Source organism: Populus euphratica, unplaced genomic scaffold (assembly GCF_000495115.2).
Source record: "Populus euphratica unplaced genomic scaffold, PopEup_1.0 scaffold4.1, whole genome shotgun sequence".
Taxonomy (NCBI): Eukaryota; Viridiplantae; Streptophyta; class Magnoliopsida; order Malpighiales; family Salicaceae; genus Populus; species Populus euphratica.
Window position 1 is genome coordinate 2063828 of NW_011499859.1, and position 140775 is coordinate 2204602.

General features: G+C 32.9%; 16 protein-coding genes and 1 pseudogene across 37 annotated transcripts in view; 15 read left to right on the forward strand and 2 right to left on the reverse strand.

Annotated features, from left to right (window-relative positions):
• The first annotated feature begins 5498 nt into the window (after positions 1-5498).
• On the forward strand, positions 5499-6405 carry LOC105124349 (E3 ubiquitin-protein ligase RHA1B-like). Its single transcript, XM_011024333.1, has one exon. It carries the CDS (start codon positions 5599-5601, stop codon positions 6091-6093), a length of 495 nt encoding a protein of 164 aa, XP_011022635.1. The 5' UTR covers positions 5499-5598; the 3' UTR covers positions 6094-6405.
• A 2022-nt stretch (positions 6406-8427) lies between these two features.
• LOC105124350 (uncharacterized) lies at positions 8428-12853 on the reverse strand. Its single transcript, XM_011024334.1, has 8 exons — positions 12559-12853; positions 12434-12455; positions 10362-10418; positions 10195-10276; positions 9293-9388; positions 9068-9192; positions 8947-8965; positions 8428-8858 (listed from the first exon to the last, which is right to left on the reverse strand). Exons 1-8 carry the CDS (start codon positions 12656-12658, stop codon positions 8598-8600), a joined length of 762 nt encoding a protein of 253 aa, XP_011022636.1. The 5' UTR covers positions 12659-12853; the 3' UTR covers positions 8428-8597.
• A 7825-nt stretch (positions 12854-20678) lies between these two features.
• Positions 20679-22859, forward strand: LOC105124351 (uncharacterized). Its single transcript, XM_011024336.1, has 4 exons — positions 20679-21563; positions 21669-21848; positions 22219-22347; positions 22439-22859. Exons 1-4 carry the CDS (start codon positions 20946-20948, stop codon positions 22541-22543), a joined length of 1032 nt encoding a protein of 343 aa, XP_011022638.1. The 5' UTR covers positions 20679-20945; the 3' UTR covers positions 22544-22859.
• An 11275-nt stretch (positions 22860-34134) lies between these two features.
• Positions 34135-41506, forward strand: LOC105124352 (beta-adaptin-like protein B). Of its 5 annotated transcripts, none has more exons than XR_842030.1 (16): positions 34135-34354; positions 35136-35333; positions 35435-35548; positions 35723-35973; positions 36656-36791; positions 36913-37092; positions 37219-37311; positions 37441-37652; positions 37747-37810; positions 37913-38092; positions 38321-38413; positions 38541-38953; positions 39161-39350; positions 39429-39632; positions 40090-40446; positions 40487-40761. XR_842030.1 is itself a non-coding variant. In XM_011024340.1 (16 exons), exons 1-15 carry the CDS (start codon positions 34268-34270, stop codon positions 40387-40389), a joined length of 2715 nt encoding a protein of 904 aa, XP_011022642.1. In that variant the 5' UTR covers positions 34135-34267; the 3' UTR covers positions 40390-40395; positions 40934-41506. The 5 variants fall into 5 exon arrangements, 4 of the variants coding, with proteins under 4 accessions (XP_011022642.1, XP_011022641.1, XP_011022640.1 ...); XM_011024340.1 differs by lacking the exon at positions 40487-40761 and adding an exon at positions 40934-41506 and having other exon boundaries at positions 40090-40395; XM_011024339.1 differs by having other exon boundaries at positions 40090-40419; positions 40455-40754.
• A 123-nt stretch (positions 41507-41629) lies between these two features.
• Positions 41630-45086, forward strand: LOC105124353 (serine/arginine-rich splicing factor SR45a-like). Its single transcript, XM_011024341.1, has 7 exons — positions 41630-41720; positions 41955-41977; positions 42084-42167; positions 42288-42399; positions 42882-43031; positions 43759-43822; positions 44522-45086. Exons 2-7 carry the CDS (start codon positions 41955-41957, stop codon positions 44716-44718), a joined length of 630 nt encoding a protein of 209 aa, XP_011022643.1. The 5' UTR covers positions 41630-41720; the 3' UTR covers positions 44719-45086.
• A 5406-nt stretch (positions 45087-50492) lies between these two features.
• LOC105124354 (uncharacterized) lies at positions 50493-54358 on the forward strand. Of its 5 annotated transcripts, none has more exons than XM_011024344.1 (7): positions 50493-50640; positions 51505-51715; positions 53110-53245; positions 53341-53477; positions 53607-53669; positions 53753-53821; positions 53897-54358. In XM_011024344.1, the coding sequence occupies exons 2-7, from the start codon at positions 51524-51526 to the stop codon at positions 53978-53980; spliced, it is 681 nt and encodes a 226-aa protein (XP_011022646.1). In that variant the 5' UTR covers positions 50493-50640; positions 51505-51523; the 3' UTR covers positions 53981-54358. The 5 variants fall into 5 exon arrangements, with proteins under 5 accessions (XP_011022646.1, XP_011022645.1, XP_011022644.1 ...); XM_011024343.1 differs by having other exon boundaries at positions 50494-50640; positions 51035-51715; XM_011024346.1 differs by lacking the exons at positions 50493-50640; positions 51505-51715 and adding exons at positions 51742-52177; positions 52311-52458.
• Positions 54359-55348: 990 nt separating this feature from the next.
• On the forward strand, positions 55349-57064 carry LOC105124355 (mitogen-activated protein kinase kinase kinase NPK1-like). Its single transcript, XM_011024347.1, has 2 exons — positions 55349-55500; positions 55768-57064. The coding sequence occupies exon 2, from the start codon at positions 55815-55817 to the stop codon at positions 56880-56882; it is 1068 nt and encodes a 355-aa protein (XP_011022649.1). The 5' UTR covers positions 55349-55500; positions 55768-55814; the 3' UTR covers positions 56883-57064.
• Positions 57065-58070: 1006 nt separating this feature from the next.
• On the forward strand, positions 58071-60703 carry LOC105124356 (E3 ubiquitin-protein ligase At3g02290-like). The gene is made up of 5 exons (XM_011024349.1): positions 58071-58248; positions 58406-58552; positions 58928-59366; positions 59478-59587; positions 59684-60703. Exons 2-5 carry the CDS (start codon positions 58481-58483, stop codon positions 59711-59713), a joined length of 651 nt encoding a protein of 216 aa, XP_011022651.1. The 5' UTR covers positions 58071-58248; positions 58406-58480; the 3' UTR covers positions 59714-60703.
• Positions 60704-65966: 5263 nt separating this feature from the next.
• Positions 65967-70182, forward strand: LOC105124358 (AT-rich interactive domain-containing protein 2-like). Of its 3 annotated transcripts, none has more exons than XM_011024352.1 (3): positions 65967-67020; positions 68572-69483; positions 69541-70182. In XM_011024352.1, the coding sequence occupies exons 1-2, from the start codon at positions 66028-66030 to the stop codon at positions 69478-69480; spliced, it is 1902 nt and encodes a 633-aa protein (XP_011022654.1). In that variant the 5' UTR covers positions 65967-66027; the 3' UTR covers positions 69481-69483; positions 69541-70182. The 3 variants fall into 3 exon arrangements, with proteins under 3 accessions (XP_011022654.1, XP_011022655.1, XP_011022653.1); XM_011024353.1 differs by having other exon boundaries at positions 68572-69480; positions 69538-70182; XM_011024351.1 differs by having other exon boundaries at positions 68572-70180.
• A 4687-nt stretch (positions 70183-74869) lies between these two features.
• On the forward strand, positions 74870-78300 carry LOC105124357 (ubiquitin-conjugating enzyme E2 4-like). Its single transcript, XM_011024350.1, has 6 exons — positions 74870-75093; positions 75188-75267; positions 75791-75905; positions 76021-76073; positions 76221-76349; positions 77971-78300. The coding sequence occupies exons 1-6, from the start codon at positions 75050-75052 to the stop codon at positions 78099-78101; spliced, it is 552 nt and encodes a 183-aa protein (XP_011022652.1). The 5' UTR covers positions 74870-75049; the 3' UTR covers positions 78102-78300.
• A 3900-nt stretch (positions 78301-82200) lies between these two features.
• On the reverse strand, positions 82201-87070 carry LOC105124359 (Disease resistance protein (TIR-NBS class)). Of its 3 annotated transcripts, none has more exons than XM_011024354.1 (3): positions 86696-87070; positions 86204-86369; positions 82201-85377 (listed from the first exon to the last, which is right to left on the reverse strand). In XM_011024354.1, the coding sequence occupies exon 3, from the start codon at positions 85356-85358 to the stop codon at positions 82332-82334; it is 3027 nt and encodes a 1008-aa protein (XP_011022656.1). In that variant the 5' UTR covers positions 85359-85377; positions 86204-86369; positions 86696-87070; the 3' UTR covers positions 82201-82331. The 3 variants fall into 3 exon arrangements, with proteins under 3 accessions (XP_011022656.1, XP_011022658.1, XP_011022657.1); XM_011024356.1 differs by lacking the exon at positions 86696-87070 and adding an exon at positions 86501-86568; XM_011024355.1 differs by lacking the exon at positions 86696-87070 and adding an exon at positions 86496-86567.
• A 7098-nt stretch (positions 87071-94168) lies between these two features.
• Positions 94169-102842, forward strand: LOC105124361 (puromycin-sensitive aminopeptidase-like). 5 transcript variants are annotated; one of them, XM_011024360.1, is made up of 33 exons: positions 94169-94292; positions 95053-95133; positions 95275-95319; positions 95793-95933; positions 96036-96111; positions 96230-96303; positions 96566-96679; positions 96766-96840; positions 96927-97034; positions 97138-97350; positions 97455-97516; positions 97655-97682; positions 97800-97886; positions 98000-98025; positions 98293-98356; positions 98452-98532; positions 98714-98761; positions 98858-98876; positions 99025-99029; positions 99129-99140; positions 99235-99291; positions 99401-99510; positions 99596-99676; positions 99770-99953; positions 100602-100750; positions 100845-100983; positions 101120-101266; positions 101360-101441; positions 101540-101715; positions 101921-102031; positions 102141-102257; positions 102365-102436; positions 102570-102842. In XM_011024360.1, exons 4-33 carry the CDS (start codon positions 95871-95873, stop codon positions 102648-102650), a joined length of 2661 nt encoding a protein of 886 aa, XP_011022662.1. In that variant the 5' UTR covers positions 94169-94292; positions 95053-95133; positions 95275-95319; positions 95793-95870; the 3' UTR covers positions 102651-102842. The 5 variants fall into 5 exon arrangements, 4 of the variants coding, with proteins under 4 accessions (XP_011022662.1, XP_011022661.1, XP_011022660.1 ...); XR_842032.1 differs by lacking the exon at positions 94169-94292 and adding an exon at positions 94407-94678 and having other exon boundaries at positions 101921-102035; XM_011024357.1 differs by lacking the exon at positions 94169-94292 and adding an exon at positions 94424-94678.
• Positions 102843-106155: 3313 nt separating this feature from the next.
• LOC105124362 (uncharacterized) lies at positions 106156-109158 on the forward strand. 5 transcript variants are annotated; one of them, XM_011024365.1, is made up of 3 exons: positions 106571-106661; positions 106974-107068; positions 107638-109158. In XM_011024365.1, exons 2-3 carry the CDS (start codon positions 107036-107038, stop codon positions 108886-108888), a joined length of 1284 nt encoding a protein of 427 aa, XP_011022667.1. In that variant the 5' UTR covers positions 106571-106661; positions 106974-107035; the 3' UTR covers positions 108889-109158. The 5 variants fall into 5 exon arrangements, with proteins under 5 accessions (XP_011022664.1, XP_011022665.1, XP_011022667.1 ...); XM_011024366.1 differs by lacking the exon at positions 106571-106661 and adding an exon at positions 106679-106808; XM_011024362.1 differs by lacking the exon at positions 106974-107068 and having other exon boundaries at positions 106156-106664.
• A 2468-nt stretch (positions 109159-111626) lies between these two features.
• Positions 111627-114549, forward strand: LOC105124363 (BTB/POZ domain-containing protein At5g41330). Its single transcript, XM_011024367.1, has 2 exons — positions 111627-113547; positions 114305-114549. The coding sequence occupies exon 1, from the start codon at positions 112080-112082 to the stop codon at positions 113511-113513; it is 1434 nt and encodes a 477-aa protein (XP_011022669.1). The 5' UTR covers positions 111627-112079; the 3' UTR covers positions 113514-113547; positions 114305-114549.
• A 332-nt stretch (positions 114550-114881) lies between these two features.
• Positions 114882-119122, forward strand: LOC105124364 (putative transporter arsB; annotated as a pseudogene).
• Positions 119123-123456: 4334 nt separating this feature from the next.
• Positions 123457-125895, forward strand: CYP86A7 (cytochrome P450, family 86, subfamily A, polypeptide 7). The gene has a single exon (XM_011024368.1). The coding sequence runs from the start codon at positions 123939-123941 to the stop codon at positions 125562-125564; it is 1626 nt and encodes a 541-aa protein (XP_011022670.1). The 5' UTR covers positions 123457-123938; the 3' UTR covers positions 125565-125895.
• A 9127-nt stretch (positions 125896-135022) lies between these two features.
• Positions 135023-140775, forward strand: part of LOC105124367 (mitogen-activated protein kinase kinase kinase YODA-like) — a 7780-nt gene continuing 2027 nt past the window's right edge. The window contains exons 1-12 of one of the 2 annotated variants that reach the window (XM_011024369.1): positions 135023-135100; positions 135478-135568; positions 135911-136667; positions 136759-137499; positions 138157-138244; positions 138392-138454; positions 138787-138947; positions 139056-139131; positions 139372-139431; positions 139522-139629; positions 139801-140040; positions 140546-140637. In XM_011024369.1, coding sequence (XP_011022671.1) covers positions 136105-136667; positions 136759-137499; positions 138157-138244; positions 138392-138454; positions 138787-138947; positions 139056-139131; positions 139372-139431; positions 139522-139629; positions 139801-140040; positions 140546-140637 — 2192 coding nt within the window. In that variant the 5' untranslated portion in view covers positions 135023-135100; positions 135478-135568; positions 135911-136104. Of the gene's footprint in view, positions 135101-135477; positions 135569-135604; positions 135773-135910; positions 136668-136758; positions 137500-138156; positions 138245-138391; positions 138455-138786; positions 138948-139055; positions 139132-139371; positions 139432-139521; positions 139630-139800; positions 140041-140545; positions 140638-140775 lie in introns of those variants that run through there. The other variant, XM_011024370.1, reaches the window with a different exon arrangement.

Here is a 140775-nt window from a genome sequence, read left to right on the forward strand (position 1 = left end):
ATATTCTCATTAGAACAATTTATAGTTTAGTGTTCTTGAAGTTTTTAAACAAGTTGGTCACATATAATATTTAAATTCTTCACTTATGATTTTTTTTAATTTTTATATAGGGATATTTTTTAATTTTATGATTATTAGATTCTTGATTTTCTATATAATTAGTTTTCTAAATTAGCTTGTTTGATATGATCAAAACACGCCTATATCTAGAAACTAATGCAATTTATTGTTTTTATATATAAAATATCAATTCAAAATTAATTTAGGGCAATATTTTTTCTTATGAATGAGAAATTAGGTTAGGAATATATTGTAGGACATGCAAGATTTGAATAATGAGATACATAGTTATTAAACCCAAACCCGGTCAATTCGACGAATTGACCTATGACCTAGGTGAACCCAGACGAGATCTGGTGTTTTTTTCTTTTCAAATATGGTTTTTATCCTTTGAACTCCTTTCTTATTTCTTCATCTTCTCTATAATGAGTAGCTGTTAGCAGTGAAGCGAAAAAAAAGGAGAGGGCAGCTGGAGGCTAGTCGAAGAAGAGAGAGTCGCGTCTCGATTTAGCAGAGATGGAGGAAGCCGGAGACAACATCTGTGGGGTTGGTCTCCTGTGTCAATGGACGGCTGCTCTGGTTTGGCAAGAGATGGAGGCGGATGGTGAAGAAGAAGGAGGGGCTCTCTAGTTTTGGCCAAAAGTCCAACAGGATGACTTCGAGAAGGATGAAGAAAGTTATGGCCAGACCTCTGTGGCAGCTGCTTTGGCCTAGTGAAGAGGGAAGCTTTAGCTGGTTCTGGGAGAGAAAATCCATGAAACATAGGAATCAAGAAACACAAAAGTAAGCTCTGGTTGTGCAGGTTGTGTAGAGGTTGGTTGTTGAAGGAGTCGGAGGCTAGTTATTTTTTTGTTTTATGTGAACATGGGTGATGTATTGCAATGATTCCGATATTAGAAGAGTAGTGGGGTGTGGCATTCCTCATAGATTGAAAAAGGAAGAGACTTGTTTATTATTCGAGAAATTGCCATCTGATAATTGGTGGGAACAAAAGGGTTGACTCTTAAGATAGTGATGTCGTTAGCAATGGTGGCAAAGGGTGTGCAAACTATTACAGGTAGGTTTAAGTTGTTGTTTCTATGGTTTGTTTTTGGTTTGCGATATGGTGTTCTAATTGGAATATTTCTATATAGCGAGGAGAGTCATTCGAGAGGAGATTGCAGAAAAAAATAGTCTAAATGATGTTTATCTTTGACTTCCAACATCTAACTTTAAACCCCAATTTTCTTGCCATTGTAACTTGGACACTTGTATTGTTTGATATGCTCAGCTTTGGTATTTATAATCTTGACACATTAATTTAAAATAACTTCTATTTTAATTTTTTTAGTTGACTCATAAAACTCAAGATCTAGCTTTTTAACCAGGTTAATCTCTTAATCAGGTTTGATAGCTATGGTGAAATATGACAATGGTTATTTATTCAATTTCCTGAAACGAAGGAAAAGGATAGAGAGGACAAAAACCATGTGCTCGTCAGTCTATATCAACAAATGATCGGTTTATGCTCTCATGGGTCAATTTAAGCATGGCCCATATCAGCTTTACAATACAATTAAGTTTTTAATTAAAATTCTGATTCTGTATATGTTACTTAATTAGAACTCTCGATGCCATTGTTTTTTAGTTAGCAATAACAGTTTCTAACAGGCTAAGCTGCATGGAATTTGATCTTTAGCTATGCTTAAGGATTGCAGCCGTGATTCTTACGCCTTAATAGAGGGCGCACAATCTCTAATTAAGACTTGGAAATAATTGCGTACAAATTATGCTTTCAATTAATAAAAGGTAGAGTATTACCCTAAATAGTTAAGAACATGAAATGAAATATATCTACTGACATGAACTTGTTGTTCACTTTCTGCAAAATAGGTGATCGATGCTTGATGGCATCTAATAGACAAAGCCATTTCTATAGCATCAGTCAAATTCAACCTATTTTCTCTTTAATTTCTTATATTTGAATAGTAGTTTTTCCTCTCCTATTTGAAAAAGAGAAAAAAAATACTATCATGCTGAATGACTAGCGTTCATTTTTTTTCATTAAATATGTACAGGATTATTTTCTGATAATCATATGGTATCTAATTAATTAATGGGTACTAAGTAAGTCATCTGAACATATACTTTAATAAAAGATTTTAATTATACAGTGTGCATGATGTGGGTTAGACAACATGTCTATGATAACATATATACAAACAGGAGAAAAACAAGTGTGATTCAGATTGGGACTCGACGGCGTGAATATAAAATAAGAGTTGAGTCAAAGGTGGTGGTGACAAGTTATAGCTCCCTTCCCAAATGGTCTGAGAGGTGGGTGAGGTGGTGTAAACGAGATGGTTTTATTGGGTGGGTTCACAAGTGTCGTGGCTGTATTGGACATATGTCAAAGCCAAAACAGGGTGCATGGTGGGCAGGAGAGCTTACCCATAAATGGTCATCCCTTAATTAATCCTTCTTACTTGGTTAGCTAGCCGGATCTCTCTCCCACAATCCATCACTTTCTGCCAACTTCCTCACTCCGCTCGCCTCCTTTCGAGTCTCAATCCCTTCCTTGCTTTGCAGCTGAAAATCACTCATTTGAGAATGGGTATGACACTCTATTGAATATGGGCTATTCATTGTGTTACATTTATGTACAGATAAAACAATCCACTTCATCGTAACTAAAATTCATTTTAACAAAATGTTGATTCAGCGAATAACATATTATTATATCCTTATAAAGATAAAAATATAAGTCTAACCTTTAAAAAATATATTTATTAAAAGAGGCGGTCATAAAACCCAAATAAGACTAATCTTATTTTTAAAAAAAAGATACGAGGTTATATATACGAGTAAGAAAAAAAAACTAAAATTTATATATAAAAATTTATTTATATATAAAAAACAGGTTCCGGTTTGCAAAGAGATTCAAGACTGAAATTTCAGGCCATGCAATCCGTCGCTGCCAATTATTAAAAAAAAAAAAAGGGGCAAAGCCATGAAGATTCATTATCACATGAAGTGCCTAGAGTTCTTGCCATCATTTATTAAGAGACAACTCATGTTTCTTGGGTGGTTTTATTTTCCTGATCGTGAGCCCACAACTATCTAATTATATTAATTAATTGTGCAACTTAAGGTAATCATACTAACTTCCTTGTAATCATTGATGTGATGTTTTAATTAATACATCTTCACTTTTGGTTCACCAATTGATGTAGAAGGTTTTGAATTTTATATATATATATATGAAATAGAGAGAGAGTGTTTTGAAATCCATCTTTTCTTCTTCTTCTTCTTTTCTGAAATTCAAACTTGAATATTTCAAATAAAAATCTCAAATCCGGCAAAGGGACAGGTGCCCTTTGAAAAGTTTTCTCTATAAATGCAAGCCATTAATTACGGCGACGGCGTTTTGCCCCGGAGGGTTTCATCGAAATCTCATTAAATAAAGGGGTTCTGCTGAAAAAGGAGGAGGTTATCAAGTCGATCCATAATGCATTGAAATTATGGATTTACTTTAGTAATGGTAATGAAAGCTCAAGCTAGCTAGCTAGGATTCAACTTTTCTATCCAAGATGAAATTATTCTCCACTCATTAATATGCGGTTACCTTGGAGGTCAATAATATCTTGCTTGAACGTCAAATATATACACTACTGTCAAGAATTTTATAGATGCCTTGTTTATTTATTTCAGCAGTTCCAAGATGTTTTTTGTAAAAAAATATTTTTTTAATTATTTTTTTTATTTTTTAATTATTTTAATGGTCTGATACCAAATATATATTTTAAAAATAAGTAAAATAAATAATTATATAAAGTAATGTCTTGGAAGAGATTTAGAGCTTGTTTAGAAGGTGATAGAAGTTGATTTTTCAAATTAAATATTTTTTATTTAAAAATATATTAAAATAATATTTTTTATTTTTTAAAATTTATTTTTAATATTAGTACATCAAAATAATCTAAAAATACATAAAATTAATTTTTTTAAAATTTATTTTTAATATCAGCACATCAAAATACTCTAAAAATATATAAAATTAATTTGAAAATAAAAAAGTTTAATTCTTTTTTTAAATACAGTTAAACTTCCATGTCAAACGTATCCTTAATCTAAATAAGAGTGCAGAAGAGGGATGAATATATCAAAATAGGTGTCAAATCAGTCCAAACTCCAAACAAGGCCATCTAGTGTTAATAGTGGTGGTGAACCCATCATCCATGAAGGGGACAATGACACCATGATGCGTTTAGGGCACCAAATATGACCCCCACAAGGCGCCATGACTACTTGACATTTCCATTTGATTTGTTGTTCCTTTAATGCATATCTAGTTTGTTTTGTGGACGATTGGTGGAGCCATTGCCCACTTCATATCTAGGACATTTCAATGTGTGTCTCACTCCTCCCGTTTTGGCCCATTACTTGATTATTGAAGACTCCTGATAAATTTTCCTCCCAGCTAATCCATCCAAGAGTTGAATTAGTTAATTTTATGATCAAGGTGAAATGTAATTGTCAACGAAGCTTAATGTTTAGACATTGGATGGAGCCATTAGCCTTCACTTTTCAACAATTTCAAATGTGGGTCCTAAGTTTGTTGGTGAAATGCTTATTTTTTCAAATTACAAGTTTCTTAGTGCGTTTTTGGATTATGATGACAATCATCGTGGGAGGAGTATATATATAGATGATCCTAATCACCACCTCATGCATATCCTTACATATAACTAGATTAATTACCGTAAATTCCATACGGTCATTAATTAATTTAATATTCCCAAATCAAAACATTCCATGTGACATGATAATATATAGTGTACCAAACTAGAATAACCGGGTTTCATATACTTAACTGTTTTAAATAACTAGCTATATATATATATATATATATATATATATATATATATATATATAGCAAATACATCAATTGATAGATTGTAAACTTAATGTCACATATATTGGAGTTTTCTTTCATCAAGGTTTATGGAGGAAATCTTCTGACCTTAATATTTTCTCTTATTTTTTTTTCTAAAAAAAAGATGGTGGAAGATCTTGAGTCTAAATGCTACAATACTCAAGCAATATCGTGGATTATAGTTAATATTTTTTTTCTCGTTGACAAAATAGTGTTTGTAGCTAATATTTCTTTTAACTTGAACACCATATTAATCTAAAAAAAATTATGCAATGTTCATGGCTTGCAAAAATCGATAAATCCCAAAAGAGATGTGTGCGAGGTTAACGACGAAGAGCATTGGCGACAAACACGGCTAGCTATCCTGACATTTCCCTTTTACATTGCACCCAACTCTAACCCTACCTACCTTTAAAAAGACCCGAGGATAAGACACAAGTGAAATAATTTCTTATTACTTATATATGTATGCATGTACCTATAGGAAAATCTAAAGTCACACAAGAACTCCTATAAAACCCAGCAGCCTCCTCTCCCTCTACATCTCTCTTTATCTAACACAATCTCTCTCTCTCTCTCTCTCTCTCTCTCTGTGACATAAGAAGAAACACAAGCAGCGCAGCATGGGTTTTCCTGTAGGCTATTCAGAAATAGTTCTCCCAAAACTCCTCCTCCACACACTTTCTTTCCTGGGTTTCATTAGAAAACTGATAAACACTCTCTTTCACTACATAGGTCTCCCTGACTTTCTTGAACCGGGCATTTCTTCAACTGAAAATACCCCCCCATTTCGTGTCCCTGACTTTCACAGTCACTCTGTTTCTGCCCTTCTGATACGCGAGATCCTTCCTGTTGTCAAGTTTTCGGAGCTTGTTGAGCCTTCTGCCGATAGCTGTGCTGTTTGTCTGTACGAGTTTGAAGAGTTCGACGAGATCAGACGGCTTGCAAACTGTCGCCATATATTCCACAAATGCTGTATGGACCGTTGGATGGCGTATGATCAGATAACTTGTCCACTTTGTAGGACACAAGTTATTCCCGATGATATGCAAGAGAGTTTCAATGAAAGGCTATGGGCTGCTTCTGCTATTACTGATTTTTATGGGGAGTATTCATAAATCCCTGGCTTGTAGTGGATTTTATTTTAAGAAGAAAAGATAAGGAATAGAGATTTTTTTTTCTTTTCTTTCTGTTTTGCCTCTTTTTTGTTTTCTTGGGTTGAGGTGGGTATGGTTTGTAAATATACAAAAGTGGTTGGGTATAAAAAAAAACAAAAAACAGAGAGAAAATCCAGGTGTTAGAATTAGGTTTTCTGTACATATAGATTTTGTTTCCCTATCTATGGGTTGACGAGCTTCAATATTGGCAGTCCCATGCTTTCCTCCATATGTTTTCATTTACTTCCTTCTTATAATATGGTCTCTGATTAACAGCTGCTTTTAATTTGTATTCCGATTGAGATGTGTATCCTAACCACACATTTCAAGCGCAGACTTTCACCATTTGGTTAACTGGCCGTAGAGGTTTGCGTTCTCTTTTAATTTTTTTTCTTGTGGTAATGTGATGTCTTCCTTCAATCAATCTTGGTTTATTGGGCCGGTAATTCATGACGTTCTGTACATATCATGCGTGGATGTGGTAATGTTTGTTCTCATGTTTTGTTTTTTTTTTTTTTGGCGTATCAGCTAGGTTTTGCAACCATAAAAAACAAGTCTTGGATGCTGCATTATTGATTTTTGCTACAAGTAGACAAAATAGAGGGTAGAACTAGACGTTAATATTATTTTTGTTGTTCACTGCAATTTGCATTGGATTTGGAGTCTTAAGTTTCAAAGATCGAGCCACTGTAATTAGGACTAGCTAGATACGGGCATCAATTACCACTGTATCTTACTGCCTTTCGCTTTCCATTTCTTGAAAGGTAAGTTTAGAGTCACCTTCACAGGACCAACCAGGTAAGTGTGCGTTTAAGCACACCATATATAGCTTGAGCTTATCCAATCCCTAATAGAACACAAGCATGAAAATGATTATGTGTGCCATAAGGAACCTTTTCAAACCATGTTTTAAGGATCCTTTTCAGCATTTTTCTTTTCCTAGGATATTTCTGGTGACCAGTTGCTTTCTTCTTTTCTTTCCTTTTGTCTCTCTTTACCTTGGTTTCTTTCCTTATCCTCTTTTTGAAGAGGCCATTTGAGAAACCCTCTCAAAAGCTCCAAGGAGCCTTCCAAGCTAAAGTCTTGAAGAATTGTGTGCATTGGTCAATTTTTAACAATTGTTTTCGGGACTTTTACTGTCCAAGTGTTGAGATAAATAACTGCAGATTTATGACATAACTTGTAATGTTCTAGAGTAGGAGGGCGTTCTTATTCCTTGTGCAATTCATAGTGGATCTAGCTCCTCGTGAAAGATAAGAGAGAATTTTTAAACCACCAGTAGAGGAAAAACAAATTTTTATTCATGGACAATTAAGATACGGTTTGTGCAGATTAAGACCTCTTCCTGTTCAATGGTATATATTTTCTTGTCGTTACAACATCAAATACCAATACTGTTATGAATTTTTTAATTATAAAGGAAAGTTTTAACCTCAGATAGTGGCACATTATTACATATTTAGCTTACTAGTTTCTCTAGGTTCCACTAGATTTTTAAATCAACCAGACATTCAGTCGAAGTTTCTAAGAATTAGTGAATGATTGTTGAATAATTAGTTTTAAAATTAATCAGTGATGGAGTATTGTTGATTAATTAGTTAAATCAGAAGTTACTAATAATTAATTAAAAAATGTTGATAAATTAGTTTTATATTAATTAATGATGGAATATTATTGATCAGTTGAATCCTAGGTTACTAAAATTTTGTGAGGTGACTCAAGAGACCGTATCTTTGTGTGACGACCATTCATGACGTTAACAAATTATGTGAATATTATATAATATTTGTTGTTTTTTAAAATATTTTTTATTTAAAAATATGTTAAAATAATAATTTTTATTTGTTTTTAATATTAATATGTTTTAACAAACAAACTAAATGGAAATCAAATGTTAAGATTATAAAGAAAACAACTCAAAACATATTTATAAACCTAACATATGTTTTTCTTTTTAAAAAAATAATAAAAGGAAATGTCCGATTGATTTTTTATTTTAAAAATTTAATTTTTTTATGTTTATTCAAATTATTTTAATAAGATTATATTTTTAAAAATATATATATTGAAATTAATATATCTTATTAATTTTCTGCTACGAATGAAAATATTGAGATTTTCTCACACGTCTTGGAAGGCTGTGGTCCTAACTTAAATTTTCTCATGTTGCCTTCTCATTTCCATTTTTGGTGCAGGAACATGATAAATAACGATTGGAATTTTCCAACTAGGATGGTGCTAACATGGTGCACGAAGAACAATAACAAATGAGTTTCGTTATATTGGAATCATTCTCATATTCATTAAAAGTTATATTATATATTAATTAATATATAATAAAAGACATTTGTTTCCCACAGACACAACTCAGAGGTTCGAACTTTTCATCACCTCCAAACCAAAATACTAGCCACAATGAAATGTTTGTCTGAGATTGCACGACAACATTTATCACAGTGAAAAGATCACTTTGGATAGCCAGATGGTGGATAAGCAGGGGGTGGGTAGCTGGATGGAGGATAACCTGCTACGGGGTACCCTTGGTGGGGCTGAGGTGGATAGCCATAGGGTTGTCCATAGGGCTGTCCGTATGTTTGAGGTGCATATCCAACTGAGGGAGGAATTGGCTGGTCAATGCGTGACATCTGCTGAACAGGGGGCACTGCCATCACTGGTTGTGGCCCAAACATGCCGTCTCTTTTGTCCATTTCAATCTTGTGTTGTGTCTGAGAAACTTAGCCAGTTAGCATAGTTGATTTGACGTCATTCAAAAAACCAGTATTTTATGAGGTGTTTTGTGGATCAACAACATACCTGCATACAAGCACAAACCCTGGCCAGAGGGAAAAAGGATGAAACAGCAGAATCAGTGAGAAAGATGTAAGCCAATTGGGTTGAACGCATTCAATATTAAGATATGGGTGTAAATACTTACGTGCAGTACACCATATCAGCCAAACAAGATAGCAACTGGGAAGCCTCTTGAATCTCTTCACTTCCAACAATCATTGCAACGATAGAAAATATGCATGCAATTTGTTGGAGGCAGAACATAAAACCCTGAATAGGAACAGGCAACATGTTTAACCAAATGCAGATAAGCAAAGATACTATGCACGCTTCTTTTGAGAGAGAGAGATAGGGAGGAACACGTGCATACAATAATGCAATTATCACATCTTGTAGTTTGAATGTTGAATTCATCTTGCAACATGAAGCGAGTGGAGGCCACTGAATTTCCAAAGCAAAGGAATACCTGGGAATTCAAAACAAACTGGGGTTAGTAATAAAATAACCACAGGAATGTGTTTTAATGGCAGGCATAACATATGTTACTATTTAGAACCATAAAACCAACTACAACTGATGAGCCACTTTCTTTGTAGATAATTTCAATACAATATCTGGCAGTTTTAAGCTAAAATATGTCCCCACTGTTGTGAGTATAAAAGCATGTCAAGAATCATCTAGAGTTCCTATCCATGACAAAGCATATTCTACAGAAATCTGACCAAACTTCTGTTCTTGCGTTTTTAAAAAAATTGAATTTTTTTTATTTTTTTTCTTTGCTTCAAATTAATATTTTTTGGTATTTTCAAATTTTTTTGATGTGCTAATGTCAAAAATGATTTAAAAAAAATTTTATTTTGATACATTTCCGAGTAAAAAGCATTTTAAAAAGCAACCGCAACCACACTCCTAAACAGGTCATGGACGAAGATAAACAAGTTTCTGGTTATCAGGAATCAACAAAAGAACTTTAGATGAAAGATCCCCATATATTGGGGTATACCTATACAATCGATGTACATCTTAATCTGAAATCACCCCAAATGTCATGAGGAAACGAATCTAGCATATCACTATATGCTAGCTAAGTTCAGGAAAAAAAAATAGCCTATAACATTCAAGACTGTTCTTCTATAAAACTTCTAGATATGAGTCCAAGTCATATTTCAATATATATCCCTTACCTTGTAAGTTGTTAGAGCTGAATGTTTGACCAATAAACTTGTAATAGAGTAAAACATGATGAGTGGCCAAAAACAAACTACTCTTTACCTCTGTGGCAAGACAAAGTTCAGGGCACCGACTTTCCCCACATCTGCCACTACAAGGCATGTAACCAGCACAACAAACGTACCTGTGACCAACAAGATGGCAGGTCATTTAAACAGAATATAACAATCTCTCTTAAACATTATATGAGAATCAAAAGCATTGATTACCTTGACATGTCATTGTAAAGTGCTCGTTTGCGGAGCAAGTATGATACACATGGCCCACTACAAAAGAATGAAGGAGAATTAGCTGCTTTGTGATTTAAGAAAATTCAGAAATTATTTGAACTTGAAAATGTGTGCATAATATGACAACATTACAATTCATAAATATATCATGAATGAAAAAGGTGCTATCAAGAACAGCACTTTTAAAAGAGAACAAAAACAAGTAAAAAAATTACATCAGAATTGAATGTGGAATTTGAGGGGTGGCAATGGATCGACGAGTCAGATTTTGCCCCACCCATCTCTGAATCAGAACATCTATCAGCCAACTCCGACTCCAACCAGATTGGATAAGGTCAAGAGGAAAATTTTCCACCTAGCAGGTACTCGACCCAAGTCGATCCATTTTTTTAAAAATAAAATCCACGAATCATAAAACCATCACATATAGTTTAAACTTCAAATCCATAAATAAAATCACTAAAATCCTCCATAAAAATAATATTCCATGCATTACATTGAAATTTAAAATAATTTTTTAAAAAAGTATACTTTTTTATTAAAAAAAAACAGTAAACAAACTAGGTCAGGGTCAGGTCTAGGCCCAGGTTGGGTGAAGCCCTCACCAGCCCCCAACTTCGAATCCGATCAAATTAGATTGAATTTTATCTAACTTGGATCAAACCAGATAAAATCCAAACAGACTGATCAGGTGACACTGAATATCCACTGGATTAGGTGAAATTGTCATCCAAGATAAAAAAAAAAAAAAAAAAACAATGTTTCAACAGTACCCAATCACCTCACAGACCTATATGTTACAAGAAATATAAGCAGCCATCTGGAATAGAATACCTTTTCAAGCTTCATATCTAAAAAAAATATTTTGAAACAACCAATTTGCTTTTCTTCAATCAGGAGAGGAAGTGAATTTCATGCAACAGTTTTGAGGGAACACAAAAGAACAGACCAAAAAATGTTAATGTTGACATTTCAATCTTGAAAATCCATTTTGATGCTCACTATTGAATTTCAAGAATTTTTTCAATGGTAAAACAACATCTCACATGGCTACAGCCAAAGACTATAATATTTTTAGGCAAACAATCCAATGAACTGATTAAGTATAGAGCCAAAAAATGTTAAAAAAGAACTCTATAAAAAGATCTGCAATTCTGCCCACCTCATTAACTTCTGCTATCTAACAACGCTACAACAAATCCTTCTCAACTAACCCACATAACATTTTTGCTCCCCTCTTCCTTCCCATGTCCTGATGAGAATTCTCCCACTAAGAATCGTTGTAAAGCATATGGCAAGCATAGGCCACAAAAGACATACATGAAATATAGATGCGTGAGAAGAAAATGAAAAGGAGCATAAGATATCAGAGCATTCATAACATGGATAGATCAATGCATATGTCCATGAAAAAAGAATCTCTTGGACATGAAATAAAACCAAGACGATAATAAAAGGACAACAGAATGTGGTTAAGAATCAAAGTTAAAGGCATGGCAACTTTTGGATTGATTGAAATAAAGCCTCGCAGAGCTAAATTTTTTGTAACTACAATTCCTGGACATGGGTGGAAGGCACCATCTAACGAGAGCATGTATTTTGCAAGCATCATTCAATCAAAAGCAGTTAAAATGATACGATTTGGACAATCAAATTCCAAGCAATCCATGTCGATTTATTAAAATCTGAAAATATCTCGGAAATGGGAATAATAACTTGAGTTAACAAAGGAGAATGAGTATAAGAGTAAATTTAACAATTTAATACAGTGAAAAAACTCTAAAGAGTGAAAAAGAAGATATAAATTGCAGACTTAAAGAAGATCACAACTAGGAAAAGAAACAGTAGAACTAAAGCATATAAAGCTATCCTGCCAAAGGATCAAAATCACCCAATTTTGAACAAAAGCAATGGCACTGAATCAGAATCAACGCCATATTATACCATGTCAAGAAACCACAAAAACCCACGAAACTTAAAGGAGTGTAAATGAAAAAACAAGCAGATCTACAATTCAAAGCAAATAAATAATTAGATCAAGGAGCACTCACCACCAAAGAGCCAAGCAGCAATCTGAGCATTAGACAAAAACAAGAAATCAGCATCAGACCCCCAAAAACTTAACACAGCTCCCAACTTTCTACAAAATAAGATTGAAAAAATACTAAATTCTTACATGGGGCATCAACTTTAATGGTGCCCATTAAATCAGTGTGCCAGAGATTTCTATAGTTCTGTCGTAACTGCATCTTGTCCAAGTGCTCCTGAGAAGCCATGGTGTTCTAAGATCTCTCTCAAATACACCAATTTAATTCTTGTTTTAGACACACAAGTTCAACCAAGACACTAACTTTACTAATGAAAGCCTCTCCTTCTTCTTCTTCTTCTTCTTTTTTAATGGAAGAGGATGTTTCTTTTTTCAAGGAAGCTTCTTTCTTGGTGCCCTTTCAATTTGAAGTTTAAAGAGGAGAGAAAAACGATGAACCAAGCGGAGACCCACGCCCATTTGTCCACTTGGTGAAAAATTAAATAAGAGTAAATAATAAAATATGATTATTAGTGTGTTTTAAAGTTTGATTGGGTTATTTTTAAAGTATTTTTTATTTATAAATATATGTAAAAAAATATTTTTTAATATTAGTGAATTAAAAAGATTTAAAAATAAAAAAAATATTAATTTAAAATAAAAAATAAAAAATATTTTTAAAACATAAAAATAAATAAAATCTCCCCGTGCGGTTTATAAATATACTTGTTTGATTATTTTTTTTAAAAAAAAAAAAAACAATTAACTGCAACCCGACTCCATTAAAAACTGGATTTGTTTTATATTTAGGACATAAACAGAAAACGTACATTACAAGTTACAACAACTATTACAATATAAACCAAAACAATAGGCACTTTATTCATGGAATATGGTTCCCTTACCTTACAATATAAACTGTCGATATCAATGTTTCCTTCTATTTTAATCATCAAATTTTGTTTGTTTTTTTGTTAAGTTGAAAGTGTTTTATTTATTGAGATTTTTTTTTCATATGCTCTTCTATATGCAAAATGTTTGAGAATATTCTAACATGCAATTATAAATTAATTAAAAAAAATAAAATAAAAGGAATCAAACAAAAAAGGGAAAGAAATTATATTGCTCAAAAGACCAGAGAAAACATCAGTTGCTGTCTCAATTTATACATTTTTTATCCCTGGTTTGAAGATTATATGTTTTGAATTTTTTTTTCATGTTTTAGTGCTGAAGTGTGATGAGAAAAAAAACAATAGAAAAATAAGAGAAGAGAGAAAAAAATCAAATAACATATTCCAGCTATATAAAAAAATAATTTTAGTGTTAATAGGTTTGTTTTGCGAAGAGAAGTTCCATTGAAATGGTTTGAATTTCTAACCTTGTCCAAAAAAATAGATTGATGTTCGGGGAGGTTATTTTTACTTAATTTAATTTTATATTTTTAGATTATGAAAGAGTTTTTGAATTATAATAGATTTAATGGAGTTCTTATATTGCTTTTTCGGAATTTACAGGTGAAAATAAATTAAAAACATAGGTTTTTAAAGATTAAAAACTTCAACCATAGCTTTCTAACCACCTCATATGACTGAAATTTAATCAAGTAAATAATATAATATCTTTTTTAGAAATAACATGACATCTATCTTATTTTAAAAATCATAGTAAATAACATGTTTGCCATCCTTAAAAAAACAAATTTCAGGCATGCATGTCCTAGCCTTGCATGCATAGGCTTTTTCTTTTTTTCACAGGCATGCTGGCCTATTCTTTCAGGCCTAGGCATTTGTCTTCTTTTTATGTTTCTTTTCTATGTTTTTAGTTTATTTTTTTATTTTAAAATAAAAATTAATGTAAAAAAGTATTTTAAATATTATCTAAATTCACCGTAGTTTTAAGATAAAGTTATAACTTGTAATGATAGTTTAACAATTACTTTGTAAATTATTATATATAAACCTGTTACAATTTTTTAAAAAAACAAATATGCTCATGAACATTCAACAATAACAAAATATCTTTTTTGTTGTTTTTATTATAATATATTTTACACAATTGCTTAGATTAATTAATTTTTTATTTTTTTCCTCCTATTGCAAAGAATTGTCAAGTCTTGATTTTTTATGATGTTATTGAAATTTGCTTTTTTATAAATAAAAAAACATGTTTTTTCAAAAATAAAAAAGTAATGAGCAAGTAAGGAAATGGTGTTTTTATTGAAGAGATATTTGTTTTTCTCCTTAATTAAAATGATTGAATTTTTTAAGATAATTTATTTTAAGTATCTTTAGTTTTATTCTGAAAAAATATTTATGTAAAAAAAAAAACCCAAACAAGAAAAGGAAAGTTCACATGATAAAATATATTTTTTTCTCCCTAATTTAAGTCGTTGTATTTCTTACAAATATCTATTTTAATTTCTACAGAGCTAAATAAAAATAAATTTTTAAAACTATCATGTAAACTAGTTCTAGCAAGATATATTTATGTTGCATAACTTAACTGCCTTTAACAAAATATATTTTTTGTAATGTGAAAAGGAAATTTCACCTAATAAAATTTAATTTTTCTCTATAATTTACGTTGTTCTCTTTCTTACAAATATTTATTTTAATTGCAACATAAATAAATAAAAATAGATTTTTAAAACTATTCCGTTGCATCACACACAAAAAAACTAGTTTTAGCAAAGGCAACACGCATAAAATCACCCTCTAAAACTGCTTTCATGCCTCGATAAGAAGAATGCCCAAACCGATCACTTCTCCTAATTCCAAGCTCTTAAATCAGTTAAAGATGCACAAACTGTTTTTGTTCAGATGAAATTGAGAAAAATCTTAGGACAAAAAATGAGTTTTCTTTGGGGTGCGATCTTAAGCGGAAGGGTGTGGGCTTGAATATATACTTTGTATTTGAGAGTGATTGTTACTGAGAAAACAAGTACCGAGAAATTCTCTAATACTTAAATTAGTAAGTATAAAAAATAAATAATGAAAAAGAAAGATGACAGAAAATTTATGTATTCTTGAATTGTTAAAGAACTAATTAGTGTAGAATGAAATTATTTAATCTTCATATTTATCTAATAATTTAAGATATTTTATGTGTAACAGAGCGATCCATAATTCAGGTGTATAAGTCACCTGTCCACGTATTCTTCTTCTTCTTCTTTTTTTTTATTGTCTTCCTTGGCCTGGGTTTTTGTGCCACCTTTTCTCCATCTCTCGCGCTTCTCTTCTACCCATGTCATGCCTTTGAGTGCATTGCCTTCTATCTTACTCTGCACGAGACATGCAAAAGTCCTCTACATTTTGCCCACATTCATGGTCATTTCATAGCTAGGATTAGCCCAAACGGCTAGATTTTAATTGAGTCCATCATAAACGTTTGTAACCTAATATTTTTGCCACCTGACTTTGCACGAAAAAGAAAACAAAAGGAATATCTCAGTGGTCTCATCCAATCTATTCACATATTTTTAATTGAGTACTTTTTTTAGTGTTCTGGAAAAGATAGATATTCTTATATTAAATCTGATCTTATACTGTTAAATCTTATAAATTATGTTATGAAAATTGTTTGAAGAGATTTGATTTTAGCAATGTTATTTGATTAAGTTTTAATGGCTTATTAGTTTTATTTTAAAAAAATCAAATCAAAAAGAGATTTGATTTTAGCAATGTTATTTGATTAAGTTTTAATGGCTTATTAGTTTTATTTTAAAAAAATCAAATCAAAAAGAGATTTGATTTTAGCAATGTTATTTGATTAAGTTTTAATGGCTTATTAGTTTTATTTTAAAAAAATCAAATCAAACCAAACCGATGTAATTCCTTTTAAATTGGAATTCAATTCAATCCGGTCTGATTTTTTCATAATTAATCTAATTGAGTTTGATTTGTTTTTTAAGTTCAAATCGAATACTGTAAACACCTCTAAATACCTGAATGCTTCCCCAGATCATTAGTGTAAGATAAATGGCTAATAAAGCGAACCTGATCCCCTTTTTGGCGAGAAATCCGCGGGAGGTGGTGCATAAAATTTCGACTTGCTCTTTCAGAAATAGTAGCCACACCATGCTGTTTCCGTGTTTCTGATGCCAAGTGAAAGGAGAGCCCAGAAAGCCAATGTCAAGAAGATCACAAGCAGCGATGCTTTCTGCAAACATTTCTGCTTTCCGAAAACAAAATCTACCTCCAAGTTTCTCTACAAGACTTGAAACATCATTGAAGTCACCCATAACTAGCCGAGGAAATTGACATGAAGAGGCAATTTCCCTCAGATGCTTCCACCAAAGCTCCCTAACCGTAGCGCTTGGATTATCAAAAACCACTGGATACAGCCATATACAGGGACTCATTCTGAAAGTAGACTATAAGTACAAAAATAATGAGAAATAATTGAGGCAATATTAACAAAAATACTACTCTGCTGCCAAAACACCCAAATACCCCCTGAAAAACCGTTAGGATCCACATAGTCTACCGAATAATAACCCAGCAACCTCTTATTGTTCCAGACAGGATCCAAAGGCTCATGAATCTCCATAAAAAATAACAAGTGAAGACGGTGACCGCAACATGGATCATGTAATTGCCTATAAAGAGACATGGATAATAAGCAGAGAAAAGAGTAAGAACCATGCGCCGCCCAATCAAATTGCATCGAAACCAGACTTAGTTCGAGAACCAACTCCATCCCGCCCAACGCTAGAATTTGTGACTCACTATAGGACCACAAGGACTGCGACCCCTAGCGTTCACAATATCATAATCACCCCTCGAATTATCCACAACACTTGACATCAACAACACTGGCGTCTTTATTGGAGGAAGGGCTGGGCAGTTTAATTAAGTTTGGTTAGTTTATTGGGATAGAAGGAATTTATGTAGAAGAAAAATAAAAGTGTTTCGTTGAACACATAAAATAAATATATTTTTTAAATAAATTCTTAAAGTACATGAATATGTCCCAAATGTTTTTGTCTTTTCCATACAATAACAAAGCACTACTACAATTAAAAATGATCGCTAATAGTAACAATCAACTAGGTAAAAAGTCGTTCTGAGGATGCATATGAATAGATTTTATAATAAATTTATATATTTTAAAATAATAATATTTTTATTTTTTTAATACAACTTGATCACTATCATCAATTAAAAACCTCATGATCCGCTAATTTTATAATTATTTAATACTTTTAAATGTTATTAATATATTAATATCAAAAATATATTTTTAAAATAGTAATAATAATAATTTTTTAATTTTTTAAAATAAAAAATACTTTGAAAAACTTCTAATTTCAGTTGCCCTCTCAACTTCAGCTCTTTGCATTAGGACATGGCCCACCGTATGGAGGCATTTTCCCTTGAGACCCTCTTCCCTGTACATAGATTGCATCGAGGTATGCTAGGGCTTTTTACAGGTCTAAGTGTCCTTGAATCACCCAAGGACCGTCAGTAATAGCGACCTCACGATCCTCATCAACTGAGAATTTCACAATAAAAAAATCCATTACCAAGATCTATAGCATATAATTCACCCCTAGGCCTTCCACAACCGAGTAATCTTAAAGCAAGAAAATCCATAGCCAATGGACTCCCCTAACAATTTAACTTTCACCGCCCACTGTCATGGCTTACTTAGCTCTACAACCACTTCTGGAGCTATCTTGATATGAGGAAGTAGACGATTACAAATCTTAAATTCAACAAAGATCTGTGGAGAATCGGTAGTGAAGGATGGACCAATCTCCTTAGCAGCTGAACTATCAACACCCACGAATGCATCCCTAAGGGATGTAACCGCGCCATTAATTACCCCCATCCTCTAGACCTTTCAAGTTCTCGACATCAGAAATCAAATCATAGGGTGAAAATCACCTCATGCCCCTGTACTGTCAGTTCTTGCTCATTCTAACGCCTCTACAAAATTCGAGTCCAAACTAAACCCTTCACGGACGTACCTCGACAATATCATTCAAATTGAGTGATAGAGTTGGATGGAAGGACTCATGCGAATCAACTAATTGTTTAGGTAAAGGCTCAGTTTAGACCAGAGTTTCATAACGGGATTAGAATGAACAATAACTGATGAGACAGCAGGAAGAGAGAAGTCATCAATAATAGTGTCCGGAGGCTTGTATAGTGGTCTTGGTTTCTTAATTAGGGTTAGGGTAAAGGTCGACACCAATAGGAAGAGAGAAAGGAGAACTCATGTCTTTTTCAATTGTATTTTGATTTGGTTCTTGAATAGTTCGTTTACAAAACAAATTCAGTTTAAACCCTAAATCATCGAATTCTTAAATTAACTCGCGAGGAGAGCCTCATATGACAACTATGTTGTATAATGCATGTTTTCTCGCTAATAACATTAATCCTTTAGTCCTCCATCACTCCCCAGGAAAAACCCAACCCCCTCAAGATGCTCTCAATTATTTTTTAATCTTAAAAAAATATAAATTAAATTGATACGGATCAATTTAAATTCATTTGAAAAATAAACATTCAAGTATTTAATTTTTTATTATATTTTATTTAATTACATGATAATAAAAATAAACTATAACATATAAGTCATCAAATATTTTTTGTTCAAGAAAATAAAACAAATATGACATGTAGTGGAAAACAATCCTTGCTATTTGCTTTTTTCAAAAAAAAAAAAGTTACATTTTTAACCTCTCAAAAAAATATAAATCAGGGGCCTGTAAAAGTATTTTTAACCTCTCAAAAAAATATTTCTTAAACCTCTCAAAATCAATTAATCAACTAAAAAAAATTGAAATTGTCAAAAAAAAATTATTAATTAAGAAAAACAATTATTTCTTAACCTTGGTATGTCTTTTTCAAACAAGATTAAAGTTTATGAAACTTCTATATAACTTTTTTTGTCTAATAAAACTTATAAACATCAAAATCAAGTTTTTTTATTGTTAAAATATAATTTTTTTTTCTAATTTTCTCTTTTTTTTTCTAAAATTCAAGGACTTGAGTATGAGTAAAATAAAATCTTAAACTAAACTGTATAACTTTCAAACTAAATAGACCAATTATAAATTTAGAAAAAAATGCCTTGACACCACATTTTTTTAAAGGTTTCCACATTTTTTTAAAGGTTTCCATTTTATCAAGAGTTTAATTTTGGTCCTTTCATTTTTATTTTTTTTAAAATAATATAATTTAATTATTTTTTAAAAATAAAAAAATCAACTCAATATTAATATATTTTTTTTGAAACCATGATAACTCAGAAGAAGTAACATGATCAAAATTATCAAGTTGAATCACTATTAAGGCAGTATGAAATGATAAAAGTGCAAAAAAAAAAAATTGATGGTTTAATTGTGAAAAAAAAACCAAAATAAAAATATATTTTTTTTAAAATAAAGGGTCGGCATTTCAACTCACATTCAATTTTGATACCTTCATTTTTATTTCTTTCTTTTTTGTAAAATTAAGAACTGGATCGATGTTAGATTTTTTGAGACCATGAAAACTCAAGAAATAAATATGAAATAAATCACCTAGCCCACTCAACAATCAACACAATATAATGATACAAATAAAATTCAAGGATAAAAAATTAAGAACACTATAAAAATTCAAAGCGTTTTTATTCAGATGCCACAGAGAATTATTGAGAACACTCTTCTTCTTCTTTCTAAACGATTAGGTTATAATTAACTCTTAGTAATATATGAATCGTACACATTATTTTGTAAAATATATAAAAAGATCGGATCTAAAATAATAATAAAAAAACCTCTATTAATATTATGAAAAAAAGAATATCATTTGCATTATTATAAAAATATCACTATCATGATCAACAGACAAAAGATAATGACCAATAAAAATGATTTAAAAGATGTTAAGAAGAAGCTTGTCTTCGAGAAGATATTTGAGATTTCGCTTTAATACTAGCACTTACACATTTTACATAAAATAAATATTAATACTTCCAATCAAAAAATCTGCACCGTTGAATCACGAGTCCAACTTTGATCATAAACATTTAGTATTTCCACTTTTAATCCACGTGAAATATATCTTTCACGTGTATCCACGCAAAATATCTACAGGAGCTGTTTGTAATCGAACGGTGAGGAATTATTACAAATTTACAATAAGTTACCTTCTGTTGTTCTTATTATTTGGGGCGTTGTTTTAGTTATGATAAAGTACAGGTGTATTTTAGCAAGGTGGACTGCTCTATAAATCACATAGGTGAACTAACTGGTCCTTGCGTTTGTTTGAACCTTGAGTTGAGAGAGAGCAGAAACTCGGTGTTATGGCAATGTCATGCCCTGATTAAACTAATCAGAGCCCAAGTGTCATCTGCGCTGCCGTGTGGCAGTTCTATAACCAAAAAGAAGCAGCTCCACACGAAAATAATAAGCAATTGCATCGGCGGCGACAACGGCAACGACAACGACCACACCAACCACAACGACAACAACTTATCTCAAGTTTCTTGTCCTAGTTTTCTTATACTTTGAGTTCAATTCTAAAAGAATTGGACTCAAAAATATGTCTTCTGATCGTTATGCTCTTGATGCCTCTTTCTACCACCGTGCAACTCCAGAAATAGTCTCTCCAGATGGTGGTGATCTTTTCTTCCCTGACCCTTTTTCTCCTTTTTGTGACTCTACCATTGATATTCTTCAAGAATCCTCAAACAACCAAAACAATCAATGCCCACTTGAAAACTCTAACTATGTAGACAGTTTTAGCCGAAGTATTCTCTCCTCTTCACCTCCAAGTCACCAACTAGAGAATTTGTCACTTTACCAGACAAACCATTTGCAGGCTTTAGCAAATGGTGAAAATCTGGCCAGTGGGTATACTAATTTCCCTGGCTTGGATGCTTTGGAGGTGAAAACCGAGGAATGTCAACTGAGTTTTGAGTCCACTTACAATCAACACTCTTTTATGCCTCATAGTTATAGTAGCGTAGAGAATGTGGCAAAGATGATGCAAAGAAGCTACAGTAGCAATTCTTTTGAAGGCAAGCCTGGCTTTCTCTTTCAACCTCGCTTTGATACTCTCTTGGAATCTCCAAATTATCAAAGTCAAGCCTTAACCTCACCTGAAAACAACTTTCTTGCTGGTCAATTGAGGAGGGTTTACAGCACTGGTGATTTAGAAGTAAACCGCTCACTAATCTATTCCAGTCCCCTGTTTTTTGCTCTTTTTTGTCCTGTTTTCTCTATCATCAATTGCTAATGGAATACTCTTTTGTCTTTGTTTTAGAATATTAACAGAACAACGCATGCAACAGAGAGGTCCCTTTCAAGTCCTTTAGCTACAGAGAGCTCGTTTATAGAAGAATCAAACTTCAAAGTAGGACGTTATAGTGCTGAAGAAAGGAAGGAGAGAATCTCAAAGTATAGAGCCAAACGTTCCCGGAGAAACTTCACCAAGACAATTAAGGTAAGACAGAGTTTGTTTAGTTAGTATTAAACAACCATTTAATTTAATCCAACTGCTATACGCATACTTAAGTAGCAAAGGTAAAACATCATTACTTCTCGAAATGATAATTCGGGTTCGGATTCAGTTTGAGAAAATAGACTGGTTCGAGTATAGATCGCCAGTTTAAGCTCGTGCTAGAGAGTAGAGATGAATCAAGTCATGGTCAGAGACACAAAGCATAAACTTTTGTCCAGTGGAGTATTTAATAATGTATAAACTAAGAATGTTTTGCAGTTATTTTACATGATTTTTATGTTTGTATAGTTCGCTCTATTATCAATTAATATTGGTTAATTAATTTTATTTTATTTTCCCTTCATGCTACAAGTACGCCTGCCGCAAAACACTAGCGGACAACAGACCTCGTATACGTGGCAGATTCGCACGAAACGATGAAACTGGCGAGATTCCCAGGGTTGCATGCTCTACCAGAGATGAAGACGAAGAGGAGCTATGGGTATTGTTTTATTTTGTACTTTATGAGTGTAAGGCCATTAAGGAAACGCAGAAAATGTGTTAAAACTGTGCCGTGTTGTTTTGATTTGTAGTTTGATGGGTTACACGAAGAGGAAGATGAAGGGGCAATTAGAGGATCATCAGGAGGCTTCGTTAACAGCTTTCTTCAGCCTCAGTTTCAGTACTTTGGTTACTGATTGACAATAATGAAGCTTTTTGCTTCTGGAGAAACTCTTTTCATTGCTAGGATGCTTAATTATTAGGACCAAACAGCTGCGAGGGAAAAGGTCGTTTTGAACAAAGGAAAGGAGATTCAAAGCGGCTTTTGAAATAAATCATTGTTCAATTAATATATACACAGGGTGGCTTAATTTGTTAGTAAATTTGTGTTTTCTTTTGCTCTTTGTATATGATGGTCAATAATCAATGACTCTATTTTGACTTTTGCATGTTCTGATTGTTATTTAAATACATTAAATAATCTTCTTGTTCCTCTGGAGGGGGAGTTTATTAGGTTTTCTGATGCGCAATTAGTCTTCCGTGGTGATTTTTTTTGTCGGCCAGAATACGGGATTAAACAAGCGAGGAAATTGAGCAGTTCAAAGCACTCGGGTTGATGGGATTAGTTTGATGTTAAGTGGAAATGCTAATACCCTTGCCATTAATGTTCAAATCTGAACAATTCTAATGATTTTTTGGCATAAAATTTGTCTTTTGAAATTACCAAGAAAATGAACTTACTACCTTGCTTAGCAGTTAGTTCATGAATAGAGTTGTACCGGGAGAATGGTTGGGCACTGGCTGTCTCTTGTTGCTGTATTTACCCCTTCACCTTTGTCGTTTTCATTTGATCTCCCATTACCCTACTATTCTAAAAAACCTAGGAAACTTGAAGTAGCTTTATAATGAACAGTGAAGCTTGCCTTTTTTCTTTTTCTTTTTTCCTTTTCAATTCAGGACCTCCTTTCTTTTACATTTCGCTTTTTTTCTTCTTTTAATTTTATTCTTGTATTTCTTCTAACAATTGTTTAAGTTGTTTTTGGACCGATATAATTAATTAGATAACACCGGAATAACTTTTATATAGTTAAATTATAAATGTGGACTTGGCAAGGAATCAAATTATAAAAAATTATAATTAACTCATTCGATGGAATTTAATAACAATATTTTCTCTACAGGTGATATGGTCTAAATATCGTTCAGTATATAACCAAACCATTTCAGACAACTCCCATCGTTATCTATCTCTGTATGGTAGGGTTATGAAAGAAAAACTTTATTAATATACTTACGTACGGTTTACGTAAAGTTAAGATTCTATATAATGGTTCATCCAAGAGTTACTCATGGATCAACCCGCCAAATAAAAAACCTTTAAGTTATTTTGGATTGTACGCGCGCGCGCGCACTAGTTTCATTACCCTAATTATTTGAACATCAAGTTATGTACGAAGGTATAGTTCGGGTGATCTTGCTTCCCTTGAAAGGTTGTCATAAACAACATTATTAATGACCCTCCCCTAAAAATAAATAAATAAATAATTGCTAGCATTTTTCCAACTTTTTAGCCAGTCAAGTGCTATTAATTTGATGCGCTAATAAAAAATATGGATACTGTACCAGATGATTCTTAAAACATTGTGCTCGGATCCAACACTAGGGAAGTAACACTTGTTCTTCTCTTTGTCTTGGAGCAAATCAATTAAAGCCACGAGAAGTTACAGCACACTTGTTAGCCGACAGCGGTTTGACCATGAAAACATTTGTTTTAATGCTACACTCAGAATTTGTGATCGAAATGGTGAATTTGACCATGGTCTTGGGGGAGTTTTTTGACCTTTTTTGATCTGAAAGTATTCATCTGGAAATTTGATTAGAAAAGACCATAAAAAATAAAAGGCAAATATATCGTCCTTTTATAGAAAAAGGAAAGAGGCCTCTAGGTTCCAATCAAAGAGCAGTCAAGGAATTCCCAAGCAGGGGTATGGTTTAATTATATGTGATTAACATGTCAACCCTCTTTAGTGTTGTCAAATCCATGGTCTTGATGATGACTTACCAAAAGTAATTTTCAATTGTCGATGCTCCATAGAGTGTTTAAGGCACAAGCCACTCTCTCCCAGGGAAGCAATGATTTTTGTCCAAGTTATCATGTGCCTGCTTGAAAGTTTTTTGTACCGTAATTGCTGAAAAATTTGCATTTTGCACCTAAAACGATCGATAGCAAAAACAATCTGTAATTTTTCTTGCAAAGATCTGTAAAGTAATAAGATCTGGACTTGGATTTAGAGGTAGAAAAATCTTCCAAATGAATAATAGAAAAGAGAAGAAAGAAAGGTAAGCTTTACAGCTGGGAAAAACATTATCAGCACTGCATGTCGTTGTAGACTATCGACCGCCTAGGATAACTATGAAATGTTTTTGAAGTTAAGTTGATGCTGGAAGGAACCTCTATCTACAGATAGAAAAATTGGAAAGGTTGCCATTTAGCATAGCATCTCTAGTAGATTTCATGTTTATAGAAATATTTTTTTTTTTTTTTTTGATTTATGTGGGGTGTCCGGGCCAGCTTGCGCGCACCACGACTAATCCCCACGACCCACTGAATACCCTGCAAACCCAGTAGGCATGTAAGGCACCGCGAAGATGACAGACATGCACGCCAGGACTCAAATCCAGATACAGTAAAAAGAAACAAACCCCTTTCATCACTAGACGAATTCCTAGTTTGCAACATTTTTCTTTCTTGAATGGTGGCAAATGGGAGGCATCATCGAATTATAATTAGTGTATTTTATATGGCAAAAGAGAGATGCTTTCATGCACATCTTACTATGAAATATATATTTTAAGTCATAACTCTCATCGACATATCGGCATCTTCAGTACAACCATTATATCAATAATTAAGAACCCTTCTTCGTGGAAAGACATGAACATTTTCTTCTCAATTCGAATAAAGAAGAAACCCAGACCTAGCTAGTTTCCTTTTTTGTATTGGTAGCCAATAAGAGGTCGATCAATAAAAGGTCCTGGTGGAAACCCTAGAAGGAACAATTAGCATCCAGTCAAGATTTACTGATGGAAATGCAGTGACCGAATCTCTATATATTGAAGCAATATATAGAAGGATTGTTGAGATAGGAAAAGGTCTCTGATAAAAAGAATTTATGTTTAAATAATTAATTAGAATTTTTATAATTCTGGTTGTAATATGATAACTTGAGTTTATCTTTATCCTATAATCTTTTTATAAATATCAAAGACATGTATTTGGAATTGAAAGCGTGAACGTGTCCAGTTTCAATGAATACTGAACTTGGAATATTTATTTAATGTCGAGGTAAAAGATCTTTGTGGAACTCAAAAATCACTTCCTGTGGACTAACAAGATGGATGATCGTGACATATGTCACTAGTTTAAAACAGTAAAGGGACTCCACTGCTAAAATATTCTGTCGCTTGACCCGCGCGCCGGCGTGCATCGTAATTTGCTTTTTCCAAAAAAAAAAAAAACTATGAATATATAGGTTTTTCTAAAAAAATTAAAAAGTTTATACAATTATCTAATTAAATAAATAAATTATATAAAGCAATAAATAAAAATTATTAATAATAAATAAAACAAACTAAAAAAACTAATAAATAAAGATATTTAATAAGGGTGATTTAAACAACCGTATTTAATGCATTTATTAATGAAAATCAATATATAACATAAATTGATGTACATAAAATTTATTAAATAAAATCAAAGAAAAAAACATGTTATGCAAGTTTGTTCATGTTAAAATATTATGAAAAAATAATTTTTTTATTTTAAAAATAAGTTTAATCTATATAAAATATAAATAAATCACACTAATCTCATAAAAAATTAAATACAATCAATATAATAATAAAAATAATCGCTACTTTAACAAGGCTAAATAAGCCAAAAAAATCACAAAGAAGATGTGTTGATCAAAATATAAATAAAAAATTATTTTTAAAAATATATATAAAAATTAATATTTTTTTATAAGAAAACAAAGTTATTAAACAAATAGAAAAAAAAAAGGATAGACATTGTGGGTCTGGTAAGCCACGCCTAGCACCTAGCCTACAAAGAAAAGGTCTATACTCAAGCCTTTAATTATCATTTTTTTTAAGTTAATGGAACGGATAACATATCGTATGTTCTATTCTTTGCAAAAAAAAAACAATGTGTGGTCTATAAATGCCCAAAACCTTGTTGCTATGGTTACTAGAAAAACTATGCTTTTGTTTTTTCAATTTAAAAACCTATTTTCAACCCACTTTTGATTAAAAACATCTAAAAAAACACCCTTGAATTCTTATTTAACCAATTCTTCACCTCCAAAAACATAAAAAATCATTCCAAAATCTATAATCAACTCGAAATAAAAAATATTTTAAAGCTTACATCTATTTTTTTTTGTTTTTAAAGTAAAAAAATACTTAATTTTAACTCTTCTCGTTGTACAAAATCATTTGACATAAAAATTGATTGTTATAGTGGGCAAAATCATTGTCAATAATAATTTTTTTCTAAACTAGAATGCTGCCACCTTCTCTCTTTCTCCAACTAAAAAAACTAAAAAAATAGAAAAATAAAGTTTGATAACAAAATATAATACTTAAAAACTACAAAGATTAAAGTTCATAGCTTAAAAAGATGGACTTTTTAAATAAATTATAGAATCGATATTTATGTTACTTGTAATTTTTATTTTAATCCTTTTTTTTAATTCAACTTCCACCCCTAAGCAAATATGCAATGAGACTCCAAGTTCAGTTTAAAAGAGTTTATTTGTATAAAAAATAAATATTTTTTTAAAATCTCACTAATAAATTATAAGAGGGTGAGCAGTAAAGTATTAACAGTAAAAAAGCCACAAACTTATAATTTATTATAATTATAATATGTGGGTGGGTGTATGATTACTTGATCACTAGGTGGCAAACCATCCTCCAATGGGAGACACAGTTAATGGGGAGAGCAGTAAGAAAAGAATAGTTATTTTATTATTTGATAATAAAAGCACCCACAATGATTCCAAACACTTACTTTTTGACCAAAATAATATAAGAAGAAATGATATTATAAATATTACTTCAATATATCCTATCATTGCGTAGCTATAGATCAGGAGATGATTATAATATTTAGGCTTATTTGAAAGATACCCTCAGGAAAATGCAAGTGTAGAGATGAAAGAAGTTATTGTCGGCTCCATGTGTCCCCTTCGTCTAGTCCCACAAACGGATTCTTGCTGGTACATCAAAATTCCAAGCCCTTTAAGATATTTTAATTGATTCCTCTCGTAATGATTTACTATGTTTTACCCGTGTGCACGAATGTTAAATGATTGCTAAGTGGACCGACTGCATCAATTAAAATATAGCAGACAAGAGAAAACTACCTAGCTATATGTCATGGCTGATGAAACTTTTGGTGGCTAAGGCAAAAAAGGAATCATGAAAGCTAAGAAAGAAAGAAAGAAAGAAAGAAAGAAAGAAAGAGGAAAGGGGGAAAACATTCCGAGGTATTTCCCTTTACTTAGCTAGGCATCCTGTCCAAGAGTAAAGTCACATAACAGCTAACATCTTACACAAATATAATGAAACAGCTTGTGGTTAGTGGGAATAATGCGGGCAAGAAAAGTCTGCAGAATGGAGTCATACACTAAAAAAGGGTCTGGCTCCGGGGCTAGGTTGAAGGTTCTAATTTCCGAGAAAAAAAGCTCGATATTCCGAACAGAAAAGGGGTATGGGTATATATAGGAACGAAATTTATAGAATATATATGCTGTATCATTATTTTCTACCCTAATTAGCTGTGATATGTACGAGTTTGAGCTAAAATGTTCTTTGATATTTTCCTATTTATCTCCGTAAACGAATTCTGTTAGCAGGCTTGATTGAAGTAGTTGAACCACAGCTTCCGCTAGCATTCATGTTGATGTGTGCTACAGCTAGCTATGCTTGGCCAAACCCTAAAGAAGGCTACATGATAATATTTAGTAATGTGATCAACTTCTATATATGATCAAAACTTTCTTTTTAGCTTGTTCCAGCATTCAGTCCTTTTCTGCTAATAGTTGTTTATTCTGTTTCGTCTCCATTACCTGAGAAGGATCGATCGATAAGCTGAAAATGTTATATTTTAATCGATCTGTATCTCACTTTCGCAAGCAGTCAGGGTCTACCAGTTCTGGCTTAGTGAGGTGAATCTATGGCTTGAGGAGGAAGGGGGTTTTTCCTCTCCTCTCTCCTTTCTCCTTTCTCCTTGCAATATTGGCCAATAGATGTAATGGAGTCTCTTTGTATAGAGAAAGCACATTCATAACCAAAGTGCAATTTGTACAAGGCAGTAGGAAGGCACAAGGAATGTCTCAAGAGCAGTCAAAAGCTAAAGTCCCTGGGTCTTCGCTAGGGAAAGCGAAATTCTCTATCGTGTGAACAATCCATATGTAAAGGCATCTATCTATCAACTCTCTTTCTCTAAAAAGTGTGTTTTTGTGGGGGTTCCTACCAACTTCAAGATAGTGACAGCTAAACAAGGCTGCTCCTTCTGTCCCTTCATGCATCAAGAATGTGCCTGTGAACAACTTGAATTCAACACCAAACACAACTGAGTAAACTGATTAGAGGTCAATATTAACTAATAACTTTTGTGGACGGGGCTGCAAAGGAACCGAAAGCCGCTTGTTAATCTTTTCAGAGTAATTTATTTTTGAAAATATATTAAAATAATATTTATTTATTTATATTTATTTTTAATATTAATACATTGAAATAATCTAAAAATACAAAAAAATTAATTTGAAGTAAAGACAAAAATAAAAAAATTATTGTTAAATACTTTTAAGATATAAAACCAAACTGGTTCTAAATATAAACAAATATCAACAATAATCAGTTTCATAAATGCATATAAAGATAAAGTTACTTTGGAGATTTTATCTAAAAAATTTTATACCTCATCTAATTAATTAACTTAAAAAAAATATAAAATTATTATCGGAACAAATCCTTTCTTTAACGCTTGTCGGGTACACCTCAGTTACAGTTCACATCACCACTTGTGAAGAATACTGCCACTTTCGTGTCTAGATTCATCTGTAACATCAACCCTTTTCTCTTTGGAGTTTCAGCATAGTTGTTCTTGAGGCCTAACACAAAAACATCTCGAATGATGACTGATCGGTGAAAAAAGTTATGCTCCGTAAGAGTTACCAGTTACTTTGATTGGCATCCGCTGAAATATTATAGGGTGAAGAATACCGCCACTTTGGTGTCTAGATTCATCTGTAACATCAACCCGTTTCTCTATGGAGTTCCGGCATAGTTGTTCTTCAGGCCTAGCATAAAATAAAAACATCTCAAATGATGACTGATCGGTGAAAAAAGCTATGCTCCGTAAGAGTTATCAGTTACTTTGATTGGCATCCACTGAAATATTATAGGGTTTAGTCCACTTTTTGCTGTTAAATTATAACATGTGCAAGCGACGAATTTTCAATAATAGTCAAGAAAAAAATCAAAATATTCATCATGATTTAAGCATCTTTCATAGAATATTTTCCACATAAAGCAGATTTGTATCAGGTACTGGATTTAAACAACCAACTAAGCAAGTAGCATACATTCTAGACAAATATTATACCAAGGAAGTCAAATACAGGCACTAGATGCTGCTTCCATGGTTAACAGAAAACGAAAAAAAGGTTGAAGAAGATAAAAAGATAAATTCGTTATTTAACATCATACTAGATAATTAAGAGTTTATTTGATATTATAATTCAAATAATAATAGTGATTGTTTTTTAAAATATTTTTTATTTAGAAATATATTAAAATAATTTTTTTATTTTTTAAAATAATTAATTTTAATATCAATGCATTAAAATAATCTAAAAATACTAAAAAAAATTATTTTTAAAAAATTATTTTTATCGAAAAAAATCTAAATTGTGGGTTTCACTCTATTTGACTAAGCATCTTTCCTGTATTACTTTAATTTTTACGCGCAAGTTGCACTGATTATTAAGATGTAGCTTTTGCAAAAGCTTATAAACCTATTTAAAAATTACATTATAATTACAAAATAAACTAAAACATCTAGTTTTTTTTACTATGCACATGTTTCTATTTACGTCATTGTTGGCGGTGTTTTTTTTTTTTTTTTACAATTTGGTCATTAATTGTTTTTTTGGTCTTTACATGTTTTGTTGGCGTGTTTATATATATTGAATTTGTTCCGCTTTGCAAGGTCTTTGAGCATGTGCGTTGGCAAAAACTATTTCTATGTTGCAAAAAGATTACTATCATAGAATACAATTATAACATTCAATTAAGAAATCTAAACATTATTTTTTATTTCTTTGTTACAACTTTCTTTACAAATCATGGTGAGATTTTATCTCTTATTTTTTGTCAAAACAAAAAAGAACTCAATGAATAAAAAAGAGTGTTTTAGTTAAAGAAATTCTTCTCCTAAATAAAAACCATTTAACTTCTTAAGAATATTTATTTTAATTTTTTATTTAAATAATTATAATGTTAATAAAAAAAATCAATTTTTCACCAAAATAAAAAAATGCAAATTAGAAAAAGAATTTTTACTGAAGCTATAATCCTCTCCGAATAATTAAAATTATTATAATTCACGAGTATTTATTTGATAGCCATAAAATTAAATTAAAATAGTTTTTAAGAATGGTATGGCATGAAGACCAAAAAATAAAATAAAAGATAGCTTTTAACCAATTCATCTGCTGGAATGTAATGCATTTCTTACAGATAGGTCACCCAACAAAATCGCATTTCAATTTCAATGAAGCACATCTTTGTACCCAAATGATGGTGGCTGATCAGCCTTTCCGTCATTAGATTAATTGCGAAATCTGGCATTTAAAATCATTTGAAATTTCTTATTTGGCATTTGATGTCTGTAAGCGTTAAGGGAGATTTGTTTCTACTTTCTAGATCCTGACAATAAACCGCACTGCGCACCATTTATGTAAGGAGCAGACCACCGCCTCAATACGGTGGAGGCCGGGTAGCTGTTGATTATCTGCTGGAGGGTCAAGAGACGTGACCCATGGACTTCGGAATAGTTCAAGTCATGGGCTTGGGTATATATAGTAAAACAACAAAAGAAATTTCGTTTGCTCTATTGTTACTGGATAAAGAAGGCCCCTTGCATCAATCAATAAAGACTGGGGACGGCTTGTCACATCGAGCTGGAGTTGAGTTCCCCCATCAACTGAAAGAACTACTGCCAAAAGTGACCGGTGAAAACCCTGTACTGATCAGAAACTATCCTGGCTGGCCGTGGGGCATCCCGTGCAACCTCTAAAGTACCTGATGCAAAATTAACTTTGTGAGTTGCACAGCCGTGAATGGATGAGATAGGGCTATCTACAAACGCCGGTAATTCTGATAATCCCTCTACAAAATCCACGGGAATATCAGTTTAGGATTAAGAAGGAATGGCCACAACAACACCGGTCACCGGCAACCATATTTTCACACTTGTTCCTCGCACAAACATCACGAAAAACAACCGTATCTTCAACTTCTTGTTTGAGATCTGACCAACAGAAAAGAGGTTTGGCCCTTCTATATACGTTCTTTAGCAGAACTACCATGAACTTCTGCAACAATGTTGCTCCAACTGATTTCGACCTCCCAATTTAAATTTTGCTATCACATCGAAGAACACCAAACTTGCACCTTCTCTCATCTTTTCATTATACGTTAGCACTTGTTGAGTTTGTTCAGGCACTGCCATGCTAGCTTACAGCCAAGCATCATAAATCCTCTCTTCTTGATGAAGTAACAGCTACTGCATTCTGTGTCATTTCTACAAAGAATCTCATAATGGAGCACAAGCACTTCAGTCAAGCTTTTTTTTTTTTTAAAAAATATTGAATGAATTCCCCGCTCCTGTATATATTTCAGGATTCATGATTCCTTTAACGGTAAATTTAACATGTTCCAAATAATTTCTCCACATATAAAAAGTTAACAAGATGGCCAAAAACTCTTTCTTTAGCACAAGCATCAATTTCTATCACAAAAGGTTTTGACAAATTATGATTTGCAATATAAATTTTTATATGCGTAAACATTTAATATCCTAAAAAAATTATAAAAAATACTTTATTATTTACATGATTACCATTATAATCTATTTAATAATTAAAGAGCCCTTACAATATTAATATTAATATTGTAAATTTGATATCAAACAAATAATCATTACTTTGCCATCAAACTAGTATTGACACCGTCTCTAAAGCTAAAACTTTTACCGTAGCATTTCATCAAATACCTTGTTGCATTACAAAATCAACCCAATTTCATAATACCCATTAAATCAAAGCCAATAAACTTCATATCCACCCACAATTAGCACCAAATAATGTTAAAATACCTACAAAGTCGAAGAGAGGTGGTAAATGGTGACCATTTGGTAAATTGCAACCTCATTTCTAAGGGAACATGAGGGCTTCCATTACTATCAAATCCAAAACCCTTCTATTGGAGCGGCAAGCGTGAACCCCCCTACCCCCAACAAAAAAAAAGAAGAAGAAGAAGAAGGGAAGAAACTGGGGGGACCCCCCCCCCCCCCCCCCCCCCAACAAGAAGAAGAAGAAGAAGAAGAAGGGAAGAAACTGGGGGGAAAGCCATCAAAGTAGAGCCTTGTTGCCACATTATGTCATCATCCCATGGAGGCCACTCTAATCTCTGGATTTTCCCAAATTTTTAATCCAATGTCCATGAAGAATTATATGCTCTTTTCTCCGCTAAATGATAAAGGCTGGACTCTCCATGTAAAAGATTGATGTGGGATTCAATTACCACTTCATGAATCTATAATCAAGAGCAACTCAAAGGTCCTTGCAAGTGCACAGCCTGTTTCTGCTGTTCCAAATAGACACAATAACACCAAGACTTGATAAAAACACAAGACCATGTTTGCTCCATAATCTGATATATGCTCGAGCTTGACCATATGGAAAATTCAAAATGACGAGGTTATTCAAGGGGAATCTAATTCCTTCTATCAGGAAATACTACAAAGGATGAACATTGATGGGAGTTCTATCAGTAATTCAGGAAGGAAGGGCTGGATTTGGTGTGTTCATTCATAACAAAATGGCCATTGGAGCGCGGCTAGGTATTTCTCTTGTTGTCTTGGGTTTACTTCGGGTATTTATTGTTATTTTGTTTTCTTATTAATATAGGCTTCAATTATTTATATTTATATGTATTTTATTTAATTTTATATATTTTAAAGTTAATGGTTATATAAATTTTTAATATTTATAAAATTTAAACGGATAAACTTTACAAATAAAATCTAACTAATTAAATTATATTTTTTAAAAATTTTATTATTAATATTAACATGTTTCAAGTTTATGTCAAGACATTGTGATTATTAAGATTTTGGTTTTGATTTGGATAAAATCTCAAAAGATATATTTTGAAGAGAGAGAAAGTAATGTAAGAAACTATATATAAATTTTACTTTTTTTATTTTTTTTTATTTAGTATTCATGAGGGAATTATGATTGATTTGTCAAATTTGATTGTTGACATTATAATTTTTTTAAACTATAATTATATAATTAAATGAATCCATCTTAAAGAACCAAGATCAGGGGTGATTTGAGGACAAAACATGGAGGACCAAAGTAAAATAAATCCGATAATGAGGGGACCATGTTTACCAGTAACTCATTTCTTAAACGGAGTATTGATTTTGATTCATCTCACTTCGTTCTACTCCTATCTCTCTTAAAAAAAAAAAACGTTTCGGTCTCTGTTCTCTGTCTCGCTCGCTAGCACGTCTTTCTTTCACCATTTGCAAATTTGCAGAGCCAAACAAGTAGGCAGGCATGAGCGGTCACGATTCAAAGTATTTCTCGACGACCAAGAAGGGTGAAATCCCTGAGCTCAAAGAAGAGCTCAATTCTCAGTACAAGGTCCGTTCGTCGTCCTTCTCCTTTCCATTTTGATCGCGTTGCTAGATCTGTCTGATTTTGACTGATTGATTTTGTTGAACTTTGTTCTGCAACTAGAATTTCATTGGAGGATTGACTTTTTTATTAATTATGTTCATGTTGCTGAGAAATCGTATAAAATTACGCTGGGATTTCCTTAGGTTTGGTTTTTTGTTTATTATTATATGTTGAGAATTGAAATGGAGCTATTAGGGATCATGTGATGCAAAATATCCTTTCGTGAAGGAAATCTATTGTATAGTTTTCATGTTTGGCATTATGGATTTTAGGAATTGAGGTGCAGTTTGGAAGAACTGCTCTCCAGCAAGAATGCATTTGAAAACGTCATGTCATGCAATTTGAGGATCTTGTGACTGATAAAGTGCTTTATCGAGCTAGGTACTTACCTCAGCACAGGACTATACTGAATGATCTTGAATATCTCACTAGGATGTTTGGGTTTTTAGCTTAATGGATCTTGAACATATTCTACAGGGTTTTGTAATAATAATGAATGTTATAACAGTATTCCATGCAATACTAGCAAGGAGTTTCTTCTTCTTCTTTTTTTTGTTGTTGTTGCTAGTTATCATTTCATGTAGTTCATGGACTTGAAATTAGTTGCAATATGGGAGTATTGTGATGTTCCTTTGGTTTATTGGATAATGGGTTCATTTCATACTCTCATTTTAATAACTATAGCCCTGCAGTTTTTCACTAGAATCAGTGTGAAGCTTCTACTCATTGCTATCTTATCAAGCAGGATAAGAGAAAAGATGCTGTTAAGAAGGTGATTGCCGCAATGACTGTTGGAAAAGATGTATCATCATTGTTCACAGATGTAGTGAACTGCATGCAGACAGAAAAGTTGGAGCTCAAGAAGCTAGTTTATTTATATCTTATAAATTATGCTAAAAGCCAACCAGATTTGGCGATACTTGCAGTAAATACTTTTGTTAAGGTAAGAACTAGAAGAGGAACTTGCTGTCTTCAATTTGTTTAACATTACGACATTGCTTCTTTGTATCTCCAAGGTACTTGTATTCATGGTCATTTATCCAGGATTCGCAAGATCCAAATCCCTTAATTCGAGCTCTGGCTGTACGGACAATGGGGTGCATTCGTGTTGACAAAATAACAGAGTATCTATGTGATCCACTTCAGAGGTGTCTTAAGGTTGGTTTTAAGGATTGCTATAATTTTCATGCATGCTGCTAGATGGAATTCAGTGTCTGGTTTACTAGGTTGTATGCATTCATTATATTCTTAAGAAACATGCAATTTCTTTTTATTTATTTTTGGTTGCTAGTTCTCTGTCATTTTCTTAATCCATATTTTTTGTAATTATAGGATGATGATCCTTATGTTCGCAAGACAGCAGCCATTTGTGTAGCCAAACTTTATGACATAAATGCTGAGCTTGTCGAGGATAGGGGCTTTTTGGAATCTCTCAAGGATTTGATTTCTGACAACAATCCCATGGTTGTAGCTAATGCTGTGGCAGCGCTTGCAGAAATTCAAGACAATAGTGTCAGGCCCGTCTTTGAGATTACTAGTCACACACTCTCAAAGCTGCTTACTGCTCTTAATGAGTGCACAGAGTAAGCCAACAATATTTTTCTAACTCTGTATTTTTGTTCTACCTTTCAATCTTAAAGAAAGTGTTGGACCATGTAGACTTTCTGAGCCATTAATGTGTACCTATACTTGTAGATTTTAGCATTCATAGGTTTTAGCCTTTTGATCTTGATGTGCTCTGATCATGAGTATGTATCTGGCAAGATCCATCATCTATGCGAAACTGATTTTTCGCCCACAACAGTCATCTCGATGTAATTTGATCAGAATGTACTGTTTTTTCTTTCGATTACTTTTGAACATCCTGTGATAGCTATTGTCTGGAATATGATTGAAAGTCAAGGAAGTCCAAGCTGGATTTTAAAATATGGTCTGTATATTATACCAACTCATAGTTGTCTGAAAGTGTGACCACCACCCCCTTATTCTCTGTCATCACAGACTTTTCCAGTAGTAACCCAGTACTTTTATGACCAATGGATTCTGGCCTCCCTGGTCCTTGTGTTGCAAGTTTTATGTATTTCCTGGAATGTCTGCCACTTGGGATGCTAAGAGCTACATATGAGGTGAAGTACATGATAGGATTTAACTGGAAATCGAATACCTCCATGCTCTAGGATTACTGTGCTTTTGTTACTTTGATTGCTGTGTATTCTTTTGGAAGTTCTTTGCTTGGACTACCTCGTCTGATGTATGCTTTTCCAGGTGGGGCCAAGTTTTTATATTGGATGCACTATCTAGATACAAAGCAGCTGATGCTCGTGAGGCTGAAAATATAGTGGAACGAGTTACTCCACGGCTTCAACATGCTAATTGTGCAGTTGTACTTTCAGCTGTTAAGGTAACAAGCTGCCATTGTTGGTGTTCGCTTCATGTATTTTTATTGTGAATGCCTTTGTTAGCTATCTACTGGTCATAATTCAATCATTTCTCACATTTCTGTTTCCTCTTTCTCCTAATAGATGATTCTCCAACAAATGGAAATTATAACCAGCACCGATGTGGTTCGAAATCTTTGCAAGAAGATGGCTCCTCCTCTCGTGACATTACTCTCTGCAGAACCGGAGATACAGTATGTTGCTTTGCGTAACATCAACCTAATTGTACAAAGACGTCCTACGATCCTTGCCCATGAGATTAAGGTAAATGGAAATATCCTGCCTGCTTGATATAAATTTGCAGACTTGCATAATCCCTAGGCATGCTTCACATTTGTTATTTTGTGACTGAGGAGAGATGCTTATCAAACACTTGTTCTATTATGTCAGGTTTTTTTCTGCAAGTACAATGACCCAATTTATGTGAAGATGGAAAAGCTAGAAATCATGATAAAGCTTGCTTCAGACCGCAATATAGACCAGGTACTATATATATGTATGTATGTATGTATGTATGGATTGGGGAAGACTAAGCACACATGCATCTTTTTCTTTTTTGAGCTGATGAGAAATCATGTAGGTTGTGTTGTCCTTGTGCTGAGCAATTTCCAGGTTCTATTAGAGTTCAAAGAGTATGCCACAGAAGTAGATGTAGATTTTGTTAGAAAGGCTGTTCGGGCCATTGGCCGTTGTGCAATTAAGTTAGAGAGAGCTGCTGAGCGCTGTATCAGTGTTCTCCTAGAGCTGATCAAGATTAAAGTAAATTATGTGGTTCAAGAGGCTATCATAGTTATCAAAGACATCTTTAGAAGATACCCTAACACGTAAGATACAGCTTCTGTTCCCTTGATGCCTTATAAAGGTGAAGTTCTGTTTTACTTTCCCCCGTCCATACTTAAATATGAATTTCCTTTGCAGTTATGAATCAATCATTGCAACCCTCTGTGAGAGCTTGGACACTCTTGATGAACCTGAAGCTAAGGTACATGTGTTTCTACTCCAGGCTTTTCGTTCATGTTTTATTGTCTGAACTCATACTTTATCTGCCTTATATTCTACCCCTTTTTTTTCTCTCCCCTTTAAGGCTTCAATGATCTGGATTATTGGTGAATATGCTGAAAGAATTGACAATGCTGATGAGCTCCTGGAGAGCTTCTTGGAGAGTTTTCCTGAAGAGCCTGCGCAGGTCCAGTTGCAATTACTGACTGCAACTGTCAAGCTCTTCCTTAAGAAGCCAACTGAAGGACCCCAACAGATGATTCAGGTTTTAGTCTTGTGTTTACTCACGTGTTCTTTATATCTGATACAAAGTGGATCTTTATTCCATATTCATTTGACTTTTCATTGTCCTTTAGAATTTTCAGTCCTCTGTTTGGTACCTTTGATGTGACTCGAACATGATCTGTCCTTTGGTTGTTCATAACTAATGTAATTCAGCTACACTTGCAGAAATGTCTTTGAGTCAATTCTCACCTCAGGAATTCTCTTACAGGTGGTTTTGAATAATGCCACCATGGAAACTGACAATCCTGATCTAAGGGATCGTGCATACATATATTGGCGTCTGCTATCAACTGATCCTGAGGTGTGATTTTGCTATTGAAGAACATATTTTCTGTTTTGTTAGATTAAATGCATGATTGCATGTGTATTTTGGATGTACTGCTTGTAAGTTTTATGTCATGTGCGATGGGTGTAATTTGACGTTTCAGGCAGCTAAAGATGTTGTGTTAGCTGAGAAGCCTGTGATTAGTGACGATTCAAACCAGCTCGATCCATCTCTTCTTGATGAGCTTCTTGCCAACATTTCGACTTTGTCGTCTGTGTATCACAAGCCCCCAGAAGCATTTGTAACCCGTGTAAAGACTGCAGTACAGAGAACTGAAGATGATGAATATGCTGAAGGTAGTGAAGCAGGGTATTCTGAATCATCTGCCCATACTGCTGATGGTGCTGCATCGCCACCTACTAGTGCAAGTAATGTTCCATATGCTGGAGCAAGGCAACCAGGACCTGCACCATCTACAAGTCCACCTGCTGCTGCTCTGCCGGATTTGATGGGTGATCTGTTGGACATGGATAATAGTGCTATGGTCCCTGTTGACCAGCCTTCTATTCCTGCTAGGTAAGCTTCCTGACTGTACAAACTGTCCTATCAACCTTTTTTCAATTTGTTGAGACTGGTATGGGGTCATTCGGCTGCAATGCTGATTTGCATAGCTTTGTTGAGAACTTGAAGCAGATTTATCTAATACTGAATTTCTCATGATTCACAACATCCCTACTGTTAGGCTATAAATGTTACTTACTGAATCTTGTGACCATGTTGCAGCCCTCCTTTGCCTGTTTTACTGCCAGCAGCCACTGGTCAGGGTTTACAAATCAGTGCACAGCTTACTAGGCGAGATGGTCAGATCTTTTACAGTTTATTGTTTGAGAACAACTCACAGATTCCCCTGGATGGATTCATGATCCAGTTTAACAAGAACTCGTTCGGTCTTGCACCTGCTGGACCTTTGCAGGTAATGCTTAACCTTGATTTGTTTCAAGATAGAATTTTTGATAATTTAATGTGTAATTGACAAACTGTTATTGATTAGGTTCCCCAATTGCAACCTGGGACATCAGCAGCAACTCTGCTGCCTGTGGCTTTGTTTCAGAATATGTCTGCTGGTCCTCCAAGCTCGCTTTTGCAAATTGCCGTGAAAAATAATCAACAACCTGTATGGTATTTCAATGACAAAATCTCATTGCATGTATTCTTTACAGAAGATGGGAGGATGGAACGTGGAAGTTTTCTTGAGGTAAAAAGAGAAAAGGCTTGACCAATTTTTCTTGGACCAGCTTTTATTTTTTGTGCTAAAAAGTTGATGAAATACTTAAATTTGTGACATTTGATCATTGGAGACTTAGTTTAAAATCATTCTCTTTATAGCCCGCGTGCTAGTATGGGAAATGTTAATGAATTATCGAGCGATTAGTCACTCCACTGAAGTCTATTTTATTTGCGGTGTTGTGAGATTGCGTTTTAGTTGTGGTGTGTCTTCCCCTTTTAAATTCAGAAAAGGAAAGACCGGAAAGAAATTTGTGGTAGGGAAATGCTATCTTAGGACTTGGGATTAGTTGGGTATTCACATGTCTGATTCTAATAAAACTCTTCAGGGAAGAAATTCAGAGACCTCACAAGCAGATATCATTTGATTAGCTATTTTTGCTGTAGCTATTGAAACCTAATATCATATGTTTTTATTTCCATTTCAGACATGGAGGTCCCTTCCTGATTCAAATGAGGTCTCAAAGGACTTCCCAGGCATTACCGTGAATGGTGTAGAAGCTACTATAGACCGGCTTGCTGCATCAAACATGTTTTTTATTGCAAAGCGAAAGCATGCAAACCAGGATGTATTCTACTTCTCAGCTAAAATGCCTAGTGGAATTCCTTTCTTGACCGAACTCACAACAGTTGTTGGCATCCCCGGGATCAAGTGTGCCATCAAGACTCCAAACCCTGAGATGGCAAATCTTTTCTTTGAAGCCATTGAGACCCTCCTTAAGGGTTGATTGAAGGTTCTGCGTCTTCATCTTTTTTTCTCCTTTCTTAAATATTTACAATTTTTGGTATCTTTTTTTCTCCTTTCTTAAATATTTACAATTTTTGGTTTATATTTGTAAAATCCGTATTGTTTGGTGAGGTTTTGATTGATCATTCTGGCTGCCTTAGTTTGTTTCTTCACTCCACCTTGTATTATTTCGCACTCTATTCTTTGGTTGTATTGAATCTGTTATATCTCCACGGGGACTCAAACTTGTGTAATTTTTAATCATCCCTGGAAACTTGAGTGTAATTGCCACAGCGAAAAAAAGATTTTTGAGGGGTTTTCCTCTGGTCAGAGTTGCCAGGTTGGGAGAAATGCTTTTAATTATCCTTTGATATTTTAACTTTTACCTAGGCTTGTGTTTCGCAATCTACGAAGAAGGCATAAAATCAGTGAGAGCATTGTATTGGATGGAAGATTGATATAATTTATACTTTCTCATTTCTATTTTGCAAAAGACTCCCACATACTCTCATATTATGAATTCTGTGTACTCGATTACTTTTCAGGTTTTGTCTGATCATTTATAGCAAGCACCCTTCAAGGATTCAAGGAGGAACACCAGTCCTCCAACGTTTTGTCGTCGTAATTACAGGTTATAATTTTCCTGGAACGAAGGGCAATTCAGGCCTCCTGGGAAGGAGAGATAATATGGAAAAGGGTAAAGAAAACCCATCACTCTCAGAAAACTACGTTCGCCGCCCCAATTTCTGAAGACGATAATTAAACTCGAGACAAATTAAGGAAAGAGAGCGAAAGGTGTTTTGTTTTATTAATGATTTTTAGGGACTTTTGTGGGCACACCTTTAGTTTTAAGAAGGAAAATAAAAAAACGTAATGATCACACGGCATCTCATCGCACTTGTAATATTGGGTGCGAAACCGAATTAATGATAAGTCATGTCATTCATAAACCACGGCGGGATTCGAGTGCCAATCCGAGGTGCTTAAAAAACAAGAGAATCTGTACCCAAATCCAAAAAATAGGGAGTCACTTCTTGAAAAGAAAGGGCTTCTTGCACGTGTAAATCACGTTCTCACTTTCGCAGTTCAGTGACTGTTTGGGAGTGTAAAATTTATATCAAAATAATATATTTGATTTTTTAATATTAATATATTATTTAAAAATATAAGTAGGATTGATTTTTTAAAAAAGTAATTTTTTTAAGATATTATTATAGCTTAATCACCGTAATAGTGGTTGAGTTCAGAGCGCATAGCACGGGGGGAGAGAGAGAGAGAGAGAGAGAGAGGAAGACCCGTAAAACCTGTGTGCAAGTTCAGCCAATAACTCAGGTAATCAAACTCGAGATCTAGGGTTTCCCTTTCGAATTTCAAGTTTATTTCTTCCTGTATGTAACGTTGATGGATCTCTGTTTCTTTCTTATGTTAAACTTAACAAATATGGTTTTTTACTTCCTCGCACTAGCTAACTCTGTATCATATAATTAACTTGCCTTTTTGCTTGTGTAAATTAATGAATGGTTTCTTGTATTTGTGTTTTCCTTTTCTATTTGGTAATATTTGTAGATGGCTTACTCAAGAGAAGGAAGGTGAGTCTTTATCTTAATGATCTCGCTCTCTCTCTCTCTTAATAATTTACTACTACTACGATTATTGTTATTGTTGTGAGTATTAGTATTGAGTTGTTTACCTTAGGTCTGTTTCACCACGCAATTCGGGTTCACCTGGTAGGGGCAGGCGGTCAAGATCCTTGTCACGGTCCCGCAGAAGTCGCTCCAGGTAATTTGTCGACTTCTTCTTTTTCTTCCTCTTCTTCTTCTTCCTTCTTGTGTGTGTTTGTGTCTGCATGTGAGTGTGTTTTTGTGAGATTTTGAGTTATGGTTGATTGTGGTACTTCAGGAGCAATGATTCTGGTGATGCATCGAACCCTGGAAACAACTTATATGTAACTGGATTATCAACCAGGGTTACGAGCAGTGATCTTGAGAAGTATTTTAGCAGTGAAGGGAAGGTATAGTTGTGGCAAAATCTTTTATCGTGTGTCTTGATTGCGTTATCGTGGCATGCTATAATCAAGTAATCTTGTTTGTGGAATTCTGAAACATGACTGCAGTTGTACAGGCTGGCATTGATGCGTGTGTTGCAGAGTCAAAAACTCTTTAGGGAAGAACTACATTTCTGGATTTGGAAAGGAAATTTTAAATTCTGTGGTTATGGATTTTGAAGATGCTGATGTGATATTGTACCATGATGTGGTGGTCATGCATGCTATTCATTATCTGATATTCCATCCTTTGCTTCATCCTGTTCAATTTCTAGTGTTTATTTATTTTGGCTCCTCTTTCCATGTAGCAAGTTTCCAGTTTGAAGGAGAAACAGCTTAGGACCTACCACTAGTTCTCATTTACAATAAGAAACCATATTATGTTGAAGTGTGTTATCCAAGATTTTTTATACCAAAAAAACAAACATTATTCTAAGTTATGGTTTCAGGTTTTGGAGTGCCATCTGGTGACAGATCCTCGAACTAGAGAATCTCGTGGATTTGCTTTTGTTACGATGGAAACCGTTGAGGATGCTAACCGTTGCGTCAAGTATTTGAATCGTTCGGTGCTTGAAGGACGAGTGGTTACTGTGGAAAAGGTACTGTTCCCATCAATGGATTTTGAAGGGAAACATGTAGGACGACTGAATTGTTTACCTATCTTCTTTTTTTTTTTTTTTTTTTGAAGATGTTTATTCCAAAAATGTTACCTGATAAGTTTTGCCAGCAGGTCTGGTATATGTAACTCCATCGACTTCACAGTCTAAGGTCTTAACAGTTGTACCTATTCCTTCACGAACCACGACATGAGTTCTGCATCAACATTTCAATCTCATCGATTCAAATCCGACTATTTTGCGGAGGGTTGTATGCCCTATATTCGTATACATCACTAATAAAAATACCTGACCTGGTTGGTTGCTTATTTTTTATTTTCCTATGTTGAAATAGTGCTGGACAAGTATACTACTCCCAGTGTATTAGTTTCCTCTTGTCATGTATATTCTAGTGAAAGCTGCTGTCATGTTTACTAAACAAATAATGATGAATAATGACCCCATGTCCTAAGTGCTAGTCAACATGAGCCATGATGGCGAGAGTAGCAAGGCAACACTCTAAAAAATAAAATACTTGCAGTGGTCCAGACATTGTTTTCAAGGATTATTATGGCTGTTCCAGATGAAAATTCCTAGTCACCTTTAATACAAATGAGTTTCAAAGGGCAGTACATGGGAGGCATTGTAGCTCATTTCAGTTAATCAACCTCTTCTCTTCATTCACCAGTCTTCCTTGATACAATTCCGTTTGCTTCTGCTTTTAATGCAGGCAAGAAGAAAGCGTGGTAGGACACCAACACCTGGCAGGTATCAGGGACTGAGAGATAAGCGAGGTATGCATCAGTGCTATGCATATGTGGCAATTCTTTTATCAACTGAATATAATATGTGAATGTCGGGTCACTTTGATGTTTACTAGAGAATACTTGGGTCAGAATTGAATAACCTTCTTTGAATCTTGGGTTCTTGTTGATACCTTGACTTCTGTTTTTCTTACCTGCTAAGCTAGCATGACATTTGTATAAGGGTTATGTGGCTTATTTTTCTTACCATTCCAGTCCTAGATATGCATTTCATTGTATGATTGTGCCTGACCTGGAAAGCTGAGGCTATTTGTTCTCCTTTAATTTATACTCGTAGGTGTTGCATTTCACTTAGCATTTTCTTTGGTAGGTTCAAAACAGATTGAACATGTGCCAAACTTGGAATTGCTTCTTATCTTTCAGTCGCTATGATCATCATTCCAGCAGATTGACAATCTTAGATTTAAGAAAGCCATGTCATTTTCCTTCAGAAATTCGCATGGTTAATCCAAGTCCCACTCCTATTTTTTGAGGCATGCAAGCTCACTATTTCAAATATCAAGAAAATGAACTCTTTTATTTATTTGAGTGCTTTTATTTTTTACCCTAGGCAAGATCTTGTGATTTTTCATCAAAGACCCAAGACATTGCAATTGTTTCTGCTTTATTGTGATCAACTGTTTCTTCCTATTATTATTCTTGTATAACTATTGGGTTCAAAACATGCAGGTCATGGTCATGGCCACAGACGGTCCCGCAGCTACTCACCTCGCCGATGGGATGACAGAGATAGGGACCCTTATTCAAGGGATCGAAGGGGAAGATCACGTTCTCCATATAATAGGCGGGGAGATGGTTATTATTATGATTCATATAAGAGGCGCAAGGATCGCTCTTTGTCAGCTGACCGCGGCCACCACAGATAGGGCAAGTCATTTGGTAGCCAGTATTAACCACTTTTGCCCTTGGTTATTGAAGCTTGATTTTGATTCTCATGGAAGCATTAACTCATTGTGTCAGTCACCCATCCCTGCTCCATCTTTCCTGGTTTGCTTGCAACTTCATGTACTGTTTACATTTAATGGTAACTTGTTTTCCACAAGTGACGCCTGAACATACTGAAATGTTGTTAAAAAAACGGTTGTAGGATAGGAACCATTTATCATTTTCTTTTGATTTCAAGTAATAATGACTGTTGGACGTGGATAATCCCCATACGGTAGACCCAACAAATTCCATACAGCTAGACCCAGCAAATGCCTTTCATGCTCTATAAACTTGATGGAAGTTTGGATAGGGAATGACCCCCCATGGATGATATGCATTGTCAATGAATCTGGTATCAATCTTGGCCCATTTCCAATTAAATGCAGCCTAGCTGTATGGAAACCTGCCCCATCAATGGACGAGACACTGATTGGTACTATTGGAACTCGGTGTAATGATGAGTGGGGTAACTGTACTTCAGATCAGAAGCAAAAGCTTTTTATGCTCTCACAGAATTTCTTCTCTGCTTTACGTGCGTATGTTCGAGTTTGGTGTAACATGCGTGTGGTTTGATTTCTTGATTCTTTCATGAATTTTAGGAGAGGAGCAAAGAGAACTTTTTAGCCCGGAACACATTCTGCCACCATATGCCTACTTTTCTTAGCACAGAGTGCCATCCTTACTTATCCTCCACTTTTTTGAACCGAACCTATAGTTCTGTCCCAGGAGAGAGAACTCTGCAGCAAGTTGAAACTTTAGATACACCATCTGCAATCCAACAATGCATGTATTTCTTCTTTTTTTTCCTTTGTTGATTAATAAGGTTTGTTGACTTTTCTTTATTGTAAAACACCAGGAGTCTAGGCGAGTCATTATAATTGACCTGGTAACCACTACAGCAACTTGCTATGTATATTATTGTGATAATGACTAACAATAATTACAGAAAACTCTAAATCATGGGGGCGGGGGACCGTGTCCACTGTATGTCAAGATACAATTACGAGGGTGGGGGTTGACGTTGTCATGATGCCCTTTGATTGAAAAAAATAGAAACCTTTGATGTTGGGATATTTTAGTCTTATATATGCCCATTGATAATTAAAAGATTGGAAGGTGCTATGTTAGTCTTTTTAATTTTAATTATACAATTAAAAAAAAACTAATCAATTAAAATCAGAGTTTTTAACTAAGGGTTCTTTTATGTGTCATAAACTTTTGATTGGTAAAAGTACTTCTTTACCCTGATCTTTACCTTGAAGATCAGAAAATAATTGATAATTGAGTTGTTGATCAAGAGCATTTTGAGGTTTTCATTCCATGAGCTCCATGAAAAATACACATGTACTTTATATTGAGAGATGTTTTGATATTTTGATATTGATTTATTTTTTATTTTCAGGTTAATGAGAGGTGTTTAAGTAATTTTATAAAAAAAAATTATTTGAAAAGGTTACAGTGCAAATTTAATCATTCATTATGTTCTTAAAAGCATCATGACATTCTTTTTTTTTTTTTGTGTAGCATGTAATGATAATTGATGGATTGTTTATCGTGTTTTTTTTTCTCTCTCCAAGAGTAAGTATATGTATGTTCTCTTTCCTTCTTTTTTTTTTTTCAATTCCAATCCTTATGTTTTGGATGGCTTAATTTTGTTTTTATCCTTTTACAAAAAAAATTTATAATTTCAATTCAGTTATTAAATTATAATTTGTAATATATTATTTTTTCAAAAATAATCTTTATTATTTTAATTTTTTATTTTAATCCTTGGCTCTTTTATTATAGTCTTATTGGTTTTCAATAATTTAATTTTTATTCATTTATGTCTTCATTTGCCAAAAAACTATTGCAATATTTTATTTAGAAAACTCTAATAATACTAAATAAAAAAATAAATTAAGAAAAAGTATTCCATTCAAATAAAAGAAAAAAAAGCATCTTAAAAAATTTTTAAAACAATATTTTAAAAAAGTTCATGCTGCAAAAAAATATTAGAAAGGAATCCATTTTTTAAAAAATAAATTTTCAGAAAATTCACTTTAAAATCTAAATTCTAAATATGGAAATGCAATGTTTATTTTCAACAAAAATTTATTCGAGATTATATTTGATGAACAGATGAGATTGAACGGAGTGACCAATAATAGATTTTTTTCTAACTAATAAAATTACATGGCGAATACTATTTATCAAGGAATGACCTTTGATTCCTATTTCAAGAGTAGTAATCAAAATAGCCATGACAAAACCAAGAAAAATCACGTGTTATGGGTGTGAAAGATACTAAATAAATAAATAGGAGGACGAGGAGGAGAAAAAAATAAACGGACCAAAAAAAGTAGGATATAAAAAATAAGAGAGCGCGTGGAGGGCGTGGGGGAAGGAGAGCGCGCTCCCGCTGCAAGGGCGGACTTGAAATCAAATTTCAAATTTACGCCTTTTTTTAAAAAAAAATCTTATATATATATTTTTTTTAAAAAATTCATTACTAGATTGGCATAGTAATTAAAAGAACTTCACAGAATAATATTATTTAATTTTTTTAATAAAAATAAAATTTAATAAATATCACACTTTCAAAAAAGCAACATTTAGTAAATGACTCGCTTTCCTCACGCTTAGAAAGCGCGTAAAATAATTGTCGTGCTTGTAGTTGAATTTACGCAGAGATGCCCTTCTCCTCTCCACAGCCAAGTAACAGAGTCGATCAGTTTTCCATGCATGGCACAGGCATTTACTCCCTTTTGCCCCTTAACTGGCTTTTCTAAATGAGTCGCTTGTTTTTTCTTTCTGTTTTCATGGGAAATAAAATAAAGAGAAAAATTTAGCCAGGGACACACTGTAACTTCAGTAAACGTAACAGCTCAAGTCCCCATCAATGGACATTCCCCTTTAAGCCATCAGGAGGACCGAACAAGCCCTACAAGAAAATGGTGAGGTAAAAAGTACAGGTTTGTTTTTGAAAAGTAGTTTTTAAAAAATATTTTTTTAATTTTTTTATATTTATTTTTTATTAAAAAAGTTGGTTAATAGAAAATACTTTTTAGTTAATAAAAAATACTTTTAGTAAAAAAAAATTTGATTTAGTTTGTAGGAAAGTATTTTTCTTTTATACTGTGTTTGTTTTTTAGAAAGTGGTTTTTGGAAAAAGAATTTCCAAACATTTTTATATTTGTTTACTATAAAAAAAGTTGATCAACGGAAAACACTTTCCAGTAAAGAAAAATTTGACTTGGTTTTCAGAAAAGTATTTTCCTGAAAAATTTGAGTGGAAAACATTTTTCGGAAGTTGTGAAAAATTTAGAAATATCATTATTTACTACTTATATTAAATTTGATCCTCAAACATTTAATTGCTATATATATATATATATATTATTTTAAATATTTTTTTTTCAATTTTATTTTTAAAATTTTATTTTTATATTGACTTTGGTTCTCATCTTGATTATTATTTATTTTATTTGAGATAATTTATGAAGTTATATTTTTTTTAATTTTATTCTTATTCAACTTTTTAATTTATAAAATTTATTCCGTATTGTTTTAATAAACTTGAGAAAAATAAAATATTAATAAATTATTTTTTAATTTATTTTTTATAATACTACTAAATATCAAAAAATAATTTAAAATTTTAAAATTTACTTTAAAAAAAAATCACTTTCCTACAAAAATATAGAACCAAAAAATACCTCAAGAACCTTGCAGTAACTATTGGTGGAAATGCAGCAGATGAGTGTAGTCAGTTAATGCTAGAAGGAGAAGAAGGTAGCCTCGAGGCCCTAAAATGCTCACTTAATTTTTAATTAATATTGTAGTTTAAAAGCATGACATTTAATATATATAAAGGTTTTAAACTGTAACAAATAAAAATATGCTATTTCATCACATCCTTTTATTGTGATGTTAATTCATCTATTTTAAAAAGAAATTATATGATAATTACCCAATTTGTCTCTCTTTGTGTTTGTATTTGATATATTTTAAGACAACTTTTACTTGCATGGGCAAGACCCGTTAGTCTTTGACACTTATATTTTTTTTATTTTCTTTTTAGTATAGGTGTGATTGTTTTTTAAAATATTTTTATATTAAAATATATTAAAATAATATTTTTTTATTTTTAAAATTAGTATATTAAAATGATAAAAAATATTAAAAAATTAATTTTTAACAAAAAAAATATTTTTTTCTGAAACACAGTTATAACTTGTTTTCAAACATTCCCTACATTACTAGTCACAAACCACCAACATTCTCAATTAAATAAAAAAATAGATTATTAAAGAGTAAAATTAAAAATAAAATAGATTAAAAAAATAAAATATTATTATAATAAATAGTATTTTATGGATGGAACTACAATGATTTAACTATATGCTTAGTATTTTTGTTAATTAATAAAGTAAGTTACTACTTTGCGCTATGCTACAAATCAAGCTATTTTTTAACACAAAAAAAAAACTAAATGACCAAAAATTAATATATGAACGGGGATTAAGAAAAATATGACACTATGACATATGGAATTTATCTAGATCAATTCTAATTAAGTTGCCATACTCATACTCATACTCATGATCCGATCCTTCTAATTAAGTTGCCATACTCATACTCATGATCCGATCTTAAGATCATGATAAACCTTTAAAAAATAAATCAAAATCAATTAATCATACATAAAGCAAACCAAAACATATAATGAAGTATAATTAAAATGTGTTTTTTTTAGAAAAATATTGAGATAATAGTATATTGAATCGGCATTCATTTCATGTTTTAACTCGTTAAATTTGTGACCCAAGTCACTGACTTTATTAAATTAAATAATTTTTTAAAATTTATTTTTATCTAAATATGTGATACCAAAATTATAAAATTCTTTTTTTGAAAAAATAATTAAAATATAAAATTTAAATTACAAATTGAATGAAAAAAATAATAATATATTAGATCGATCTAAGTTTTATAGCTTAATTTGTTAAACTTATAACTAAAATTACGGACTTCATTCAATTTAATAATTTTATTTTTAAATTTTTTTTTTATCTAAACATATGATAACGAAAATATATAAACTTTATCGCTTCTCTCTCAACCTTAAAGATAAAAAAATAAGTAAAATAAATTTTTAGATTAAAATTAATTTTTTAAAAAACTATAGGGAAGGATAAAATAAATTTTTTGAAATAAAATACCCATGTATTTGGATGGGACGTGTAGAGCCCCATCGCCACCCAAAAAAAAAAAAAAACTTTATGTTTACTTGCAATCTTCAAAAATATACATACAACATAAAATATAAAATTTCTTCACAATTTTCTTTATAATTTTTTCTCAAATACCAAGAACACCGTATTGAAGAGTAAGATGTTTTAACAAATACATGGCAAGATATTATTACAAGTAAACATGTGAAATTCTCGATATCATAATAAAAAAATAACTAAGTAAATTATTCATGGTTTAAAAAACAACTATGTTACCCAATGAATGAGAAGCTAAAGTTTCAAATTAGATTGATATAAAAAATCATAAAGTATAGGAGCCGAAATGGAAATTTAGCAAAGACGTAGGCAGCTAAATGTAAATTACCCAAAAAAAAGAAGAAGAAGAAAGTACAGGATATAGCAGGTAAAACAAGTAAAGCCGGTGACAGTACGGCACATGACGGGTCCCATGGCAGTTGGGAAGCATTAAGTTTGCTTTCTCTGTCTTACTGATCACACTCTCTCTCTCTAACAACCTCTGGATTTTAAAATTCTCTTTGTCTCTCCAAATTCTTTTATTGATCCTCAAAAAAAAAAAAAAAAAACTGAAAACACTCAGTTTGGATAGCATTTTAATTGACTAAGGTAATGAAATGCTTGTATTTGCATTTAAACTTGTGCTGTCTGGTTTCTTAGCTCACCCCCATGAAGCTTCTCTCTTCCTTTCCCTAATGCTCTCTCTTTTGTGATCTCAGTTTCTTCTATCCAAATTTAGCCATGTTCATTTCGATTAAAAAATTGCTTTTTAACGGTAGTAGTATTGTCTCACACACGCTCTTTTTAGAACCAAATTATGTAGAGCTACAGAGTTTTTAAGCAACGAGGAGTTCCGTCTTCCTTTTTATTTTTGCCTGCTTGAAAAGAAGGAAAGATAAATGACATATAATGAAGTTTTTTTTTTATTGTTTTTTTTTTATCGTTAGCTTAAGGTGATTTCCAAGTTTGATTTTTTTTTTTTTACTTTCTTTTATTTTCTCAGGTACACTTCAAATTCTTCAAAGGGCCACTCTGCTTCACTATTAGCTGAATTATGTTCTTTTTTTTTTTTTGGTCTGTATACTGTGCTTAAATCTGGTTGAGTAAGATTGTTTACATTTGATTTAACTTTGATTCTTCTAAATTAGTTAAATATTGATTCAAGCTGATGTAATAGGTACTTTATAAGACTGTTTGGAATCAATTCTTTGTAGAATTGAGTTGATTTCTAAGTAACAGATTTGATTTGATTAAAGAATTCTTATGTTTGGAATGACATCTTTTGGGTGATAGCATTCTTTTAAATTATGAAATATAAAATTTATACCACATTAACCTTCTGATAAAGAAAAAGATTGATTGCTTTTAGGAGAGAGAGATCAGATTGGTTTACAGATCGTTTATGCAAAATTTAGGATTTTGGGCTATTTATTGTTAGTTTTAACTTGGTTAAAATTCTGGGTTTTGATCAAGAATATTTGCGAGTGAGAAGATGTTTGGGACTGAGCTGTGTTCTTCTAGGATTCTTTCACCTTTCAGAGAGGAAAGTGGTGATGAAGAGCTGTCTGTGCTTCCTAGGCACACTAAAGTCGTTGTGACTGGAAATAATAGAACAAAGTCTGTGTTGGTTGGTTTACAAGGCGTGGTCAAGAAGGCTCTTGGTCTTGGTGGTTGGCATTGGTTGGTATATTTGCTTCTTCCTTTACCTTTTTCCCATTCACCTTTTCTATTCCTAATTAGTCTTTCATGTATAAGTATTGTCCACTAATTCAATGTTAATTTGATCTGGTTTTATTTTCGTTTCAATCATGGATATTTGAGCTTATTATTCACTAGTGCAGCGATCAATAAGATTTTAATTTTTGGCTGTTGAAAAGGATATATTATTTTTGGTTTGTCTCTGTTTTATTCTTGTATGCAAATTTATCTGTTTTTAATTTCTTAAACCAAAGGATCAAATGGCAGAAAAAGACCATGCTTATCATTTTTTTCGCTCATCTTATTTTTTCGTGTCCTTAATTTTTTTTACCAAATTTAATCGTGGTCTAGATTTGTGAAGTTATATCTCTTATCCAACTCTTCCATGCTTGGTTTTATTTTCCTTTTTTGAGAATCCGTGTTTGGTTTTGTGCTTTCCTTATTTGAGGCAGGGTATGCTTTACCAAATTTAATCGTGGTCTGGATTTGTGAAGTTATATCTCTTATCCAACTCTTCCATGCTTGGTTTTATTTTCCTTTTTTGAGAATCCGTGTTTGGTTTTGTGCTTTCCTTATTTGAGGCAGGGCATGCTAATGGTACATTAATAAATTTCGTTTATAGGTTTAAATATCAATTCCCCTCTTACAAAAAAGTAGTCTAGATCTTAATTCTTCTGCAGAAAGTACAAAACTTGATCTTATTCCTCGGTGAAACCTCCCATGTCTGATGTCAGTAAACACTTGTTATAAACGCTCTTCAGGCACTAGCATAAGTCGCTGTTATGACACAGCTGCTGAATTTTGAATAGTGATATGCTGTCTCTGTCTAGTATTTTAACCTCATCATTTACTTTTTGTGGTTCAAATTTATTAAAGAGTATAGGTTTTGAGTTCACATATTCTGGAGCGCACAAGGCCTGTTCGGAGATTTGATTTGATTTTTTACTTTTGAATTTCTCCAAGAAAGTTCTCTTTAACTATAAAATTGTTTTTCTTTTTAAGTTAGTAAATTTGTATGATTTGGTTTTGGAAGTTATAACTTCAAACACACCTTTTGAACTGGTTACAAAAAGCACACTCAGATTTATTATATTATCTCGTGGCTGTGTTTTCTAAACCACGTTGAGTTTTCTTAATTACATGAGATTTTAAATATTGTCTAGGAAGGTAAAATGATGATTGATGGTTTTGTAATTTTTGGGATGCCCTATTCTTCTGATGTATTTCTAGTGAGGCCTTTGCAATCTTTCCTTTTAGTTACTATTGTCTGGGGATTATCCTTCTATTTCTATATTGAGCTCTGCTGTATTTTCTGTATTCTGTATCCATTGTGGTTTATGTGACGCATACTTATAAGTCTCAAATGCTTGGATGGTCAAGGTTTTGAAAAATGGATCTGAAGTTAAGCTTCAAAGGAATGCATTGAGTGTGCTGGAACATCCTACGGGGAATGAAGTGGATGATGATAACGATTATGATACCAGCAGCGGCTCTGACATTGATGAACATGATTTCTGTATGCCTCTGATAAACCAAGTCTAGTTTGATGTCACTTTCGTTGGTGGTTATTTGAAACTTGTATCTTCTCTGATATTGTTTTCCCTTGGGCAGATAGAGGCAGCGGGCTCCAAAAAATTAGCAAGCCAAGGGTTAGACCAACCAGGCCATGGGTTCCATCTGCACCTGCAAAGTCAACAAGTGAGAGCAGTAACAGAGATGTTCAACCTATTATTCACATGCCTGTGCTGGTAAGAGATATTTGAACCACTTCATTGAATTGCTTGCCATGTTTAATTTTGTGGCATCGTTCATCAACCATTATGCACAAAGATTTACAGCTTTGCAAAAACTGCTATTAACTTTTGTTGATGCTTTAGACGGTGAACTTGGCAAGACTGGGAACTGAATCATTGCGGAGATATTGCAAGGAATTCAAACTTGTGAGTCTTATTATCCTACGTGATTCTTTCTATCAACCACTAGAATTCCTAGAAATTCTTTTAACTCAGGGTTCTGCTATTAGCTGGGTGTCAACTCTCAGTCATCAAGGGAACAGATGCTTAATGCTGCACAAATTCATTTTCTTTCACAGGTTTGCCTCTCAACTCGCTCTGTCCTTGCATCTCCTCCTCTTGCCCATAAATTTAGCATTTTTTTATTGATGCAGCGACCATTGGATGAGACGCAAGAGGTTGCAGAATTCACCCGTGTGGCAAAGAGACTGAAAGAGAAGGACAAACCATCTGAGTGAGAAATCTGGATGTACAAGGCCTTGTATAATATAATAACCCTAACCTTTAGTTCAGATCCTAATTATATATTGTCATGGAAAACCAAATTCTTCCTCCCCTGAATTCTAACCATGTAATGCCGGCAGATCCCCTAGTTAGATGTTTCGTAGTCTATTAGTTAGAATCTCTTGCCTTGGTTAATTATATATATAATGTGGATTTGTGGAGCAGAAATTGGAAACCACGATCACTGGTACTTGGAATGGATTATGATTTTGCATTGTCTCTGATCGTTGATCCTCAAAGTAGTTGTTAAATCAAGTGTCAAGTTGCAAGAAATTTTGAATTTCAGGTTTGAAATTAAATCATGAATGCTTATTGTGAGCAACTGGATTTTATTTGAACTATAGTTCTGTAAAATCTTAGCTATGGAAGGGTGATTATAGAAGAATAGACAAGTTTTGTTTCACATATTTTACTATTAACCCCTACAATGTTATTATCGTTTTGTCATTCCCACAAAAAAAATTAAATGTCTTGGTGTTTGGGTGGGGTATTTCAGGGTTTTTTTTTATTTTTTAATGACCATAGTAATTAAAAAATTAATTGAGGATATAAGTGTTTTTTTAAAATATTACTTATTTTTTAAAAAAATTATTTTTGATATTAACATAATATAAAAACAAAAAAAAAAACCTATTTTTAAACAAAAAACAAAAATCTAAATTCAGGTGATTGAAAATGACAGGACCTAATGAGCTGAGTAATTGGGCAGTTTCCTGTCACCCTAAACATGGATGATTTAGATGAAGTTTATCGAAAAGCTTTAAGCAGCTCTTTTCTTGGATAAAAAACACAGATAAAAAATGTCTTTTATTTTTTTTTAAATATAAATTTCATTTTAAAATTATTATAAAAATAAATTTATTTTATATTTTTAATTTTCTGTCCCTATATATATATATATATATATATATATATATATTGTTTTATTTCTAGACAATAACCAAATGATACATTAAAATGCTCTACAATAATTATCAATACTTACTCTAGTTATTCACTTCTTAAAAAATAGATAATAAAATAAAAACTTATATTTATTTCGTTCAATTCTTTTTTTCTCTCGTCTCTTTTTATGTCTATTTTTTTTTTCTCATAAAGTAAGTATTGGTGATTATATCTGTAGCACTTTAAATTTTTTGGAAGATTTTTAAAAGCGTGCGTTAATGAAATAAGTTTACATATAAATTAATAGATCAAATCAATTTATTTTATCTGTCCCTGTTACTATTTTGGCTTCGAATCCCCCCATAAAAGAAACTTCACGTTACATATATCAATGGCTGTCCTCATCTTTTTATTTTTAAGGTGAGGATATTCTCGTTTCTATATTTATATTTAATGTTTTTGAACTAGAGAGAATGCGATGACCACAGATTAAAGAGCACTATCCATGAAGAAAAGTTATATCTGATCATACATTAACAGTTCCACAAGGCTTGGAGCACCAACCATTTACGATTTCATAAATGTCCAGGTTAGTAATAACATATTTATAAATAGATCCTAAAAACAGAAACGACTTCTGCAGTCCCATCATCCATCTCTCCTACGTTTTTTCCCTTTTGTTTTCGATCCTTTTTTTCTGATTTAGTAGAGCATATATTCTTCAGAGGGCGGTTTCCAATTCACCGGAAACCGCTCTTCATATCGAATTTTGTTTCACTCTAAGTAAATCTAACGTTGTTTCTCTCTGAATGACAAACCGTTCTTCATAAAAGGCTGAATACTTTTTTATCAGCAGGAACCTTTTCATTCCTATTTTAACCATAATCAAAAGCTGCAAAAGAGATGGCTGCAACTAACCGGTTTTCATCTCTTCAAAAGCCTTGTAAATGGGTGAAGGGTAAAGTTATTGGATCTGGGGCACATGGAACTGTTCATTTAGCCATCAATAAGGTCACTGGTGAACTTTTTGTGGCAAAAAGTGCACTTTCTGGGGCTGATAGTAAATATTTAGAGCATGAGGCTGACATTCTTGAGAGCTTGGATTCGCCTTATATGATTCGGTGTATGGGGAAGGGCTGGCAAAAAGGGTCAGATGGTGATGCTGAACTTAATGTTTTCATAGAGTATATGGCTGGAGGGAGCCTGTCAGATATGGCTGAGAAATTTGGTGGGGCACTAGAAGAGGAAGTAATTCGTTTATATACCAAACAGATACTTAATGGTTTGAAGTATCTTCATGAAAATGGGATCGTTCATTGTGATCTCAAGTGCAAGAATGTGCTCCTAGGCTTGTCAGGAAACATTAAGTTAGCAGATTTCGGATGTGCTAAGAGGCTGAAAGACCTGGATAGAAATGGAAAGTTCGCCTATTCCTGGCAATCTGTAGGGGGGACCCCATTGTGGATGGCCCCTGAAGTTTTAAGAGAGGAAGGCTTGGATTTTGCTTCAGATATTTGGTCCTTGGGATGCGCAGTTATTGAAATGGCAACTGGGAGGCCTCCTTGGGGTTATAAGGCATCGAATCCAATGGCGGTTGTATTGAAGATCGCATGTAGCAACGAGAGGCCTAATTTTCCAGTTCATTTCTCTGAAGAAGGGATGGATTTCTTGGCTAAATGTCTCGAGAGGAATCCCGAGAGTAGGTGGACAGCAGAAGAATTGCTGGATCACCCTTTTATTACAGGAAATTCGCAGAAGAAATACGTATGCTCTCCTGCAAGTGTTCTGGACAATATTGGAACTTACAAGGAGGATTATGATTCAGATGAATCAGGGAATCCTGATAAACACCTGCGTTGGAATCCTTTTTCGATGAGGAATTGCGGAAAACCAAAAATAATAGCAATGAGGCAGCATGCTGACAATGATTTTGTATCCTCGGGAGATTGGATTACTGTTAGATCAGGTTGAAAGAAATGTGATTTAATTTCTGATCCATGTCTTGTAAGATATTCAGAACTAGGAAGATGTACATGTAAGAATAAAATACATTGGCTGTACATTACTTACTTATCTTTCTTTTACAGATCTTGTCTAAAATCAAATCGTATGATACTACTACTCTTAGCACTCTATTTTATGCTTTTAGCAGATGGAAATTCATCCATCCGTGAAACAAAACATACAGGGTTACGTATTCCTGCTGATATCTAGATTCTGAAATATTCATTTTGAAGGCTTGCCCCATATTTGAGGTTGAAGATGATAAAAAAAACTGTTCTTTCCTGGTTTATCAAAATCCCTCGTTTCGACACGCACAATGCAGTTGACTGCAACCAATGTAATAGTTATGGAAAAGGAAAACCTTGTTTTTTTCTTCTCTTTTTCAAGGACTAAAAATCTGATCTAATGCTAATTTGGCAGACATGGGAACATCAGCATTTAGATGGCTATTAGCTTGCAGGAAAAACTTGGTTTCTTTTCATCTGTGTTTAGCTAATCAGCAAAGTCCAGCAGTTGAGATTTCAACAATCTTCGCTTGCAATTTTAGATTAAGGTTGTGGGAGACTTCCAACGTCACGTAATCTAAAGTCCATTAAACCTTCGATCAAGCCCATATAGGTTAAATAATTATCTACAAATCCCATATGATTAAGTGTGATGCATTTTTAAATCTATAATTTAAACAAAACACACATTACACGACAAAAAGCAATATATAGGTTAAATATTTTATTGCCTAAGTTTAAGTTCAAGATGCTATTGAACTTAAGACTAATTTTAACGTATAAAGTGAGAATCCATGATTATATTACAAGTAAGTCAAAATGATTTATATGTAAACAAAGGATTGTCAGATTCTCACGAAAGAGAAAATTCAAAGAAGTTGAAGAACGAGAGTTGCACCTAACTATTTGGTTTTCGAAGATGTGAAATGTGAAAGAGAAATACAAAAGGCATTTTAATTGGTAAGGCGTCCAAAAATCAAAGCGAGTAGAGTTCCACACCGTTTACCAAGAGCGTTAGACCAAATCCCACCATCAACCTCTATTTTTTCTTATTCTACGCAATTAATTATATAATGACTTAAAAAAATGATATTCTCCCGTATAAACAGGTTAATGATACTAAGTATTTATTTATTTATTTTAAATTTATTTTAAAAAGATAATAATGTGCTTGTTTTTCAGTGAAAGTCGTTCTCGGACGCGAAAGTACAGCCCCTCTTCCTCCCTGCCAAAAAAGAAAATCATTTCCGTAAACCCGTTGGCTTGCCTCAAGACAAGCCACCGTAATTCCAATTCATAAACTTCTCTTTTTCAATCCAGTGATTCAGGTAAACTGCCTGAGCTCAAAGAGCTACAGATTGTGTGAATCAAATACTTTCTGATTCGGTGATTTTGATTTTGTTTAGGGTTTTGGAGAATATTATTGTTAAGTTATTTGTTACTATTATTATTGCGATGTCTGTATTTGTTGATTGTGGAAAACAGTGTTGGTGATTGGAGGATAAAGGGAGAAGAGAATCATACGATGATGATGAAGCAGTGGAGGAGATAGAAAATATTATGGGAGGTTGTTGCTGTGGTTCCGCTAAAGGAGCTGCTGATCAATTTAATAACGCACCGCCTTTTTATTATGTTAGTTCAATATCCATCCCTTGCCTTTCCTTCATTTTTGTCAAATTGAAAACTGATGCCGATGCTATGGGTTAAGTAGGCTACTCGTAGCGAATAACTGGTTAACTGTTGCTGTTAAGGTTCAATTTGCGTAGGATATTAGATAATTAATGAGATATCGTTAGGGATGTCATTTGCTTTTAATCTTCAGGAAATTACGTTATTAATTTATTGGAATTGACTGTTCTTGTTGTGCTTCATGTGAGATCGGTTATAGATAGATATTCATGTTGCTGATTGTCAATTGGATAGTACTTGCCAGATTTTGCTTGTATACTAGACTCAGTTCCAGGTTTACTATTTTCTTATATTGATCGCAACTCGTTTACTCTGCAGTACCCCAGAACACCAGAAGAGCAAGTCTCATTGTCATCACACCATGCACCGGGGTCTGTCCTCCAATCCACCGGGCTTTTGGTTGATACAAACCTGGACACGTCAGTGCCTGATGCCTATATTCCACCTCCTGCACCTATCCCATTTGATGCGGCTGTAGGACGTCCTCAAACCCCGGGAAGGTTGAGAGAGGTTCCTGGTGACAAGAACCATGGAGCTTTGCAGACCACAACTTCCGCTTCTGGACAAGAAAACACTGCCTTGAATACTCGGGAAACTTTGGCTAAGTGTGAAGATGCGAAGGACTTAGACTGCAAAGTGCAAATCAATTCAGAACCTGGTTCGGCGAAGGAGTTAGAAATTGAGCTTTCAAAGCCAGTTGAGCCTCTTGTTTCAGCAACAGAGGAGGAGGAGGAGGATTGTCCTATCTGTCTGGAAGGTATAATGCCCTTACTAAATTCTTTCTTTAATCATATGCTTGTGGCTTATGGCAGTGAAATTGCTTCTACTATTTGGCTGTTTTAGCTGCACCCTACTTTCTCTTGTGCAGAGTATGATTTAGAGAATCCAAAACTTACCACAAAATGCGAGCATCACTTTCATCTTTCGTGCATTCTTGAATGGATGGAAAGAAGTGAAAGTTGTCCTGTTTGCGACAAGGTTTGCCCAACTATATTTTGATCATTTGTTTTTATGGGATTTTCTTAATATGCATGATATCCACATGGTTCCTTGTTTTTTTTTTTCACATTGCAGGAAATGATATTTGACCCTCCTATTGATTAGTAGCTGTGCAGAAAATTTGTTGAAGGTCAACTTTTCTTAGCTGTTTCATATCAAGTTTGCAAAGCAGAAGTTACAAATGCACAAGAGTTTTTAGTTTTTCTTTTCTGTGCCCGCTATTTGGTGGTTGCCATAGATTTGGCTGTAGCTATTTCCTTTTCTTTTCTTTGAAGAGTCGGTCCTTCCTTGAATGCCATGTTGTTGCATCCTCTCTTTGTCAAACCTTAAAAATCTTAAAGGAAATGAGGGTGAAAAAAAGTTTGGGGCGGTGAGGAAGAAGATGAGAAGAGAGGATAGAGGCTGTCCAACACCCTACTGATGTCCATCACTTGGTGGTTATAATAGAACAGCAGGTGGGCTCTTTCTTTCCTTCTCCTTCTCCTTGTCCTGGTATAGCTTTACTGCAATTCATGCTCTGAAATACTCATAGCAGTTGCGCTTTCCTTTTCCTTCTACCAATTAAAATGGTCTGTAAATCGTACATAGTTGTTTTTGTCTTAAGTTCATCTGTTTGTGAGTTTGATTGATAGTGGGGGAATTGATCGGTGTGAGGAAAGTTGGGGAAGGATCAAAAGAAGGGCCTTTTGTTTAGATGATTCATGTAAATAACACGTAGTCTAATATACACTTCAAGGTTTGATTTTGTCTATTCGCTGATCAATCATTTTTTAGTCCTAGGTTTTGTGCTGATTACTATTGTTCTGACTGTTTCAAGAGGGTGTATCTATACAAACTTTACTCGTATTCATTGGCTGATTGAGATTAGCAACAGGATCTGCTAGTTTTTATGGATACTGGAACTTGTGATGATGGTGCAGGTCACTTGTGGGTACAGGTAAAGTTAAGAGCATGTTTCTAATAGTGAAGCCAGAAGTACTTGCCCTTCAGAAAATTTATGTTAGGTTTTCTAGTTTAATTTTGTTTAGTCATCAAATGGTTGTGAATCTACCACGATTTTAACTTAATTTTGATTTTTACTCTATTTAAATCCTAGCATTGAATTTTGCTTCTTCTTCTTTTTCATCGTTTAGAATCAACTAGGCCGCCGCCTTTCTATCTAACGCATTATGCTTTCTTTCTAATCAAGAAGAAACGGAAAGTTTACTGTATTGTTAGCTGGCGAAATGGTGTGAATATTCTTGTAGATGCGTTGGAAAGCAACCTTCATGATATGCTTTCGGACGTTTTTCTTTTTGATGGTATACACTTTCTGGGTTTTTTCCCCTTAAATAGTACTGCTGGCAAAAATAGTTTGTAATATAGTTCGGTAAGTTGCAATTCAATTGATTAAAACTCTCTAAAATGTGTTTTTGATGGTCTTGGATATGCCATCACTCTCCATGCAATCTTTCAGGGTTTTTACCTCCATTAATTTTGACATGTTAATTTTGCAATAGATACATGTTTTTGTATCTCTAGTTTTTGAACCTTTTTTTTATCAAGTGGGAATTTCTGTATATGAAAAATTAGAAAAATAATATAGTTTGGTAAGTTGCGCAATCAAGTTTTGTCATTCCCAATAGTATAATTCAATTGGTCAAAATCCTTTTAAATGTGTCTTTAAAAGTCTCCCGGGATTGTTACCTCCATTAATTTACAGGTTAATTTAACAATTGATCTATGCATGTCTTCTATTCCTTTCTTTCCCTTTATACATGAACATATTTTGTTATCCAACCACTTATTTTAATTATAATTATTCAACAACACAAAACAAAACAAGTAAATATTATCATAATTATAAAACTCAATTTAGAAGTTGACTTAGAGCAAGGATAAGGTCACAAATTAAAAATCAAATTGAGATGATCTTAAATTTTTTTAAATGATCAAAATGATATTATTTCAATAAAAATTTTTTTTAAAAAAATCGACAGAATAAGAGTCAATTTTGACTAGGACCTTGAGTTGATCAGGTCACAAGTTAACGTGATTTTTAACTAGATTAGATTAAACCATTCCTATTTTTTCTTCTACCAAACTAGTCCAAGCTCCTAATCGGTTAAATCTTGGGGTAACTAGTTGAAATGATTTTCAAGTTTTATAACTAAGACTAACTAGAATTGTTAGGCTCTGATATTAACTAACACAATCAAAAAATAACACAAGAAAAATAATAAATACAAGAACACAAGTTTTTTGTTTTCAAAAAGGTCTTCATATAAAATTTTTATTTTGAAATTTTATTACTATATATTTTCTCAAAGTAATCTACCGAAACATAAATTAAATAGCTCTAAAAAAGATATTAACAAATAATTATAGTTATTATTCAATTTTTTAAAATAAATAGAAAAACTTTCATTGATTTCAAAATAACAATAAGACACACAAAAAAGGAGCATTTCCTTTTTGTTATCCAACCACTTATTTTAATTATGATTATTCAACAACACAAAACAAGTAAATATTATCATAGTTATAAAACTCAATTTAGAAGTTGACTCAGAGCAAAAATAAGGTCACAAATTAAAAATCAAATTGAGATGACCTTAAATTTTTTTAAATGATTAAAATAATATTATTTCAATAAAAAAAATTAAAAAAAAAATCGATAAAATAAGAGTCAGTTTTGACTAGGACCTTGAGTTGATCAGGTCACAAGTTAACATGATTTTTAACTAGATTAGATTAAACCATTCCTATTTTTTCTTCTACCAAACTAGTCCAAGCTCCTAATCGGTTAAATCTTGGGGTAACTAGTTGAAATGATTTTCAAGTTTTATAACTAAGACTAACTAGAATTGTTAGGCTCTGATATTAACTAACACAATCAAAAAATAACACAAGAAAAATAATAAATACAAGAACACAAGTTTTTTGTTTTCAAAAAGGTATTCATATAAAATCTTTATTTTAAAATTTTATTACTATATATTTTCTCAAAGTAATCTACCGAAACATAAATTAAATAGCTCTAAAAAAGATATTAACAAATAATTATAGTTATTATTCAATTTTTTAAAATAAATAGAAAAACTTTCATTGATTTCAAAATAACAATAAGACACAAAAAAGGAGCATTTCCTTAAAAGATATTGTTTGATCTAAAATAGGAGAGAAGCAAATCAAAGTTTTATATTTTTTAGAATAAAAAATGACCTTATTTGCCAAGTTCAATCACAAAAATGAGATGACAATGGAACACTCCTTTCATTTTCACATTATTTCTTTTTATTAAATATTATGTCAATTATTACTTTTAAATTAATACACTCACAATTCGTATTTCTTCATATGAAGAATGATGAAGTTAAAGAACAGCTACTTAAAATCTAATTTAGATTTGGAGGGTGGTATTAAAACTAAAATATATAAAAAAAATTAATTTAATTAATTTCTTTTAATTAAAGATAATGCTCCTTTATCTGAAGAAGTTTATGATTAAAAAAAGAAGTATAGATGAATGTTGAAAGGATAATGTAAAATGACGAAGAAGAGAAATGATAAATGTTGATCCATTATTTATTATTAACAAAAAAAAAATAGTGAATGAATGTGAATTTAAATTTGTAAATTATAAGTGAAAAAAATATTCAGAAATAAGAATTATTTTACACTAATCTATAAAAAGATTCCAAGGAATTAAAATTCTTTTAGGTATTCATCCACCATGTGTAAAAAAAAAAAATTATAAGTGAAAAAAGTATATTTTGAACCCTTTAAATTGATCAAATCTCATGTTTAGAACTATATTCAGTGTCATTAATTAAATTTTAAATGAAATTTAATCTCTAAAAATCATAAAAAAATAAATCAAAGTGAAGTGAAAAACAAAGTGTCATATGATAAAGGCTTGAATGCAAACCAGTATTCAATTAAAAAAATAATACATGATATTAATAAAAGATGAATGATATATGAAAAGGGGCATGAAAAACTATATAAATAAAAATATATACAAGAACATAGAAACATAAATAATAAATAATAAACATGTACTAATTAGTTTTCAAACATAAAATATGTACAAAAGCACATTCAGCTTCTTACAATAAAAATAAAACAATCAAAACTAGGTCTTAATAATCTCCACTAGAGTTATCATTATGTCACGAGAGACATTTCAATAAAATATTATATAAGAAAAGTAAAAATAAAAAAATATAAATTTTTATCTAATTTCATGGTTAATAATAATTCTAACTAGTTTTAAGATATTTTTAAGTAAACAACTAATTATGCTAAAAAAAACAATTTACCTTAAAACATTCTACTTAAATTAAACTGTATTATACACTAATATTTTATCTAAACTAAATAATTATATTTATTTGTAGGTAAAACTTTATATGATAGTAATCTAAAATTTAAATTTAATAATAAAATCAAATCCCTACTTTTTAGATTATAGAATTTAAGATGATAGTAAACAAAGACTCGAGTTCTAAATAATTACTTTTGATTATCTAATTTATATTAATCCATCATCAATTAACTATTTAACCAAGCATAATCATCATAAATAACTATAAATATTTTAACTAATTTAATTAATATAAATAAGCATAACCAAATGTGAAAAGAAAATCATGAATACATTATTAATTTATTCAAAATAACATGCACGTCAATATATATTTGTAATTAAAAAATTATCAAAATAAATTATAAAATAAAATTATTCAAACAATAAATAGATGATATACGGATTAAAATTGATCTTTACGAGTCGTCAGAATTGACTGGAACGGAAAGAAAATTGCTAAAAAAAGAAACAACCTTTATGTGTGGACTACACGCACTGATTAATAGGTCAGCTTATGAAGCTTTGTTGCACGCGCCCAGGGTAGGGAGATGTGCAGACCACTCTGCAGGGAGCCCAATTTGTTCTTTTTTCTATTGGTGTGGGTGGTGTCTACCACCTTCACCGGAGCTGGGGGATCAGAGATCGGAGGTTATGACTGTTTTTACTATATTGTTGTTATTTATTTTCTTTTTTTTGTGATAGAGTTTTTTGTTAATTTATTTTGCAAGAGTATTTCTTTTTCAATGTATCTCTTTTCTAATTTTTTTAAATAACCGCTTTAATTTGATATCTTATTTAACATGTTGATTATTGCTAAAAGCATTAATTCATATAGAATCCAGAAATTTAAAAAACATAATAAATAAAATTAAGAATGAAGCATCCATGATAAAGATCAAGTTTTTCGAGTAAAATTTAAAATCAATCAGATTCAATAATTGTCAAACTCTAAAATCTCATGGATGGGAAGTGCTTTTTGTGATGGTACTGACCTCTAGCACAAAAAAAATAAAAAATATATATATACCCTAAAATAATTTTTTAATAATAAAAAAAACAGTAAAAAAAACAAAAAAAACTCTAATATCAAGGCCTAATTTTTTTCCACTAAATAATTTTATTATTGCAATTTACAGTAAAATATATCTATTACTATAATAAAAAACAGCAGGCGGTTTAAAGTATATGATAATGGTAATGTTAATTACATCCAGCGCTTCAAAGGATAGGTGTCATAAAGAAAGAAAGCTCATTGAACCCAATTTTTTTATCTTTGCTACCTTATATATATATATATATATGAAAAGCGCAATACTCTTTGTTAATTGTGTGATAATAAAAATATATGTCATTTTAACAAATTACTAGTATTTATCCCTTCCACAAAATATTGGCAAAGAAAAGAAAAAGGGTTTATTTTTATTGGATTTTGCTTTAATTTGTTTCCAAGTTTAGATTTTTTTCCCTTAATTACCATTCCTTTCTTGATACTAATCTTAATTATCATCCACCCAAATAATAAAATCTCTTTGTCTGTTCAATTAGATCCCAAATGTCCAAAACTTTCCAATTGGATTAGTGTGTGCTGGCAGCCACTGGTCATTTTTATCTTCGTACTCTCCGAACCTCGATCTTCTTGTCCCCTTTCCAACTTTGTTGTGCTGGACATATTTGGTTGCTTTGAAAGAAAAAAACTCAGAACAGGAAATCCTATTCAAGACCAAGAAATGAGGTAATATCTTGAAAAACAGGGTAGAGTTATGGTTGCCTTACACCTGCTCTTGTCCTGTAATATTTTTTATCATGTTCAAGATTTATGTCTACTTTTAGTTCTCTTATCAGATTTGTGTCTCTTAAATTCTTGTTTTGTTGTCTGCACTAACTTATGAAAACAGAGCAAATAAAAAGAGAGTTTTGTTGCTATCTTTTTTATGGATTTTTTTTTCTTTTGTTGATTTTTGATTTACGAGGTTTAAGGAGGAGATAGAAATTAAAAAAAAATTTACGAGGTTTAAGGAGGAGATAGAAATAAAAAGAAAAAAGAAAAAAGAATCAGGTTCATGGCAGGATGGTTAATTTTAAAAATGGGTCTGCTTTAGATTGTCCTGATGATATTATTTATAGATACAAGGGTGGTGGTGGTTGTCCAGATATTAATCATCCTATGAAGGATGAGATTAAGGAGTGTATTGTTGTTGATGATTCCGATGAGGATGATTGTGATTGTGAGGATAAAGTAGTATGCTTGTTTGATGAAGTGGTTTCGATTTTTTTGAATGAGGCTGCAGATGGAGGGTGTATTAGGCCTATTCCAGCATTGCTCGGTGATGGGCAATCGTTAGATTTGTTCAAACTCTTTGGGGTTGTGAGAAAGAGAGGTGGGTTTGATTTGGTAAATGGTTTTTGGAGCTTTGTGGCTAAAGAATTAGGGTTGGATCTTCAATTTTCGCCCTCTGTTAAATTGATTTATATTAAGTATTTGTATGAGTTGGAAAAATGTATGAAGATTTGTAGTGATGAGAAGTTAAGAAAGGAGATGCATCAATGTGATGGGAATTTGAGTATTTCGTTGTTGGAGCTAGAGATGCAGTTTAGAAGTTTGTTATCGCTTAGATGTGATAGAAAGCAGGGGGATGGTAAATTTGCTTCACTAGGATATAAGGTAAATGGCAGGTACATTGAAACGGACACTGGGAAGAGAAAAAAAGGTTTGTTAGGCACCAAAGATGTACATCGAATACACAATGATGTTGAAGATAGGAATGGTGATGATGATGAAAAGTTTCATGGTGGAAAGGAGAATTACAGTAATGATAGTGATGATGATGTTGTGATCTTGGATCCAAGTATTGCTAAGAAAGAATTCAATTCCCGCAAGAGAAAACGAGAATCTCTAACAAGAATGCTTAACTGGGTAATTCAAATTGCAAAATGTCCTGATGATCCTTCTATTCGAGTAATTCATAGAGGTGATGAGTTATGGTCCCAAGCAATAAGGGCACGAGAAGCTCTCTTGCAAAGAAAGCATGTCAATCCTAACATCGAACAATCGCTCGTGCAGGTAAATTCTATACTTAAGACGTAGTTTCTATTTTTTTCACTGTTTTAAATACTAATATATATTCAGGCTCACTCAAAATCTCCATGCAAGGTTTTTTATTTTTGAATAGATTAGTGACCGATTGCTAATTTTAAAATGCACAAGATAATTGTTATGGATATGTTTGCAAAGAACATGGTACAAGAATTTCTATTCAAATGTTATATTTCTTCATCAAATTTGTACCGGGTTTGAAAAATACACTTGACTTATTTTTCGTAGTTTTCATATGTAAATTCTTGACAATTTTCAAGATGGAAAACATTAGTTTCCAAACTAAAATTAAAAACATATAATTTCACCCCCTTTATACACGTGCTTTAATGGATATAAAATTACCAGATTGTTTTTCTATATATGTTTAGTTGATATTGTAAATTTAATATTTTCTATAAAAATTTAATAATTTTTGAAGAGTTAATTAGATTTTTTTTTTCTTTGATAAATTTTCAGTTGAGTAAAAATAAAAATTAATATGCTAAGATTTCATTTAAATTATCATAATTGCAAAACATTAAGATGAATACGATAGAATATTCTTGCATTTTTCTACAGAGAAAATAATTATAATGCAGACAGTTTTTATTTTCTTGATAGAAACTTTATTTCTTTTGTTTTTTATTTTTTTTAGCATATGAATGCATCTTGCAATTTTCTTTTGAAAAAAGAAAACTTGAAATTAAGAAGAAAACTAGAATGAAATCTCTTCTAATTAATATTAATGATGTTAGCCCACATCTGCTACGTTGTTAGCTCCCCTAATGGTCTTGTCATTTTAGGCCTTGCACTTGGCTTATAGGCTTGGTGATTTTCGTTGGTAATATATGCCTATTAGGGGCAGAGATTGCACCTAATCCTTATAACTATTTTACACATTCGACTCCTAATCAATATGAGATATTGACATCATCACAAATCTAATGTTACAGAAAGGTCACATGGTAGCTAGATGGGCCCAAGCACTAGAGAGTACCTCCGAGGAAGGAACCTTTGTTTTGCAGGATCTCAAAGCTTAAAAGCCCATCCTCTTCAAACTACCACGTGACCTCTCAACAAAATTAGATATCATGATGTAAGTCAACATCTCAATGACTATTATCCCAGTCAAGATGCATAAGCTAAAATTCCCTATAAGATGTCATTTTTTATAGTAACTTTATAGCAACCTTTCCAGATAATTTAAACCTGAAGGTTTATCTGTTCTTTGCTGTTGATATTGGGCTAAATCACTTGATAGCCTGTGATAGATCATTATATTTTAATGCACTTGGGCTTTTATCAGAGACAAATACAAATGGCCAACTAATGGCCTTGTGAAGTTATTTGATTTTCCTGTCTCCCTGAACTATTATTGCAATGATTCAAAATGCAATGTATTTTTCTTTTTTTTGTTCTAAACTATCTCAACAGGGCAATAATTGTGAAGATTTATGTTATGCTTGTTGTGGTTCATTGGAAAATTCCAATTGGAAGTTCATTTGTAGCTAAATGATTTTACTTGTTTTCGTATAGGTATGCAATATGAACTTACAGAACAATCAAAAGATGCATCCATCCATGTTTGAGGATGTTAGTTTTCTAAGTGAGCAGTCTGCCGAGAGGTCAAGATGCAGCAAGCGGCTTCCTGCTATAGTGAAACCTCATTTATGCTATTGTTGTAATTCATGTTCAGCCCATCAAAGTAAATCAGCAAGTCTTCTCAAGTGTGAGAACGCCTGTAAGGAGCAAGAACTTGTCATTGATGATTTATCATCCAAGCACACAACGCTCATTGGATCTGGGGATAAGCATGTCCGTAGGCATGTGGCTGTGGGTCCTCTCTTCCAAGCTGAAGTCCCTGAGTGGACTGGTGTGGTTTCTGAGAGTGCCTCTAAATGGCTGGGCACACGACTATGGCCTTTGGAATGTGAAAACCATAATGCTCCAGTTGTAATGGATACAATCGGAAAGGGAGGGATCAGTTTATGTGGTTGTCAGCTTCCAGGTTCAGTTGGATGTGTTAGATTTCATATTGCTGAAAAAAGAATGAAATTGAAGCTCGAACTGGGTCCTTTGTTCTATCATTGGCGGTTTGATCACATGGGTGAAGAAGTTTCACTTAGATGGACCCCTGAAGAAGAAAAGATATTCAAGGATATGGTCAGGTTTAACCCTCAATCTGCAGGCAAGTGCTTTTGGGACAACAAACGTAAGTATTTTCCTAGAAAGACCAGGGAAGAATTGATAAGCTATTACTTCAATGCATATCTTGTTCAGCGCAGAAGTTATCAGAACCGTGTAACTCCAAAATATATTGATAGTGATGATGATGAAACAAAGTTTGGATCTCTGAGTTATGCTTATGGTCATGAAGCACTCACAGTCCCTGGTGCCAGCATGTTGATCTGTTCTGAGAATAAACAATGCACCGATTTCACATAGACAGGAATTCAGGTTCAGAACAGTGTCTCTGATCAGAAAATTGAATCCCTTTCCATAACACCACAACGTAACTCAATGCACCCAACAATTTTGATTGGACCAGGTAGTCGAGATGCAGATGTGAACACTACTACTGCAGGCAGAGTTTTCTTGATAAAATGGGGAGAAAGAAATTGCATGATATGCTGAAAGTTCCCTCACGCTACTTCTCGAGTAACTCGAATTATGCATTTGTGTACATCGATTTTCAGGAGCCGCGTTACTATTTAAAACGGCAGCATTATCTAGACCATCATCCCATACCCGCTACTGTATCTGGGATGAAGTAAATTTTAGGAACGAAAGAGAGTTGCAGATAGTCGTGTGGCTTTTTTTTTTCTTTATTTTTTTTGTGTGTTCAAAATGTTGTATATGGTTGCATGCCTGCCCGTGTGAATTCTTTAAACCATTGTTCAAGGTGTTGGTGGACGTCGCAGTGGTTGTCTCTGCGAAGGTAACTTTCCTTCTCCCACTACGTACCGTTTCCCAGACCCTTACCCTTTCGATGATGTTAAATATTCCCGGAGTGGTTGCGTGTATTACTGGCAGTTTGAGGATCGATGTTCATAGAAAGTTGTACCATCTCACAATCTGATCTCAAAGATGTCTCTTTGTTTATAACTGATGGCATCAGATTTAACTAACCTTTATGTTTTTGCCAGCTTCCTTTCGCAGCGGAATTTGTTGGTGACATGGTTTTGAAAGCTATCCAAGAGACACCTATTGAAAAATAAAAAAGGGGATGATTTGGTGTAATAAGAGAAAATACCTGTTGTTATCAATACTAGAAAATTGGAAAAAATATCAAAATATATCGGAAAAAAATATTTTATTACTGTTTATCAATGGAAATTGCACTGAAGAATTTTTGTTAATAATTTCTAACAGAAAAGACAATGAAATAAAAAAGAAAAAAAAATATTAGTCAGCAATTTTATTGGTATTGTTGACTTGATGAAAATTCTGTAGGTGATTTTAAAAGCATTTAAAACCTGACAATCTTTTTTTCCCTCCCCCCACTTCTTATTCTTATTAGATTTCAGTCTAAACTCTGACCTTATTTTTTCAAATTTTAGAAGCCTCTCTCTAAAGTCTGTCCACTCAACTAGCTTATGCTGACCTAATCTTACTATATTGATTTTATTTTTTGTCAAGTTTCACTCCACCAAATAAACAAATCCATTCATTTATGTTTAAAGTTAATTTATTGAAATTTGTTTGTAGTTATTATAATTTTTTTATTTGTTTAAGTGTTTTGGTTGTTTTATAATGATAATTTTATTATATTAATATGTGGATTGTATTTTAGAGTTTGTTTGGGATTTAAAGAATATTGATATAAGTTGTTGCTTGATGAAATTAAGTGTGATTTTATGACTTGGATGTTTTAGAATTGAAAAAATGATGGGTAATATAATGGGTACTAATTATTTTGTTATCAATTTTATGATTAAGTTAGAAATTTAAAGAAAAATGATTTCTTGTAGGATTAATAATAATTAAATGTATTAATTTAGATGGAATAAGTTTGAATTGAATAAATGATAGATAATTAATAAGTAATTAGTAACCATTAGGGAATTAATTGGTTTTATTATTTATTGATGATACTATGATATGAAAATTGTGATGATGATATTTATAAAGATAGTTATGGTAATAATATTATCAATAATAATTGTTATTATAATGATAATATTAGTAATGATAATAATTATGATGTGATAACTAGCTATTGTAATAATAGGGTAGTGACAATAACTACTGACGTCAACAATGAGATGATAATTATTATTTTGATGGTGAAGGAATAGTAAAGTTATGATGAGATAATGATAAAATGATGATTAAATTGATAAAAATATAGGAGTTATGGTGGTGAGGTGATGATAATGATTAGGGGTAGTGGTAATGAGATGGTTTTTATTAATTTCATAGTGAATGTATAATAAAGTTATGATGAGATGTTAGCAAAATGATAATTGTAATGATAAAGAAAATGATGGTGGTGGTGTAGTTAATAATGGTGTGATAATAATTATTGTTGAAATGATTAAATAATGATATATTGTGAGTTAATAGATTAATTATGATTTATTTTTAATAAATAATTAAATTTATATTTGATATTATATTTTAGTTTTGAATTATGTTCATTGTTCTCTTGTAAGTACCTGGATGATTCAACCACTAAGAATAATGCATTAAATATTTTTTTTTATAAAACTCATTTCAGGCAAAAGGATAGTAGAATGGAAGGAAGATCTCTCCATATAAATATTTTTTCTTGTCTCGTGATGTTATTTGTTTTTACTAATATATTTTAATGTATTGTTCTTTTTAGAAAAAAATATTTGCATATGGAATTATATATATCTCATTGTTAGGCACCATCTATATGATTATATATATCTTATTATTGTGCAATATTTATATAATTTTGCTATTTAAATCTTTTAATTGTGAAAACCCACAACTCTGTGTAAATTTAGTATTATTTAGGTGTAAAGCTCCTTATAGGTCTTGAATTTTTGTTGTGAATATGAGTTTTCTGGGAGCAATTATTAGATAAAAGACTGTAGCCAAAAAAAAAACTGATGGAATTGCCAGCAAAATATTCTTTTCAATCCCGACGGAATATTTTTTTCGGCAATTCTATCAATATTTTACAATGTCAATGAAAGTGTCGACGATCAAAGAAAACCCAACAAAAAAGTTTCTGACGATATTATTTCATTGCATATTCTGTCAGCATTTTTCAATGCGGACAGAATCTTCACAGACAATTTTAATTCTGTATTGTATGTTTTTACAGGCTCTCCCATGATTTGAACTTCGGATGGTAACATGGAGAGAGAACAAATTTATTACCTTTTATGAGTCAAGTCTCCAAGATTCTCATATGGGTTTTGAATTTTTTTTAAACAAAGTTGCTAAAGCAATACGCTTTAGTATAGGGTTTCTCCAAAAGAAAATTTAAGTCATGAGGTGGTTTCTTGAGCACCAGCAAGAAATTATTAGTTAAACCAAGTTATATTTTCTTGTAGAATTCGCTGAAGAAAGAACAGTTAAAACAAGAAGAAGGTGGGCACTCATGTACTCCATAAGAAGTTGCGTGCCGGGAAGGATTGGAGATGAATGATGAGCGGTATTGTCTACTGTAAATCCTTCAAAGCTATATGTAATAATAAAGTAGATGTTATTGTGGTATGATAAATAAATAAAAAAAACCCTAACAAAGAATTTTAAGTGCGGCCTAGACGGGAATGGATGGAGTTAAAAAACGTGAGGCTGGGCATTTGAAAAATGCACGCGCGGAGGGAAGTGTATTTACTTGACAAATGTCAAGTAAATGAATGCAAGAAAGTGTTTTGATTGTTATTTGAGGATAAAAAATGTTTTTGGTTGCTGAGAATCATTGTCCCCATACTGCTTATATCATATTTTATTAAAAGTAAAATAAAAATATTCATGTATTATTCATGAAAAATTTAAATTATATAAAGATTAATTTAATTAACTTCACAAGTTTAAAGATAATATAAATAATCAGTAAAAACATAATTTAACTCAAGAAATTTAGGATATTTTTTTAATAAAAATATTACAGCGAAAATATATTGAATCAATGTGAGTCAATTCGAGTTAATTAAATAAATCTATAACTTGGGTCATGAGACCATATAATCCAATATAATAAAAATATAAATAAATTATGAAATTCAATTTTTAATTAACCTAATGTGTATAAAATAAAATTAAAATTAAAAAATAAAAAACATTAACATGGGTTACTTGTCAACCCCATGATTTATAGGTTACAAGACTAAGATAATCTTGCAAATAATAAATCAAAATAAATTTTGAAACTTAATTCCTAATCAACATAATATTAAAGGATAAATTGAAAAAAAATTAATTAAGAAACACAAATAAAATAATCTTAGTCAACTCAGATTATATCTTCAAACTCATAAACTTAATCATGATACCAAAATAACCTTATAAAAAATAAATTTTAAAGATAACCTAAGTCAAACTGAGTTAATTTGTCAAACTCATAACTTAGGTTTATGAGACTGTGATATATAACTCTATAAAAAAAATTAAAACAAAATAAAAAACTCAATTTTCAATCAATCAATTATTAAAAAATAAAATTAAAAAAATTCAATATAAAAAATAAACACAATAAAAAAACTCGAATCTACCCGAGTTAATTCACATCATAAGGTTGAATATCCTCATAAAAAAAAATCAAAATAAATCATGAATCTTAATTTCTATTCAATCAAATATTAAATGATAAAAATAAATAAAAAATTATTAATTAAAAAAATTAAGTTAACCGAGTTAATTAATTTATCAAACCCATAATATGAGTTATAAAGTTAAAATAACCTTATAAAAAACAAACCATAATAAACTATAAAATCTAATTTTTAAATACTTAAATATTAAAAAAAGTAAAATATAATTTTTTTTTAAAAAAAGAAAAAACAATAAAACACTTTTGGACGCTGCAATCAATATTATTTCTTACTATTGTCTTCCATTGTTTTTTTGTTTTTTTGGTTGTCTTTCTCTTTTCCAATGTTAAAATATATTTCATAGTAATTTTCGTGCATCAAAAGTGTTTGCACGTTTCAAACTGGATCTTAAATTATAAATTAAGATTATTAGGAGGCTAATAAAATATGGCAATAAATAAGGATACAACTAAAATTTAATTTTTTTGCTTTATAATGTAAGAAAACATCATAAAACCAAGATAAATTGAATTTTTTATAGAATTGTATTATGGTTTTATTAAGAAACTAGTCATATATTAGTTATATTGGTTACATGAAATGATATTTTTGTATTCGAGAAAGCATATTGTTGTCTTCCAAAGTCGTACATACACATAATTTTTATAAATTTTTATTTTATCAAATATCAAATTGCTTACAAACTAACTTAATAATTGTAAAAATTATTGTTGTAAAATAAGAAATTTTCTTAACTCTAATTTTAATTTTTTTAAGAGAATTTTAGTCATTCTACTGTGGATTTTAGTTTTTTTTTAATTTTTTATACTGATATTATAATGATAAAAAATTGTTGTGCAAATATAAAAATGCTTCTTAATAGCTAGTGTTTAAGTCTTTTAGGTTATTACATCCCATTAAACAATATTTTTAGTGTGGAGTTGCCGAATTTTTCAAAATGATTTTTAGCTTATTTTAATTTAGGGGTTTGGAAAATACAAATAAGGAAAGAAAAGGAAAGCATATTATTTTTAAAAGAAAAAAAACGGAAAAGAAAAGAACTTCGCTATTTATACAGTACACGGAGAGGGAAATTACAGTGAAATAGTGAAGCCGACTCCACTTGGCCATGAGAATGTGTGCAAAATAATTTTATAAATACAATTCCTCCCTCCTGTCATTCATGTCTGAAACCATTTTAGCTAAAAAGACCTCCTTTCCTCTCTCTCAACAAACCAAGAGGAGGAGGAGGAAGAAGAAGAATAGAAAAGAAAGCAAATATGTCTTCACCAAGCAAACGCAGGGAGATGGATTTGATGAAACTGTAAAAAACTCTTTTTTTGACACAAGAGTTTCGTTCTTTATTTGATTGGGCTTTTTGGTTTTTTCTTGATTTTTTATGGCTGTTGATTGACTAGGATGATGAGTGATTACAAAGTTGAAATAATCAATGATGGCATGCAAGAGTTTTATGTGGAATTCAATGGACCTAAAGAAAGTAAGTAATCAAAAATCTTCAGTACCCCTTTTTTTTTTGTTCCTTTTTACTGTTTTCTTTCTTTGATTCTGCTCTTCTTCTTTCTTAATGTTTTTCTTAGCGGGTTCTTTTCTGTTTTTCAGATGATTTTTTATTTATTCTTGTTGACCCATTTGGATACTTTGGGTCATGGAATTGATCTTCAAGATTGCTGTCAATAAGAAGTTATATTTTCTTTTTTGTGAATTGAACCTTTTATTTTTCTTTTGCCGGAGCTATTTTTCTTTGAAGTTGAATTTTAAGCAGATTTCTTTTACTACTGATGCATGAGAAGAAACTTGTTGTTTTGCTTTTACTGTGAAGTAGAATGAAAATTTGATGAATTGCATTGCTGCTTTTAGTTCTTATACTAGTTGCAGGTTTGTTGTTTGTCGATTTTCCTCAGTGAAGATAAAGCTCAAGTTTCTTTGGTTTTTTTTTTTAATTATGGATACAGTCAGATTATTATCTCTTCTTTTCTTTTTTCTTTGTGCGAACATGGTAGGTCTTTATCAAGGAGGTGTGTGGAAGATAAGAGTTGAATTACCAGATGCTTATCCTTACAAATCTCCATCAATTGGCTTTATCAACAAGATCTATCACCCAAATGTCGATGAAATGTGAGTTAGTGGATGCTAAAATTTGACTACTTAGCTTGTTTGAAATTTGTGTTAGCTTATATGGGTTGCCAGATCACGTATTTTAATGGAAATGTGGGTTCTTTTTGAGTTTCAGGTCTGGTTCAGTGTGTTTGGATGTTATCAATCAAAATTGGAGCCCCATGTTTGGTAAGCCTGCTCCATTGTTATTATTTATAGATGGACAATTTATGTGCTATGTGCTGATCTTGTAAATTTGTTTCATCCATCCTAGATTCTTCCTTCATTTCTTGTCATGTTAGACATTGACAGTTTCCATTTTAATGAAAATTACAGATCTGGTAAACGTATTTGAAGTGTTTCTTCCTCAGCTTCTTTTGTATCCCAACGCATTAGATCCATTGAATGGAGAAGCTGCTGCTTTAATGATGCGTGATGGCACTGCTTATGATCAAAAAGTGAAAGGTAGGAAGTCTAAACATAGTTTGTGAACTTAAGTTTTACTTCTGCTTAGCTAGTCAAAACAGAGTTTAAGATACTTTATTTTACAGTTCTCTTATTTTTATCCTCAAATCTGTAGATTTTTCCACTCCAAAATGCATTTAGAAATTCATGAATGTAAGGCTTTGGGGTTATGTTGCATGTTGAGTACAACATTAACCGTGCTCACTCATGTCTCATTGGCCACTTTCGGGAGGTTTCAGTGCTTATTCTGGAAAAAGGCTTCATAGTTTTAACCTTAAACTTGATAATCAATTTCAGTCCCAGTATATTAGCACTTAGTGTGTTAAGTTCATAGCTTTAGCTTCTTTTATCTAATTCCAGTTTAATTACATTGGTATTTTATTTTGGATGTGCATCTTTGAAGTTGCACACTTGTCACTTGTTTGTTTCCATTTTTTATCTATAATATCTGATCAGCCACATCTGACACATTAAGATGTACGTCTACGGCCCTCTGTTTGTCTTTTGGATCAGATGGTTTGATGCATTGAAAGGATATGCATCTACAGATGGTTACTTCCAAGAACCATGAAATGGAATAAGACCTATAATCAATCAAGTAAAATGGGTCCTATAATCAATCAAGTAAAATGGGTCTGCTATTGATTTTGAATTACTAATTCAGAAATTACTACACTGAATGGAAACATTTACTTTGAGATGGCATGTAATTGCCGCCATTTTGATGCACGAGTGCATGAAGGCAAGGGAATGGTGAACCATTTGTGACTGTTGGACACCGAAGTGGTTGTCAGATGTCAGGCAATTTCTGCTGCAAATACTTATTCTATTGCCCTATAATTTTTTTTTTTTTATGGAAGTTTGTGAATTGTGTCTGGGAAGACTACAGTATAGTAAGATTTTCCTTCATGAACAGGACTGTGGGAGAGCTGGTGTCAGCCAATCATTTATCTCAGCCAATCATTTATAATCTCTTAACTAGATCCAAAAACCCGAAAAACAATTTTGTCATTTGTTGAATGGTTCAGTAACTATGAAATGATAGCAATTATGTGAGGATGGTCTCAGTTTCCTATACAGGAATTTCAGATTTAAACAGTTGGAGCCCCATCAAGAATACATGGCCGCCCAAAAGTAAGGATAGTTAATTGCTGGTTTGATCAGTCCTTTGGTTTCACAATGGCTACTAATTTGGTTTTGGAACTTGGAGATTATATAAGAAATTATAAGTTTGTGTGACTGGAATAAGAAATGAAGAGTTGTTACTGAATTGGGTTCACTTAAAATAGACTTTATGTTATGTGAAATATACAAATCTGGGATAGGTCTGTGTCTTGTTTGATGGTGGATTGTCAAAAGTTAAACAAACCTAAGCTGGCAATAGTCATAGAGTGTACCTGTTGTGCATACGGACATCAACCTCAGTTTTTCTATGATTTGTATAATGTTAAAGATTGTCAATCCAGCATTTTATCAGCCCTTGTAGTCTTAAACTCTACTTTGCATTTAAGTCCTAAGCTGACATCATTACATCGTCGACTCTTCTCTCATCCTTCATTTATCCGTCTTGTTTCTATATTATTTCTTGAAGTTATGCAAGTGTTTTTTTTTTTTTTTCCAGAATACTGTGAAAAATATGCGAAGCCAGAGGATATAGGAGCGAGACCAGAAGAAAAATCCAGTGATGAAGAACTGAGTGAAGATGATTACCACTCTGATGATGATGAAGTCGCTGGCAAAGCTGATCCTTGATTACATTTATTCATGTATTCTAAGTGTCTGTTCTTGTACATGAAATTCAACTCTTTTAAAATGGAACATTGAAACCCTCATCAAAACCGATGGCTTACGGGAGAAATTCCTGCCCTTCTCTTTTTATTTGCCATGAATGTTTTGTAAATTATTTTACTGTGGATCAATGTTTCAGACCTTCGTTACTGTTGGGACTAAATCATGTTGCTTATCCTTCGCACGTGCATGCACCAATCGTTTTTTCGGTGGGACTTGTCTGGTCTCCACTCATGGATGCCTTGTGGTAGACAACTTTTAATCTACAGTTCACACCATTTTAGGAGATAGCTTAGCTACTGGTGAATGGAGGGTAACTCTATCTGCTTCTGATAAGCTCGGAGCACTTGGAAGCTTGAACCATAATGATATCGGATTTTAGGATAACCATACTTTAGGTTTCAGCTGGTATTGATTAACTTGGTTGGATCAAGTTATAAATGGAATGATATTTCAACATCTAAAACAATCAAGTTGAATTGAATGGCTCCATGCCATTGATTGGAAATTTCAATCCTTTTTTTAGATGAAGATGAGTATTCAAACCATTTTATATGTATTTCAACTAATTCTATAAATTTTAAAATTAATAAATATATAAATATTTAATAATATCACAGTAATCATGTAAAAAAGATACAAATACCTTTCTCTTTCTCAATAGGAAAGAGTTGACAAGTTATTAAACTCCATTATTCATATATTATCATGGTGATCATGTAAAGAAGGTCGTTTCTTTACTAAAAGGTAGTTTTTTTTAAAAAAAAAATTCGTTTCTTTACTAAAAGGTAGTTTTTTTAAAAAAAAAAAATTTTCAAGAAAATAAATTATTTTTTAATGTTTGATAGTGTAATAAAAAAATAAGTTAAAAAATATTTTACAGTGTTGGTTATGTCATGAAAAATGAATAAAAAAATAACTTATTAATGTTTTATTTTTCTCAAGTTTATTAAAATAATGAAGAACAAATCTTACTTAAAAAGTTAAATGAGAATGAAATTAAAAAAATATATAATTTCATAAATTATGTTAAATAAAATAAACAATAATCAAAATAATAGAGATCAAATCTAAAAAAATAAAAGATAAAAAAATTAAAATAATAATAATTAACATTTCATAAATTATTTCAAATAAAATAAGTAACAAATAAAAAAATAAGAATCAAATTTGATAAATAAAAAATTTCAATAAAAAAATGATAGGGGAAAAGTAAATAACAATTATAAAAATAAGGACCAAAATTAATATAAAAATTAAATTTTAAGAGATGAAATTAAAAAATAAATATTCAAAACAAAATATATATAGCAATCAAAATTTTGAGGACTAAATTTGATATAATCAGCAAATAATATGATATTTTTAAATTTTTTATAATTTTCAGAAAGTGTTTTTCGACCAAATTTTTCAGAAAAACACTTTCCTAGTAACCAAGCTAAATTTTTATTTGAATAAAAATTATTTTTCATTGGTTAATTTTTTTAATAATAAATAAATTTTAAAAAAAAATTAATTTTTTTTTTAAAATAAATTACAAGAAATAAACATAACTTGAATATCTATTTCATGCATGGAAAACAACAAAATAGAGTTGTGTCCTTTGGCCGAAGAGAAAAACGGTCCGTGCATAAATGAGTTGTTGTGTTTTTTAAGCGCATTAAGTTTAAATGTTTTTTTTTTTAAATATGACAAATTAAAAATATGTTATTTTACAGAAAAAATTCTTATAGTATTCTGCTAATTTTTTTTAATTACTGTCCTAATTAAAAAATAAATAAAAAACTTGCTCATCCATCCATCCATCCATGATAACTAACCAAAAAAAAAAAAAAGCAGATGGGACAATCAAAACAACTTGAGCGACACAACACTGTCAAAAACTGACACAGTAACCAGATTTAGAGCTGTTTTTTCCTTGTGGTAGAAAAGAAGTACCAAAGGCTATCATTATATTATCCAATGGATCAAACAAACGGTGGTGTCCTTTTCTTTTTGATTCATTAAAGCTTGCAGTTCAGTTAAGTTCATTCCATGAGTTATGTCAGCTCACATACTCCCAGGTTGTACTGCTGGTGCAGGAGTAAAGATTTACTACTCTTTTAGTTCTCCTGCTGGAAAAAGTGGACAGCCCCTCCCTGCTGTTGCACTTAACATTTTACATTTCCATATTGTATTTTATATTAGATGCTCCTCTGTCATCCTTTTCCAGGCTCCAATTAGAGAAGGAAAAAACCCATAAAAAATTTTCGACGCACAGTGGTAACATCGTGCTAGAATGTCCAAGAATTTATGTACCTGTGTGCAAAGGCTTGATTGACTGCTAAAATGTTAGCTTCTACTTTTTTTGGTGGTTATTTCTAAGAAAACATTATGGGTGTTGTGAATACTTATGCAATCCCTAAATGGTATTTAACGTAGAGTGAATTACTTTGACAGTTTAAAAACAATCCCTCTGGTCATTAAACAAAAGTTCAATGACAAATTAAAAAAAAAAAGGGAATAAATCTATACTTGTAAATTCAACATGTTTTTATAAGGGCAAAAGCATAAATCTATTGGTCATTAAACAAAAGTTCAATGACAAATTTTTTTAAAAAAGGGAATAAATCTATACTTGTAAATTCAACATGTTTTTATAAAACATGTTTTTATAACGGCAAAAGCATAAATCTATCGCTATAATCCATGGCAATTAGTAATTATATTACAGCGATTTTTCCACTTGGATTTTTTATTAAAGTACCTGGATTTTGTAGGAAAATATATTTGAAAGTGTAGATATGATTATTTTTTAAGTGATTTACACTCAAAAATATATTAAAATAATATTTTTTTAAAAAAATTATTTATGATATCAGTGTATAAAAAATAATATAAAAATACTAAAAAAATATTAATTTAAAATAAAAAATTAATATTTTTAAAAAAACACACAAAAAAATAAACAGGAGCTAAATTTGGGTAGGAGCTAAAAGGTAAGGTGAGCAGTTCTTCAATTTTTTAGATTAACTTAGGTGTCCGGACCAGCTTGCGCGCATCACAACTAATTCCACAGACTCTGAAATTAACGATCATATAAGTCTTCAGTGACCATCACATAAGCAACTAAAACTCAAACTTAAAACTACAAAAAAAAAAAATCTTTTCATCCTAATTTCTTACCATTTCATCGCGACGTTATCTATATTATATGCTGTCGTGCAAGGCAGAAAAACTTGCAGAAAAAAAGTCTTTCCATGCACATCAAATGATTGAAATTTCACTAAACAGTTGGCAAACTTTGTTCTGTGTAATTTATACGTGGCATACAGTAATGATTGGTCACATGAAATGATTAGAAAGTGATGGGTTACACAGCTAAAGAACTTCAGGGAAATGGAGAATTATTCACTTGGGAAGTGTGAAAGGGGAAAGGGTGGACAGAAAAGAAGGCAAAATTGGGAAGCGACAACCCTCTGCTCCTTCACTGTCCTTTTACTTTATACCTTCACCAATATGCAAACACATGAAGACGGCTTAGCAAGCATGGGCGGAGAAGCATCTATCGCTTGTTCTAGCTTACGTGTGAGTTGAATGTGTACTGTGTATCTTCATCGAGACACGAGGTTATAAAGTGAAACAACGAAAGATCAGAAAGAGATAAAGAGATATAATTTAACCTGGCAAGAAATCTTGTCACAAGTTTCCAGGTTTGCACCAGCATGCTTCCATCATGGCAAAGTTGACAAACTTGGGTGGATCACTAGTTAGACAGTTTCCAAATATTTCAACACTGATAGTAGAATACTTGTAATCCAGCAATGTCCTGTTTGTTTCAGTTGATCTATAACATTGTGAACCAACAAGTTGTTCATATCTTATTAAGTCTTAATTAAATCTCTGTCCTTAAGCTCTGATTGTAATGGAGTGATGCAACCACGAAGTAACCGTAAAGTTCATGCATGAAAGAAATTAGGACAGCATGGGAAGCAACAAGCCAAGGCAACACAAGGCCAAAAAATGCACCAAGAAAAGAGAGCCAGCATATTTGTTTATATATACAAGAAATTAAGACAAAAAATTGATAAAATGAAGGGCATCCTTATCAGAGTTAAAAAAATGGCATTAAGAGATCCTCTAAAATGTTTATAACAGTTTTATTTGAGAATTTTGTATAAGTCTAATGTAAATTTTGCTTACAAGGAATATGCTCTATGATGAATGCTGAATTTGAACGTTGGCATGAAGCCTGGTGAGTTTGCTTAGAGTTTCACGAGCAGATACAGTGTCTGGATGGTCATCTCCACAAACTGAAGTTCGAATAAAAATAGCCTTTCTTATTAGATCATCTCCGATGTCAAATTGTCCACCTCTCAGCATTAACTTGGCTCTAGTTTCCAGCACAGTGGCTCTTGATAGAGCCAGCTCCTGCCAAAGGTATGGATTCAACTGAGCATTAGTCTGGATGGGTCTCCAGCATAGTGATTTGTCCAACCATTTCTCAACTGGAGTAACAAAAGCTTGATCTGCTGCTTCTAAAGCATTAGTACATAGGCGCAGGAGTTCCAGAGCAGCACTGCATCTAGAGAATGTAATGAATGTCCGAATGGCAAGAGGCAAAACCACTTGTTTGACCAAGTACAGCAACTCTGACACCTTAAGCTCAACAGCTTTAGGGTCAGTACCAAATCCAAATAGCAAGAAGCATGCTGCCCATATGTGTTCTGAATGATGGGATACGGACCCACGACTAATGACAGCATGCACCATGGCTTGTGCAACCCCAATGACTCCTCTCTTGCGAGCATAAAGCTTGATGAGCTCATTGACATGGACATAGCCTTGCTTGGTACTACTTCGTGCAATATTAAATCTCAACAGCATGGAAGATGCTTCTGCTTCTGATCTTTTGGTGTATGGTGAAGAGAGGCCGCAACTCAAAGAAGACAACAATTTTCTCCATAAGCGTGTTCCCTTGCGCTTCTCTGGAATCTTTTTTGCAGCTAGGGCTAATAGGGAAACTGGAATTGCAGCTGGTGCAAACCAAGCACTGGCCTGGACCATCCTTGTCGCCAAGCTCCTAGGCCCATCCGCATGATCAAATATAGAAAAACATACCTCGAAGAGTTGCAGAAGGAAAGTGTTTTTCCTCATTGAATGAGCTTCTCTACCACTCCATGACATCTCTCTCAAGGGCATTCTATTTATGGTGTCCAACAGCCTACTTGGATTAATTGGAAGCTCAGATAAAATGGCTCCAACGATTGCGAGGCCCAAAGTTAACCTACCTACTTTCTCCTCAATAACCCTGAGAGCATCAATTTCTGCAATAGAATAATCCTTATCACTTCCCTGCATTAAACACATTGCCTCAACTGCAGACAAATAAGAGAGTTTCAAAGGTTCCAAATTCATCACACGTGGTAGCCTTGTGGATATTATGATGTGGGTCTCTCCACCAAAACGGGGAAGAAGATCCATCACAATTTTGTGATCCCACCAATCCTTCTCGCTTTCCAAGTTATCAATCACAACCAAAAATGGTATGTTTCTCAGAAGCTCCTTGCGAACTTTAGAAATGGCTTCCTCTTCTTGCTCCTCAAAACTTCTAATCCTGCTTTTCCCTGAGTAATTCTCAACCCCAATATCAACATCTAAAAATGACCTGAGGTTCAGATAATTTTGCCTGATATACCTGCTTTCTCCTCCAATCCACAGAACCATCTTGTACCTCTGGTGATATCTGTATGCAAACTCCAGAAGAAGTTCTGTCTTGCCGATTCCCGATTCCCCCGAGACACAAGCAATTCCTTTTCCATATAAAATCTTTGTTGATCTTTTTCTCTTTCCATATCGCCCACTGCTTTTGGGTTTTACTAGGTGCTGCCTTTGAGAGATATCACCACTTTGCATCTCTATCTCCCTTTCTGACTCCTTCCATACAACTGGTTCTTTACCCTTGTCACTGCTATTGTCCCATTGCTGCTGCCGTCGTTTTTCCTCCACTGAACTGCTCTTATTCCATCCAACTGTCAAATTCTTTCTCCTGGGTCTAGCCTTCAGTTCAAAGTAATCTCTTTCAGAATTGCCACTAACATCGCCAAAAAGTATAAATTCTAGCTCAGACAATTCTTTCTTCCTGCCAACGAAGTTCTCATTTCGAGGGAAAGGGAACTCTTCCTTTTCCACCACCTCTCTCCACTTTGTCAACCTTTCCACAACACTTCTCCTTCCTAATCTCAAAGCCAGGAGCGTGACAGCTCTCAATATGCAATCTCTCCAGTTACCCTCCTGAGCTTCCAGTTTCCACTCATCAACCCGAGAGATGCCGTTAACAGCTTCCTTCCACTCATTCTCCAAACCACCATACAAATGCCATAGCTCGCCCCCATGTTTTTCCCACAACTCCCCCCTCTTCTCAATGATATCCCTGACAAGGCAATCATCTGGACTCAGATCAAAGAATACTGGGACCAAATTCTTTTTGCTTTCAAAATATTGCAGCTCCTCAATAGCATATGGGTTTCTGAAGGACTTCTTTGTTAATATTACAATGCCAAAAGAAGAAACATCCATCGCCCTCTCAACAATTCCATTTTTGCGAGAGTTTCTACATCGAGCTCTGTCAGATACAAAACAACTCATCCCTTGAACCTCCAACTCAGCACGGAGCCAATTAGCAAACCTCATCAAAGAAGGTTTACGACCATGCAAACCTATGAAAACATCACAACTCCTGAGTTTACAAGAGGAACCTGAAACTGAAACTGGAGTATATGACATCCCATGGCTTCTCCCATGCTTTCTTGGCTTTTCTCTAAACCCTGAATAACCTCTATCACGGGCATAATTGTAAATACATAGAGTGCTACTAGAAATGCCAGTTGAAGATGATATACGATTGAACTTCTGCAAATCATTTGCACTGCCAGAAACTGGATCTCTTGTCATATCTGCCAAGGCATCTCTGGTATTTGCTAAAGATTTGGGATCTGGAATTCCTGAACTAGAGCTAAGGGGATCGCCACTAAGATGAGTGCTGTCATATTGAGCATCCGAACGTGTTGATTCCGATACTTGACATGTTGGTGATCTTGGAGAGAAGAAGGGTGACTGATTCGCTGAAAAGAATGCTGACGACGAGGAAGAAATCCTTGAAGTAGTCACTGGCAACAACCCAAATCTAGAGCTATCCTCACGGAGATCCATACTGACAAAATCTCCCGACTCCAAGGGCATTAATTCCCATGCATGCTCTCTAAATATGCCATCATGAAATGGATAGGATATAGCTTTAATAAGTAAAAAACTCTCAAGAAATGGAATAAAGGCATCTGAATAATAGTACGAAAGTGAATGCTCTATTACCAGTATCAGTTTTAAAAGCTAATAAAAATGCAAGATTACACCTGAGCATTCATTAGTAGCAGACAATAAAAGACAATTTAATACATTAGCATGCTACACCTCACAGTGCGAAATCAGGTAGCTTCTCAAAGACAACAAACTACATGACAGAATCCAAAATTTTCTTTCTATGGGAACATCCGAACCCTAAAATTAAATAACTAAGAGGACAAGGGAAAACAGAATAATCTTTCTGATGGGGAAATATAAATGCAGCATGTCAACTGTAACAGGAAATAGTCATAAACAGAAAATCCAGTGACTTAAAAAGAAAAAATTCAGAAATACCAGTAAAGAATGACAAATTTGGGAATTCAGCAGCTAAAAGGTAGTTTAGAAAATAGAAACAGAGGTAAAAACATAGTATCAGAACTGGAATTTTCAACAGCTAGAAACGCAAAACTAGTAATGCCAAAGAAAATTTCGAAAATTTAGGACTCTAAAGATCTTTCTGAAGCAATCCAACCATACCATACACCTAAACCAAACAAACTCGGTTCCTTAAATGGAACCAAAAAAAATCCATAGAAGTCATATGTACAGCTTCAACTTCAGGTTCTAGATCTCATTAGCCATTCAGACATTTAAAAGGGACTCCATCATTCAAAGAAAACACCCATTTATGATTTGACTAAAATAAGATCACATTTTAAAATAATTAAGATCCAAGAACTTACTTAGCTTCAAATCTACAACTTCGTCTCAAAGATTCAATCTTTTTTCAAAACCAATCGGACCCGGTTTACCAAATCCAATGCCTGGCTCAAAAGAATTCAAAATTCGAGGAACCCAGACAGATGGTCTCGTTGAGTTACAATCAGTACAATGAACTTAACCACCAACCTGCGTAAGAGATAGTGACTTAGCATACTTCGATCACAACATGTGAAAAAAAAAAAAACTGATGGTTATTCAATCACAAAGATAGATCAAGTTTTGAAAATGAAAGATTGAGGAACAAAGAGCAACCAGACAGCTTATGATGGTGCCGGTCTCTTTCTCCGTATCTCAAAGTAGACTCGCAAGTGAGGGACTTTTTTTTTTTTTATAACCATTCAGGAGATAGATTTCATGCTGATAGAGACTTTCATTTTGGAAAACAATAAGGCTGGACTAGACAAAGTTAAAAAAAGATTCCTAGTTAAAAACCAAAATCAAAATTCAGTTACCTTTTCAATGAAAATATAACAACTAACAACAACACCTTCAAGAACAACAAAAGCCACACTCTTTCTTTTGCATTTGCACAACTCAAAAGACTCTCTTTTTAGTTTTTCCCTCTCGAAGATTTCTTCTCTAAAAAGGGCCTTGATATGTGTGAGTGAGGGGAAATGGGGTGCAATGAACAGAATCGCTGGTGAAGAAGGTAGATGGGTCCCAAGTAAAGAGATCTGAAGAGGTCACCGTTGTGTAGGCTCCGCATTAGACACCGAGAGAGACAGAGAGACCCTCTCTCTTTTTATAGCAGTGAAATTTCAGATTATCCACTGTGCTTTCACATTGGTTTTTTCAGTGTTTTTTTGTGGGTTGTTGTTTTAAGGTGTTAAACCTTAAACTTGATGGTCTCTCTTAACTTGTTACAGCATTGCCTCTGATGATAGAGATGGAGTTTCGCCAATGATTTGGTAGCAAATTGTTACCAACTTATGACTTAGGGCATTGTGATTAAGGTTTTAAGAAAATATATATTTTTAGTTAAAAATTAAAAAAGTATATGTTTTATTAAAATTTAAGTGAGATATTTTTTCGTATAAAATAAATAAAAAATATATCTTTATAAATAAAAAGGAAATTATTTTAACTTCTACCAAATTAAAATTTAAAATACAATTATATATAAAGTTAGATACAAAAAGTTATTTTGCTAACCAAAGCTACCAAATTGTTCCAATCTAGTAATTGTCATGTCACATGGTTCACACTATTCCACAAATTATCTTTACAGTGTGCCGAAGGAAAGTTGAGATTTTTCAAAAAAGCTGAAAAATCAAGATGTAAATTCTACCGGAAAAAAAATAAAAAAGTTTATCGGAATCTCATCAGTGAAATGGGACCTTCACTATTTTATTTTATCTTTGTGATGAATTTCATTTGACTTTGCTTTTTTTTAGATTAATGTGAATATTTGGGCTAGTTTACGTATATCACAACTAATTCACGGACCTTGAAGTTAACTTGACTTTGCCTTTTGTTTCTATGGCAACTGCTTCTTTCAACAAAATCGGGCTAAAAGTTAGTGACCTTCCATGGGGGGGAATTGACTACTTTTGCCAAGAAGAGGCTTAAAGAGGATAGTTACCCTACCAGCATCTTTCAACTCCATTCGTCATTCGAGACAACCTTGATCTACTTTTTTACTCAACTTTTATCAACCTAATTTGGTATCTCGCACATTTTAAGTATCATTTAGGCCTTCTTGAATGTTTTGTTAACTGTCCCACGTTATGAATAGGGAAAAAAAACTATCGATTAAGGCTATTGTTAGAAAATTCAAGGGCAGATTCTGCGCTATCCCAATTAGCATTATCAGTCTTGGTAGGTGAGAGATGAGTTAAGAAGCATAAATTGGCTTCTTGCTACCTGGACAACAATGGTGATGGGCATGAAAGGCATCGAGTTTGCTCTCTTCCAAAAATCATCATGCATTAAGATAACATCCCCTCCTCCATCCACCGAAGGACTTCCAAGTTGACTTCAGTGATATTTGTGGCCTTTTTCCATGCCAGTCCAAAACACTCTTTTGATGCTACTTGGGAGCACATGCATACATGTGAGGCCACTGGGAATCGAGGGCTAAGATCTTTTCACTCACGAACTTCCGCATCGAATCAATGGCCTGGATGCCAACACATGTAATCACCAAGACGGATAGAGCAGAAGGCCTTAATGGAGTTTTGAAGTTTGAACTGGAGTTGAATTATATCCACACAGCTGCCCCCCTCCCCCTCAATATTGCCCCCACAACATGTGGACAACTTAAGAGTACAAGCATGTGAAGGATAAACAGACACAAGCCTTTGTTTTTCTTTTCTCCTAGTGTGTCGTAGCTGCTTACAGGACAGAAGTTTAATAATGTGAGAGAACAATTATTTGGTTAGCTTGCTCATTTCTACGATCCTTTAGCGACCTACGCGGGCCACGGCGGAGAAAATTGCCACCATCCTAAGTTCGAGCCATCAACTCCCTAACACTGATTGATAGCTGTCTTCTTTTGAGTGGCATGTCCGAACCAACTAGACAGTAGTGCAAAATGACTTGGGCAAATTTGGACTTGAAAGAGTTGGGTTCGTACATGTTGGCTTGCAAGCTGACAAAAAGTCCTTGTAGCTTTCTTCTGATGTAACCTCAAAGATTGCATTTTGCTGTCTTATGTGGTGCCTCAAAATCCCAGAATGCAAGATGCGTTGTCTCGACAAAAACCAAGCATACCCCATGAACCCAACTGGAAAGTAGCGGTGTTCGAAGGAGTGCTGCTGCTGCTGCTGCACGGTCTTCATTGCTCATAATTAGGCCCATAACCAGGAAGCTGCCTGAATTGTTTTGAATGTTACCTTGAACACTAAACAAGACCCGCGTGGCTAAGCTGAATAAACAAATCCATTGATGCACATGCACTAAAAGGGCTCCTTTGCCTTTGTTTAATCACAGCTTTTGACGTTTATACATAACATGAAGCTATCGCAAATGCTTTTATCGATGAATTTGATCGAAGCCTCGTGGCGAAGGATCACTCAAGCATGAACAAAAGTTAGCGATACCTGACTGATCAGATTTTCTGCAATTGTCTTGGAGTTTTTTTTTTCAATATCATAGGTGAAAAAAATATATTTTATAAACTAGTACAGTTAAAAACATTAAAAAAACATTTTAATTTTTTTATTTTAATCAGATGAAAAAAATAAATAATTATAGTAAATAGATCTAATTTTAAAAAAAAAAATAACCACAATATCTTGAAAAATAACTTTTTTTTAAGAGTGGAGGAACATTGATATATGAAAAAGAACCATAGAAGGGAATTAAAAAATTAAAAAATAATAATTAAATTAGAAAAAATAATATAAAAAAAATCAGAATTGAATAATGAAAATTGAAAACAGATAAAATTTTTATAAAAAAATCAAGAATAGAAATTAAAAAAATAAAAATCAAATTTAAAATATCAACAATAAAAAAAATTAATCTATAATTTTCAATAAAGCATAAAAAAAAAACTTCAGTGATAAACTATCTCATCATTGCTGATATGCGTCATATTAACATAAAAAAGACACAATAATACATTTAATGACATAATAATAATAAAAATTTAACAATTATGAGATACTATAAACATCATTGGAAGTGCATGAATATCTTTCATATACCATCTTCAATAAACTTTGAAATAATAGAAATCATGATAAAAAAATCAAAATATCCACTTGAGTTTTTAGTTAAACTTGTAATATAATTATATTTAAAAAAATAAAAAACATAAATATTCATATGTGCTAATAGAAATCATGATAAAAAAAATCAAAATATCCACTTGAGTTTTTAGTTAAACTTGTAATATAATTATATTTAAAAAAATAAAAAACATAAATATTCATATGTACTAGTTTTAAAAATCTTAATCCAGAGGATAATTACATCCATTTATTATACTCTATTTTTTTAAAAAAAATATATATTTACCTTTATCAATTTTTTAATAACTAATTCACGGCATGAAAGTAACAAAATACTTCAAAAACAAGAAGGTATTTTTTTTTTATTTACATGGGGTGTCCGGGTCAGCTTGCACGTACCACGACTAATTCTCATGGCCCACTGAATACCTTGCAAACCCAGCAGACATGTAAGGCACGGCGGGGGTGACAGGCGTGCACGCCAGGACTCGAACCCATGGCAGTGGAAGGAAACAAGCTCTCTTTTCACCGTTAGGCTAAGCATTGTAATGCAAAAACAAGAAGGTATTTAATTTTACGATGGGCAATAACATTATTATATTATTATATTATTGAGATGAATAGTAAAATATATCTATCAGCATAAAAAAAAAAATCTTCCATTTTAATTGTTTTGTTACAAGAAATAGCAGAGCTTTTGTCTCTCAGGGCAGCACTTGATTCCAAGGAGCACAATAATTACTGATTCATCATGAAAGAAATGGTATGTTTGGACTCTGTAAAAAACATATCCTGAACAGAACTGCAACAAGGATCCCTCAAAAGAGACACCTTAAACATCACACAAACATATAACTTGGAGTGATTTGGTTTATTTACCACGATGGACGAGGAAAAAAGGTGTTCGAGATTCCAAGCAGTGAGCTGTCAACGCATTTGAAAACCAGGGCGGCTTGCCTACGAAAGGGCCATTAAGCAACTGGTGATAGGTGTCAAAGTGGCTTTATGTTGACTATTCTAGACCCACTAAAGGAATTGAATTGAGTTGAATCTTCAGTCACTCCCCCTATCCCTAGCTGGAAATTGACTATGACCCCGATTCGTTGCTAGGTGGGCTGTCGTTGTGATTATTATACTGCATTCTGATCTTGATGTTCTCAAGGGTTTTATCTCTCGCGATTTTAATATGAAACGGTCAAAATCATCGTAGAAAAATAGATTAATATATTTTTAATTAAAGAACAATTATATGCACAGAAATGCATTACATTTTCACTGCACCAGAAAGTTAGAGGAAATGGCTGGCTAAACGCCCGAACATGGAGCATATGATCCTGTGTGAACATGGATGGCTTCCCGTGTCATTACGAGCACGTAGAGAGGCACGCGTTTATGGTTTAACACTCTGCGTGTCAATGGTATTAATGCTTATTTAATAAATAAACGTGGTTAGTGACGAATGAATCTTTCTTTGCTGATTTGCACACACCTGTGATTAAGATAGCAAACATTAAATTTTATGTTCTGGTTGAGGTTGAAGAATCAGGCAACATTTGAAATCTAGAGACGTTGATTCCCCCATGTGTGTGTGTGTATATATATATATATATATAAAGGGTCCTGGCTACTCGATCATATAAACCTCAAATCCAAGACAAGAATTTGATACATAGAAAACAAGAATTTTAGTTGAAACCTGAGCCCATCAATATCCCAAACAAGAAAAAAGTCTTAGCCCATTGGCCAGCCATTTCTCTGATGGACCGGTTAGCCCATCTTTATTATGGGCTCAATTACCAATTCCATTCCATCTCAGCAGAGGTCAAAATTACTGGATAAATATATTCCTCCAGAGAGAGGGAGGGAGAGAGGGAGCATGAATGGATGGATGTAGTAGCTCTTCTTCTCAGCCCAGATTTATGTGCTAAATCTTATGAGTGTATTGGCTTGGAGATGTATGATGGTTTTTTCTTTTAAATATAATATTTTTAAAATATAAATCATATTTTTAAAGGTTAAAAAGATATAAGTTATCTCCCATCTAAACATACACTAAATTTGAGATTTGATTTTTAAAACGATGATAATATTTAAAATATAATTATTTACATAAAAAATAAACTTTGAGGAGTAAAATATTTAAAAACTCATCTCTGTATCTAAAAGACAATAGGCTGGTTTTTTTTTTAAGTTTAGAATTTGGTTCCTAGAATTTAAATTATTTTTAATTAATAAAATTTTATTTTATTTTATTAAATTAAGCAATAACTTAAAGCTAAAGTTGAAATGATCCTAAAACCTTGTATCAACTTAGTTTTGTTTATATTTAATTGTATAATTTTCTTTTGAATTTCTGTTTTTCTTGTTATGTTAGCATGTATTGAACAGTATCTATATTTTATTTGTTTGGATTTTTGGTTGGAGGTGATGATGTGATTAGGTTAATATGCATTTGTAAAGATAAAATTTACTAAGGACAAGAAAAGGAATGAGGTATAAAAAAAACAAGTGTGTAAAAACTTTGGAATAGCATAAACAGAGCTTAAAGCCGTGCAATCCTTATGAAACAACTTTCAGGGCCGTCTCCCTCACCTCTCAAATTGAGATGAATCCAAGATATATATTTTATTTTAAAGTAATAATAATATATTTTTGTATTATTGATGCTGAATATAGTTTATTTAGATATTTTTGTTAAATAATTTATTTACTAACTTATGTTTTTTGTATTCTTATATATGAGCAATTAATGACACGTATATACATATTTGTGTATCCTCAAAAAATTAAATTATATTTATAAACAGAAAAGTTATATTGACTTAAAATATAATGATTATATGTTGCTTTAACTTGTAATTCACTTTTGATTGCGCATGGTTATAATGTAGTGCACATGACAAATGCATATTTTTTTTTTTGGAGGTAATCGAACAAGCCTAAAATAAGTTGTTCAAAACTATCCGAAGGTAATTAAATGAGAAAAATGTCATCTTATTTTTACGATTTTTCTAGATAACCATTCTTTGTGTAATAACTTGGAAATTCATTAATTATTACAGTAAAAAAATATTATTTGATAGATATTAGATATTTAAATAAGTATGAATTTTTAGATCATATATAAAGATTGGAATATATTTCTTGCTAAATTTTTAATATGAAAGACAATAAAAAAGATCGTGCATGCTTATAAACAGTTATTTGATTGAATGTATGTTTAAAATGTGGAAAAAGATATGAAAATCTTTGTAAACTATATATATTCATTCAATAAAAAATAAATTTAAATTATAGTTAGCATCAATAATACCATATAACTATATTAAAAAAAATTAAATAATCATGTATTTAAAAAATTTAATAGCCTTTCAAATTTTATTTTTTACAAGATTTAAACCTCGTATTCACAAAATCATATAAATTATAGATTATCTTGAATGGATAATTGTCATAAATTAAAGTTAGTTTAAATGACAATGAAACTATATTAATTATGGAGATGTACAAATAATAATATAAATGACAATGAAACTATATTAATTATGAAGATGTACAAATAATAATAATGCTTATATTGTTTTGAATCAACTTTGCATTTGATAGTTTTTTTGGCTAGAATAAGATCTTAGTGTTGTTTTGTTATATTTTTCATGTATTAATAATCATGTTCTTATTATATAATTTAAAGTTATGAAATTATTACATAATATTTTTAATTATTAACATGAATATTTTTAATCAAATAATTTAAACTATTTTTTATTTAACTAAAAATTTAATTATATTTTTAGAATCTATTTATTTTTATGTATCGAAAGTATTTCTAAAAAAATTAAATTTGTTTTTATTTTAGATTTTTTTATTACATTAATATTAAAATATATTTTTAAAAAGTAAAGAAAATATTATTTTAATATATTTTTAAATAAAAAAATAATTTTAAAAAATATGTTTCATAATCTTTAGAACTTATTTTGGATTGCAATTATGGTTATTTTTAAAATATTTTTTATTATAAATATATTAAAATATTATTTTTTATTTTTTTTATATTAGTATATCAAAATAATCTAAAAATATAAAAAAATATTAATTTAAAGTAAAAAGTAATAAAATTATTTAAAAAAAAACATTTTTAAAATATAAAAACAAACATCTACAACACCTACTTGTTTTTTAGCAGCAAAAACGATCACAACATTCAAAACATACACTATCTAAATGAAAATCAAACGAATTTTACTATATTTTAAAAATATCTTGTTTTTGTGGGGGCAAGGTATCTATCATCTCTTTGTTCTATCAAAGGTTTTGTTTTCAACATAAAAACAAATCTTCTGTTTTCTCTTCATCAGATAATCGAAACGAGGTAAATCTATCTTCTCCTTTACCCAAATTGAGTTCCCATTTTAATGCCTAAAGCATGTTTATTATCTTTATTTTTTATTATATTTTCTTCTGAATTTTTTCTGTCCATGTTTTGAATTATCCATTTATCTATAACAACCCTACAACGTTTTAGGTGCCTTTTGGCGGGTTTTGGCCATTTGGGTATCTTTTATTTTCATCAATCTTTGACTCCTTTCATGGGTTTCAAGAGTTTTTATCATTAACTGATAGATTCATTATAGTAGTTCATATAGGGACTCTCTCTCTCTCTCTCTTGCCAGTTTTAAAATGGCTAGATTGATTCTTTCATGCAAAAGTTCCTGTCTTGCAAAGAGCAGCCTCTTGGGTTTGATCTCTTCTGCTCCTGTGATTACCCTTATCCCATTTTCGCATTGATTTTTATGCAACACATGCATATGTATATTATATGTGCTGGTGTTGGTAACTTAGTGTAAAGCTTTGTTTGCTGAGACTGTTATGTTGTTATTGTAATGAGTTATTAGCAGCCAAAAGGAGCATAAATGTTATTTCTTTCTGTAGCCATCATTGCACCAGCTTCATTTATGCTATATCCTTAAAAGGACTTGCTTTTACCAGTAATGTGTTACATGTGTTTTAAGTTCCTTGTTTTTATATGATTTTGAGATTTAGCTTGCTTTGAACTTTGGCTGGTGATTTTGTAATTTTTTTTTTTGTAGTTTGCTCATGTATCCTTTACCGTGTTCGTTTATTTTGTGCAGCTTCAAACTATAGGCCAAGCTAGTTGCTTTCAGAATTCAGTGAGAAATATCTTGAAACACAGAGGTTTCCCCAGTTCAGAGGTTTGTATAATTTTTCCATTCCGCCCGTGACCTTGCATATGGATAGGAAATTTGTCTATGATTATTTTGGCTTCATCTCGTCCATGTAGTCTAAGTTCTGCCAGCTAATGCCCTGATTCTGAAATCATAATTTTTACCCAGGCTGCCTTTTCAAGGAAGTCTTGGCTTTCATACCCAGCATTATATGTAAGTTACATCTATTGGTTTCTTCTTGTATGTCTAAACACAATTCATCCAAGCATGTACACCATATCTCTACACGCTAAGGGACAAAACCAGACGTCGGTTCTTGGGGGGGAGGCTAAAGTGCAACATTACCATTTGTGGGGTGGGAGATTGGAAGGGGCATTTTCACATGATTTTTCCAGAAACTTCTAAAAACAGGGAGGGTTGGGGTTGAATTTTTCTTTTCTTTTTTTTTTTTTTTTTAAATTTTTCTAAAAACAGGGAGGGTTGGGGTTGAATTTTTCTTTTCTTTTGTTTTTTTTTTTTTAAATTTGCCCCCCATCCATAAATTCGTCCTTGCACGCACACACATCCATGTACCCTGCAAAGTGTCATGGCAATTTTTTAGATTTTTTTTTTGGTGATCGGTTTATTCTTCTTGTTGTTGCATGCATGCATATGACCTTATTTTGCATTCCTTGACTTTTTTTCAGAGAGATAAGCAAGGGAGAAGGAGGCTAATTTGTGCGGTCGCCACAGAACCATTACCCAAGCAAGTTGAAGAATCCAAAATGGACACTCCAAAAGAAATATTTCTCAAGGATTACAAGTTGCCTGACTATTACTTTGATTCAGTATGCAAAAAACTTAGTCAAGTTTAAAATTTAGAGTGCCAGGACTGAGAATTCTTGTATATGGCTTTCATTCCTTGTGTGTTTATGTCCTTACAATGTTAGGTGGATTTGAATTTTTTGCTGGGCGAGGAGAAAACGATTGTTAGTTCAAAAATAACTGTTTTCCCCAGAGTTGATGGTAATTATTAAGACCACTCCTTTCTTCATGGAATTTGATCAGACATTACAAATGTTGTTCTTACAATAGCAGTTGTTGATACCAAAGCACCAACTAATCAAACTGTACTGTGGAACAGGTTCTTCTCCACTAGTTTTGGATGGAGCAGACTTGAAGTTGCTTTCAGTTAAAGTCAATGGCGAGGGACTGAAGGTATGTACTTTATATCACTGTTCCAAATGCTGGCTTAGGCTTGTGGATTTTGCAACCGAACCATGTTCCAAAGCTTTTTGCTTTTTGGGTGCTGTCCTATATGCGGTTTTGAAGACGCTATACCTTTCCTTGTTATGCATTTCACTGGTCCCAGAATGCTCACACCCAATTAGAACATTTACTTGCCATCTTGTGATCTCTTAATTCGGCTCCTTCTTTTTGACACGATCCTCCCCTTCTTCTTCTTGTTTTTTTTTGGCAGAATGGAGATTATCATTTGGATTCACGCCATTTAACAATCCCATCACCACCTTCTGGTACATTTACGCTGGAAATTGTTACCGAGATATATCCCCAGAAGAACACATCATTGGAGGTGCATCATATTTTATTTCTTCCTTTCACAGATACTTCTCGTTACTGTTTTGCAATTTGAAGTTACACTGCCCTTTTTCTGTCTAGGGGCTTTACAAGTCATCTGGGATTTTTTGCACTCAATGTGAAGCAGAGGGTTTCCGCAAAATTACATTTTATCAGGTTAATTCATTGGAAAACCTTTTAATTCTGTTGAGCTTTATTACTATACAACGAGAATTTATTATTTCATTTTAATTTGCTAACAGGACCGCCCTGATATAATGGCAAAATACACTGTTCGGATTGAAGCTGATAAATCTTTGTACCCAGTATTGCTGTCTAATGGAAATCTCTTGGAACAAGGAGACCTTGAGGTGACTTCACCTGTTATGCTGATTAGCCTTCTCCACCAACCAAAAAAATTAAAAAAAATCCACTATCTAATAGTTTTATTACTGCCTCTCTGGCTTGTTGCAGGGTGGTAAGCATTATGCTCTATGGGAGGATCCCTTCAAGAAACCTTGCTACTTGTTTGCATTGGTTGCTGGACAGTTGGAGAGCAGAGACGACACATTTGTTACCTGTTCTGGTCGAAATGTGTCACTAAGAATTTGGACCCCTGCACAAGATGTACACAAGACTGCACATGCCATGTATTCGCTTAAAGCAGCCATGAAATGGGATGAGGATGTGAGTATCTTTGTCTAACCCGTTGTTTGATTACAACCTCACAGTTAATTTATACGGGTTCTAGTGTTTAAGTATACAATGCTGTCGTGTAATTCTGCAAACAGGTTTTTGGTCTTGAATATGACCTGGATCTCTTTAACATTGTTGCTGTCCCCGACTTTAACATGTAAGTTGCTTTCTTTTTTTAGTAAAACGTGCTTATATCGTAATCATTTATCTTGCTTGATCCATATAATGGTAACTAATACTTTTAGTTTTCATACATTTAATGATTCACATGACCTTGATTTTCATTGATTGGCAGGGGAGCCATGGAGAACAAAAGTTTGAATGTATGCCATCTGATGTTTTCTTGAGTTTATCATCATTTATATTTGTTTATTTAAACTTCTTATTAGAACAAAAATAATTGATGATCTTATGTTTCTATCTGGATTGCCTTTTGACAGATTTTCAATTCCAAACTTGTTTTGGCATCCCCAGAAACTGCTTCAGATGCAGATTATGCTGCAATTCTTGGAGTTATTGGTCATGAGGTTGGTTATGCTATAGCATAAGGAACATGTTTTTTATACCTTAAACCTTTTGTTTAATTTGGAGGAATGTATTGTTTTGACTTGAATTTATTTTTTCTTGTTTCAATCTGCAGTATTTCCACAACTGGACAGGCAACAGGTTCGATTATAGTCGTCCTCTCTCTCTCTCTCTATTTTTTTTTTTTTTGAGTGTGCTCCAGTTTTTATCAAAGCTAAATTGATAATCCTCTCTTTGTGCCTGTGTTTTTGCATTTCATCTTTAATATGAAGAGAAGTAAAATTTTTATTGTTGCAATATGTTTGTTGTGGATTTTGTTCTTTTGTTCATGGAGATGGATGCATTTTTTATTGTAAACTATGTACTATGCATTGGAACTTCAATGAAGTGATATCTAAATAAATGCAGAGTGACTTGTCGTGATTGGTTCCAGCTCAGCTTAAAGGAAGGTCTCACTGTATTTCGTGATCAGGTACACGTCTCTTCTTTTCTGTATAGTAAGTGGCAATTGTATAATCAAAGTAGTAACTTGCTGTTTTATTTGTGAAAATGTTTCAATATTGCTAGGAGTTTTCATCTGACATGGGGAGCCGCACTGTTAAGAGGATTGCTGATGTTTCAAGGCTTCGAATTTCTCAGTTTCCTCAGGTTATTTCTTGTCCTTTTTCATGATTTTTGAAGCGAGATCAAGTTTGAATCTACCAGGTGTTTCAATTACTTGCACATTCTATAAGTTGATATATGCTTATGCTTTCTGCATAGTTTCACAAGGATTCTGATTTAGCATGCTATGTGCAAGCACTAACAAAGCTGTTTTGTGATCATCCAGGATGCAGGTCCTATGGCTCATCCTGTGCGACCACATTCATATATCAAGGTATGAATTTACCTAACATGTTTCTTGTCAATTCTTTATCAAGCTTAATTGTTTTATTATGCACTGTATTTATGTCACTGCCTTTTTAATCTGCAGATGGACAACTTCTACACTGGTAAGTTTTTGTTGTGTGACATATTCAGTCAAAGCTTCAGAAAACACCTTGCTTTCCAGTGACTTGAATTTCATATTGTTTTTAAACTTTTGTGGCTGTCTTTTGGGTTCATATGGATATGGGACTTCTTGCCGCCTACGATTTGCAGTGACGGTATGGTTTGGAAATTTGTTAATTTTGTTTAGTTTTCCTCTCACTGGGTCAGTTACCTAATTGTTCATCTTTTGTTTTTTTTTCCCTTCTTCTTCGCAGGTGTATGAAAAGGTAAGAAAAGTTTCCATGTGTGTATGCAGCTATGCATGCAGTGTGTGGAAAAGAAGCGATATTTATGCATTGAGTTATTAATCTTGTGTATCAGGGAGCTGAAGTTGTCAGGATGTACAAGACCTTATTAGGGAGTCAAGGTTTCAGAAAGGTAGAAATGAGAAAATGTCTGAGCCCCAAACTGATTCTTATGCAACAATCATTTGTACCCAACACTGCGCATCCTGGAAAATTTATTATGAATTCATTTCCTATTTCAGGGCATGGATCTTTATTTTAAGAGACATGATGGTCAAGCTGTGACATGTGAAGATTTTTTTGCTGCCATGCGAGATGCAAATGATGCAGATTTCGCTAATTTCTTACAATGGTATTTGATCTGTCTTTTATTTTGTTCGATTTACCCTCTGCTTTCTTTCCCCTTATGCTTAGCTTGGAATGCAATAAAATTACAGGTATTCCCAAGCTGGTACTCCTCTGGTGAAAGTTACTTCATCTTATGATGCTGCAGCTCATACTTTCACCTTAAAGTTCAGGTATACATGCTAAGAATTTTCATGTGAGAGACATATTCTTCATTTATTAGTCTTTTGGTATGACTAACAACTCTGCATGTGGATATTCCACAGTCAAGAAGTGCCACCCACTCCAGGGCAGCCAGTTAAAGAACCCATGTTCATTCCTGTGGTATCAGGGCTGCTGGATCCAAGTGGCAAGGACATGCTACTCTCCTCTGTGTATCATGATGGGGCATTAAGGTCCATTGCAAACAACAGTGAACTAGCCTATAATACAATTCTTAGACTAACCAAGGTGAGAGCATAGTTATGAACCCATGATTGCTTTATCTTTGTATGTTTTAGCTGTTTTCTCCTTGGATATCTTGTTAACTGTAGTTGCTTTTTAATTTTCTATATCCACATGTTTTGCCATATTTGGCCAAGAATCAAAATTGTCTTTTCAGTTTTTCCATGGTCGACACATTACAAGTAATTCATATGTAATAATGGTGTTGCTGGATCTACCATTAAGATTTTAGTTAGTAGTTAAGTTTGATGGACTTCAGAATGACCCTGTTTCCCCCACATGTTAATCAGAACCAATTCTACTTCTTTTGTGCGCCAAACTAATCTTAATTTTCACATGGAGGAAACTAAATGAAGACATATCATGTACATATTCACCTTGTTTATCCTTTAGGCTATTTCAGAATAGGAAAGCAGAAACACAGGTACCTGTTGTTCACAGAGAGTTGACACTGTCTGCAAGATGCTGCCACCTCCCCCCGCCACCAAAAAAAAAAAGAAAAGAAAAGAAAAGAAGGAAGGAAGGAAGGAAGTTATGTTGTGAAATGACCCATTGATGCTAATTATCATGCTTTATTTCTCAAGGAAAAGAAAAGGAATTTGTACCACATCAATTTTAATAATAAAAAGTGCATTTGCTGCTGGTGCTGAGCAGAAAGAGGAAGAATTTGTCTTCACCGATATACATGAACGGCCAGTACCTTCTCTATTGCGGGGTTTCAGCGCTCCAATCCGTCTTGAATCTGATCTCTCTGATAGTGATCTGTTTTTCCTCCTTGCTCACGATTCAGATGACTTCAACCGGTTCGACTTTCTTTAAGCATTTGCACCATTTTTTTTACATTCAAATGACTGGTGGAGAGGTTTTTGTATACCTTTCATTTTCCTTTTTTCTTAGCTGGGAGGCTGGACAAGTCTTAGCAAGGAAGCTGATGCTCAGCTTAGTTGTTGATTTCCAACAAGGGAAACCTTTGGTTCTGAACCCGAAGTTTGTGCAAGGGCTAAGAAGCATACTTTGTGACTCAAGTTTGGATAAGGTACCGTACAGCCAGTGTATTTTCCTCATCCACCTCCTCCCTTTTGTGGGGTGCAAGGAGGACGTAGAAAATTTGTGCACTGAAGGTACTTGGAAGATGTATCAGTGGGACTAATCTTGATCCTTTTATTTTCCAGGAATTTATTGCAAAGGCAATAACTCTACCAGGCGAAGGAGAAATAATGGACATGATGGAAGTTGCAGATCCTGATGCTGTTCATGCTGTTCGATCTTTCATCAGGAAGCAGCTTGCTTCTGAACTGAAAGCAGATTTTCTAAGCTTGGTATGGCCAGTCACCCGGGGTTTAATTTTATTTACATTTGATGTCTCCACATCTGGATTAATCACTGGGTGAATGATTGTGTCATACTTTCAGGTTGAGAACAATAGGAGCTCAGAAGAGTATGTCTTTAACCATGCTAATATGGCCAGGCGTGCTCTGAAGAATATTGCTCTTGGTCCGTGTTTCTTGGCATCATAATGTTTAAAGTTTCTATATTGTTGTATTAAAACTACTAATTTTGCTAGTTATTTCTGTCTCTCCCTCCATTTTCAGCGTATCTTGCATCACTCGAAGACCAGGAGTTAACTGAGCTTGCACTACATGAGTACAAAACTGCCACAAATATGACTGATCAATTTGCAGCTTTAGCCGCCATAGCCCAGAATCCTGGGGAAATTCATGATGAAGTACTGGCTGACTTCTACAACAAGTGGCGGGATGACTTTCTGGTAAATTTCTTATTGGGTGCTCTTTATTGCTTGAAATGCATTTGACATGTTCTGTTGCTCCCTGTTTCATCAAAGAATGAACATGTTCAGTAAACAATGACTTCCACAAGGATTCTGCGTACTGTCTTTGGAAGCCATTGCAAGGAACAGAGCTTCGAAATAATCTTGTTGTTTCTTGTTGGATAATCTGTTCTCTCTCTGTCAGGTTGTGAATAAATGGTTTGCTCTTCAAGCCATGTCCGATGTTCCTGGTAATGTTGAAAATGTTCGCAACCTCTTAAGTCATCCAGCATATGATTTGCACAATCCAAACAAGGTATGCAATCATCAATTATCATTTTATGTTTAGTTGCTTGTTTGGCTGCACCTTCATTTGTCAAAAATTCAAAGGTTTGATTGAAGCTAAATCTTTCTGTGATGTACAGGTGTACTCACTCATTGGAGGATTCTGCAGCTCTCCTGTGAATTTCCATGCAAAGGATGGGTCAGGGTACAAGTTCTTGGGAGAGATTGTGGTGCAACTGGACAAAATTAATCCTCAGGTCTGTTTTTATTACACCCTTGAAATAGGAATTTAATTGCTATTATCACCATGCACGTAGGTTTAATAATTTTTTGTTGCCTTTTTATTAACCTCTGTGGATTTCAGGTGGCCTCCCGCATGGTGTCAGCCTTCTCAAGATGGAGACGTTATGACGAAACCCGACAAAACCTCGCCAAGGTAAGCAGCTGGTGCCCAGTTTGCTGTGGATGACACTCTTATAACCAGCCCCAAGTTTTGTCGTCTCATGCCTTTGAGATACCAGATCTGTTCTCTTGTTAATTTATATCCAAATCGGCATGGTTTAATGCAGGCACAGCTGGAGATGATCGTGTCTGCCAATGGTCTGTCGGAGAATGTATTTGAGATCGCCTCAAAATGCTTAGCTGCTTGAATGCCAAAAATTTGCAGGTTGCAGGTGTTTGCCATCAGTGCGTGCTATAGTAATACAAGGACGGCACATCTGCAAGAATCACCATGATAACCATGTTTTGTCCTTTTTATGTCTCGTCTGTCGAGGAGAGACAGGATTCAATAAATTTTGAAACATCTTTACATGAAATAATTCACAAATAATACCCCAGGATGCCCTTTTCTTCTTGGTTGGATGAGCTGAATGCTACCACGGCCTTATGCACAAGGGGATAAGTTATTACCTCCGAGATATAAGTGTATTTTATTTGATGCACCGACCTACGAGATGCCTACCTCATCTAATAGAGGTCCAATAATGAATCTAAATCCTGACCTAAACCCCTTGTCTGAAAAGATTTACTTGCATCATCATCGATAAATACGAATCTAATAAGAGGAAGACTTGTTAAGGTGAGAGTTCTGCAGGGCCAAGCTTTAGTCAACCTCCACATGCTTATTATCGCCAGAAAATTAATTCAGTACTGTGAAATTACATTGCATTACGTGCATCGCACCCTGTGTTAGGTTCTTCATACTTACATGGCGGGTTAGATAGTTGACACGTCTCCAAACGCCCACATCTCGCTTGTCGTCCACAATCTATGACAGAAGATGCAAATCTTAACCCCATCGTCTGGAGTCCATCAGCAACAACAGTCAAGAATAGCGAGGTGGAACGTCATGGCATTTGATTATAACATGAAGAGCAGCCTAATTTGACCAAAAATATTTCCCTAATTCACTATCCGAAAAAGCACGATCAATTAATGGAATCCAATCATTATAATACAAAGGAAAATGAGACCTTTCGTATTTGGATCCAAATATGAAATTGTTTGTAATAATCTTAATAACAATAAGATATTCACGTGATATTCATGCATGCTCGTTGCAAGCAAATAGGAGATGAGTCATGGGATAAACTAGATTTTACATCGCTTGATTCTCAAAGATAATTGTTATTAATAATTAAAATAAATATAAGCATGATAGCCTACTTCTTTTATCTTGCTGTTTGCTTCAAGGTCGTTTGGGTTTGCCCTGCAATCCGTGTCCCATGATTTTTTAAAATATTTTTATATTTTTGTATCGATGTATTATTATTATTAAAAATAATTTTTTAAAAATAAAAATATTATTTTGATGTAATTTTAAATTAAAAACATTTTAAAAAATAACTACTACCATATTCTTAAATACCATATTTTTCTAATAGAAAATGATTTCATTAATCTTTGTTTTGGTGACCACTGTGAAGGTCAAAGGGGTAGTAGTTATCCCTTCTGTGGTTACGTTGGTTGTTGAAAAGTAGATAGATATGGAGAAGACGAGGAAACTTTTGATAGCCCTAGACCTCCATTAATATACTCTTTATTGAATCATTAATGGAAACCTTGAAAGATATCCTAAGACTAAATGATATTTCATATTACGGCCAAGGAATTATGAGAATTTTCTTTAAATCCTGATGGCCTGAACGACAGCATATCTTTGACCATGACGACAATCCTTTATCCACCCTATACACGCTAACCTCTTAAGATCATCCTCTTAATTTTAGATACAGAAAGTAGATGAGTCTTGGAGGATCATAACTAGGGTAAAAGTAACACTGCTGCTTTTTTCTCTTTGGTCAAATAGATTTTCAACCTTTTTACCTAAAAAGCACATCGCTCTTTGAATTCGTGTTCAATTTCCTCCTCGTTTCTCCTTGCATCATCCAAGTAAACAGGCAAAAGGCAAGACAAGAGTGTGGGACACTTCAAGATCAACTGATGATTTTACCTTCATTTGACCCAGTGGGTTGACATATGGATGCAATCATCATCATTGCCTCAAAGATGCAAGGTGATTGGTGCCGCCAGGTATCATGCCATGACCTAGCTAGTTCGTTTGATTTAGAATAGATTCCAAGTTTAATTCTCCTTAAACCTTCTTTCTTTTCTAGATTATGATTACTTGATTTAATTTAACTTTAGTTAAGCACGTACTGGGAAGTGTCACGAAAAAAGCCTAGCTGCTAGAAGCTTATTGCGCATATCACCTTTTATATGTATCAATCACTACTTTGATAAAGATGATGTAGAGGGCAATGGCTTTCCTTACAGACAGAACCCCAAGAACCTTCAAATGATTTTAGGCTTTTCTTACATGAAGTAGAAGAACAACAAAACAGTAGAAGAAAACAACTAACTCACAACAACAAAGTAAATACATGTAGCCCTCCAGTGTATACTAGAAATTGTATGATATTGTTTTCATTTTCGTTTTGGTTTTGATTTTGATTTTTTTCGTGTTTGAGAAATTGAAGACAATATATGAAAACTTGTTTTCTATTTTCAATACATAAGAACAAGCAGCAACATTTGAAAATTTTAGAAAATAAAAAAGTGGCTCTTGTTATTTTCAAAACTTGTTTTTATAATATTAATCTATGATTTAAGATTTAGTTTGTGGTTATCAAATTCAGAGTTCAACCCATGCGGGAATTGATTCACGGTGTTAAAGAATCAAAAAGTGCTATTACACCGAGATTAAAAAAGTGATTAAAAATATGATTTTAATTGTTTTTTATTTAAAAATATATTAAAATATATTTTTTATTTTTTAAAAATTATTTCTAATAGCAACGGATCAAAATAATTTGTAAATAAAAAAATATTAATCTAAAATAAAAAATAAAAAATATTTAAATTTTTTAAAATATAAAAACAAACAAAATATAAATTTTGATGGGCTGAGGATTGAATAAATAGTAAAATTATAGCCTTGAACTTTGGATAAAGTATTTATTTCAATAGCCGTAAGAAATAGAAAAGACTTGTCCCATCAATCAAGTTTCTAGTTTTTAAAAAACTGAAAACAAATTAAAAACAAAAAATAAAAAACAAAAATATTGATATCTTTAGTGATCCGTAGAAGATATGTAAAAGCTACTTTTGACAGGTAAGCATAAATATTTATTGCAATATATATGTGCTGAGACGATGAGATATCCTATTTACACCTCAGACTTTAAAGAGCGACCAAACAATTAATGCATTCAACATCAAGGACTATATAGATCAGTGATTATGCTCACCAGGCTCTCTCTCTCTCTCTCTCTCTCTCTCTCTATATATATATATATATATATATATTGAATTATTATATATAAAGGGAGGAATTGGTATAATAATGATATCTAGAAATTAAATACGTCATCTTCCTAATTAAATGATGTGGATGCCACCATTGTACCCTTGCTTTACACCACAATGTATAACATATTGTGGTTGTGGTGATTGAGAATTAAGATATTTTTTGGGGTTAGGACTTAAGGGAGGGAGGGAGAGCAGCCGTGCAAGTTTTCTCGAGGGGCCGGTAAAGGGCAAGAACTTTCGTTGAGGGAGGCGGGCCACGGGGTAAATGCACGCGCGCACCATCTATAAATGGGATGGCCACACGTGCATTCATTTTCACAATTATATAGATATATAGAAACAACAGGGGAGAACATTTGGAGTGGATCACAAGGCTAAAATGGTAAGATTAGATTTAATAAATACCATAATTATTCCGTAGCAAAATACCAGAAAAGCAGAACGTCCGGTCGTCGTCGAAGAAAATTAATTGATCCCAGTTGCCGTGTTTGACCTCTAAAACCACAAGAATACTTAAAACACAGACGCAGGCTCTCTTTCGCTCTCTCGCTCTCTCTTTACATTCAGAATAACAGAGAGAGAGAGAGAGAGAGATGATAAAATTTCATAGCCAAAAACTAAAGGAAGAGATAGCTTTCTTGTTTTCTTTTCATCACTGTCTCTCCACTCGAATTTTCTCGCCCGAACGCTAACATTTTCCGGGAAACAAGAGAGAGGAAAGAAAATAAGCAGAGATGAGAGACGTGAATGGAGAGTCGAGAGCTGCAAACAATACTCTAGAGACTATAAACGCTGCCGCTACAGCGATCGCCTCTGCTGAGAACCGTGTGCCTCAAGCTACGGTTCAGGTAGTTGTAATTAATTTTGTTTTTAATGATCTTACAATGCGTGAGATTAGGAGTTTTAAATTAAGATCAAGCGGTGATTCTTGTGATATTGATTTCATTTATTTAAGTTTTTCGAAGCAAAATCAAAGCAAATTTTGGTTGGATAAGGTATGTTGCTTTACATGTTGTGTTTTCTTTGTCTAGGTTGTTTAGCAAAAACTTTTTGTTTATCTGGTTCAAGTTTGTGTTTGCTTAGAGAATATATGATTTAGAGGAGAAAGTGCCTTTTTTTAGTTGAAATTAATCTCTCTTCTTCTTATAAATGTATCATAGGCTTGGGATTATCTATAGATTGAGAGCAGAGATTTCGTGCAAGTGAAAGGATTTGCGGTTTCATGGTCCAAATAAGAGGGGAGCTACTTGATAAAGTTGTTTCGATAACTTTTACTTTAAGCCATTTCCTGCACTTGATGACAGTTCTTCTCATTTTTTCTCTTTCTCCTAACCTGCTGCTTCAAAGAGGAATTCTTGGTTAATAATTTCTTTATTATCGTTCTTGGATGCTTGATGATTTTTATTATTTGTATCTATATCATTATTTATCAACTCCTTTTTTTTTCATTTTTTTTTCTTGTGATGGGTAGTGATCAATAAAATTTGAAGTGTTTAGGCATAATGAGCTCTGTTTATTACAGTTGCAGCAGCAGCGGAGTAATGTATAAATATAAGTTATTTTTTCTCTATGGTGATTTATTGTTCGTCAATCTGTCAAAACTCAAAAGTAAACATAACATGTCTTGTTTTGATTCGTAATCGATAGAGTTGCTCAGTGTGTTAAAACATGGAAGTTCATTGGTTTCCTTCATGGCTAGTGCATGAGAGTTTCTCTGAATCTCTTATCATGAGAAATATAAAAACAACCCTGAATTGCTGGAGAGGATATTTGGTATGGTTTCATGTTCTATATCAGTTTTCTGATGCTAGTTTTGTGTAACAGAAGCGAAGATGGAGAAGCCGCTGGAGCATGTATTGGTGTTTTGGATATCAGAAGCACAAAAGCCAAATTGGGCATGCTGTCCTTTTTCCTGAACCACCAGCTCCTGGAAGCGGTGCTCCTGCTGCTGAAAATTCAGCCCAAGCACCAGAAGTCACGTTCCCCTTTGTTGCACCTCCCTCCTCCCCTGCCTCTTTCTTTCAATCAGAACCCCCTTCTGTTACACAATCACCGGCAGGTTTAGTGTCCCGCACCTCTATATCTGCTAGCATGTACTCTCCCAGTGGGCCTGCCTCTATTTTTGCTATTGGTCCTTATGCCCATGAAACCCAGTTAGTCTCACCACCTGTGTTCTCAACTTTCACCACTGAACCATCAACTGCTCCTTTCACTCCTCCTCCCGAGTCTGTCCACTTGACTACACCTTCCTCGCCAGAGGTGCCTTTCGCTCAATTCATTGACCCTACGGCTACCCTGCGAAATGGTGTTACTGGTTTGAGATTCCCATTTGATTTTCAGTCCTATCAGTTTCATCCTGGAAGCTCAGGTGGCCAACTCATTTCACCTAGCTCTGGCGTTTCAGGCTCAGGCACATCATCTCCTTTCCCTGATGGTGAATTTGCTGTTGGTGGTCCTCACTTTCCTGAATTCCGAATGGGTGAACCTCCAAAGCTCTTGAACCTTGATAAGCTTTCCACCCGTGAATGGGGATCCTATCAAGATTCAGGGGCTCTGACTCCAGATTCTGTGAGGCACGGATCGCCCAACTTTCTCCTGTGTCGTCAGTTTTCTGATGTTGCTTCACATCCTCATTCAGAAAATGGACACGATGATGATCATGTTGTTAATCATAGATTCTCTTTCGAGTTAAGTGTCGAAGATGCCTCAAGATGTGTGGAAGAGAAGCCAGCGTGTTCTATTAAAACAGTGCCGGAATACGTGGAAAATGGAACAAAAGCTAAAGAAGAAGAGAATTATGTTGAATTGATACAAAGCTTTGAGCGTCGATCTGGTGACACTTCTAATGATACACCAGAGACACCTTCAACAGATGGGGAGGCACCACAGCATCGAAAGCAACAGCCCATCACTCTTGGCTCTGTTAATGAATTTAACTTTGACAATGCTGATGGAGGAGATTCACGCAAACCTAGTAGTTCGAACTGGTGGGCTCATGGAAGTGTTATTGGGAAGGAGGGTGAAACAACCAAGAACTGGTCCTTCTTCTCTATGGTGCAGTCAGATGTTCGCTAGCTGGTGCATAAATAGCCCTCTACATTCCTACTTTGTGGAGCCATGAAAGATTTTGGTTGCTGAAACCAAGCGCCATACTTACTGAAGCCAATTGTAGTGATTTTTTCATCTGCCGTGGAAGGAAGGTAGACTTACCCTTAAATGAAGGCGGTTTTTGAGTCCTTCGAGACATGAAAACAGGGGCAGATGTTAGTTTTTTGGGGGTTTTTTAAGCATGAATAGTGTATCATATACAGAATTAATAAAGATTATGTCATCCTTAGTTAGAAAGGGTGTGAGCGGTTAAGTTTGTTAAAAATATATTTTTTTAATATAATATGAAAAATATAATATAAATTTGAATAATAAATTTATATCATAAGTAATTTTTTTATTAATAATATTAGTCAAGATATTAAATTACATTAAAATATAATAAAATAAGTTAACAATAATATAATCGAATTATCTAAATAAAATAAAATAAATAAATAGTATGAAGTAATAAATTAATTATATATAAAAATAAAAAATTTCAAAACAAAATTTATCAATATAGAAATCAATAAAAGGTATGAAGCATATATAAATTTAATGATAATTGATTGTTCTCGTTATAATAATTCTTGATAAAATATTTTTTAATTTTTTAATTGTAAGTTAATGAGTTTAAATTAGTGATTAATTAACATGATTTCAATAATGAAATAACTCTTAAACAATGTCTAATGCGTTAGAAAAAAATTAAATTAAAAATGATTATTTAAAATAAATAAATAAATAAATAAATAAAATGATAACAAAAATTTCATGTTAAAATTCTTTTATGTAACTTGAATCTTTAATTTATATATATTATTGACACATTTAAGTCTTGATTTCAAACATATTGTTCTCTCTCATTTTGATGAATTATTGAACCTATGATATATAGTTAAAAAGTTTTAGATATTTAGGTTATATTTGTTTCCTAAAATTTACTTTATGAGAAATTACTTTCTAAATTTTCTTATTTTTGTTTATCGTTAGAAAAGTTGGTCAACATAAAATACTTTCTAATCAAAGAAAAATTTGGTTTGGTTTTCAGGAAAGTGTTTTCCTGAAAAATTTGAGCTGAAAACACTTTCCGGAAGTTGTGAACAATTTAAAAATATCATAATATTTGCTAATTATATCAAATTTGTTCCTCAAACTTTTAATTGATATATATATATATATATATATATTTTGTTTTGAATATTTATTTTTTAATTTCATCTCTTAAAATTTAATTTTTATATTAACTCTGATCCTCATTTTTATAATTATTATTTGCTTTTTCTTTATTATTTTTTTATTGAAATTTTTTATGTATCAAATTTGGTTCCCATTCTTTTACTTATTTTATTTTAAATAATTTATAAAATATTAATAATTATTATTATTTTAATTTCTTAATCTTTTATTTTTTATATTTGATCTCTATTATTTTAATTATTATTTATTTTATTTGATATAATTTATGAAATTATATTTTTTTAATTTCATTCTCATTCAATTTTTTAATTTTTAAGATTTGTTTCTCGTTATTCTAATAAACTTGAGAAAAATGAAATATTAATAAGTTGTTTTTCAACTCATTTTTCATGACATAACCAAACATTGAAAAATATTTTCTATCTTATTTTTCATTACACAACCAAACATCAAAAAATAATTTATTTTTTCAAAATTCACTTTCTAAAATGAAACTATTTTTCAGCAAACAAATGAAGTTTTTATCCTAATTTTAATCAAAGCAAAACTTTACTGGTAGATCTAGATATGTCTTAAACAATACATAAAGGTATCGTTTAACATATTTGACAATATTAATTAACTAAATTTAACCATGTGAAATATTATGTTTCATAACTCTATTTGGCCTGAAAATTTACTATAATATATTTTTATATATCAATTATTTTTATATAAAATTTCAGTTTTATCCAATATACAAGTTGAAAAATATGTTTAATCTCGCAAAATTAATCAACAGATATTTTAACATTAAATTTAGATTTGACTTGATTTATATGATGGATTTAATAAATTCGTAAAATCAGATTGAGTTTACTGATTTTGTATAAATTAATTTTAATTTTACTGATTTTAAATTTTTAATCCAATTTAATATATTAAATATATCTTAACTTGTAAAATCTTATAAATTTATTAGTTAACTCGTAATTTTAACAATCTTATCACCCCGGTCATCTCTACAACTATTGTATCTTAATCCCGGCAAAGACCCAGCTAAGTTAACCCTCCAACTATTGGTATCGCTGGGCTAAAAGCTCTATCACTTGTTGGCCCTTCATCACTAAACCGTGCATGGAGGAACACGACGGCTTTATTTTTCAGTTCTTTTTATAACACAACGTGATTCTAGCAAGTTTTGCCGGCATTTATTTTTATATCCAGGATTTTGCCCTTCCAACAAAGCCCGTTTACCTGTGTTCGTTGGGCTAAAAGGCCTATTATTTTGTTACCTCTTGATAAATGATCGAAGGTTATCATTAAAATATCCAGGATTTTGCCCTTCCAACAAAGCCCATTTACCTGGGTTCGTTGGGCTAAAAGGCCTGTTATTTTGTTACCTCTTGATAAATGACTGAAGGTTATCATTAAAATAAAAAAATATAATTTTGTGTTTTTGTTTTTACAAATTACAAGATTTATTAGCATGAAATGCTAGAGCATTGGTCAAAACACAATTCTCCTGATCTGTTTAACAGAAACAAATTTCACCAGCAAGATTACAATAGTCAAACATGTGGATTCTCATCTGTTCAACAACCACCATACCACCACGAAATGGAATTTTTATATTTTGGATCATCTTATTCTGTCTGATTTTGTTTGCATGGTGACCTTTCAGCTTGTAGTCGTCACTTCCAGGATAAATCAAGTAAATGGTCTATCATCTTTCATGGCTCCACCATTATTTTAATTTCAAACAAATAAAACCCTTAAACATTGAAAAAAAAAAACCCTTGAAGACACTAGCCATCAAAATAACCTTCAATGCCACTTATTTTTTAACAAACCAAACACCAACCTTGCTTGACCTTGTATAACACAATCATCCCCGCCCCCTCCTCCACCTCCACCACTAGCCCACCATCACCTTCTCAATTTTTGGGAGTTAAGAGTTTCTTCTTGAAGGCATAGAAGAAAAAGATACAAAAGCAATGCCCACCTTTACAACAACTACAATGGCCTCTCGAAACGAAAACCTAAATCTCCAAAAACTCATACTCAATCCGCCAACAGGTTCAAGCATAGTAACAATTAACGTCGGTGGGCAAATCTTTCAAACAACAGATCAAACTCTAACTCTAGCAGGTCCACGTTCCCTCTTTTCCCAGCTCTCCGGGTTGACTCATCTCGGTCCCCATTTCATAGACCGAGACCCCGAGTTATTCTCTATCCTCTTATCCCTCCTAAGAACCGGAAATCTCCCTTCAAAGGCCAAGTCTTATGATCTCCAAGACTTGATTGAAGAGTCAAAGTTTTACAAGATTGAATCTTTATTGGTTAATTCCCTCTCAAACCCATCTCAATTTGACCCTTTTAACCTCCAGAAAACCCTAATTTTGCCCTTGAATAGCCGGGACACGGCGTCAGCGGTTGCAACTACACCGTTTGGTACCTTGCACGTGTCTCATGGTAGCAAGATCACATCTTTTGATTGGTCATTGCAGAGGAAGTCAACGACTTTGACCCAATTCACTGCAATTGATTCTATGTTAGCGATTTCCCCAAACTTGGTGGCTGCTGGGGCTACTGACTTCTCGGGGTTGCAAATTTTGGATCTTGAGAAAAAGGGTTTTGTCTTGGAGACATTGAATTGGGAAAATGTGACTAAATCAGGTTCAACAGTACAAGCAATTGGGTCATCTAATGATATGTTGTTTACGAGTTTCGAATCAAGCAGGCGAAACTCGAATTCGATAATGGTTTATGATTTAAAGACTTTTTCTCCAGTTACCGAGATTGGTCATTATGAAATATTTGGTGCTGATTTGGATTCTGCTATACCGGCCACGAAATTGAAGTGGGTAGAGAGTTATAATGTGGTAATGGCGGCAGGGTCTCACAGTGGACCGTCAGGCGTGTTAGGGAATGTGAAGTTCTGGGATATAAGGAGTGGGAATGTGGTTTGGGAATTCAAGGAAAAAGTTGATTGTTTTTCCGATATTACTGTTTCAGATCGTTTGTCATCGATTTTTAAAGTTGGGGTGAATTCCGGAGAGGTGTTTAATGCAGATTTGAGGAAGTTAGGGAGCGAGGGGCATGATTCGTGGGTTTGTTTAGGTGACGATAGGAAGGTGGGGAATGTGAGGAAAGAAGGGGTTGGGTGTAAGATTGAGGCTCATGGGAATCAAGTGTTCTGTAGTAAGGGTGGTGATATTGAGCTTTGGTCTGAGGTGGTGATGGGTTCGTTGAAGAAGAGAGAAGAGGGATTGCCAGAAAGGGTGTTTAGGAAGAATTTGATGGGGAGAGTGAAGGAAATGGAAGGCTCAAGGGTTACAAATTTGGCTTTTGGAGGGAACAAAATGTTTGTGACGAGGAGGGATCAGCAGTCCGTTGAGGTTTGGCAAAGTTCTGTCAGTGGATTTTGATTTCAAAAATGGGTTTGACACTTCTGGATTAATTGTAAGACTGCATATTACTATTTGAAAGTTGGCAGTATCTTGTTTCTTTTTTGTATATTAGGGGTTTGTTGCTGCTGCTGTAGGGCATAGTTTGTTTGATAGTTGATATTTTTGTAAATGGCCTTGTATTTTATCAAGCCTCTAATTGTTTATAAATGGTTAATTGAATGAGACTTGTATGAGGTAAACAATTCGTTGTTTTCTGTTTTAATTACTTAAATTACTATGCAGATGATCACCAATGATAAGATACTTAACTGAGTTCCTTAGGTTTGAACTGCAACACAATATTGGAATGTTGGAGTTTGAATGTCTGTTTTTACCATATCAGAAACTGAAGTGATCATTATTTCTGCACTCTATCAAAGTTGACGTTAGGATTTCATCAATGATCAATTTAAAATTGCAATACCTAGCATTGTTTCAATTTCTTGGAGCAACATTGCCTTGGAGGAATTTTTTCTGGCTGTACACCTTATAATTCTATGGCTAAATATGTCCACCTTTCTATGTCTATATGGCTTTATAAATCAATAATTTGATTTTCTCCCCTTCTTCATGCACCTCTCATTTCTGTTTGGAGTTCTCAACATGTAGAAAATATTTCCTTGGTCTTTCTTAAGGAGTTTTGATGTTGAGACTTTGTTGGTTAAAGCACCACGGCTGGCTTTGGATTCCTAGTCACTATACTATTATGTTATTACTTCTTAATGCATGTTTCACTACTACTTATTGAAGATTCTTTGATGCGTTTCTAGGGAAAGTGAAGGGTAGCATGATTGCAGAAACTCTAGGCACACGATTTGAGAGGCTGAGCGCATCAAAATTGGCACATAAGCTATAGTTGGGATGATGCTAAACTATTGAATTAATCCTTATTGTTTCAGGACTAGCTTTTTACCGTTTCTCAGGAATAGGTTCTACCTGAAAAAAGAACGAGGCGGGCATACAACACACGACTTTGCTTTGTTTCAAGTGTGGATAAGTTAAATGTTGATTCGATGTTTTCATTCTCTGGAAAGATGAATTAATTCCCCTCTCCTTGTACTATGATATAGTGTTTTACATTCAATGCTTTAAAACGGGAGCAGATCTGTTGAGAAACAGAAAGTCTCACTGGTTTGTGTGGCTCCATTCTGGTTTTCTTTTGGTCGAGTCACTGTTTCATCAGCTTATGCTTCGATGAATCATCATTTTGCTTTCAAAATCATGAATGATGTTTTTCTGGCTTTATTTATTGACGTGTCTTAGATAAGGTATGATGCATCTTTAAATACAACCATGAAGCATATGCATCATGTTCTCTTACCAACTCCATTCATTTGTCAGGTCTTCTTTACCTTACGTACTGAGTTTTTCTATATAAATCTGCACTGGGCTTACAGGCATTGGAAGTGAAGAAAGTACATCCCAAACCTTTCATTATCTTTCATCCAAGGATTTGATTTGCTTGCTTATATCACTTTGTTACATTTTGAGTTTCAATGGAGCAAGACAGGAGTCCAGTGCTCAATTAGGTTGACAGGCTAATTGCGAGCTTACATATATACATTTTATTGTCAAATTGCTCCAAAGAGATAGCTCAGTGGGAACCTGCAGCAGCTTTAAGACTCCCTGTTAAGAAGTTGGAAGCTTAATAAGCCAAGCTCATCTGGAAAACGGGGAGGATGATAATCAGTGAATAGGCGTGATGTTATTATGAAATCATAAATGAATAGATAGATCTATGAATAAAAAAGTAGGCTCATGATACAACCCTGTTATGGTGACGCACTCTATTTTCCTGGAGCTGTTGCTTGAAAACAGGCTATCGATTTGTGTTGGTGATGTTACATGGATGAAGATTGCTCATGCAAGGATCAGGTATGTAGAGTCTTTAAGGCAGTATTTCTGAACTGGAGATTATGTCAACTTTACTGTTTAGCTTACTATTTCGAGATACTTTGAGTTTATAAAATGTTCAAATATCTAAAACCGGTCCCAGCCCATAGGTACACCTGCACACACAAGTCCTACACTGTTTACTTTGTCAAATAATGTCTTAGTAGTACCTCTCTCACTTCCTTTTTATGACAGGAAATATTTTTGGGACCGCATCAAGAGTCTCATAAGACTGATAAGAAACTGAATTGTCCTTGCCTCTGAAGATCAATTAGGCTCTGGTTGGGTGGCTTTTTATTTCAAAGCAAGGTGATTGAACAACTAATAGAAATTTGTCCAGTGACCAAAGTTGGGAAGATATGGGATAATATGTCTATTTAAAAAAATATATCAGTGAAGTTTTTTCCTCTTCTAAATTTTGATAATCTCTAAAATGAATTAAAAAAAATGCCTTTTAATTTCTGGCCAACCACATTTGTTTGAGAATATAAACATGTGAAACTAGAAACTGTTTTCAGACAATTAGAGGAAATACTACAATGGAAACTGTTTCCAAAATCAAATGCAACCTTATATATTGGTGTCGGTCTGTATCCTATTCAAGTTCATTTATTTTCTTTGCTGCAAATGCTGATACTCGTGATTGCTTGCAAATCATCCAAATTCCATATCAACTAGGAAAAAGACCTATGTTCTAGGACCACACATTTACTTTTTGCGCAAAAATTATTAGATTTTCAGTCATTTTCAGCATGGCATGTATGGCATGCTAAAGGTTATTTTGGAAATTGTTTGCTTGCTTTGAAATGTCTCGCCAATAGGAATGTCTGTTCAGCTGCTTTGACTGCTTCAGAAGAGAATCTCCAGCATTTTCCATATCAACTAGGAAAAAGACCTATGCTCTAGGACCACACATTTACTTTTAGCGCAAAAATTATTAGATTTTCAGTCATTCATTTTCAGCATGGCATGGCATGCTAAAGGTTATTTTGGAAATTGTTTGCTTGCTTTGAAATGTCTCGCCAATAGGAATGTCTGTTCAGCTGCTTTGACTGCTTCAGAAGAGAATCTCCGGCATTGTCAATCCATTTCTTAGCCTCTCATTCTGGCGTGTCTTTGTAAACTTATCATGGTAATATTCATATAAACTCGTTATATTCTTTCTACTATCTGGTTCTACCATCCTTTTTGGCAATTTTTTCAATTTTGACCACTTCCATCTCACCAGCTCTTAATAAATTTGTAGTTACACTCTTTTCTCAGATTCAAATATTGGTTGAGCTACAGAGTGATATCATATTCTTTTAGAGCCAGTAATTTTTCTAAGTTTTTGCAAAGGTGGGGGGCTGCTAAGTGCTAGCTCACAAACAAGCTTAATCTTGTAAATGGCTCTGGCTCCAATTGAGACGGTAGTTTTAGGGTCAGTTGCCTTTGCAATCTTTTGGATTTTGGCAGTTTTCCCAGCAGTTCCTTTCCTGCCCATTGGAAGGACAGCAGGTTCCATCCTTGGGGCAATGCTCATGGTTATCTTCAAAGTCATCATCCCTGAGCAAGTGTATTCTGCCATTGACCTCTCTGTACCAGGACTTCTCTTTGGAATCATGGTTGCAAGCATCTATAAAGAAAGAGCAGACATGTTCAGGTGCCTGGGAGTCTTGTTATCATGGAATAGTTGGGGTGCAAAGGGCTTGCTCCACTGGATCTGCATTGTTTCTTCGATTTTGAGTTTTTTTTTCTCTAATGACATCAGTTGTGTCATTCTCACTGAGTTCATATTAAAGATTGCTAGACATAATAATATTTGACCTGATCCTTTCTTGCTTGAGCTGGCTTCAAGTCTGGATATTGGATCCTCTGCAACTCCAATCGGCAACCCTCAAAACTTGATAATTTCTATTCAAAGCAGCATCTCTTTTGAGGAATTTGTATCTGGAATTCTTCCTGCAATGCTTGTCGGTGTCTTTGCGAATGCTTTAATTCTTATATGCATGTTTTGGAGGTTGTTATCTGATGTTCAGGAGGAGGATGCTTTGGATGAACTGATTGCTGAGGAAGATTCAGCTGTCCATCATAATCTATGTACTCCCTGAGTTCATTGATGTAAATAGGGATGGAGGTCATTCCAATACTCTTAAAAACAGATTGAGTGAATTACATATGTGCAGAGATTCCAGTGGTGAAATCGAACTGTAGAAATTAGTCGTTGCAGAAGAGGAGCTAACTGATGATATGTTTTCTCAAATAGTAGAGGAAATGGAGTAAAGATTTGCAAGGGATGGAGTACAAGGGACTACGGAAATGATGACTGGTATAGAGTCTGGGCCGCAACATGGAAAGGAAACACCTGCTGGAAAGATGGAAGAGATTTTCATGGAAGTTGTGTGTTTATCTTGTTACTGTTGGAATGCTGGTTCCCTTTCTAATGGGCTTGAACATGGCTTCAATAGAATAGGAATGCCTTGCAGTCTCTGGAACTTATTGGAGCCCCATGCATGAACCAATCATGCTCGTGGATTGCTGTGCTGGCCTTTTTAATTCTTGTTCTCATAAATGTTGCATCAAATGTACCAACTGGTAAGTTGATGCCCTGATTTTTCTTCTCTTTTCTCCTTTTTTTGACACTTTGGGGTGGGGATTTAACTACAGCACTGCAACTTCCAGAGTCGTGGGTTGGTGTGGAGAATGCTTGTTTCATTTCACTGTGCTGGTAGTATAGATTTTATTTGTTTCTTGTCGTTGCCTTTTTTTCTCGTGGTCAATCGTCTTTCTCCCCGAATTCATCATAGAAGCGCAATAGTAATTCCCAGTTAATATCACTTCATGGTAAACATTTGGGGTCTCCATCTGGTACTTGTTTTAGAACTAGTGGTTAGATGCAAGCAATCATTTTATACAAAACATGATTGTTATTATTTTTTTATTTTTTTTTATTTTGTTGTTGGAGGAGAAGGTTTGGTGGGGGTGAAAAATCCTGTTCAATGGGTTTCAAGAAGGGAGCAACCTTAAAACATGTTTCGTTCATTGAGATAATCAACTTGAACATACACTCTCTTTCAAGGAGATATCATCCATTGAAGCATTGTTAAGAAAATTTGGCTGCGGGTCTCTTGCTTCAAAAGGAAAACAAATAAGCCTGTTACCATTTACAAGACTTGGGAGTGAAGACGATATTTCTGATATATTTTACCCCCTAGGCAAGTCGAATTATGAAGAAAAAAATCGAAGAAAATGTTTGAAAGTAATGTTTGCTTGTTTTCTTTTTAACACCAAGAGTATAACGTCGATCGATCAAAGCTTCAAACATGCTGGCACAATGGTAGTTCTTTTTCTTGGAGCAAAGGCGGCAGCTTCTGCCATTGCAATATCTCCTAACGAAGAGAAGAAAGCTTGGCTCGTCCTGGCATGGGTTAGCACAGTTGCTGGAAACCTCTAATTGTCTGCGAACAGGCTCCTCGTGCCCAGCCATTCTCCCCGATGTGTTCCCTCCACGCTTATTGTCACTGCTACTGGCTTAACACTTGCAAAGGGTTGCTTAAGAGTGTGCCGACCCATTCTCCCCGATGTGTTCAGATTCCATGCATGGAATGCACTCGTCGGAGTTGACTGATTGGTTAGAAAGTTCTCTGTTTTTTTCTTTTTAATGCAGTAATTTCTGTCAAAACACTATACTAAATTGGTTGTGCACCGTTGTTAGAAACAACGCAAAATTATTTTTTCTTTTTAATGGAGTAATTCCTTGCTCTTAATTTTTTTTTTAATTTTTAGTTATGTCATTAAAATTAATGATATATTAGATAAATATAAATTCAAATCCCATCCCTACCTTCTATAAACAAATTTTTTTCCTCATTTTAGAGAAAGTAATATTTTGAAAATAAAATTATAAGAAAAAAACCTGGTCACTGTAATTGCACTGATAGGGAATATATTTGTGAGTGAAGTTTTAGTTGTCTCTTAAAGTGTTAATAATTATTTTATTTTTTAAAAATTATTTTTTATATTAATATATTAAAATAATAAAAAAAAATATATTAAAAATTAATTTTTAATATTTTTTTTTTAAATACAGTTTGCATCCCGATACCCAACATTTATTAAAGCCGATAGAGTAGACAGCTAAGCATGTGTGCAAATGTCAAACTATAGAATGTAATTAAGTTGCTGTAATTGATTCCACAACCCACCCACCGGCCCACGCCCTCTCATCTGTGCATGGTCCTGCATCTGACTGATTATGTCAGATCTCCCTGGTCCAGTTAACGACAGAGCTCGGGTTGCTTTCTAGTCTCTAGTTCTTTTTTATTTCGACAATACGAACTCACCGCGGCTACCTCTGCTCGTAGCCTGAGTTTTAACTTAAAAAAAAACACTCGTGTGTCAAATTAAATTATAAAAGAGTTATATTGATATAATTTAATTAATTTGACAAGTTAAAAAATAATTTAAATAAATAATAAAAAAATATGGTTTAATTTTTAAAAAATTATAAGATAATTTTTTTTAATATTAAAACGGTGATATGTTAGATCAATCTGACTTTGCGATTTAAGTTAAAAAACTTGTGATATGAATCATGGACTGAATTTAATCATTTTTAGAGTTATATTGATATAATTTAATTAATTTAATAAGTTAAAAAATAATATAAATAAATGATAAAAAAAATTTGCTTTAATTTTTAAAAAATTTCAAGATTATTTTTTTTTATATTAAAACAATGACATATCAGATGAATCTGACTTTACGATTTAAGCTGAAAAACTTGTGACATGTATCATAGATTTCACTGAATTTAATATTTTTTATTTTTTATTTAATAATATAATAACAAAAATATACACTTGTATAATTGAGAATTAATTAAATATTAGAATATTTGTTTGAAATTTAGACAACCTCATAGAAATCAACTTAAAAAAATTATAAATATTAATTTAAAATTAATTAATTATTGAAGGATAAAATTAATTTATAAGGCTAATGAAAAATTTAATTGAAGAAAAAAATTTTAAAGATGGAATTAACAAGAAAATACATATATATATTTAACATTATTATTAAACCTCACCGCATGGATCAATCCTGAAACCTTTTGACCCAACTTCTTGCTTAACTCGAATTTAAAATTAACTTACAAGGAAATTGAGCTAGGTAACCAATTAATCATGAAGATTTTTTTTTTAATGTTAAGACAACAACACATTACATTAACCCAGGTTTTGCGGCTTAACTTACAAAACCCATGACCTGTATCATGGAATTCACTAGGTTTAAAATTTTTATTTTTTAAAATTATTTTTATTTAATTATATGATAATAAAAACATATACTTGTAAAATTTAATACTGAGCAAATGCTAGAAAATTTGTTTAAAATTGAGATAATTTTATTAAAAATAAACTAAAATAAATTATAACGACCAATTAAATGGAGCACAGGTAGGCAAGAAGAAAAATAATTAGGAACCTTGAAATAGTCAAAATTATGAGGCTTGTTCTGTTTGTTTTTATATTTTAAAAGTATTTTTAAAATTTTTAATTTTTTTAATTTTTTAATTTTTAATTTATATATTTTTAGTATTTTTAAATCATTAATCTGTTAATAACAAAAATAATTTATTGAAAATAAAAAATATTATATTAATAAAAAATTTTCTAAAAAAATAACTTAAAAATCAATCGCATGCTAAACGGGCGTAGCCTCTATACAATATTTATGCATGGAGATTTTGACGCGCGGCGCTTGTGTGTTGGCCTTTTCACCCTTTTATATATATATATATATTAACATACAATCTTGTGTCATTTATTCATCTTGTGTCATTTATTCATATTCATAAAACCTAGAATATTACTGCAGACTTGACGCCTCTTTCTTCTTAATTTCACAAGTTTTTATTGTGCGATTATTTAACACCTATCGATCATGACAACAAAAAACAATATTAATGAATTGAATGATATTTAATTCTAACATATTATCGACCGCACGTATGCTCTTGCAAGTAAATAACCATCATATATTAAAAATTCCAATAGCTTATCAATTTAATTAAACCAGCTATTGGTACCATTCACAGTTTGCTATTGATAGTACTGCTGTGTAAGTTATTAATGGGAGTCCATATTTACCAACCTCTATTACAGATGGGGGACAGACGGTTGGCATTCATTTTCAAATTCCTACTCTATCTTCTCTAAAAATCAACAACACACAACAAGCTAGTATTCCTCCTACTATTATTAAAAAATGATATAAATTATATATTAAAATTTTATTTAATAATTTAAGATTTAAGATTTAGTTGATTTCAATCAAAATATTATAAATTCAAATTCTATCATTCTTAGTTGTTTTTTTAATCAAAATTAATTAATAGTTCAAGATAATATGGCTTTCATTTAAAAAAATATATTGAAAAATAATTTAAATTATATATTAGAATAACTTAAGATTTTTGGCTGTAAATGTCTAAAAGTGCTAGCTTTTTCATTGCTATTGTTATGGATTTTAATACTTGTTTCGCTAGTTTTAGGTGCGACAAAATCGAGGAAGACCTAAAGGGTGTCAACATTGCAGCTTTGTTTACAAATTGTTTTTGAGCTACTTTCCAATATTAATTGTCTATATTAAATGTTATGTTTAAGGTAAAATGTATGTGTAGGTGTTATTTGCATTGGTTTAATTACACTAGGTTATAGATAGTTGAAAAGTGATGGTATTTTATTGTGTTTTGTGTGATTTACGTCAGACGTTTAATATTAACCTATGTTGTTAATTATTCAGTCAGTTATGTTGTATGAAATCAATTTAATTTATAAGTTCCTGAGTATTTATTATAATTACCGACAAATGCAATAGTTTTATTATGGAGCAAAATAATTAGTAGTTTCAATTTAATCAATTAATGTAAATATTTGGTTGATGCATTTGTAATCATGATAATTATGTAGTCTATCTTTGATTATTAAATTATTAATTTGCCATAGGATAAGAAAATTAATGAATTATTCATTGATTAATATTATAGCAACGCATGAGTATCATAAATTTTAATACATCCACAAGGACATTCTTTCCTTCATTTTTAATTTAATAAAATAAATAAATACTTTACAATTAGATTGTCACAAATATAAAATATCAGGATGACTATTAGAGATTATGGCTTTGATTTTTAAAAACAAATAGTTGTATTTTTCATGAAATTCTTATTTTCTCAGTGAAAAAAAACTGTTTTTTTTAATTCTTATTAAGAAAATAAAAACTGAAAAAGGAAAAGAAAACTATTTTTTATTGCAAGCACACCATTACGCATCTATGATTTTCAAAAAATGACCAGTCGTTTTCGGCAATAAAATGACACCGTCGAAACGGGTTTGCGGCAATTAAATGTTAGCCGGTTGCTGAAACCCGTCACATGAAGACGAATCGATTTATATAATCAAAAGTCATGGGATTCAATAAAAGCAGCCGCCGTCTACCTGCCTTTCTCACGTATTATTGTCCTCCAAATAGATCTTACTTTTGATTTCCAATATTGAATAAATATCTTCTCCTTCTTTATACTTGTTTGTTAACTTAAAAAAAAAAAAACTTCATCTTAAAGTCTGAAAGATCGATCCCACAATGTCCTTTCAGGTTAAAGTAAAGAGAAGGATATTGACTAGTCATGATTTGTGCTAACGTGCATGGCATGGGATGGTTTTTTCTGGTTAAACAACTTGTGAGGTCTTAAACAGTAGCTGGCTTTTTTTGATTCATGTGGAGTGTTGAGTCAATTTATACGTGGATCGATGAATTTTTATGAACCCTAAAATTAACTGATAATATTAGTAATCTCACAGGTCAGATCTGAAACCACAAGAAAAGCTATGAACTCCTTGAATATCTGCTTGTTTTTTGTTTTGGAATTAGGGGCAGAGGTTTTGCCTTGTGAAACTCTTCAACGACTTCTGTTGGCAATTAAGGGCCGAATTTGGTAATTTATATATCATCGTGGTTTTGAACCAGTGAGGTCTAGTGAGAGAGAATGGAGGACTATAAATGATATGAAACTCAACAACATATTCTGGCATTATTTATTGCTTCTCTGTCGACTTCTCCAACCACTCTCGAACACTATACAAAATTTAACTTTCCTTTTCATTACTCACACATCTCTCCCTCTTCCTCTCACTTCTTCTTCCCCTTCTCCATCCTCCATAAATTAACTCTTATGTCGCGGTCTCCTCCTCCATGCATCACATCCCTTCATCCCCTACCTTCCATTCTTGAGAGTACTTCTTGATAAAAAGATTGATTCAAGAAACAAACTTTTTTTATTGTTTTTTCCAAATCTGATCTGGGTTTTGTTTCTTTTTGCCCATTTTCAAGTCTTAGCTTCAAATTTACCAGTTCAAGCTTGAGAGCTACAACCCACCAAACTCCACATTTTCGCTTCCTTTTTTTTGGGTTACGTACTAGTTTGATTTTGGTCTTATTATATATTCAAGTTGTTTGTCCTGGGGCATGGATATATCGGCGGCTTTGATGATTCTAACAGCAGTGGTGACTTACTTGATTTGGTTGAGTTTCATCTCGCGGTCACTGAAGGGTCCACGTGTCTGGCCTCTATTCGGCAGCCTTCCTGGTCTCATTAGGCACTCTAGTCGCATGCATGATTGGATCGCAGACAACCTCCGCAAGTGTGGCGGCACGTACCAGACATGCTTAGTTGCAATTCCCTTAGTAGCCCGGAAGCAAAGCCTCGTGACTGTCACCTGCGACCCCAAGAACCTAGAGCACATCTTGAAAGCCAGGTTTGATAATTACCCAAAAGGACCGAATTGGCAGTCTGTGTTCCATGATTTGCTTGGTGATGGCATCTTCAACTCAGATGGTGAAACATGGTTGTTCCAGCGTAAGACGGCCGCACTTGAATTTACCACCCGGACACTACGCCAAGCCATGGCTAGGTGGGTGAGCCGAGCCATCAAGCACCGCTTTTGCCCTATACTTGAGTCGGCTCAACAACAGGCCAAGCCGGTCGATCTTCAAGACATGCTACTTAGGCTCACTTTTGATAACATTTGTGGATTGGCTTTTGGCAAGGATCCACAAACGTTGTCACTGGAATTTCCTGAGAATGGCTTTGCAGTGTCTTTCGACACAGCCACGGAAGCTACATTGCAGCGCTTCATTTTGCCAGAAATAGTGTGGAAGTTGAGGAAAAGTCTTCGGCTTGGTATGGAAACGAGCTTGACCCAAAGCCTTGAACACATAGATGCATACTTGTCCGACATCATCAATACACGAAAGCTCGAATTGGTTAATCAGCAGAAAGGTGGCAATGAGAACCCACATGACGACTTGTTGTCTAGGTTTATGAAGAAGAAGGAATCCTACTCGGACAAATTTCTTCAACACGTGGCATTGAATTTTATCCTAGCTGGACGTGACACGTCATCAACGGCGCTGAGCTGGTTCTTCTGGCTCGTGAGTCAGAATCCAAACGTGGAAGAGAAAATCCTCTTTGAAATTTGCACAGTTTTGATGGAGACACGTGGCGATGATACGCGCAAGTGGTTGGAGGAGCCATTAGTGTTTGAAGAAGCTGACCAACTGACCTACCTCAAGGCAGCATTATCTGAGACCTTAAGGCTTTACCCTTCTGTGCCACAAGACTCTAAGCATGTAGTTGCCGATGATGTTTTGCCCAGTGGAGCTTTTGTTCCGGCAGGATCATCCATAACGTACTCAATATATGCAATTGGTCGGATGGAATTTATCTGGGGTGATGATTGCCTAGAATTCAAGCCGGAAAGATGGTTGTCCTTGGATGGCAAGAAAATCGAGGTGCAGGATTCTTATAGGTTCCTCGCGTTTAATGCAGGTCCAAGGATTTGTTTAGGCAAGGATTTGGCTTATTTGCAAATGAAGTCAATCGCGGCAGCTTTGTTGTTGCGCCACCGGATCTCAGTGGTGCCGGGCCACCGTGTTGAGCAAAAAATGTCACTGACATTGTTTATGAAGTACGGTCTGATGGTTAACGTGCACCCAAGGGACCTGAGGCCTATAGTGGAAAGGGTACGCAAAAATGCTCTTACAAATGGCAATCACGCTTGTGGGATTGAATCGACCACTCCTGTTTCTTAAAGGAATATAATTATTGGTGAATACATGTTACCACTGATTTACAAAGACCAGCAGATTTTTGCCGCGTGGATAACTTTAGAGTGTTTGTCCTGGGAAATCATCGTGGGTATATCTGTCAGGTTATCTAGTTTCTTACATGCATGTACTGCACACCACTACAAGGTAGTATGGGCTCGGAGTGATCATGAGTTTGTGTCTTTTTTTTTTTGAGTGACTCTGCATGTAATAATAATATAAGCTGCCAATTAACTAGGCAAATACACAAGTCTTTGTACTTGTTACGTATGATATATATTAATTTATATAAATAAAATGAAGTTGTGGTTGCATAGATTGTTTATTTTTGAATTTTAAAAGTGTTTTTTAAAAAAATAAGTTTTTTAAATTATTTTTTATATTATTTTAAGCGTGATAATAGTTAAAAATAAATTTTAAAAAATAAAAAATATTATTTTCATTTATTTTTTAAATAAAATATGCTTTAAAAATAATCACTATAACAATATTATAATCCGTTTTATATGAAAACATTTGAGTATGGAGAGCGAAAAGAAAAGAACAAATTAATGATCCTGAGAAATTAGGAATCCGTCTAGTCTCCTCTTATTAATTCCTTGTTCTGAATTTGGATAACATTTGATTTCAATTAACTCCAAGCATTTCTTTTGAAAATTAATTTGAAACAACCACAAATAATTTTATTAAGTTAAATCACCATAACCCCTTTATAGTATTATGAAATTACGAACACCATCTAAGAGTCGTAAAGCATTAATTATAGATCCTCCTTTAAGCACATAAAATTCCCTTAACATTTATAGAATTTCCTTATGGTTTAATTAAAGGGCATGATTTAAAAAAATATCATGGATGTTAATTTCTGATAAAAGGGGATTACATATATATAAGGAGGCAGGTTTCCGTAATTTATTCTTTTTTATTAACATACGCAATATTTCATGAATTTTGGATGGTTCTTTTTATTAAAATCACAATTTGCTCAACTTTTACTAATATCCTTAAAAGACCATTGGGATTCAAGACCCTGACACAATAAATAAATAAATAAATAAATCTGGTTTTCTTAAGAGACCGGACTCCTCCTCCGCAAGAACATCCATGAAGCATGAATATCTTTGAATTTTAATTTCAAAGTAAGATCATATGCATGCATGGCCCCAATTAATCAGACAAGAGATTAGACAATCTTTGAGAGATTGAGACGTTAGGGAAGCTCCATTTGATTACTCGATCGGTGGCTTGGTGCTCATAATTGTTAATTTCGTGTGGGTTGGAGGATCGACGCAGCTAGCTAGGCAAGCAAATATATATCCCACTAAAGACTCCCACGTACAACATTTTCAGTCACTCTAGTGATTGCCTTTCGTGCAAGCAATCGATATCCGTTTTGAAATACATGGTAAGGTTTTCCACCAGAGGTATGCTCATGAAATTTGCCATGAGATTAAGGCCATGTGCAATGTATATGTGAAGGATTTCATCATTGAAAAGGCAACTTCGTTTTTCATTTCTTGCTCTCGGTGTTCCATTTTTTCAGATCAAGCATTGCATTCTGTCTCGAAACAATTCATTTCTTAAAGAACTACGTAGTGCCTTGTTTAATTAGCCTTGAAGTAAAACGCATTCTTAAAAATCAATTCTCGTCATGTTTTGAATTCATCCAGAAATAAAATTAGTTTTGTTTAATACATAAATCATTTTAAGGAAGGCCAACTTATGACTCAGTATGTCAATTGACACCCCTCGATGAAAAACACAAGTTAGGATTATTAATCCAAATTCAAATGACTTTACTACTGACCCAGGAAGTATTTTGGCTAAGCCACTGTCTGAAAAATATTGGTTGGTGTAAGGAATAATCCAAGATGAAAGACTTAGAATTGAGAACTTTTTTTTCTAATTTTATAAATATGTCAAGAATGTTTTTCTAAGACAAAAAAGATAGATTTCCTTTTAAGAATCAAACTAAATTTTTTTTTTAGTTTTGCTAAATTCATTTTATATCCCAGTGATTTAATCCAGACACACACCGCGCGCGCAATCTGATTAAATATTTATGTAGTTTTTATCAATAAAATTTAAATAGAAAACTTACATCATTTGTAAATGAAAAGATATTTTTTAAAAAACTTATATCTTAAATATATGTACTGATCAGTTTATTGATTTAGAATTTTAAGGCAATTGATTTTTGAAAAAAAAAAAGCACTAAAAAACATATCGCATGATTTGATATTTTTATTTAGAGTGTAGATCATAGAATTTAAGATGATCTCTATATTAAAATAAAATCTTAAATAACTCAATGTACATCGAAATATGTTGATCTGATATCATAGACGTTTTAATTACTTTATGTTACATAAAAATATACGTACAATGTACATCTTAAAAGAAAGCTTATAATACTAATTTTCATTTAGTCTAAACAAAAATAATTAACAATAAAATTAAATTACTGTACAAATTTTTCATCCAAATTCTTTTTCTCATCACCTTTTCTATTAATTATGTAACATATAATTAAAGAGACCACCTTTTGTTGCATAGAAACTTTGCTTTAATTATCATTTAAAGTAAAGCAATCAAGTGACATTAAATTAAAACAATAGGCAAAATGTCAATTACGGTAATGTATGAGAGCAGGTTACAATTTTATAATGGTCATCGGAGCCGATATTTTAGTATTAATGAAATTAATTTTTTTCTTTTTTTAAAATTATATATATATATAGACACACACACCCTATATTTATCCTTGTGTTTGGATCAATTATTCATCTTTATTCCTGTGTTTTTAATTTGGGCATTTAACATTTATGTTCTTTAAATTCGTTCAATAACTTTTGTGCTGTCTAAAACTATTCAATGAACTTGATAACTAATATCCACCAACTTTCAAGTTAATTATATATACTGGTTGTGTAGAAAAATTAAATATTTATGTATGATTTATATTATTAAATAAATTATCTTGAAAGATATATTAATTTTTTTTATGAAAACTCCTTCACTTTTTATATTCATGTATGATTTATATTACCAAATAAATTATCTTGAAATATTTATTAAAGTGTTTTTTTTAATGAAAACTCCATTATTAAACCACTTTTCTTTTTTACCAATTTGGCTTCGATTTATTTCTACCAATTTATTTAAAAAATTGAAAAATAAAAAAAAAATTGAGTGAGAGTTTTGTTTGCTTTATCTTTAAGTGTATCAAAATAATTATATTATTCTAAAAAAAATACAAAAATTTCATTGAGTAGTAGACATTAGATTATTTTATTCCTAGGTTAAATGAATAATTTTTAATATATACAAAAAAATATGAAATTATCAATTTAACCTCATATAATTTGTGAAAGGCAATTCTATCCTAGATTAAATGAATAATTTCATTGAGTAGTTTTTTGGTTCAAGGGCGATTTCATAATCACATAATTTAATGAATAGTAATTTATATCTAGAGTTAGAGTAATTTCTCATTCACCTTTAGTTTTGTTTTTTTCTTTAATGTACTAACTTTCTATGTTTAATAATTTGTTTTTCAAAAACAGGTAAACTTATGAAAGTTTTTAAAAAATTTAAAATATGGACTTCTTAAATATAAAACAAAAAAATTAATTTTTAAGTAGTTTCAAAATTTTTATTTTTAAATATTTTCAAAGTTTATATTTTTTCCTATTTTTAAATAATTTCTTAAACATATTCAATAAATCTTAATTTGAATATTTTGAATTATTTTATTCCGTAAAAAAATTTAAGGTGTATGTCTTTTATTAAAATAATTATTTTTTTCTTAAACATTTTAAAAGTTTTAATGATTGAGTATTTTCAAAACTTTTTTTATTTTTTAAAATTGTTGAAAAATTATTTTAGAAGCTATCAATTTTTTAATCCTGAAACATTTTAAAAAATCCTTATTTTTTAAACATGACTCAAGCTTTTTATTTCTTAAGCATTTTCCAAATGTTTATTGGTATTTATTTGCAATTTTGAACAGTTGAGTTGAATTGACTAAATCTTACAAATAAATGATAAATTCTAATAAAAAATTTCAAAAGGAATAATTTGCTAAATATACAAACTTGTAAAGGAAAATGTGGAGCTGAATAATAAATCAATACATGTCAACTAAAGAAAAATCAAGATGAGATTAAGGAAGACAAATAACATAATATTCCGGTTGTTATTTAACATTTTGAAATCACGACAATTCTACTATTTTTTTGAATTGGAATTTTATAAGAATCACTTTAGGATCATGTGTTTTATATATGAAAAACATCAATCTAGAACTTGATAATCTTATCCTTTGTTTCTTTTACTCCTATTACTTTGATTTTTTTTATCATAACTTAAAAAATAAGACAAGTGTTTTATCATGCACTTATCTTCTCCATCCTCCATCAATAATCTCTTTTATTTCAAATATTATTTTATTAAGCTAACTATCAATAATTATCTCATTTATAAGGCACAATTAGAGTTATATTTTCGTGGCCAGGATTTGTATGGGTTCCTAGATGGTACATCCAAAATTCCTCCTCTTAATTAATGATACTTCATATTCTAATATAGGTACAATCATTCAAATTTTAAATGCTACGCATTCTCAGTGAGTATGACATGACATTCTTATTCTGACACTCTTATGTTTTTTCATAATTTAAGATGTTTTAGCTTAAACTATCTTTTATACCACCTCTTATGAGGTTTGGTGAGACCTTAAATAAAATTTTCTTTTCAATTTATATCTTGTACAATCCAAGTTCAAACTCAACTTACCAATACAAAGAAAGACAATCAATTTATCAATGATTACTTTTATCAATCAAAACAATAATTGATGAACTTGCTAGGGTCGACCAGTACTTCTAGTGTGATATTGTCATTACTCATGTTCTTGTTGTATTAAGACACAAATATAACAACTTCGTATCCTTCTTCTATACTCACACTAATCAAGTCACACATGAGGAGTTATACTCTTTATTTATTATAGCTGAATCCCATATAAGTTGCTAATAATCTTTTTGTTCTTTTGCCACTTGTTAAGATGAATGTTATTCAAAGATAACCATTGTTATCCAACAATGAAGGATGAGGTGGTTATCATGGTAGAGGTCGTCGTGACAATTCTTGACTAGAGGTGGTGTTTTCCCTTATAATTATAGTGACATGTATCTTTTTTCACTATTATGTGTCAAGTTTGTTAGAAATCTAGCCACTCAACTTTCAAGTGATAACACTCATTTGACCTCAGCTATTATGATCCTTATTATCCTTGGAATAAACAAGCCTTGGTTATATATAATAATAACCACTAAGATATTGAATAGCATGCGAGCATAAGTGTCACTCACCATATCATATATAATATGACTAATCTAAAACAAAGGAGTGATGATTATAATGATAAAGGCTAATTTTAGATTGACAATAGTCAAAGTTTATGTATCTTTAAAATTAAGAATTTTACTCTTAATACATTATTTTTTGTTATTAAATCAAATATTTTTGGTCTTTTAAATTCAGAAAAGTTTACTTTCCATTCACAATTTTTGCATTGATAATAATGTTATTTTGAGTTTTATGACAAATATTTTCCTGTGAATGACTACTTGACAAACGACCTTCATTGAGGCCAAGTTAGCAATGATTTATACCATTTTCTAACACTAACATTCATCCTTTAGTCCTTTTAAATGTTTTTATTTTCTTTGATCAATTGTATTACCAACTTCGCCATAATATTATTTTTTAGATTGTTTACATGTTACGTTTGTCAATAAGCTTCTAGTTGATAAAATAAAAAGGTATTTTATATGCCCTGATTGTTAATCATCCAAGAGTCAAGCTTTGTCTTTTAGCAATTCCAATTATGTTTATGATGCTCCATTAAACTTAATTTTCACAGATGCATGAGGCTCAACATTTATCGCCTCCATTATAAGTGTTAGGTGTTATATTAGCTTTTTGGATAATTATTCAAATTTTTTATGGTTATTTCTAATTAAATTAAAGTTTGATGTTGAGCATGTTTTCCTTCAATTTCCATGTCATATGAAAATAAACTTCTGAATATAAAATAAAAGTTATACAATCTGATTGGGATGGTAAGTATCATAAATTACATAATTACTTTTAATAAAATCACATTTTACATTGCCTAGCATGCTTTCAACTCACCAATAAATTGGGTTAAATGAATGAAGACATAGACAAATTATTGGAAGTGGGCTTTGTATGTTATCACATTTGAATTTACCTCTAATTTACTAGGAAAAAGCCTTTTACACCACAACTTATTTAATTAAACATCTTTCAATACTTGTTCTTAATAATTTATCACTTTATGAAAATAATCTATAACTGAGTCCTTAATTACTCTTTCTTGCATGTTTTAAGATGTGCATGTTGACCTAATCTTGGACCATATAACAAACATAAATTGGATTTCACAAGCAAGTCATATGTTTTCACTAGCTATAATGTTAATCACCATGGATACAAGTGTCATAACTTATCAATTGATGAATTTATATTTTTTATCATGTAATTTTTGACAAATTATTCCCTTATCAAAAAATATCTTCCCCATACTATCTGAAAAATAACCTCTATCAAATTAACCAGTGATTAACATGTGATAGAGGTTAATTTGATATGTAAAGGCAAGACAATATTTTTTGGCGAGTTGGATCTTCCAACTCAATATAAGTATATGATTGTTTTTCTCGAATGCACTTATATGGCAGAAGTCAGGTCATGCATGAGGCTTATGTTAACCAGTTATCAACTACGCACAACTAAAGGAGCTAAGTGTCTAGATCGTTATCCTTATAGTTATATCGTTGAAAGCTTGCACTATTTAGCTTTCACCCAACTTGATCTTGCCTTTTCAATCCATAAAACAAGTAAAATTCATGCATAACCCATTGGAATCACACTGGCAAGCTGTAAAAAAGATCATATATTATCTTAAACATACAATATCAATGGATTTGTTCCTTAACAAATCATCTAATTTTGTAATTCAAGCTTTTTCATACTCTAATTGAGTAACTAATTTAGATGATCGTCAATTAGTAGGTGTATATAGTATTTTTATGGGTAGCAACCTTATTTTCTTGACGATGCAAGCAATAACCCTTAAATGTCTATGGTAGTACCGAAGTTGAATATAAGTCATTTGCAAATGCAACTTCATAAATATAATGGTTGCAATCAGTTTTACATGAAACTAATCTTAAGATTCTTTAACAATTAGTGTTATGATGTGACAATATTGAAGCCATATTCTTGAATACTAATCTTATATTTCATCTTTGTACAAAATATATTGAGATTGATTTTTATTATGCATATGACCAAGTTCAAAGAAAACAACTTAATGTTTAGTTTATTTCAGATAGAAATCAACTTGCTAATTCATTTACTAAAGATATATTTGAGATTGTAGTAGCGGTTATGGTTCAAGGTATTTTTTATTTAAAAATATATTAAAATAATTTTTTAAAAATAATTTTAATATTAGTGTATTAAAATAATTTGAAAATATAAAAATATAATTTTTAATAAAAAAATTCAAAACTTAAAGGAAAACGAGGCATTTTCAAACAGGCTTTAAGTCACTGTCACCTCACCTTGCAAATTTCAAATTATCTTGGCTAATCTAAATGTTGGAACAACACCCTTTAGACTGAGGGGGCATGTAAAGGAAAATATGGAGCCGAATAAGAAACCAATAAAACAAACTAGTAGCCGTTAAGTGGATGAAAATAAAGAGGAGATTAAAGAGGATAAAATGACATGATTTCTCTGTTGTTCTTTACAATTTTGAAATCACAACAATTTAGCTAGTTATTATGGTGTCCCAGAACTTTACAAGAATCGCTCCTGCATCATGTTTCTTTTTATCCTCTGTTTCTTTTACTAACAACACTTTGATTGTTCTTTACAAAACATAATAATGATTTTGAGGGTTTTTTTCATTAATCAGAGGAATGAATTGAAAATCTCTTCGTGTTCTTCCTTTTTAACATGATGGATAATTAATGTTTCATTTGTAAAAGACAAAAATAAAATAAAAAGTTATGGTGGATCTAGTAACATACGGTTGGTGATAATTATACTTGAACTGTCGGGTTGGTGGACACCATATATAGCCCTTGAAATTCCTTTTACCTTTTTCTTTCCTAATTTCATATAATTTTTTCATCATATATTGAGATATAATAATAATTATTTTTTAAAATATATTTTATTTAAAAAAATATTTTTAATACTATCATGTCAAAATAATATAAAAATATAATTTTAAACACGTTTTCAAACAATATATTATATAAAAAAACATTATAACCGGTTATGTTTATAAAAAAAAAAAGGAAGGAAGATTGATGTTTGTATCAATTACCCTAGCTGAATGGATCCAATTTGAAATAAAGTTTTAGGAATTAAAATAAAATCAGCCGTAATTAGGACGTTTTTGTTTTTGCCGATTAGTGGAAGAACAACTCCTAATCTTTCACTAATGGAAAAGGGGTTTTTGCTAACAAAAGAACAACTTCGAATCCTCACTTTTTCTTAGCAATTATTGAGAGAACACCTTCTAGTTTTCTCATCTCACATATTTTTTTTTAATAGAAGAATAATAAATCGGAAAAAAATTGACTCAACAATTGTAACTTTATGCTTCCTCCTTGACTATCAAAATTCAACTTTGTAATGAAAATAAAATTATTATAAATTCCTTTTTTTTTTCAAATACAAACCACGCATCACACACATATTGGATCTAACCTTCACATGCGAAAATCATTAAAAAATAATAATATTGTAGTAAAATTAAAAAAAAATACGTGGCCAAAAAAACAAAATCACACACACCCCAAAAAAAAAAAAAGGTTAAAAAAAGAAAAAGAATCTTCCAAAAGAAAACCCGATTGCGTAAAGCATGACAGTGGGAATAAATGGTGCGAGCCGTTAAAAATAGCCTATAAAGAAATTAAAAAAAACAAACTTATAATCACAGGCATCAAATACCACCGAAACTCCGTGCATCCCTCGCCCCATAATTGACCTAATCAAAACGGATTGCATCATGATAGTCAATAAAAGTCAAGGACGGTCGTGATTTTAAGTGCCAAGTTACTAATCATACATCACTAGTCTACAGTGGTCTTCCCTTTTCACCATAATTTCTTTCCTTCTTTCTCTCTCTCTCTGAAAAACACTCTCTCTCTCTCTTTTAAATAAGCTTCTGTTCTTCTATCTGAATTTCTTTGATTCTGTGACTTTTTAGTTTCTCTTCTCCTCTTCTTTCTTTTCCTTGTCTGAAGCAAACTGACACTTCTGTTCTGAGCTCTATAGATACATCTTCACTTACACTTAAGTGAAAGACTAAAACTTTTGCCTTGCTACTTTGAGCTTCAATTTCTTTTTTTTTCCCCTCTTAGATTAAAAAGATTCAATCTTTTAGGTGAATTCTGATGTTTCAAGTGTTTGTATGTTTCTTACCCGTGAATTTGGAGATGGGTTTTTAATTTTAAGCATGGCTATTTTGTTTTTTTGCTCTTGAGATTTTTTTTCTTTAATTGTAGTTTTCTTAGTTTGTGATGTTAAAAAAAGTTAGGGCATTTAGATCTGGTGTTGATAGATTATGTTTTGGGTTGCTAAGGTTGATGATGCTTTGTTGGTTTGTTTTGAAAATTGGGGGTATTGAAGAATGGATCTAGTTCAATAACAGTTGTTGAGTGCATGCCAGGGTCTTTATAGTAGTGTACAGATGGTGTAGGCAGTTACTTGGGTTTTGTTTTGGGTTGTTGAATTTGTCCTGAAGTGGACTATACTAGCATTGGAATTGATTTTTTTTTTTTGCCAGTGTGGATTAGACATGAGTTGGTGGATAAAATGATGGGTCAAGCTGATTGTCTCCACTTGTAAAGGAGCACCCAAATGGAATTGCAAGTAATGTAAGTGATATAACCATTGTGTCGAGAAGAGTTTATTGTTGACCTTGGAATCAACTCATCAAGGATTATTGTCAAGCTAATAGTTAAATCATCAAAATCGTTGTAACTGTTAATGTATAAGAGTGCATGAAAAAGTCATCATGCCCACATTTTTTATCATGAAGTTTGATGCCACAAATGAGAAATTTTCACCATGTTATTTAGGTATAGTGATAACGGAATCCTGCGCGTTCAGTTTTTCTTTTTCAATGTGATTTTAGTTCTGATGTTATGCTTGAGTACGTACTTTGCTTAGCAGCTTCTCATGAAACACTAATACAAGTTTATATTCACACTGACCAGGTTGACATTCCCGAGTTGTGCCATTTTCTGTACTCCTATTATGGAGATTTTTTTGCATAAAATGCAATTGTTTTAAATCGATTTGTTGCATTCATGGCAACTAAGCTGGTGTAAACGTGAGAGTGTGTTGCTGATCAAGGGGTTGATCTTACGCTAGGATTTGTGGTCATTTTCATGAAGTGTTGAAAGTAAACATGCGGTCATGGTGGGGGAAGTCTTCATCCAAAGAGGAAAAGAAGAAAGCAAACAAGGAAAGTTTCATTGATACAATAAATAGGAAATTTAAGATTACATCAAAGGAAAAGAGCAACAATAGATCAGGAGGATCTCGGAGATGTTGTAAAGATACTCTTTCAGAAAGGGTTTCTTTGTCCTGCGTTCCATCAAGATCACCATCTCCCTCCACACACGTATCACGTTGTCAAAGTTTTGCTGAAAGGCCTCAGGCTCAACCACTTCCACTTCCACTTCCAGGGGTGCCTCATACTAAAATTGGGCGCTGTGATTCTGGAATTAGTGCTTCAGTGAAACCAGGATTGGATGGAGGGGGCAAACCATTGCATCTTTTGCCCCTTCCGAGACCAGGACATGTCCTTAATAGACTGGACCAAGCAGATACAGCAGGGGATTTAGCCACTGCCTCTGTGTCCAGTGATAGCTCCATAGATAGTGATGATCTGCCTGACTCGCGTGTCCTTAGCCCTCTCACATCGGACTATGAAAATGGGAACAGAACTGCTGTGAACAGCCCTCCAAGGTGAGCTTCCATGTGTTCCATTGAAAGTTTTAAAGTGTCTTTCCAGGTTTTGTCTTGTCTCTGACAAAATTTGTCTTTATGTCTGCTGAAGTGTGATGCGACAGGATCAATCCCCTATCATAAATAGAAAGAACTCAAGAGAAACTCTGAAACATGCTAATTTACCTGCAAATAATCAGACCTTGTCTATACCACCAAAACGGGCAATTTTTAGCTCTCAAGTGCAACATTTACAGATTCCTCATCGAGTAGCATTCTTTAGTGCTCCAGACAGCTCAATGTCAAGTCCTTCTAGAAGCCCAATGAGAGCATTTGGCACTGAGCAAGTTATCAACAATGGTTTCTGGGCAGGAAAAACTTACTCAGATATTGGTTTACTAGGATCTGGACAGTGCTCAAGTCCAGGTTCAGGCTATAATTCTGGGCAGAACTCAATAGGTGGAGATATGTCAGGACAGCTTCTTTGGCCAAACAGTAGATGCAGCCCTGAGTGTTCTCCATTACCTAGCCCCAGAGTGATTAGCCCAGGTCCCAGCTCCAGAATACACAGTGGTGCTGTCACTCCTCTGCACCCACGAGCTGCTGGGGTTACCATAGAGTCGCCTACAAGCCGGCCAGATGATGGAAAGCAACAAAGTCACCGCTTGCCCCTTCCACCGATAACGATCTCCAACACCCATCCCTTTTCTCCTACCTATTCCGCCTCAACATCTCCTTCAGTGCCTCGAAGTCCTAGTAGGATGGAGAACCCAACAAGTTCTGGTACACGCTGGCAGAAGGGACGTATGCTTGGGAGAGGCAGTTTTGGAGATGTATATCTTGGGTTTAACAGGTCCGTGCAAAGGTTATTTTCTAAATGTTTGATTGCATGGACATGGGTGATTTAGCATCATAAAAAACTCTAGAAAGTTTAGTCCATAAATAACTGGGTGGGGGAAGCAGATCAATTTAGGAGTACAGCTTGATTGAGATTGAGACTAAATGGAGTTGAGTTGACATTGTTTTGGATTAGTTGTGACCATTGCATTTATAAATTTTTTGTTTTACTCTGCTAATCCATTCACCTCTGTAAAGCAACACTTGATTTGTCATGTTTCTTTCATCATCTTCATCATTGTGATGCATCAAGTGACATTTTAATCCATCTTTTACTTAACATTTGAGCTAACATCTCTCCTCTTTGTCTCACTGCTCACACCCTCTTTTAACTCATTCTGCGTCCTACTCGATTGACTTGTTTGCAACAGTACCTCCTTCATACCTTAAAGAGTCCTTATTTGCAATTGTCATCATTATTGCTATCCTTGTTATTGTTATCATGCATTCAAGTCTAATGTTAATATCATTTAACTTCATAATTAAAGAGGAGATTCCCTGATATTCTTGAACACAAATCTGACACCATACTGAACTGAGTTATCAACCATTTTCCATGCACGTTATTTATGCATTTTGCATGTCTTATCTGATTTTGTTGTTCGGGCCTTAGAGAAAGAGGTGAGATGTGTGCAATGAAGGAGGTAACTCTATTTTCAGATGATGCAAAATCAAAGGAAAGCGCACAGCAGCTGGGACAGGTAATTTTTTATTTTTCTGTTTTTTTAGGCAGTTTATAGTTTGAAGAATATAAGGTTATGTATTGATATGCATAGATGTTAATTTAGATATAGTTCTTCTCTGGGAAATTTTGAGGAAGATTTTACAGTTATTCATGATACGTGCAGGAAATTGTGCTACTGAGTCGCTTACGTCATCCTAATATAGTGCAGTACTATGGATATGAAACGGTAACATTTTTCTTGTCAGTTTATGTTTTCTCCTTTTAGATTTTTACTTTCTGAAATAATTTCATTTTACATGTTAGTCATAAAATATTGCATGTGTATGTTCATTCCAAACTACTGAGACTCCTATATGTTGCAGTACTTCCTAGGAGACTGTTTCTTGAATTTTGTGGGATTTAATTGCTGATGATTTATATAATTGCATTATCATTAGTTGATTCATGGTAGAGTGTTGAATTTAGATACTTTATTAGCGTAAAGTTCCAACATATTTATGAATAGAAATCCATGGCTTAGATTTTTGTTAGCTGAATTGGTATTTTATTTCTTATCAGGTGGATGACAAATTATATATATACTTGGAGTATGTGTCTGGTGGCTCCATCTATAAACTGCTTCAAGAATATGGCCAATTTGGTGAAAAAGCTATTCGTAGTTATACTCAACAAATCCTGCGTGGGCTTGCTTATTTGCATGCTAAAAAAACTGTCCACAGGTGAGCCTTGTTATTTTGCTATCTCATGGTTTTGATAGGGAACCACAACTTACTCTAATCACTTATAAACATTGTCATGCCTATTTCATAAGTTTTAATCGTGTTCAGAGACATTAAAGGGGCTAATATTCTGGTGGATCCCACGGGTCGTGTTAAACTGGCAGATTTTGGGATGGCAAAGCATGTAAGGATATTCATCTGGAATTTTCTTCTCTCTAGTTATTCAAACCTGGGAAAATATGTTGACTGTTATTGCCACTGGTTTTGAACAAACGCTAAATTCTGTTGGTTAGGCAACCAAATTAAATTAGTTCTCTATAACTGCTATCTTTTTGGTTTAGTTAGAATGCAAGATGAAAATTTACTCATGCATATTCACCTGTGGGCAATGCGTTGTAACCCATTTTAATCAATTGATCTGCAGATATCTGGGCAGTCTTGTCCATTATCATTCAAAGGAAGCCCTTACTGGATGGCACCTGAGGTCAGCCTTGGTGTATTGTCACATTCTGATTTTATATTTCTTTGTGACGCTTTCAAGTAATGCATTTCTTGAATACATTAATTGTTTCAGGTTATAAAAAATCCAAATGGTTGTAATCTTGCTGTTGATATATGGAGCCTTGGGTGCACTGTTTTGGAGATGGCAACAACAAAACCACCTTGGAGCCAATATGAAGGGGTTAGTAAAATTGAAGTACAATAATTTTTTTAGTTTTGTAACTTGTTTTGCAGTTTGAATGGCACTGCTTGAAATCTTAATGCGTGTCTTGGTGAGATTGTGTTAAACTAGAAGTATGATTTGTTTGACCTTATTTCGTACCCTCATTTTGCTTTATTTTCTTCTTGAAAGGTTCCTGCTATGTTTAAGATTGGAAATAGCAAGGAACTTCCAGAGATTCCTGATAATCTGTCAGATGATGGAAAGGACTTTGTGAGGCAGTGTTTGCAACGAAACCCATCACATCGCCCTACAGCTGCTCAACTTTTGGAGCACCCTTTTGTGAAAAATGTTGCTCTGATGGAGAGGCCGTTTTTGTCCCCAGAGCTTTCAGAAGAACTGCCTGCAATTATTAATTCAGGAAGATCAATGGTATTAGGATTTTTTCTTGGTGTGTCTAATGATATTGAATATTGCAATTTTTCCTGTAGATTATATGAGATAACAAGTTATTCACAACTGTTTATCATATTTCAATATTTTTTTAGAAAACAAAAGATTTCATCTGATGAAAAGAAGAAAATATACAGAGACAGGTAGGAGAATAGGTCATCCTCCAAACTAAGAAACAGAGCGGAACAAAAGCTATGATAATATGCATCCAAAACTCATGGTACTTCATTTTGGTAAATGACTGGATGAATATGTTAATCGGGAGTTGTTATATGTTTAGTCTTATGCACATCACCTTAGATGGCTAGCACATGTGGTCGTCTGATTTCATATTGGTATTGCTTGCTAATGCTACCATGAAGTATTTTGTTTTCTTCATGACACAACACGGAATAATTCCTTTCACTTTGCCTGACTTGTCTGTTGTGGCTTTGATGATGTTGCTTGAATTGACTAATGAGTTGAATCTTCGAACTTTTAATAGGGAATTGGACCTGCAAGAAATGTTTCAGGCTTTGACTCAGAAGGGATTTCTATGCATCAATCGAGAGCCACAAAAATTGGTTCAGGGATCAGGTCTCTTCTCCCTCCCTCCCTCCCTCATCACGCACTCACTCACACGTGTGTGCTCTCGCTCTTATTTTTTTTCTCGCACTTACATTGCATATTCAGGAACACATATGGCAAAGTTTGTCTTATGTGTTGCTAGGATTA

Coding starts and splice junctions, on each gene's coding strand:
- LOC105124353 (XM_011024341.1), top strand. CDS start 41,955: ATGGCTTACTCAAGAGAAGGAAG. Junction 42,400..42,881: donor ATTTTAGCAGTGAAGGGAAG/GTATAGTTGTGG, acceptor TTATGGTTTCAG/GTTTTGGAGTGCCATCTGGT. Junction 43,032..43,758: donor GAGTGGTTACTGTGGAAAAG/GTACTGTTCCCA, acceptor CTTTTAATGCAG/GCAAGAAGAAAGCGTGGTAG.
- CYP86A7 (XM_011024368.1), top strand. CDS start 123,939: ATGGATATATCGGCGGCTTTGATGATTCTAACAGCAGTGGTGACTTAC.
- LOC105124358 (XM_011024352.1), top strand. CDS start 66,028: ATGGTTAATTTTAAAAATGGGTCTGCTTTAGATTGTCCTGATGATATT. Junction 67,021..68,571: donor TCGAACAATCGCTCGTGCAG/GTAAATTCTATA, acceptor GTTTTCGTATAG/GTATGCAATATGAACTTACA.
- LOC105124351 (XM_011024336.1), top strand. CDS start 20,946: ATGTCTTCTGATCGTTATGCTCTTGATGCCTCTTTCTACCACCGTGCA. Junction 21,849..22,218: donor ACTTCACCAAGACAATTAAG/GTAAGACAGAGT, acceptor TCATGCTACAAG/TACGCCTGCCGCAAAACACT. Junction 22,348..22,438: donor AAGACGAAGAGGAGCTATGG/GTATTGTTTTAT, acceptor TTTGATTTGTAG/TTTGATGGGTTACACGAAGA.
- LOC105124362 (XM_011024362.1), top strand. CDS start 106,548: ATGAGAGACGTGAATGGAGAGTCGAGAGCTGCAAACAATACTCTAGAG. Junction 106,665..107,637: donor CTCAAGCTACGGTTCAGGTA/GTTGTAATTAAT, acceptor TTTGTGTAACAG/AAGCGAAGATGGAGAAGCCG.
- LOC105124359 (XM_011024354.1), bottom strand. CDS start 85,358: ATGCCCTTGGAGTCGGGAGATTTTGTCAGTATGGATCTCCGTGAGGAT.
- LOC105124357 (XM_011024350.1), top strand. CDS start 75,050: ATGTCTTCACCAAGCAAACGCAGGGAGATGGATTTGATGAAACT. Junction 75,268..75,790: donor ATTCAATGGACCTAAAGAAA/GTAAGTAATCAA, acceptor CGAACATGGTAG/GTCTTTATCAAGGAGGTGTG. Junction 76,350..77,970: donor TTATGATCAAAAAGTGAAAG/GTAGGAAGTCTA, acceptor TTTTTTTTCCAG/AATACTGTGAAAAATATGCG.
- LOC105124361 (XM_011024357.1), top strand. CDS start 94,601: ATGGCTAGATTGATTCTTTCATGCAAAAGTTCCTGTCTTGCAAAGAGC. Junction 99,677..99,769: donor ACTTTCACCTTAAAGTTCAG/GTATACATGCTA, acceptor GATATTCCACAG/TCAAGAAGTGCCACCCACTC. Junction 102,258..102,364: donor TGGACAAAATTAATCCTCAG/GTCTGTTTTTAT, acceptor TGTGGATTTCAG/GTGGCCTCCCGCATGGTGTC.
- LOC105124352 (XM_011024340.1), top strand. CDS start 34,268: ATGAGCGGTCACGATTCAAAGTATTTCTCGACGACCAAGAAGGGTGAA. Junction 35,334..35,434: donor CAGTAAATACTTTTGTTAAG/GTAAGAACTAGA, acceptor TCATTTATCCAG/GATTCGCAAGATCCAAATCC. Junction 35,549..35,722: donor CACTTCAGAGGTGTCTTAAG/GTTGGTTTTAAG, acceptor TTGTAATTATAG/GATGATGATCCTTATGTTCG.
- LOC105124363 (XM_011024367.1), top strand. CDS start 112,080: ATGCCCACCTTTACAACAACTACAATGGCCTCTCGAAACGAAAACCTA.
- LOC105124354 (XM_011024344.1), top strand. CDS start 51,524: ATGTTTGGGACTGAGCTGTGTTCTTCTAGGATTCTTTCACCTTTCAGA. Junction 53,478..53,606: donor TTATTCACATGCCTGTGCTG/GTAAGAGATATT, acceptor TTGATGCTTTAG/ACGGTGAACTTGGCAAGACT. Junction 53,822..53,896: donor AAATTCATTTTCTTTCACAG/GTTTGCCTCTCA, acceptor TTATTGATGCAG/CGACCATTGGATGAGACGCA.
- LOC105124349 (XM_011024333.1), top strand. CDS start 5,599: ATGGGTTTTCCTGTAGGCTATTCAGAAATAGTTCTCCCAAAACTCCTC.
- LOC105124350 (XM_011024334.1), bottom strand. CDS start 12,658: ATGGCTTCTCAGGAGCACTTGGACAAGATGCAGTTACGACAGAACTAT. Junction 12,456..12,558: donor CATTAAAGTTGATGCCCCAT/GTAAGAATTTAG, acceptor TCTAATGCTCAG/ATTGCTGCTTGGCTCTTTGG. Junction 10,419..12,433: donor TGCTGCTTGGCTCTTTGGTG/GTGAGTGCTCCT, acceptor ATTCTTTTGTAG/TGGGCCATGTGTATCATACT.
- LOC105124356 (XM_011024349.1), top strand. CDS start 58,481: ATGGGAGGTTGTTGCTGTGGTTCCGCTAAAGGAGCTGCTGATCAATTT. Junction 58,553..58,927: donor ACGCACCGCCTTTTTATTAT/GTTAGTTCAATA, acceptor TTTACTCTGCAG/TACCCCAGAACACCAGAAGA. Junction 59,367..59,477: donor TTGTCCTATCTGTCTGGAAG/GTATAATGCCCT, acceptor TCTCTTGTGCAG/AGTATGATTTAGAGAATCCA.
- LOC105124355 (XM_011024347.1), top strand. CDS start 55,815: ATGGCTGCAACTAACCGGTTTTCATCTCTTCAAAAGCCTTGTAAATGG.